Source organism: Curcuma longa, chromosome 1, assembly GCF_044706935.1.
Source record: "Curcuma longa cultivar G26 ecotype Majalengka, Jawa Barat chromosome 1, ITB_CL_G26_1.1, whole genome shotgun sequence".
NCBI lineage: Eukaryota > Viridiplantae > Streptophyta > Magnoliopsida > Zingiberales > Zingiberaceae > Curcuma > Curcuma longa.
The window spans coordinates 14,115,181-14,250,617 of record NC_133861.1 but is presented as its reverse complement, the minus strand read 5'-3'; the positions used below and the strand labels follow the sequence as shown (position 1 = coordinate 14,250,617).

The following is a 135,437-nucleotide window of genomic DNA, read 5'->3' as shown; positions in this document are numbered from 1 at the left end:
TGTATGTGGATGTAAGAATGTTAGTAGTCGGAAAAGCCAAACACAATCTTAAAAGGTATCCAATTTGTTTAGAAAAATTTACATCATTTTTGTTTGAGATTAACTAATGGGTCAAAAGGATTAATATATTCTGATCTTGAATATTAATTCGATTCGACCCAATTTTTATTATACAAATATATTATTTACTCAAAATTTAACTAGCTATCATCCATTTGATTTGCTAGCTGAATCAAGATTATTCTAGTAATAAAATGTATTACTAAACAACTTGAATCCCATAATTTTATAGTCCTGGAGACTCTATTGATTTTAGGACTATTATGTCACTTACGTGACACCCTACGATGAGAACTTGCAGGAGAAAAAAAGTGAGAAAAATCTTAGCCAGGAGAAACATAATTCTGAAACATCTTCTAGTAAAGAAAATTATATCAAACATTTCGCATTCCTTTTGCCGCATAACATGAAATTGTCAAGTGATGCACAGATTCAGACAATAATTCAAGACAATCAAAATAAATGGGGAAAACAGGAATAAACAGCAGAAGTTCAATGGTGCTTGCACTACTATTTAAGACATAATAACCTCTAGCAAATGGAGTTTGGGGTTCGTGTATGCAAGCTTCTTAACTGCTGACCAAGCTTGATAAGATTTCAGCTCATACAACTAAACCTTTCGGACCTGGATGTTGTGTGTGGTTTGCGACCTCCAAATGGGTTTCCGGCCGCTCTGAACAAGAGCTACTTGCTCGCCTTCCTTAACCATGCCAAGTTTCTGGATCGTTTTCAAAAAGATAATTTATTGAGACTACTGCACGAGGTCTTTAAGGAGTTGATTTAGCTTAAAGAAGCAAAAGGGGAAAAAAGAATGGGCGTTGTTACCTGCAACGAAGACAAGGCCTCGGCGAATGTCGTGTCAGCATCATCTGAAAATTTCATATGCAGGGGACACACTCCTTGGTACAAAGCCAATCTTTGCCTCACTCGTTCACTGCACATAAACAGCATTATGGATAAAGAACTTTAATACAATGTGAAGTAGTGAGGTATTGTTGGCACAGAACTAAAACTAGAGGAAGAGGAACATACTCATCAGTGAAAGCAAATATAGTGCCAGAGGGCCGATAATGGCTGAGTAGGATTGCCATGAAACCAGATCTGGTGAAGACAACAATTGATGTGCCAAGAGTGTTTGAAATCATCGTTGCATGGAAGGCGAACATTTCACTCATGTGACTCTACAAATTTAATCAGCAAAATATTAAACTTGGTGTTACTCGGACAGAATATAGAAGCAATAGGTATAAGCCATATGATGAGAACATATGATTGTTACCTGGAATGCCTGACCAAGATTAGCTGGTGCTTCTCCACCGTTCAGAGTTGCTTCAGTCCTCAGAGCTACAGTGTGCATGACCTTGACAGCTTTAAGCGGGTATCTGATAAGCAAAAAGGTTATTCTCAATCAAGGAAAAAAAAAGTAATAGAAAAGACAGGCAATATTCTGATTATTATGTATCTAAAACTTTCATAAAATATATGAATTTACACATTGGCAAATGATACACCTAGTCTATTTGAGAGAACAATCTAACTAAGATCTTACTTTTTAAAGAAATTATTTTCACACAGGTGGAACAACATAAAGTTGTAGAAGAACAAAGACAACAGAAAGCTAGAAAGGGCAATCCGATACATGAAGTTCCCACTAATACGGGTCCCAATGAAGAGTCGAATCACATTGGGTTAATTGTACGCAGTCTTACTTTGCATTTTACAAGAGACTGTTTCCGCGACTCAAATCCATGATCTCAATATCACATGGTAGCAACTTTACCGTTGCACCAAGATTCCCCTTCAACAGAAAGCCAATGCATTTAAAAAAGAGGAAAGAACGGCATAAATGTACACATGCAGAAGGAGAATTTCTTACTTCCCGTGAGCAGTTTCTCCGGAAAGCATTATTGCATCAGAACCCTCACGGACTGCAATGGCAATGTCTGAGACCTCAGCACGTGTTGGTGTTGGATGGACAATCATGCTTTCAAGCATGTTTGTTGCTACAATAACAGCTTTTCCCATGCTCCGGCAAATTCTTATAATCTCTTCCTGCACAAATAAGAATTCAACACAAACACATGGATATCTCTTGGATTCAAAAAGAAAAAGAAGATCAACATTTGTCTTCATTCATTCAATAGCATGATCAAATCATATAAAGCACAGTAGGGTGCAAACATATGCAGCAGAGCATTGTAGAATAATAAAAAGTAAACATCAAATGGACATTTTTTGTTATGGATTTTAACCATTAACAGACAACCAGTACCTGCAACAGAGGAACTTCTTCAATAGGGAGTTCAGCTCCAAGGTCTCCCCTAGCAACCATAGCCTACAAAATGTACAATCAAATCAAATTTGCCTACTAAGAAAAATGTCAAATGCTTTGAACAAAAAAAGTAGTAAAGCACCATCTATAATTAGCAGCAATTGGAACAATCCTGACAAAAAAGTGACTTGCCACCAATTAGGTAGTGAAAATAAAAGAAAATTCCAATGCACGCTGCAGAATGATGCACTAACATTCAAGAAATTAGAGAGACATTGTATATGATATCCTTTTGTCCTTGAAACCTTTTAACATTACTAAAATATGCTGAACTCCGTTGATTCTTTAAGCTACTCTATGATTTTTGACATTCTTCAAATGAAAAGCCTTCACTCATAGTGGAAACTAATTGACTAATTCTACTAAAGTGGCACGGTATACCATATATGTATGTGAGTTTCGATCCATGTTAACTGATAAACTCTGTAGAAGCTATACACGACCAGCTCTAATAAAGGAAGACAAACCAGAAAACTTAGTTTCTCATGAAACTTTAGATTAACAGAAAAAGTCAAGTGCTACATGTATCTGTTTTACATTCTAATATGCTCAGAATTGCTTGCGCCAGCTGAAGATGGATATAAAGTTTAGGTTTTAACCATACACGACAACATAAGATTGCTCAGCACAGAATATCACAGCAAAGCATGACGAACTTTAAATCACTGAACAAATATCCAATATATAATTCCTTGCCAGCATTAATCATATCTTAATCTCCAGGAATATAGATAAGTATTGAGTTAACAAGCCATCTTTTTTTTTTTATGATATTTCAGGTACTTACCCCATCAGATGCAGAAATTATGGAGTGCAAATTTGGAATTGAATCGGCACTTTCAATTTTGACTGTAACATGTATATCTGCATTACAACCTAACAAAATAAATTGAGGCGTTAGCTTTCAACAGATAAATCAATGCGCCAACTGGGAGTTGCTTTAAGGTAATTTAAAAGATCTCAATAAAATGTAGGTTTTACTCCTGAACACCTACTTTTCAGGTAATCCTTCAGTTCGTGGACAACTTTGGCATCTTTAACAAAAGAAACTGCATAGAAATCCACTTTGTTCTCGACTCCAAATTTGATATCATCCCAATCCTTTTCTATAAGAGGTGAAGAGAAAGTTATTATTCCGAACACAATGTTAATGTGCCTAGACAACGATCTCTTGCTTAATCTGAATAGAAAACAAGCATAACTGCACTAACTTACCTGTGATGGATGGCAAGGTTGCACTCTTTCCTCTAACATTTAGATGCCTCCTGGACTTGAGTTCACCTCCATCAACTACTTCACACTTGACAGAATCCTCAGTTTTTGACTTCACCGTTAGGGACATCATTCCACCTGAATAAACCCGGGTTGTCTAAGTGATTACCCAATGACAGGCATACCAAAAACTGAAAGTGAAAATTAATATGCCTGACTTCCAGTTTCATTACGTAATAAATACTGTCTTTTGCTTTAGTTTCTCGTATTTAGCTTAAAATTGTATTATACTGAAGAGTGTGTGTGCTATTGATTATGGCAGACTCAGTGGCAGTATCCTATGCTCAAACTCATGCATTGTATTTGTATCTCAAAATAGCATCTGACAAAAAAAAACATATTTGATTACCATCTATATCTCAAAAGAGTATTTGACAAAAAAAGGGCATATTTGGTTACCATCTACAAGAAGCATGTCACCAACTTCTACATCATTGACAAAATCATCATAGTTCACACTAACACAGGTCTCTGAGCCAACTCCTCTTTTTATTGTGAAAGTGAATTCTTGTCCAGCAACCAAATCAATTGGCTGAGGTAAGTCACCGCTCCTAACCTCTGGGCCCTGTGAAAGAATATGCATGAAAAAGATACAACATTAGACATTATGATGCCAAAGAGATTTGATAATGAAATAAACATTCCAGTTAAATATCAAGAGCACTCTACCACATCTGTATTCAACTATCAAATAGCAAATCCTTCCTAAGATATTCTCGCTTGCCCATAAGAACAGGAAATTGATAAACACAAAATAAAGAAACGCCTCTTTACTTAAGTCTCTAACCAAAGTGTCCTCAACAATACAAACTGATAGATGCAGGTAATAGGTGTAAGAAGATACCCACCTTTGTATCTAGCATAATTGCGATTACATTGTCCTTATTTTGTTCGTTGTACTCTTTCACAAGATCAATGACTTTCTGATGAGACGCATGGTCTCCGTGAGACATGTTCAGCCGTGCAACATTCATGCCGGCCTCAGCCAGCTTCCATATCATCTCCCTTGTGTTGGTCGATGGGCCAATGGTGCAGACTATCTTCGTTTTGCGCATCTTATTCGGTTTAGACAAGAAACCACCTAAAACATCACCTACTTGCTGAATGCTCTTCAGATGCTGATACTGTTCATCTTCCTGAAATCAAAATCTCCAATTTCATTACATTTTTAATAGCAACTCTAAATTCAAATGGTGAAAAAACAATGTTTTAGTGAATCAAACCGTTTCACCAACCTTTCCTCTCTCAAATCTACTCAATTCGAAAACCGAAACTAATATGCAAATTTTTAACATTTCAAAGGTGGATGAAGCACAGAACAAGATAGCAAAATACCTTGTTTATACCACAAGATAAGCAAATAATACACCCATCAAGAAAAATACAGCAATAAATACCCCTCAAAATAAGCACATTCGAACAAACCTACAAGAAAGACGGGGGGAAATTTTGCGCCCGCAATTTAGAATGTAAAAGAAAAAAAAACCTTTGATACGTCATCCGGGGACACAGGAAGGACACTGGAATCAGGACGAGACAGCGGCCTGGCCACGGCAACCACGACCGAGCGGCGACAACCGCTCATCCGCCCACTCTGTTCCTCCTCCTGACGGTAGAACCGAGCGGGGATGCTCGACGGCTTGAGCTCGCGGGCTTGACGAACCCCGGATCTGGCTTCCGGGAGCGAAACGCGCGAGCTCTGGATGGATCTCGTCGCCACCACCTGCGCCATGACTTTTACGTCCAGTATCACTGCAAAAGGAGCTTTCGTGGCACCGGACGGCGAGATTCTCTTCGTTGCTGGGCGTCGCCGCCAAAGGTGAGATGGGATTTAAAAACCAGTATCAAACTTAGGTTGTATCGCAGTGCCAAGCTGCCCCTCTTTTCCCTTGTTCTCGGACTCTTCAAACCCGAGGCGCTCTCTCGTCGCATTCAGTCGCAGGACTACCTGCAACCAATCGAACCATGCCACGTATGACATCAAAAACATCTGCTGTCCATGCGCTCGCAGAAGACTGCGTTAAAAACGCTGCGTCGTTGAGGAAGCAATCGCTCGCGTTGACACGCCATTGCAAAAACGACGCCGCTGGCTGGCGGAGTGTCCGATGGATCGGCGGAGAGACCGAGAAAGGGATTTTACTTGTTAACGTACGAATACAATTTACTTACGGGATGGGATGTTTATCGCCGAGTTTTGTACTTGCCTCGTGATTGGAAGAATGCCATCAGGAAGGTGGGGCCTGCACAGCATTTGCCCAAGTAAATTGTTGTTCCGCGGGATCAGTGGAACGGAGTTAGACAGCGTGTCGCCTACGCCGTTGGCGATCTTCTCAACCGACCATACTTGACCGGCGGGCCAGAACAAGGTGATCCAACCATCGACGTGGCTTCCAGCCTTCCACCTTCTGACGTAGTGGGCTATGGTCACGTGGATCGTGGGCGGCCCCTTTGTTCAAAAGGGCCTTTGCAATAGCCGAAATTGCAGGCTGATCTGGAATTAATTTGATTACGCAAGCAAAGCCCGCTCTCAATTTACAACTTCACTGCTTTAGGATGAGAAAATTTACATATATGAGAAAATTTTAAATAAAGATATTAACTCTATATTTTATGGGAAAATAAATTCACATATAAAATATCAAAAATGCAAAAGTATTTCAAAAAGTTTTTGCCAATCTTCTGAAAACTAACACATGGATGGGCCATCCTCTATTTGCCACGTTATCTGTAATCTGGAACCTTAAAAATATGACCGAGGACGAGCGAACATTAATAGGTGGCTTCAATCCTCTTCTACTCACCCAATTTTCTTGAAATCCCTGTGGAACAAGTTAACAACTCTCTCTCTCATGAGAGGCTAATTTCAGCATGATTCTAGATAAACGACCAGGAGGCCTGGCAAGTTTTTTGTTTCTCATAAATGACTATGAGTGCAAAAGAATTAGCACAAATAAAGGTGAATCGAGACAGCCAACAAAATTTCTCATACCAGACCATTTGTTTTGTTCTCATACAAAGAGGTGAGAATTTTTCTGAACAAACACTGTCGAACAAAACAGACCCTCTCAAACGATGCAGACTTACAAATGAGGAAGCAATCACAGAGATTCCCATTGACAGACAGATACACTCATCAGCAACCCAACAAACTAGATGTTCACTGGCTTTCAGGACACAACTGCGCCAACCATGCACATGGGGCAACTTATTAGTAGACGCCATTAAGAAACTGGAACTCTTTTGGGCTTGACGTTCTTGTTTCTAGGAAAGAATGCTGAAAATATGCTCCTGCTACGAGGTGCATGGCTGATATCTTGTCGTACAGACTTGTCGAACAACTTGAATCCTGATAAAGTTTTTGTGGACTCCATTTCATCTTGCTTCCACTAAGAACACATTGAATATAAGATTAGATTTAGTTTGCATCAAATGAAAGACAGGTCAGAACAAATGAGAATCAAAGTTGAAAAGCTCTCATTTTCCTTTTTCTTTTCCCTGTTTTTTTTGACAAACCATACTACACAGCTTTGGCTATCATGATCATAGGAATTATATCTTCGTGTATAGCTAGGAAATATTGGGGACTCAGAAATTAAGGATCTCTATCACAAGTAGATCTATCATATTAAGTTCGAATGTAAGCATTAACGCACATGTTAAAACATCACATGCCTATATTTACATTAGCACAGAGATTAGAAGCATCATATTTTTGTGACTTCGGTACATGGATGGTGCAGGTAATCAATCTTCTGAGAGATATGGTAAAGGACAAGAAAAGATGTCAAGAAAAAGCTCTCGAAGAATAAATTTGTCGAGGAGATGAAAATGACTTAGTTGTATATGTTGGGAGTTGGGACAGCCCCAAGGAATCAAAGAGCATTTTGGTAATAACAGATGCTGCCAAGACAGATGATTTTGGTTGCACAATATATATATACACTTACTTTTGGCTACAGCCATAATATTCAAAAAGGTGATACATATTGCAAAAGTTTGCTATTCATATACTCTATGACTAGCTATGTTTTATGGAAGCAATTCAAAAATTAGTAGCAAAAAGCATGACAAATGTTTGCAAATTGAACAAATAATGAAATTAAATGACATTATATAGTTTTTTATTCAGTGAAGTATGAATATTGCCTTAATTTGAATGAATGGAGGATTAATCATTTACTATTATTTACATTTCAAACAGTCAAACTTTTGAGCTAGAATAAAAAATTCAAGTTAAAGAAGTGCAGACTTATGCATCGTCTAGAATCTTTGATTTAATCTGTTAGAACCTAACCTTCACACTAGTTGGGTGAGAAGGAACAGGTACAGTATCGTTTCCCCTGGCTGTCTGAAGATGACTTGATAAGGGCATTGGTGCAGAATGCTCTTCTGAGATTTACATAAACAGATAGTTGAATACACTTAATTAAGTGAAAAAATATCAAAAGAGAGCACATGAATATGAAGACATTGCAATGCAAGATACCTAAAGGACGGAAGGAATTCATGGTCACATTTTGAGCTCTAGAATTGTCAACCCTGTCAGAAGCAAGAGAAAAGGATTTGTTCATAGAATTTGAGCAAGTTAAAATTCTGCAAAGTATAATTTGGAGAAGAGATCGATGGACTACAAAAATGATGTCCGGGACTCTCTGCTTTGTGCGGGGTTGTTATCCGAGTCAAGGTGCCAAGATAAAGTTTTAGGAGTAGGAATTCCTTAATGGCCAACCACGAAAAAAGAAGTTTGAGATCCAGCATCAAGCTGTTATAAGAACAAGACCAACATATGCAAAAACAACATACCAGAAGATTGAGGAAGAGGCATTGATTGATCATGACTGGAACTGTTATCTTTTTGTAAGTTTGGAATGCTCTCCATCCGTTTATGGATGGGACCTAACTTAGCAATTAGTGTGAAAGTATTAACGCATAATTTTTTCACTGCTTCAAAAAAGAACAAAATTTCTTTTTAAATCATACTTGGAAGTATGTAATGTTTTTTATGCCTTCTTGTTGTTGTTGAAGAAAATTGCTGCTGCCTAAATCCTTCTTTATCGGCGAATGTTTGGCAAGTAAGTATTTGCTGAAACTTATTAAAAACGCATTAGTGAATAAAATAAACCAAATGCTGCTCCATTTTGTCAAACATTAACCTGAGATAGGCATGAAATCTTCAGTTCTACAGTTGAGATGTCAGATGATTGTTGCTCAGAAACCTCTGTCAATTTGTAAGCAACAGCACCAAGATGATCAATAGCATTGACAAGGGCTCGGATGGCGTACTCTTTCAGATTATCCAATACCCTGAAAATGTAAAGAACACATACCAAACTAGATAGCTGATAGTGAAAACTAAGTTGGGAATTCTCAAATTTCCTGTAAGACATAACTGGCATGAAGAAATTAGAAACATCCACCATATATTTCATACAAAAAAACTTCAGAATAGCTATATTTTGCCATCTAAAACATTAAATTAGTAAAACCGGACAAGACCGTATGAACTTTCTAGATGTTCAAAAGTGCCAAAGAGAAAAAAGCACATTTCGAGTAAATATATTCAAGGTAATATTTGTAACAAACTGAAAGATAAACTGGCGACGGAGAACAGTTTCATAACATTGCAAGGAGAGAAAATTACATCTGTTTCTGTTCACTGTGAAGGTAGGTTTTTTCGCAGTAGTCTGCAGCAGAATAAAGCTGAGGCCTCAAACTCTTGAGTTCCTAAGCATGATCAGCATCATATCAGAAAAAAAAACACTCCTCGAGAACTGTTTCTGACTACCAAAGAATTATCAACAACGACAACAGCAAAAAATGTTGGTATGACCAAAAAAATGGCTTGCGGTGGTTATTCCCCACTCTATTGTATAGTAAACAAATTATCGTGGAACCAATCGAAATCAAGTAACTCAGAGATTAAAAAGATCTAATGCAATAAAACAGCGAGAACTCGGAATCACCAATAAGCCCGCTTACGGTAAGCAGGAAATAGAAACTGGATAAAAGAAGCAAATAACGAGCAATTAATGCAAGAAAAAAAGAGGGGAATGTATAACTTTTGGTAGACCGTATCGTAAGCCCTAAAAGATATCGAATGAAACAACACGAAGAAGAGAAATCAGAGGCGAAGAAATCATACAGAAAAGCTACATATCAGATCAAGCGTCCCAAAAACAATAGAAGAACACATAGACGGCGGGTATTGATTGGCAGTGCGAGAAGCAGCAGAGTTCACCTGCAACGCCTGGACGAAGCCCTTGCTCCGCTCCAAGGAGACTTCGTCGAAGGTCATGGCCGTGTTCTCTGGCGCAAACTGCTGCATCCTTCCTCCACTCTGTTTACCGCTATCTCCCCCTTTGCCGCTGCGATCCGGCGCCCAAACAGACACAGCAATGGTTTCGTAGCGAAGATGCGATTTTTATTTCCATTTCCCCGCAATAAATCGAGAAGAAAGAGAGAAGTTACGCGGCAGGCGATTCAATCCCGGGAAGCGTAGTTTTTGTTTTGTTTTGTTTTGATTTTATTTTATTTTTTATTTATATTTAATTAATGAGCTGATGGAAATGATGAAGTAGGTGATGAAGGACTCATTTCACTGCGAGTGGACCGGATGCGAATGTGGTCAGGTTTAATCCCATGATTGAGCTCCAAATCGAGCTCGATGAATCCAAATTGGATAGAACTTTAAAATTACTTATTGCAATTAAGAAATTATGTCACATGACGTAACTGGCGTTTGGACCTATACGATTGATTGGATGAATTGGACCAGTACACATCGACGGTGGACCCAAATGCATGTGTTCTGTACGTATTAAAAAAAGTGTTCGCTCGTTAAATAAAATTCTTAATATCGTATAGATCTACAAATAAATATTTTTTTTAAAAAAAATGTTCTATCTATCCAAATGCAAAAATAAATAATAAAGTAAAAGAATTAATAATTGAAGTGGGGATGACTCGATGGTGGTCGTTCCTTTCCCTGTCGGCGTCGCCAGCGAAGATTGATCTCTTTCGTTTGGCTTTGCATGGTCTTGGTCTTAGTCTTACATTTGCTTTCCTTGAAAGAAAATGAAGCTTTTTTTTTGTTTTGCTAATTAATCAAGTTCAAACGGTAGTGTTATCGTATAGTTGAATAACTACAAGTTGACTAAAAGTCTGTCATGAACACCAACCTCAATGAATTAAATATACAGAGAATGAAAAAATTCTAACAGATGAAAAGAAAATGAAAATAATAATAATATACATTATAATTATCTACGCTCAATATTGGCGGTGTCTTCAGTGAGGCAGCAGATTCTGATTTGAAAGACAAATTGCGATATGAATAAGCTAGCAACCGTGAGTCTAACAACCATCGGGCACTCTAAAAGGCGAAATGAGATCCAGTCCTACTGCGTACGTTGAGCCCGGCCCATTAAAGCTCCTTGACGGATGTGCCCAGTTGCCTGTGCCTATCGTTCGCTCCTCTTCCGCCGCCGCCGCCTCCTCAGCGCCTGAGCACCATCGCCTCACGCTTCCGCCACAACTCCTACCTTGGAAGCCTCCTCGCCGATTGCTTCCACTCAGTCGACGCCCCAACTGCCTGACAGGTGTTCGACAATGGCCGACGAGGGCGTCTCCTCCTCATCAAGGTATACCTCAAGCACCGGAGGCCTACGGCGGTCATGGACGTAAACCTACAGACGGTGTCGCTGCCTCTGGTGCAGTACGATCCCGAAGGATTAGCGGTTCACTTTCGTTACTACACAAGGTGTTATGAAGCGGAAACCTCGGTATTGCAGTCAGACACAAGGTGTTCGATGGAATGTTTGTCCTATACGTGTTTGTCTTGAATGCCATGACTTAAATGCTCATGGGATTGTTTGTTCCATGAGGCCGTAAATTGTTGAAATCCATGATTCATAGCGGTGGAATTCGCCCTAATGAAGCTGCCCTGGTTGTTGCTGTTATTCTTCTGCCTTCACGCCCTGGTAATCATGCTTGGTTTTGTGTCAAACTTGCTTGCAGCGGTCGTTCTGATTGCAAGATAGGTGAAACGCAACTGTTTGGCTGTAGCACGTGTATTTTTAACAGGATACAGTTAGAATGCCATCTCGAGTGGTATGAGATTGAAGTGAGAAGGAACATCAGTGATGGATGGTCGTTGACCATTTAGTGCAACTACCCCTCATTTTAGAGGGAGAAGCAGTCTGCATTGGCTTTGACAAATTCAGTTAAATACATTTTATTGGATCAAACTTTTCTCGGGGATATGAATTCCAGTTTACTACATGATTCTTTAAAAATAAAAAATAATGGAGCTAGTTATAGTGTTAATTTGTAACTCATATAAAGAAAGAAAGACATAGAAAGCTGGCTAATCAATCGTAAGATTTATTAGGTCTACTCCTAGCTCTTGCAAATTATTTACTGGAAGAAAAGAATCCTCATGGTCTGTTTTTAAGTGTTTTTTTGCTTGCAAGTCCGTGCCAACCACTTTTATTTCTTCCTGAAGCAATAAGTGATTTTTGTCTGTTTATATTGGCAGGATACTTTAATATTTGTTAAATTGGCAGATACGGCGGGCAGCCCCTACACAGCTACACTGCTAGTTCGACCTCTGCTTCCTGCGTGCATATTCAATCATAGAGAATTGCTGATTTCTGCAACTGCGAACGCCCTTCCAGGTACTTTAGACTGAAGTTCAGCCAAAAAATTTGTGCAAACAGGTCCTCATTGAACCATACCAATACCATTGCCTGATGAATATGGATTGCTACACTTGTGGGTCCAATATTTGAAAACAGATCTTGGCCTACCTAACCCACTTTGTTTGTGCATTGAAATGGTCCAAATGCTCAAGCTTGAATCGGACTGGCGATCCTGACCTTTGCCTGGCTTCCTAGTGACAAGCACCACATTGTGGGACCTTCATTTGCAGGTTTGCAGTGGGGATTCTTTTTTCCACGAAGCAGCAGCTTTTGATTAGATTTTGAAGTCAGGAATGGTTGCTCAGAATTATGCAGCAGTAATTTTCAATTTCCAATCATGCCAACTTTTGAATTGTATCCCCTGTTAAGTTCCAATAACAGGACAGAACTAATCCTGACTGTAGACCCATCAGAATATTGTATGCTATGTACAGGCCAAGGTTTTTGACTGGAAAAAAGGTCGAGAATAAGAAATGTATCTTACAACCTTAACATGAGTGGTTCACCTTAAATTTAGGAATCTACTTCTACTTCAGCACCATGATATCCAGAGACTTAGGCATGAGCAAGTTATCACAAGAGCGTTGGGGACTCATTCGACTATCACTTTCTTGGATGGCTACAGATAGATGTTAGTATGTTTTTGGACTTTAATGTTGCTTCTTATTTGGGGGCATATCATGTGCCTTTGACCTTGATTTGCCAAGTTGTTCCAGCAATTCACTATGCATTCCACCATGTTTGGTTAAGCTATGCTTCTTTGTTACATTTATCGGTTGATGGAACGGAAAAAGAATGGCTGTCTTATAAGGAGCAGAGATGTCTATTATGAAGGAAATACCTCTGGTCCACAAGGGACAAAACATGTGTTGGATGATTTACAAGTTATTAGATTTTGAAAAGAAGGGGTCTCTGAATTTGGACAGACCTAACACTCACGAAAAACAAAGAAATTTCAACATGATGGTGTGGGTTGACCATTTGGATAAATACACACGCTAGATTTGGATGGCTGATTAAAAAAATTTGAAGGAATTTGATGTCACAACTCCCTTGTTGGTTCAATACAGCCAAATCAATCTCGGAGTAGGTGGTTGATATATCACAGTTTTCATCTCTTCCGGAAATGAAGAACTATTTGGCAGTGTCCACGACTAAATACTCTTCCAGAAAGTGGGGTGAAGCCTAACATCTTGCGTCACGATAGCAGCACTTAACTAAACAAATCTGGTCACTGTAAGAATTTAACTTAACAGTGCGGCGACGGTTACATTGGGCCATCCATAATCGCAGATAAGAGCAGGCAAGGTGGGTTAATCATCAACGCCGCTGCTTCCTACCAACTTGGACAAGTCATATGAACTCCTAAAACAGTTGGAAGTGTCCCAGCAATTAGTTGGAGTAAGAAAAGGATCATTTTCTTGCTGCTGCTGCTTCTTCTCTAATTATTCTTGCACTAGATTCACTTGAACTGCCACCAGATAGCATCGAGTTCATAATCCTGGAATTGGAGGATAGTGTGATGATTGCACCTGCTGTTGCCCTGCCACAATTGCTTCTCCCATCATATCAAATCTGCATCTAAATTGTAGAGAGAGAGGGAGAGAGGGAGAGAGGGAGAGAAAAAAGAAAAAACAAAAGGGAAAGCAAGAAAGAAAATAAAGCTGCAAAGTTAGCCCACCCCACTCCATGTGTTTGCAGAGGCTTCAGGCTAATCTCCACTTTGGGGAAGCTTCGTGCAGCACATGCCTCGCACCCAAGTCGCCAGTCATCTCCAAAAAGAACTCCTTTCTCCTCTTCTTTACGTCGTCTTTTGCTCAAATTTGCTCGAACCTGTTAAAAAGATGAGTTCATTTCTCGTGTTGTAATTTTATTTATTTATCCATCAACGTTATGCTGTGCAATCCATTGCCTTATATGGGCGATATGCTTCAGAAATATGAGCACTATCCAACGCTTTTTGCTATATAGATTTACTTCTGACCCAGACCAAGATTTTTGCACATCTTCGTGGGGACTTTTTAAAACTACGCTGGGATTAATGCTCCATTTTTCTATTTTTAAATTTTAGAAAAATGGCTTCCGTCATTGTTAGAGGAAGCTATTTTTCTTAAATATTTATTTTTTTTAGTAATACGAGCAAAAAAACAATTTTTTATGGAAACAAAAAGGTAATAATACTTTCCTTAAAAAGTGTTGATTTTTCCAGGAAGGCAAATGAACGGCAGATGCGGTGGCCGCGTGATGCGTGCCAGCTGAGATTACGTCGCTTTATCCGGTCGTAGGACACCCGCCTAAGTCAAAGGAAAGGAAGGCAGGAAGGAAGGCGAGAGCCAGGAGCCACCCCCTCTCGAATCCGAATCCAGTCCATGACGAGACTACTACTGTCTACTCCCACTCTAATCTCTGTCACCTACTACTCACTACTCAACTGCTCTTCTCTGCTGTGGCAGAGCCGCGCCCGAGCGCGCCCACGGCACCATGACCACGCTCCTTTTGCGTGACCTCCCTTAAGTTGAGCCTTTAGCTCTTTCTTCGCCTTGTTCCCTCCACAACTCCAAAAGCCTTCAAAGCAAGTCCCCAAAGCCAGCCAGCGCCATGGAGTTCCTCAGACTCCTCACACAAGCTAAACAAGGTGGTGGAACCCTTTCCCTTTCTTCCAAGCCTGCCTCCATCTTCAGCGCCAGCATCTCCACCACCGCTGAATTCGACGGCAACGGAGACAGCGAGGACGACGGCCCTTTCTTCGACCTCGAGTTCACCTTGCCGTTGCAGGAGGAAGAGCGACATGTTCCAGAGAAGCAACGGCAACGGTCCTCTGACGCGGAGTCGGATGAGGAGGCCGACGAGTTCGAGCTGGCCACGCCCCCTGAGGGCGCAAGGCGCTGTCTTGAAGGCGGAGGAGGCCTTCGCCCCGTCGCTGCCTTCTCCGACGACCTCTTCTTTAAAGGCCGCCTCCCGCTCGAGCCGTCTTCTCTCAGCGACTTTGCTGCGTCGGAGCCGAGGTCGTCGAGGCCTCACGTTCAAGCCTTTCTCAAATCTGCCGTCAAATTTCGCCCCTTCAAGCTGGGATTTCGCTGGAAATCGAATTCGAGTGCGCCGCTGGCGATCACCTGCCGACAAGCCTTTCATGAAGCAGGAAAAAGAGGAGGTGTCTCACTTCACCAGGGACAGCAGCTCCCGAAGCTCCTGCAGCAGCAGCTCCGACGCAAGGGGGCTCCCCAAGGACGTGCTTCAGCGCTACATCAGCAAGATCAAACCGCTCTACGTTCGGATGTCAAAACGGTACGGCGAGAAGCTACGTTTCTCCGGACCGCTGGGACCCAGTGGCGCCGGGAAGGTTCGACCGGCGGGGGAGGCAGGCGAGGCTACCGGCGGAGATCACCCGAAAGATCAACCTACGGCGTCGAGTTGTTCCAAGGGATCGTTGAAGGCGCAAGATGCGAGCATCCCCGCAGGACTGAGGGTGGTTTGCCGACGGCTGAGAAAGAGCCGGTCAGCGTCAGCCGCCGTCTCGTTGCCCTTGCCGTCGCTGGCGTCCGCGCGGCGCGACGACTCGCTCCTGGAGCAGCAAGACGGTATCCAAAGCGCCATTGCCCACTGCAAGCGCTCCTTCAACGGAGGTACGGAAATCATCCTCGAGTTCGAATCATCACTCGGCTTTATGTTAGATATTCAAACTCGTGTCGTCCCGTTTTGCAGGTTCCGAGTCGCCGTTGACTCGGTCAAGAAGTGATCCCGGCGACGGCAGATCAGTAGAATCTAGCAGCAGAAGCAGCTGCTGCAGCAACGTCGTATGATCATCGTCTGTTCGACATTTTTATTAGAACAGATGCAGAAATTTAAAATACTGGACGTGTTTGTCAGTGGCTCACGAGAGAAACCGTGTTCTTTCCCTCGATAAATTTCCATGTGATGTTCATAACTAGTAAGATTCAGGTGTTTGTTCGATCACACAAACTCGTTTTGTCTTGTGCGTGATCTAATGATCCGTTGTTTCATTCGATACAAAAAGTAAACTCGAAGCAAAGGAATACATCGAAGTCCCGACGTCACGTCGGGAAATGATGGCAAAGAGTAAGAGGACAACAAGGGGAGAAGACAAAGATCTGGATGATTCCAAGTGTTGGAAACAGTCGTAACTGGCGCAGCCTTTGTTTTCCTCTTTCTTTTTTTTTTTTTTAACTTTTCTTTGTTGACGCTGTGGTCGTCTCTTTGTGCGGGCGAGAGCGTAGGTTAGGTCATCAGCAGCACGAAATCGTCCCTTCCTTTCTTTCATTTCTGAAAAGAAAAGGAAAAACAAAAGAAAAGGAAAGGAAAGCGAAACAATGACCCAAACAATAAAAGTTTGACCACTGAAAAAAGATGAGCCACCACCTGCTCCTTTTCTTCGTCCACTGTTTCTCCTTTGTTGCCATTATCCACTCTCTCTCTCTATCTCATTCATGGAGTATGCTCACTCAAATATCTATTTGGCTCTGCCAATGTCTGCCATTGGAAATTTACCTGCTTTTCATTGATGAGCAGCATAGGGTTCTTCTCCGATACTGCCGCATGAGATGGTCATCATGAAGCAACACTTCCGCCGAGAGAGAGGAGAGGGCTGCAAGGTACTTCACTTGGAGGAGCAGTCTCTGCTGCAGTTGAATAATGACTGCTTCTGCTCTGTCACAGCATAACTTTGACTGATGGTACCCCAACCTTGCCGGACTATAAAGCAGTGGAAATGCCCAATTAAATGGAAAATTCGAATTTCAGAACAATTTTGAAAATGTAGGAGGAATCCAAAGTTTTTTGAAAATGTTGAACAAGGAGAACTTAAAGCACATTTCTTTTGCTTTTCATACTCAAAAGTTTAAGTAAATAATAAATATAAATCGCACTAAAACCATTTCGTCCTTTCAGACGGAATCGAAATTATTCGTTTCATTTGGATTTGGTACATTCTGAAATTAATAATTGACAAAATAAATATACTTCTATATATAAGAAACACTTGAAAATTGTTTTTAGTAATAAAATTTATTGTAATTTAAAGTTTATGATAAACAATGAATATAATTAATATGCTAATTCAACTATCTATTACGAATTTTGTATGTTTGTGTAGAGCCTTAATAATTTGCTGGGATTGTACACATTAAAATCCATATTTTATTTATACTATTAATCAAAATTAAATTGATAATTAGACAAACTAAAATACAGGCACGCATTAAAAACATCATCTTCCACTTGAAAAGAGGCCGCCTGAGCTTTGGAAACTACGTCTGGTATCGTTCTTGAAGATACACAGATTCTCTACCTTGCAGATTAGTTCATCCCCAAGATAATGATCGATTAATTCATGATCAAATACACGTCCATTATTGAACTAATTCAATCTGTTCATTAGCTGAATTACGATGCCTTGATTCCAACTCATCGGACGTCGGCAGAACAGCGGGGCTTCTTCCTCTCCTCCGGCGAATTGATATACACCTTAAAGTTCTCTAAATCCACCGACACCAGAATGGAGTCGCACATTATCATCACCGCCACATCGCGCTTGTACACTCCCAACACGTTCATCCTCCCTGCCACCTCCGGCGTCCGGCTCCTCAGCTCCACCTCCATCCTGGGGGCCAGCCTATCCATAGAGCTGATTATCTTCCTAAATATCGGAATCAGCAAAAGAACCAACGTCACGTTCATCCTCACCGTCCGATCAGCGCCCACCTCCCCCGCCGGCGCGTACAACAAGCCCACCACCGTCTCGTTGTAGAGGAGCGCTGTCGTGCTGTTCCTGAACCGGAACGACGCGAGGTTGGGGTTCTTGAGGGAGACGTCGGCATAGAAGATCAAGTTGATGTTGGGCACTTGGTCGCCGTCCAAGTACTCGTTGATGCCGCCGAAGGCGAGGGAGTTCACGGCGAGCTTGGGGTCCTTGAGACGGAGGAGGGTGAAGGCGAGGACGAGCGCGGTGATTCCAAGTACTATCACTGCCACGCCGCAGCAACCGCAACACCAGAAGGCGCTCCGTCGCCGGCGGAGACATTGAGCCGAGCGCCCCTGGAGGGACTCGGTGTCGTTGGTGTCCTCTTCGGAGATGGAGGTGGAGGGCGGCGCTGGCGCGATGGCGAGGGTCTTTGTCCGATCTGTGTCATTTACCACCATGATTTTTTATACACTTGGTCCTGCTCCCGCTCTGTTTCTTATATGAGGTTTAATCTCTTGTGCTATGCTCCTGCTCTTGCTCTAGCTCTAGCTCTGTTTCTTATATTTGTATATGACACCCACGCATGGTGGCCATCGTCATTGATCGATGACCCACTCCACCAACAGCTACGCATTATAGAGCAGGCTCGCTCTTCAGCGTCTCTAAAATATTTCATGTTGATTATTATATATGGCTCTTAAACGAGGAATAGTTTTGTTCTATGTGCTTGCGACAAGCAAATGATAATGACCCAACAAGATCGTGTTGTAAGAAGCAAAGCCAGCATTGGAAGCTCCTTCCTGCGTACTGATTGATCAGGAGTCTTTTTGCTATCTGAACAAGATGAAACAGATCGGAAGGGGGCTTTATGCTGTGATGATGGATTTGAAGAACAAGAAAAACTTGTGATAAAATTGGACTTTTATCAACGAGACTTGTGCATAGCTGATATATGGATTGTTAATGGAGTGCAACGAATAACTCTGGTAAAAATTTGAAAAGTTCAAATATATAAAACATAAAAGATAGAGAACAGAATGATCATAAAATTATTGTTTAAGTAGTCTTTCTAAATCAAAAGGAGAAGAACGACGATGGGGATGGACGTGAGGGTGGATGTGGTGACGAACTCTTCATAGAAGGCGAACGTCTGGCTGCTTTCGAACCGGAACGACTCTACATTGGGGGGTTCTTGATGGAGACGTCGGCCACGAACGTGAATTTCAACAGGACGATGGAGAGGACTAGCGCGGTGATACCGAGGACGATAACGGCTGCACCGAAGCACCCGCAGCACCTTAAGGCGCACCGGCGGTAGCGGAGGTAGTAGGCCGAGCACCACCGGAAGACGGAGGCAACCTCCAGATCCAGCGAGGGCTCCGCGAGGTGCTTCATCTGCTCTGTCTTCCTCACTGGCGAAGATCCGTTCCGCCACCACATATAATTGTCAGTCCATCAGCAGTGATTAATTGGAGCATAGAAGCTTAATTAGTTAAACTCTCATTGAAGAAGCATATTATTAATAAGCTTTATCAATATATGAACTCTTGTAAATCAATATCGAGTGACGAATAAAGAGGACTAAAAGCTATATATTTAGTTTGAATATAATAACCATGACTACAGAGCAGAGGTATCATTCATTTGCATGCATACCCACACAACTATACCTCCTCAAATTGCTGAAAGTGATTTCAACTTATTCATATTGATTACTGACATGATAGCTATGATCAAGCCTGGAAATCGAGTGAAAGAAAGCTCACTTACTAACAACCACAACAAACGCTCGAGAGGTGCCAGTGAAATGGCTGATCTCCCCCAACAAACTTTTTGACGCGCCAAAATGTCTAAATCTATAGACTCCTGCAACAGCTTGTTCGGGGATTCTCCACTCGAGCGTAGCGTAGCTTTCAGAACTGAATATTGAAGGCCTTGACCACTTGAAGCGCAAGCTGAAATCATCATCATCATATACTGGAGACCAAACACCGCTGCCAGAGGAGACTAAAAGTTCTACGAGGGAAAATGTGGCCTTCGTTAAGAGGTCGTTCCTGGGACAAGCAGACCAGAAGGTGGCTGTCACTGTATCTCCGGGCTGGAACGTGGAGTTTTCAGGAACGTCTGTGCTTATATCGCCGAAGTTAACACCCAATGGAGTCGTGTCGAGAATGACAGGAGGGAGAAGGCTGATTTGCTCGTCTGAGAGGTCTGGAGGCTCTAATTTTGATTCGACGGCTTTGCCAGTCACAAGTGCAGAAGCAAGTTTTTTGAACTCTTGAATGTAAGCGCTGAGCGTGTGGGGGCCGTACAAAGTCGATGCTCCCTAAGAAAAAAATTAAGAAACGTTAATGAAAACCAAACATAACCTAGCTATGAATTTAGTTCTGATCATTATGAACAATGAAAACGATAAAAATATAAAATATGGTCTAAGAAGAAAGTTTTGGATAGTAAAAACGGCAGAGCAAGATGACAAGGAGGGGATGCAATGTTCAAATGGAATTAGATTAGCAAACATCCTAGGAACTCGACAAAATTCACCTCATATCTTTGGATCTGGTACTCCTCAAAAGTGGCCACGTACTGTGAGTATGTGTTCGACAGCCCAGCAATAACAATATGAACATTACTGTCAAATTCACCATTGCCATTACTGGTAAGTACTTCACGCACAGCATCTCGGAGACGTCTCCCAGCCATTGTAGTGAACTCTGAGAGAGTAAATTATGAAATTGCCAAAAGCAAATATGCTAAAGAACAATTACAGGACAAGAAATTTTCATTCATCCAATAAGAAGATTAAATATGAAAGCATCAGTCCACATGAAATCAAACCAGATGCTGGTAAGATAAAAGATTGATTTATTTTTAATGTGACAACAAAGTAGCACATTTACCTCCAGGGACACACAGGATGACCACCTGACCTATTCGGAGTATCTGGATAGGGAGTATGGCAGGCTAGAAGAGAAAAACATATCAGACACAACCAATATTGAAGGAACAATCTTTGTTGAAGAAAGAAACAAATCTTTTATAACATAAAGTATAAAGGTCACTGCAAGATCACGATGAACTCAATGGTCAGTTCTCAGATGATAAGGATGTGGTAAATCAGTCAGTCACAAGAAAGTGTGGCATTATTTGCATTGTCCATGATCCATATGACTACTCTTGAATCAAAAATTTATCATAAACTGTCTTTCAAGACAGATATAGCAACCCATTGATTTAGTCCGTATGGATGCAATCCAGGTCAACAGAAATGAAACATTCGCACAATATAGATAAAATAGATTTTGCTAGTCATCAGATAAGAATTTTCAATGGCACATTTCCAGCATACAGTACATAAAAATCCTCTAAGATACAGAATAAACTCACTGCCCATTTGTACGGTATATCCATTTCACCAGTGTCAAGCAGTATTGGTTTTGGCTTATGGCAAGCAACTTGTTCTTTACTGGGTTCTTTCAACACGTTCCTAACAAAATTCCAAAAAGGATTACCCTGAAAGATAAGTGAAATTAATGATGATCAATGTCAGCAAGCCATTTTTAAAATAGTAATGATCAATTCCTATTAACCAACCTTGACATCTCCTTGCTTGAAATCAAACATTCCAGGACCATCAGTTGTTCCAGCACCAAAAGCAAATCCCAAAGCTGCTGGACATGTTCGAACAATTTCTTGACCACCGTCACTTGAATGAATGGTGATCTCAAGTTTTGAGAAGTCTAAGTGGGTTTGACGATAGTCAACTTTTCCTTTTACCAGCTCAGAGCCTGTATTGAAAAGCTCAATGGCCTTTGTGAACTGTCTTTCACCAATGATCCTCGTGCTTTCAAATTCATCTGGGTACCTGACAGGCGAACCAGATCCAAAGTATTCAGAATTGATAATGTCTGTCAGATATTTTTAAGCTTTCGAAACTGTAAGAGACATTGTGAATACCCTGGGCCTCGTGAATAGCAAAGTTCATTCTTCCCGTTGCAGGTACTATGATTGAAATCACAAGGGAGTCCAGTGTCAATGCAGAATGCCCCTAGAACATTTGGGCTTACATCTCCACAATTTGACTGACAAAAGGCAGATACAAATTTTGGTTTGCCACCCAGGTTATTTCGAACTTGTTGTGAAATATCTTCAGAGCTTGCCAGATTTCTTCCACCAGAGGCTACGAAGGATGAAGCCAATCGCCTTAGTTCATGAACTACAGAGAATAAAAAGGATGTATTTAAGTTTGTGTCTATATTTGTATTGGACTATTATTGAAGCATACCATTTGGTCTAGTTCTAGCTCTACCAGGACTTATCGCATTGTTCCCTTTCGGATAGCCCTTCAGTTGTGCCCAGTCCTCCATGAAACGTGCAGCAGCACCTTTGTTATCTCCGCTTATCAAGGAGTTTGTTCGACTCATCGAAGTTCCATGAGTTGCAAACCAGTTAAAACTCCCAACAGCCCCCCATTTATCTTGTACAAACTTCAGAGAGGTCATTTCTTTGTCGACGTCGTATTTATATAGGCTTCGTTCCTCGCTAGGATTATTTAGGTAGGCACTAGGACTGCGATTTATATTAGCATTCAACAATTCTCCTGAAACAACAAAATTTATATGATTTTCAATGTTAATTAAAGATTTCCTGTAAACTATGATTTCTCTAATCCAACATATTTTAAGGTACGTAAACAAACCTACAGCCCAATGGACAGTTTCTAAAGCTGCTATTGATCACAAACACCCAAACCTTATAATATTACAGACAATACCTTTGTTGACAAAGATATCTCCAGGTTGGAGATTTTCATGGGCGTCTATGATGCTTCTCTCAATGCCATCAACGATCACATCAAATGATTGCTTTACAAATCCAAGAGAAGTTATAATGTACACAACATATTGGAGGTAACCACCAGGTCCGCCATGCGTGTGAATACCACTGATGGCTACATTTTTCTCATTATACAGATCTCCATACCTGACAGAAAGGAATCATAAATGCTTCTAAGATGGCGAACTATGGAAGTAAAAAACTTGAGTGCACTGAAAAGATGCAGCATAGGCATCATTACACAATTATATATAATATATAATACTAGTGCAAATTATGAATCTCTAAGTTAAAGAAACTAAGATGCTCCATGGCTGTTAGTCAACATAGACAAGTGTAGTGGACCATTTTGCATACATATTAGAAGTGCGTCCCCCTCTTAAGCAACAAGTTATTTTTGGATGGAATGAGCTCTGTCCTGATTCAAAATGGTATTAAAGTTCGGTTTGTGAGTTATGATGAGCATGAGCGAGCATCTTGAAGCTAGAATGCTCCATTCTCATACAAAGTGTGATAGTCCATTATGCATATAGATGAAAGAGCAACTTCTAGATGAAAGAACATCTTGAAACTAGTGATTTTGGGATGCAATGGGCTCACCCCGATTCAACCATCCCCAACTTGGAATCTCAAAACATTTGATTTTGAAAGAGCAACTTCCAGATCTCCATAAAGCAAGAAGCAAATGTGAGTGTTAAACACTCTAAATCTAATTAAATTCTGATATTTATGCTGCAATCATGTAAAGAAATGTGTTTTAGAACTAGGAAGTATGAACTACCAAAAACTATATTCTCACCTTCAAGATATGTCAATCAGTATTATTCCTGCGGATGCCCAATAAGTGTATGCTTTAAGCCTTCCACCTACTTGAAGAATTTTACTCTTTTATAATATTATTGCTATTTTGTCATCATAACCATGAAATTTATGTAGTAGTGATTAGCAATCCTAGACTAATGCATTGCTTCCTGAGTCTTTGAACAATCATTAGTTGTTTAACTAGTCAGCATCTTTAACAGGACGAAGAAAACATATGATTGGTGCAAATTAGTGAAAAAAAATTATAATATTTTGTATAATCTAGATAAACCTTATGGTAGATGAGACCAGAACTTCACATAGCTATTTTTCAAAAGGTTCAGCTCAAAGTACCTCGATTTCAACCTCTCAAGAAGCTTAATCGTCACAAGTTGTGATGCCATGCATGCATCAAGATTTACAAAAACCACCCGATTCCCTTTTGACTCTGCGACGATAAATGCCCGCGCCTTGAGCCTAAAATGGATGCCAGAGGCAATTTGTTCAGCATTAGCATATCCCATCATGTTAACATCTGCTGCAGGTCCTGTTATGTCATAACTCCCAACTCCGATTAAGTATGTAGAGTCTGATACGATTCCTTTGATGTTCAGGACAGTAACCAATAGCAAGACGAAAAACCACCCTTTTTTCGTAGGACAATGATGTAGTGGAGAAGAGCAAAACTCCATTAGCACTCACAATCACATACATGTACGGAAAGTCAGGTTGTGTTGATCCTAAACAAGGAAAGCAAATGAACAATAAGATGTAGAATGGATAACACGACACATGATAATGCAGAAGCAAAACACACAAACTTTTCTAAAGAGGACATCGGACAGAGTGCATGATGTAAAGATATGTTTCTGCGTATTGACTGAATTTGATTTCATACATTAGGTGACATCTTGAAGTTATGAAAGTGTTTTAATGATAGCACTTCATATAACACTTGATCTCCCATTTAGATTGCACTGATAGCTCAACCGAGAATCATTTACACAAGCAATATAAATCACAAGATACTGAATAAAAATATTGCAAAATCCGATTCCACCCAGTAATAATATTCCATAAAGGAGGGTAACTGAAAAGGATATCATCAAAACTGTGTCTATTATTTGGAGATTATTTCTCCGAACTCTAGAAAGTTTGTCAATAGCAATGTTTAAATCAACTACATGATTTTTTTATCGCATTAACTAGTTTTTCTAGGCACCCTTTAGTCCCTGCAATTTTCAATCTAAGTGATTTAATTCTTGTAGCAATAGAATAAATTACTTGTCTTCGAACAGCGACTAAAGAATCAACGAGAGTAATCAAAAGAAAATAAAACAAAATGCACCCTAAAAGACATAAAAGAGCTAAAAATTATCAACTTTTCATCAAAATGACAATCAAATTGGAACTTAACAAAGACACAAGTCAATCCGAAGATCATTGATCAGATGCAAACTGTCCAGTGCACAAAACTGACACACGCACAAAGGATTCCAAGATCCCTCTACGAATTGAAGCTACGTAACTCACCAGTGAAGGCGGTGAAGCGAATTGAATGCGAAGGGTGGAAACGCTCTTGCAGCTCTTCGACTCCCCCTTTTGTACTCACTCGGGGTAGCGATCCAAGACAGCAACGTAGTCAACCTTTGACTCCCTCCTTGTTCGTCGGAGGAACCGACGCCTGACACAAGACGAGGTCGCATAGTTCGCGTCGTTCATTCGGCACTATCTATCTGGGAGACTCGACTCGCTAAAGTAGGAAAGAAAGGCTGCTGCTTCATTAGCGATTAGATCGGATCGATCCGAACCGGTTGGTTCGGTTCAGTTAAATTAAATTAAATCAGTATCATTTTAAGTGCGTAGGGAACCATAAATTATACGATATGGTTATGGATGGATCGACGAATAATTGTCTTGTTATGCGATTAATTTAACAAATATAAAGCATCCACATAATAATGCAAATTGTGTTTAATATTGCGAACCTTAATTCTATTTGCTTATCATGGTGAAAATTTTGAACATTTCCACTGAAAATTATTCTCTCCATGTAAATTAGTAATTATTACTACAGCACAGTTGGCATATCCAACTAAATACGGCAAATAAATGCCCTGCATAAAATGTCAGTATTAAATGTTGTTCTGTTGGGACTTAATTGGGCATGGATGATGCCAGGAGATATGGCTCATTATTTAAATCATAATTTGAAGTAGCTGTCCTTCGTTGAAGCTCCATCGCACTCCAATATTATATTGTGGTTAAATCTGAGGTCTGAGGATCAAACTGCTAATTAGTCATCGTGCGTCATCGCACACAGACCAAAGATTTAGATCGGGTTAGTTAACCACAGGCCGTTGGTAGATTTGACGACGCTGACCTTTTCAAACTAAACACTAAACATGCCAATAATAGCAAAAGATCTATTGTTTCATTTACCAAATCTAGCTCACTGTTCAGGTTAGATCCCCAGGACACCCATGACCCATGCCATGAGTATGACGTTCGAACCACTTGATACGTCGATTCAGCGCATGCACAGTGAATTCTGTGAGGAGGATCACAAAGTCGACACGCGTCCAGATTCTCCAATTAGATAAACGGTATATGATTCGATTAAAGGCTATAAATTGACACATAATTGGTAGATGCATTGCCTGGGAGCAGAGAAGTAACTGGCTTGGCTTTCCATTAGTCCGTTAATTCATTGATAGATCCGTCTCAGGTGTTTCTTGTTCTTCTCCCCTGCACGCCTTTGTATATATTTGAATAAGCTAAGTAGAGAGAAATGGATCACAATTTGCAAGTGGCTCCGTTCGTGGCGAAGACGTATCAGATGGTAAGCGACCCGAAGATGGACTCGCTGATCCGGTGGGGTGAAGGGAATAACAGCTTCCTGGTGCCCAATCCCAGCGACTTCTCTCAGTTTCTTCTGCCCTTGTACTTCAAGCACAACAACTTCTCCAGTTTCGTCCGCCAGCTCAATACTTACGTGCGTACTCAGCACTATTTCAGCTGATTTCTGTTCAATTAATTATTTAATTTCCATTTTAATTGATTATGATCTGATCTTTCATCAGGGATTCAGGAAAGTGGATCCGGAAAAATGGGAATTTGCTCATCGGTCGTTCCTCAGAGGGCAGATTCATCTCCTCCCTCGCATCGCGCGACGAACTAAGAAGAGTCAATTTTCCGATGTTACTAGCAGCAGCGATGACTGTAAGGACACTGCGGCGCCTGCAGGCATGGAAGGGGAAGCGGAGGAGGTGGTGCTGCTGCAAGAGCTCCACCTGCTACGGCAGGAGCAGATGGTGCTCGACGCCGAGCTCCAAAGGATGAGCAAACGATTGCAGGCGACCGAGAGGAAGCCGCGCCAGATGCTCTCCTTCCTCCTCAAGATAGCCGAGGAGCCTCAGCTCTTTTCCAGGTTCATCCACTCCAAGAAGCAGCAGTACTCGGCCACCGCCAAGAAGAGGCGTATCGCCGGCATCATGCCGTCGCTGCCTCCTCCTCCTCATCCGACGCAGGAGCTCCCTGTTATAGTGTCAGAAGCCTTTCAACAAACACTCGGTGAGCCATTGCTCACCCAACTACACCCGAGCGCTGCAGTCCATAATAGCTGGAATCCTGTTCCGGTGGCGAGCCTCGTCGATCCACACGAGTTTGGAGTCTCCATGTCGAGTTCAAAGACAGCAGCAGCCGATTTCCCATTCTCTTTACTGGGCCACGTATTCTTCTAGTGTTAATTAATTAAGGGGCGAAGACAAAGTACCATTGGCCAAATCATATCTTCTTGTTGTGCGTCACGAAGATATATATGTGTTCTTTTCATAAAGTTACCCATCTCATTCGGCACTAGAATTTAATTAAAAATAAACCTAGACAATTTTATCCTTATCTATCAAAGATATGAAAATCTTTCAACGAAAAAAGGTCAGAAAGGATAAACAAAGTAAGATTTACGATTTACAATATTCGACGCGTGATGGGTAGCTTGGCTATATATTCAGCTAAAAGTGTTACCGCTACTAGTAGCTATCAAACGGAGGAAGCAGCAGGATAAGGATGTGAATGGCAATGGCGATGGTTCTTCTTGGCGTCGAGGGATATGAGTGCCACCGCCGAAGTCTGTTCCTCCGCTAGAGTACGTGATAAGGATGCTGCAGGGAATCTCGTGACTGGCCTTTCGTTGAGAAAGACAAGAAAGCAGGGCCCATGAGGTAAAGCATAGGGTGAACAGTGTTCGTGCAGGGTCCACGAGAGTGGAAGGCTCAATGTGGGGCACAGCAGCCTACACGATAATAAATGTGTGGGCCATCACGTTTGATAATAATTGTTGAAAAATTAACTGCGAGGATTTTTTTAGCATGTATTATATTATATATATCTTTACCGTGAAGTGAAGCATGGCGGTCCACTGTGGACAGGGAGCAGCAGGAAATGGGAAAGCGACGACGCAAAACGAATCCATTGTTTTTCATCAAGAAACAGATCAAAAATTGATCCTAAGAATTATCTAACTAGATATATATATATTTCTTTTCCTGATCGCAGATCTCGTGGCAATGTGGTCTCGACGTACGAATAACATTTGCAAAAAGCAAGGACCATAGATAATGCCATAACCTTGAGATTATGAGATATATAGATAAGTCTGAGGACCACAGGATAAGTCTGCGGGCAGAATAGATAAATATCTCGATCAGTGCCTTTAAAATTTTCTTTTCATTCTATGGCAGTGGTCCTGAACTACATTCTGTAGTGCTGCCCCGGCCCGGACCTTATCCTAGTTGTTAAGCCACTAGCTAGTCCCTCAATTATATAATTGAGCCATATGCAATTATATCTCATCCCTACTAGTCATTATCCAAAGTGGAGCTAGCTTAATTCTTGAAAATACTCACGTACGTATCAGCTTTTGAAAGTCTTCGACGTTTTCTTCAGGTCACCATGCATGCACTCTTCTCCTTTTTCTGCTTGTCACACTTTGTAAATATACTTGTCATCACTCATCAGTATCTGATAAAGTCAATAAGCAAAAAGGTGATAAGTAAAAATCATGAAAAGGCTCATACTATCTACTTGAAGTATAATTACCTAACAACTCAGAATCTCTTGATGTAAATTTGTTATATGGATATAACCAAACATAACCTTCTATCTACAACGACAGGTCAGGCTGCAATTACAAGTCCATGAAGAGACGCAACATATTGCTGCTAACGAAATCTCGTAACGTGGGATAGTAAATGGGCCAGTTAAGTACAAACAAGCAACCATTATTCAATATGTTTTCCGGCCCACAAAAGGCCCACTACTACACCCCGAATTCTCTCACTATCGTTGCCATTCTCATTGTAGAAAAGTAATCGTGAAGAGATATCTAATAATTAATACCTGTTGTAGGACCTTCTAAAAGCTTCAGGTACGTGTACTGCCAGTCAAGTCTAAAGCGCCTTGTATGCTCTTTAACTGTCTCATTTATCTATTTGTTTGATGAATTAATGTATATATTTATTGCCTTTTTTTTGTTCTTCTTCTTCCCTTTCCCTCTGCTCAACGCTTCCCACAGCAAAGTCGAGTTCTTTAACATCCTTAGAGCCTTTTTCACAGTTTTTAAGTTTCAACTGAGAAGAGTAGCTAGTGTAAAAAGCAGTCTATCCGAAGGAGCTCAAGCTCTACAAATTTTACCAAGACTTCATCCTCTTTGAGCTAAATCTCATGCTATATATATAAATATAATTGCAACTTTGATGGGAGGTTGGGCCTCTGTGGTCCGGGCTACTTAAACCAATTAGTTTAAAATCATCAATTGGCCAAAATTTAAAATATATGTAATTCCATATGATGACACGAGCTCTAAATCGAGATCTGAGCTACAATCGGTGAACTTTTATAATTTATTTATTATGGACTGAACTGTAACTGGTCAAAATAATATTTATTATTGCAAATATTTATAAATCTGAATTACTACTTTTAACAAGTAATACAAATAATCATGCACGAAAGCCAAACGGATATAGTTATTTATTCCATTCAATTCACCGTATATATAAAAACTACTACTAGTGATGGAATGGAAGACAACTAAGAGGCGATAATTTTAAAGGTCTTTTCTAGCCAACATCACCTCCTGCCTCTTTTTTCTTGTATCTATGCTCACGTTCTTCCAGCCTTGCAACATGATTAATCAAAATTATATTATATTAATTAGATAGATACTTGCGAGACAAGTTTGTGTAAAGTGAACGTAGGTTTCGGTTTCTCAAAGGCATGCACGAGGAATCTAATCTAGTTGCGTTGGCTTGTAAAAATGTATGTTTGACCAAATCAAGTATAAAGAATATACAAATCCCAGTTGCCTCAAGTCAACCGAAATCATCAAGGACAACTATTTTTTAAAACAAAAGGATAACTAAGAAATATATATATTTATTTATTTGTCCATTTACGTGCGAGTTTGATTAGTTGGCCGATGAAAATTCTGTGCAGGTTCGTAGGCGGCCCGAGGGCGGTTTCATTCCGTGAATAGAGCGCCTAGTTTATTTTATCTTGCACTTGTATTATATGTCATATTATATTGGTTTGACATTATCGCGTCTAAAAGATTGCAGCAGTCAAATCGTTCGATTGAATGGGTAAACAGAAGCATCACGCTGCAATATTGAAAAATGCTGCAGAAAAGTAAAGATCTTTTTTTTTTCTTTCTAGATGAGTGGGAAAAGTAAACGCAGCAGCTTAAAGTCTTAAATCGTTTTCCCTTCGATTACAGTTGGATGCAAATCTTAGATTCAGTGGACCCCTCCCCCAACCCACCACACATTCATTCATTCATTCATTCATTCGTGCAAAAAACATAGCAAATCGCATAGCCTCTCTTTGTAAATCAAAATCTATTGAGAGCGATCTAGCTAGCAAGCTAGCTAGTTAAGTAGATGCTGTGCCGGATCTCACCTCATTTTGAGCAATAATAATATAATAGTATTCGACTGATGATGTGCGGTGCAGTAAGGGTTTTAATGTTATTGGCGTTGGTGGTGCAAGGGCGGTCGCTGTCTCATCTTTCAATAGTTTAGGTGGAGTTATTCGTCTCTCGGAGTGCAGTGATGGAGAGCAACTCCTAGACAACGTCTCCCACAAACGACACCCAGTTTAGGCTTTTTAAAATGCCAACGTCGATCAGTATTAGAACTGCTCCCCTACTGTCCCCATTTCCAACCACTCTTCCTTTCATTTCTTCGATTTAATCTTGGTGGTTTTCCATTTCCTGATCTTTAATTTCTGGCTAAAAACTCAGTTTTGGGGGGTCTTTCTGAGGCGATGCGAGTGTGAGAGATCAGTTTTATAATTAGTTGTGGAGAAATTGAGCTTTAGCTTTTTGGGTATTAATGAACGGCAGCAGCAACAAGGACGACGAGCTGGACACGTGCGAGCCCGAGGAGGTCGGGGGCGACGCCAGACCAACGTTGGGCGCTGGATCCGGCGACGAGTCGCTGCCGCCGGCGCAGGCTTTGGCTCCGTCTCTTAAGAGAAGGTGAGTCGAGTTGTAGTACTCTGTCCGTGTGTATTCAATTCTATGTTGATTTCAATAATTGGACTGAGTGAACTGAGCATACAGCCGGCGGGCGGTGGAGAAGCGGGTGATGACGGTGCCGATAAGCGAGACGAAGAGAGGCGGCGAGGGGGCTCCGCCACCGGATTCGTGGGCTTGGAGGAAGTACGGGCAGAAGCCTATCAAGGGATCGCCGTATCCCAGGTGAGTTAGATTACGCCGTTGAGGTGACGATTAATTCAGGAAACGAACTCAAAATTTGGGCTTTTTTATTTGATCGACGGTGGCGCAGGGGTTACTACCGGTGCAGCAGTTCCAAGGGGTGCCCGGCGAGGAAGCAAGTGGAGCGGAGCCGGCTAGACCCGGCTGTGATCGTGGTGACTTACTCCTTCGACCACAACCACTCGTGGCCGCTCCCCAAGAATCACCAGGCACACCACAAGTACGCCGCTCCGCCACCGCCGCTGTCGCCCTTGGAGGAGCAGGCGCCGCCAGCGCCACTCCTGCCACAAAGCGAACCTAGCCTTCCGGAGTCGATCGAGGGGGAGGAGGATACCAAGTTCTCCGATTTGATCTCCGAGGAATCATCGCTGCTTTCCCACCAGCAGTGGTTCCCCGTCGACGGTTGTTCCACGGCCTCCACTTCCCCCTCCGCCGCCGGATCCAGCGAGCTCCTCTACGGCTCGGTTTTCTTCGCCGAGGCCGAGGCCGCCATCGGCAGTGCCGCCGCGGCGACGCTGCCGGAGGAGCGCGACGAATCCTCCGGCGCCGGGGAGGAGGACTCACTGTTCGCGGGGCTGGGGGAGCTGCCGGAGTACTCGGTGGTGCTCCGCCGGGAGCTGGCGTCCGCGTCCTGGGTGGGGACCACGGGATGACCCCTCCGCATCAACTCCGTCCGTCGATTGGTTCGAGCAGTAGTTGACGTACAAAAACTGGCACCGATATTTCTTCCCTTTTTTTTTTTTTTAAAAAAAGAGAAAAATAAGACTCGAATAACTGATATTTATCCATCAGACAAATATTTCCCCCTTTTAAAATTTAAAATCTCGAAAGAAAATTGCTCTTTTCTGCTTAAAAAAGATGAATTATTGGAGTCGGTTTCGGAGATTCTTTCGTGGGCAAGCATCGACAAAGCCGCCGCCTGCCTTCGTCGGCCGGACTCCGCCGTCGCGGTTCATTAGTGGCGATTCTTTCCACCATCGTCGTCGCTTTCGATGCTCGAATCGAATGGGACCATTTCAAAGCCATCAATCAATCAATGCATTTCCATGTTCCACGCTCATAATTTGCCCTCCCTTTCCTGCACTCGTGAGTTTCAGATCAGCTTCCACTTTGCATCAATGATTGTCGTCGATGAGATGCACATGGAATCCATGCATAAATACTCGAGCCCATCCAATTTGGAGATCGGAACCGTCCATGTCAGAAGGGCCTGGTCTCACGTAAACATGACGTCATATATGAGAGAGAGGAATCTAGATGGTGCAGCTTGAAATATTTGTATGGATCACAATTTTATTTTATTTATAAAAATATGGAGGTTGTTTAAAGGGCAAAAAGATAGAAGAGATGAAGCATTCTGATGATGGAAGAAGAAGAAGAAGAAGAGGAGGAGGAGATAATAAAATGGCGTGAGTGAGATTAGGTAAACATCCCTGTCTAACTCAACTCTTCCTATCTGCAACCACGTCGAAAGGGATAATTCAAGAGGTAGACAGGGGCCCAACCTTACACATCAGCACGGGGCCGAGCCAAGTTGATGCTCCACGTCACCATCTGGAGTTAAGGCTTGTGGGCCCCTTTACATTATCATAGCGTGTGACGTGGTGCCACTTATGCATCGTCTTAATTGGATTTTTTTTAGTTAATTAATTTAAGTTTGATTGGGAGTTTACTAGCAATGCAATTATATGGCTACCAATGGACTCAAAATATGAAATTTCCATAATGTACCTAATCTATCACTCTATTCGTCTGTCAATTCCGGGTGTAAACATTTTAACTGCTTAAAATTAAAATTTGGATATCATAATCGATCCAATTTGATGATGGTTAAATTGTAATCTTAATCGGACATGGACATTTAAACTGTGTTTTAAATTTACTCAATAAATGAATTAGAAAAAAAAAATAAGAAATGAAATTGTATTTGACATGACACTTTAATGACCACAATTGCCCATTCAAAAATAAGTCTAGTACTCACGCAAAATCATTATTATGATTGATGTGAATTTGATTCAAATTATTATATATAATTTTAATTATCAAAATAAAATATAATCTAATATAATTCAATTCAATTTATTTATTTGAAAATTTTAATATATAATCTAATTTAACATTTACTATCTTTGATTCAATCTTATATATTTTTACAATTAAATTAATTTAATATTAAATTAATCAACTATATAACTTTAAATAAGACAAGAATGGAATGATATCTGTAATGTCTTTTTGACGACTAATATAACCTTAGATAAGTAATCAAAAATTTCAACAATAACTTTGAAACAAGAGAAACATAAACAAAAAATAATGTAGCATTAGAACATAAACAGTTGTCGAATCCAAACACAAATGCACAGATAGTCATTAGTACAAAATTATATTATCATCAATACAATCACCAAAAACAAACAAGGTTCAGCTTTGTTGCTATGCCTATCATTTCCTAGAAGAATAGTTATATATTATTTCCGATTATATAAATGAGAATAATATGAAATTTGCATCCAAATAATTCTGCTGCTTGACAATGCTCCTGTTAAAAATGTTGATCCTTTACATATTTTGATGGAATTGATGGTTAGCAAAGATCACTGATCATTGGCTTAAAATAAACATCCAGTGAAGTCGACAAATAAAAAATATACAAATGACAGGAGAAAAATGGAAGCCAATGAAAATTAAAATGGAAGAGGCTAAGGATACTATAGAGATTGTTGCTATGTTTCACAAACAGTAGTTTGTATATCGTCGAGCAATTTCTTTCTTTTAAATTAGGGCCGCAATCCATGGAAGAATAGTTGCTACTCAATTACCTAATCCTTTAGTTTGACATTGCAGAGCAGTAGCGTGTTTCTGAAGAGGTGGTACTTACACTTCAGATACGCGGGGCACAATCTTGCATTTGCGAATTTAGTCAATCAATGCAATCAAGGAAGCATGCCAAGTTGCATCACACACTCAAATGATGTTTGTGGATGCACCATGCACCTGAAAAAATATTTAAAAAACTTCAAATGGTGTTCCAAACAGGAACAAAAAAAAAGCGTATATAACAACTTCATGTTTCATCTACTAATTATTTTTTTCTACAACCATTGTATTGCCTACAACTTCCATTTATGAAGAAATATCCCACTTCAAAAGAGAGAATATTTTATATAAATAATTTTGATCGGGGGATGGAGAGGTTTGAAAATGCTAGTCTATTTTGAACACCATATCAAGTGTTTCAATTGTCAAAAGTTGGTGGAAGAAATTGAAAGGTTTGTGCTAAAAAAATGCTGTGCGCAGATGAATTTTTGCTCGATCAATCCTAGACATCATTTCAGCACCAAAAAAAAACGGAGGACGATTATATTCTTTTACAGAAGATTAGTTTGGGATAAGTTTCTTTGTTTGGCAACCTCCAAAATATCAACTCCAAGTTATCAGTTCCATGCAACTTGTGGACTAAGTGCAAAATGAGCATTACATGTTTCCGAGTAAATCACTCAGAACCACTGAACTTCCAGATAACTTACACAACTTATGTGATAATTTATGTTTGTCCTACATTATCCTCCAACCTATGAGCGCTTTACCAGTTGGGAGAAATCAATACCATGGAGAACAGTTGGTCAAGATTGTTCTGTTTATGATACAAACACAATCGTATCTCATCAGGAAAAGATCTATGCAGTCAGAGTACCCATGAACACTTGGAAGATCCTGAACTGAGGAAAAGATGGATACCAAAGAATTAGCCTAATAAAGTCCTGTTAGTTGATGCTGCAATGCTTGTCAACAGCCAAATTATAGCTAGAAAGGCCAATATGGGTTTGTCTGCCAATGTGTAATAACGTGAAATGGGATGGCAGTGTTTGAAAACCAGGATTTTCTCCTTGGGTTATTTGACATTCGCACTGTGTGCCAGAGTAAAATTAATTAGGAACATATAAATAGATAGAAGTGATTGAGTGTAGATATTCTATAATGAAATTGATATATTGAGAGCACAAAAATGTCAAATTGATCAAATTAAACACTTACCAACTCAATTCAACTTGTTGTCTACACTGATGGAAACTCAAGTTCATCGTCGTGAACCTCAGTGTCATCAAGAATAACATACTTTGCATCTCTGTCTGTTGATGTATTTGTTCCCTCTTTTTTCAGTTTGTAGTATCTGAGCATCAGATGGCAACAAAAAGACAAAGCAGTGATTAAGAGACTACAATTAATTGCGATAACTTAAGGTGTTCCACTAAAAGTCAGCACATTGTTTGTATCTCTCTTCTTCAATTAACGCCTAGAAGGAAATGAAAATAAAGGATGTCAAAGCCATTGGCTTTGACATTGCATAATCAAATGACAAATATATTCAAACATAAAAAGTTCAGATGTTCAAAACAAGTTATTAAGGCATTTTGCTATATCACACAAAAAAAAAATCTCAATTTACTCAATCCTTGGACATCATCACAAACCTAGAGTTTTAGAAGAGAATGCCCAAATCCTTTTATGACTTTGACAGCAAAACAATCAAGTATCGCTTACGAAGGTGCTAACCACCTGATGACAAAATTGTACAGCAAATGATGCACAAAAGAACAGAGGAACTTACTTGAAGCAATTAAACAAACTGACTCCAACCATAATAGTTAGAAGTCCAATTCCCTTTAACCAGGTAAACTGATCTTGGAAGTAAAATACTGCAACCTGATGCATTTGACGAAGTGCATGAATTAAAAATACAATATAACTCATTAATAGTCAAAACACTTAAGATTTCAACAATATTTACATTGGCATGCTATGGAAAAGAATAAATCTTCATATAACTTAAATATTTATGAAAACTTGGCTAAGGATAGTGAGAGTTTAATTATGTAACATTCCTTAGTAACTCAAGCAATCTGGAAGCTTAAGGTAAATTACAAACTACAAAATGCCAACCAAGAAAGAATTCAGTAGATACTGAGAGAAGAAAATTGGATGTGAAGTGCAATTGAAGTACAGTGGTGCTCAGTAAGAGTAAATTTATGAAAGCTATCAATTTTCTCCCAAATACTGCATTTAGCTTTTGTTTATCTCACTGTCATATATAAATATATATGTAATAATAAATAGATGGTTGCTTGGTTGCTTATCATACAAAAATAAGATGCACATGTTAAATGACTAAAATTGAGCATTTCAAGATTAGACAATTTAAGATTAAGGTATTTCCAAAAATCTTGCAGAATGTTTGAGAAACAATAATAATAAAACCTTGTAACAAAACAAGCAGCCTGAAGAATCAGCAGACTCAATATAGGAATATAAGGTTGCCCTAAAATATGAAAATAGTCAGATGCTTTGCCATTTCTAAGCAAGAAATTTATTAATTAAATATATGGTTAATTTCACTGAATGTAACGTGGATAATGAAACTGTGTGTGCATGTGACATCCTAATTGAAGCTAGAATGCTTTGCATGTCCATATATCAATGAGAAGTAGGATGACTTCCACATTTACCAGAGACACTAGATTTGCATGCATATTAAAAGTCATCCAGACAAAAATATTTCTTACCAAAATAGTAACAGCTTCCTTCACAATGCCAGCTACAGTGACTGTCACTGCACTAGTTGCTGAAACAAGAATATATTCTGTCAAAACCTGCGGTAAGACAGGTTTGCTTTAGAGTGTGTAGATTGATGAATGGCTATTTAAGAAGCAAGTTGTTCAGAGCAGAAACTACTAATTGGTCAATACTCATCAAAATGCATCTATTTAGCTAGGGGCGGCAATTGTGTCCTATTAATCATGTTATTTGGGTCGACAAAAAATTATATGAAATAACATAAAAATAATAATATGTTTCAAAAGTTACTTTATAAATATAAGAATAATTAATCTCTAAAGAATTAAGTCATTTAAATTAGTAACAAACACTTTTTTAATATGAACATAATTCTAAGCGAGTCAATTGGTGTCAAGCCATTTATATAATTGGATCTTGTCATATCACTATCATGTTTTGCCTCTTAATTGTATTTCTGATTGGGTCAGGTCATGTCTAATTTTGGCAACTGTAGATTTAGCCCCTAAATTTGCAACATACATAATAGGAAGTCTTACCATACAAAATGCCAATGCTCCTCCAAAAAGCATAAGTAGGCAGCTTCGCATGATGTGCTTTGTGTTATCAAAGTAATTGCTTTCCTTAAACTTATCCCAGGGATCCAAAACTAGTGAAAGGACAGCAGTTATGATTGCCATTACTGGTGTCACATGACTCATCAAAGTGATTGGATTCTTCAAACCTGCATAATATGAGCTAAATGAATTACATATCTCATGTAGTATGCTAGGAGGCTTAGATGATGGAGGAAAGATTGCTTTTTCTTCCCACTGTGGCTAAATGTGGCATAGGTAACGTGGAAATCAATAGAGAAAGTTCATTGCTTACCGTATTCCTCTTTCTTCATTGATGGGTTTGATGCCAATGTGCATACGACGTAAAAGTTAGCTAATGATGATTAAGATTAAGAAGATAAAATGAAAATGCATCTTTAGTGACCAACCTGCAAGAGAATCTGAGTCATGCACCAGCGAAAACCAGCCATAACAGCAGATAACATAACAAAAATGAAGCCCCAGAACTCAAACTTTGTCTCTTTTGTAACTGAAACAGCGAGGCAAAGTGAATTTGAAAAGATGTAAGTACAAAAATTTTAGATTTAACAATATAGCCAACTATTTAAACTTGAAAGATGCACCAAAGCAACATCAAATTTCAGCTGATATGTTTGAGAATTTTAGATTAAAAGTTGCAGAAGAACTAGAAGGCTTCAAAAAAGCACAGAAACAAACAGGAATCTCCAAAAGAAGATATCTTAGATGGCTATCAGAGACAAATAACCGCCACAAGGTAGAAGCTAAAAGAGTTAAACTAAAAGAGTTAAACACATGCTTTCTGAGTTCTCAACTATTTTGGAAAGTGACATTTATTACTCTAATATCATAGTGGAACAAGGATTTAGCTTCACACCTGTTTATTTGATTAATAACTGAAACAAATACAGACAAAATAGAGCTAATGTAACAGTCCTTATGTGTTAAGGTAAAACAAGCTTCTTGCACGATTCCACTACACATGCCATAGAACAAATATTCGAAAGAACCATCAAGATCAAACAACGAAACAAATGACATGCAAAAGGTAGAATAGGATACATATGTATCCCAAAAGGTATTTCAGACGAACGGGGGACTGAATATTCAGCAACAGGACATATTATGCAGAAATTTCAAACTCCTAAGGATTAAAATATTTTCACTGAGAGGTGAACATAAGATTCAAATAAAACATTTGCACCCTCTTACCCTTGCATTATTAGTACTGAAAAAAATGATTTATCATGCTATAAAAATTTAGACAGTGTGAGGCTGAACACTACTAATGAAGATAATTACCTGTTAATAAAACGCCAATAGAAATAATAAGCATAATGCCTACAAGCTTTAAATTAGGTTTCTCCAACCTTCAAATGCATAGAAAAGGCTTTAAGTATAACTCAAATAATATCAGGTACATAACCAGCAGCAACACCATTAAAAAAAGAAACCAATTTAAATATTTACCTGAAGGCAAAGGCAAACATAAGGAGAAATATAGGAGCGGCTGATTTGCACTGCAAAGAGGGTACAAAATTTGTAATTCAAGTAGACTGCAACTCTAAGTGCACTGTAACTAACAAAATGTAAAATAGCTGGAGAAAAAATTTCATGAGCCAGTAGTCAGGGCATACCATTGTTGCAAATGTCACAGTTATAAATACAAGAGACTCATTGCTTAAATTCACATCCGTCGCGGTTCCAATAGCAGTTGGGACAACTGCAAAAACAATCCCCAGAAAGCATTAGCATTTATCAAGTACAGCAAAGGGAAGGATGTACAAAAACAAGAAGAACAAAATAAGCGCTAGATCTCCACTAAGAGATGACGTATGAGTATTGAGTAAGCATGGCTTCTTGTAAGTAATGTACATAAGAGAAGAAATAAGAGATCAGAGGAATAGAGAAGTAAAAATGGACTAGGGTGACAAAGCAGCAATAGATGAATAAGGAAAAAAGCTACTCACACAAAGAAGTATTCACAATTTTACTTAAAGGCCTAGAATATTAAGTTACAAAATGTCACTTGAAAAAAAAACTAAAGAAATATTATTAATTCAGCCTCATTCCAAACTAGGAAAACAAATTTAAGCCAAGTTTGACTCAGCATCATCTCCCCTGCATAGGGTTCCATACAACAAAGAAAACGTGAAACACAAATACTAGAAAATATGAAAAAAAAATTATTCCAGAATATATCTAAGAAAATACCATTAATATAGAAAAAAATCAAGGTAGCAGAGAAGAGAATGCTCTAAGATGGGCATGTGGAGTTTTTAAAAAGGATAAAATATGAAATACTAATATATGAGATCAAGTAAGTGTAATTTCAATAGATGATAGAGTGAGAGAAAATAAGTTGAAAAGGTATAGACACATCCAACGACGACCAATAGAATCAATAGTCAAAATAGTTAAATGTAAATATCTATCACAAAAAAATTGAATCTATTAAAGAAAAAGGTATAATGGAGACAAGGAGAAAAAAAAAAAGCCAAATAAAGAATAATTTAATCAATTCGAACATAGCTAGGATATTGTCTGGCAAAGAGCTCAATGGTTAGACAAAATTCATATAGCTGACCTTAAAGGGTTAGGATAAACATGGCATCTTGCTGATAATGATCTAAGAAAATGGCATTAGTAAATGGGGGAAAAAATCTTTGCTTATACAGAAGAGTAATACAATAACTTTCTTTATTTGGTTCAGAACATGAAGTGTTAATCTCATTGGAACCTGTAAGTGCATCAAATAAACTCTCCCATAAGTTAATCAAGCATATTACAATCACTATCTTTTATACCGGAATTATTGAGCAGAGTCATTCCATTGTATACAAGCCGTGAAAAAAATAGCATGCTTGATCAAGAACTTGATCAATTCACCAATATTCTCTTCAGAAAATCCATAAACACTTCAATCTTAACATGCAATTTTACCTCTGAAAAAGTAATCCTTCCATGACATGATATTCCTGCTGCTTTTAGATATTCGAGACTGGATATACACAATGGCATTTGATAAAATGGCTTGCAAAGAAAAATGAATCGTATTCATCAACAGTGGAGCTGGAAATTTCCCCATATCATCACCTAGCAATGTCTTATTGTACCTAAACCAGTAAATAAGGCGATTTCAGAAAATAAAAAATTGAGAAAATACATTAAAAAAATCTAGTATCGACAGGAATCAGAGTTGACATCGACAGAAATCTAGCCACTTACACTGTCAAGCAAGTACTGAATGTGTACCAAACCAGTATATAAAACAGAGTCTTCAGCAACACTGCAACAGAAATTGGGCTCTTCCTGGATTGCTCCAAAGACTCGAGCTTTGCGGTAGAATCGCTGGCGTGCACACCGTTCTCTATATCCAAAGGCACGTATTTATCCGCGTCCTTATTCACAAATCCCGAAAGCATGCTCCTCTGCCGAAATTCGTGGGTTCTCCGCTGGCCCTCGTCCTGCGATCCCACTTCATGAGGCCTGCCCTGATGGAGCAACGGCAGTTCGAATTCTTCGGACTCTTTAACCGCTGAGCTGGCCCTAGGGGATCCATCATCTTCCGCGGCGCTTGGCCGCAAGATCCCGTTCTCGTCGCACCACCGCGAGAAAGAGGGTTCCCTGCGTAGCGATGGCTTGAGGTCCTTCTCCTCTTCTTTACCAACCTTCTCGACTTTGTCTTCCGCGGGAGCAGCAGCTGCTGATGCTTCAACCATCTCGTCATCTCCTTGTCGATTGCTCTGCTCCATCATAAGCAAGACTTGCGATTCCCACTCAGATCTCGCGAGGCGCCAAATCAATCTAAAAAAACGCTTCGACAAGCAGACTCGGAAAACAACAGAATCCTTAATTCTTTTTCGACTGTGGATGGATCTTTGGATTGTACAGAGATCGAGGAGGAGGCGTGTCGGCGTCGATGACTGCGGTTTCAGAGGATGGGCGGCGCCGAATCGAGAGATTGAAATTAGGGGAGTTGGGGCGAGGGCGCGAGGCCCTGCGAAGGTTCGTAAAGTGACCGAGTTTGGTGAAACGTCCGTCGCAGGAAATTAATTAATTAAATAAGCAACCTGGCTTCGGTCGCACGTGGTGATAACGGAGACTTCTATTGGATTTTACGCGATTTAATGTGGGGCCAAATCTCTGCGCCTCGAGGTATTCGCTGAAAGATCGATCGAAACGATGGATTGGGCTCTCTCTCCCGTTTTGTTCGCACGCAGTTGAGACGCTTTCTTATTTTCTTATCCTGTTTATTAGAAAATTATATTTGATATTAACTATCTCCCGAAATATCCGAAACATCTTTATAAAAAAAATCCATGAACTCCTTTTAAAAATAAGATTAGTATTCAATAATTTCCTTCATTCCTTGAAGTTACTATAAACACGAGAGACTGCGTTACGAGCATCCACTAACGTAGTCAAACCAAAAAGAATTAACATGTAAATTAGTACTTATTTAACAGTCAAAAGTAGAAACTAGGCACACTTTTGTAAGAGAGCTCTAATTCTATTCACTCTCTTAACCTGTGGTAATAAAAAAGTTTGTGACTCACCGCAAATGAAATTTTTGAAGTCATGTATGTAATCTATCTTCACATGTAAAAGTTTAATATTTAAAACTCAATTCAACTCTAAACTGAATAAAATAATGATTAATATGCTTCAAGAAAAAGTAAAGGAAACTCTTTATATACAAGTCATGATAATCTGTAATGATCTTCTCTTGAAATAAGAAAGCTGGAAGCTCCATTGCCAGTGGTGCCGTGGGTGAAATGCCTCGTGTGCAGGCACGTGTTATGCGAGAAGAAGACGGTGGTCAGCAGCGCTTCCACTGCGGATCAGTCTTTCATCTTTCATGCCGAAAACAGAGCAAACAGCAGCTTCTGTTCATAGTTACCAGGAATTCAAGAGAAGATGATCACATCATTTAACTGCTAGTATCAACATGATAACAAAAGTCCAGAATCTCCCATATTCTTTATGTTCAAATGCAATATTCAAATATCCAAAATAGCAAGGGACATGCGTGCTTGCCAGATTAGAGAGCATTAACATTTCACTCCAAATGTAAATACAAGTTCTTAAGACAATGTAACAACTAGATAACACTTTGGTAATCAGACCACGTGAACTTTTAACTGTTGACGACAAACAAGGGGGACCTTAGCAACTTTGATGAACTTGACGAGTAAACTCTTGAATCCAGTTACACAAGATAAAATTGGACTTTGACAAATTCAGAAAGATAAACCATTTACAAGATTTACAGTGATGTTTCACTTTGAGTTTGAGTGCTTCAATCGCTTGTTAGTTCTCCCGAATTAAATTAGTAGGATCACTCAAGACATATTTTGGTAATTCGTACTTAGCACCTGTAAAACATTAATAAAAAATTTCTGATATGAGATATCACATATATAATTAATAGTGTCAAAGAATAAGATGACATAATATCGCCTTAACCTCTTTCATCATAACAAATTGTCAAGTCAGCATTTGAATTGATGATTCCTGCACTGTCCACTATAACTTTAGCAAGATTTAAATCAGCTTCTGCTGCAGCTTTCAGCGCATCCCATATCTCTGTTACATAAACAACAAACTGAATTGGTTTTCTTTTACTTTTTACCTGTGAAGTTTGAAGATGAAAATATTGTATTGCTTTTCATTAAAAATTAGCAATTCATGGTAAAACTATAAACCTAGAAGTACTGATGAGGCTAAATCCATTATATCTAATAACCTATTAGCTTCTTACATGAACTATAAAATATAGATTGAGACATAACTTAGTGAAACAAAAACATAATAGTCGCACATGGATGACACAAAACTGAGTTATTAAAACACAGCCAATGATCGGTCTCCAGTGGCTGTGGAGATGCACAGAACGACTTAATGAAGTTATTAAATAATCTTCAAAGACTATATGCACTTCAACACACAGAAAGACAGCATCTACAACATGATCACATTTTTACTCCTTACCATCAAAATTTCAGATTTCAAGATCTTTCCTCATGATCATGAGCTATTATACCAAAATGTTTGTGATCTAAAGTCATACTTTGATCTCGAATTTAGTCAACAAAGGCTCTGCATAGATGAATGAAGATTTTCTTGTTAACTAGACCTGGTCTTTGATTGTACTATATATGCTATGAGTCTTTTCCATCAAATAAGGCATGTTCTGACATGAAAAAATGGATCCGTTTGATAATTGATTTCATTTTAGAAGGGAAAGGAGGTGCAAACCTGCAGAGATTAATTCCAAATGAACGTTGTCAAACTATACTCATCTAGTCAAGTGTCTGCTGATTGAATAGATGGATATATGCCAGAGAATTTATTGTTGAATTAACAAAAGCAACAATTGCAGCATTTTAGAGGACGCTCTCACCTTTTTGGCCACCATAATGAGGGGCTGTGTCCCAAAATTCATCGCGCATTTGCTTAAGCTGTGTGGGAGTAATTGGCTGAGGATGTTTCCAGGGTTTTGGTTTATGTATTTTCTTAGTATTCTCTGCAACAAAAATCAATCAGCTTATACATAAATGTAATTAAATGGATGTTCAAATAAGTTTCAGGAGGATTCTATAAAAGCAATAACTGTCAGAACAAAGTCACCAAGATGTTAACATAAATAATATAATATCTCGAACATTTTGCAAAGGCAGTATTGCCCACAGAATATTTGATGAAAGTTGTTGTGGCAACTGAGCAAATTGGAACAACAGAGACAATGTATTGATTGATTTTGAAGCTGATCAGTTTTAGTTAAACTTCAGTTTGACAGTTTTCATAAATGTAAGTTCTATTTAGTTTATAAATTTTCTAATAAAAATGATAAATCTAACCATAATAAGCTTGATGCCTTATCTGAAGAAACATCCTGGCTTCGCCACTGGTTTCCACCTAAATAACATGTAAGCAAGACCCCCACCAGCACTAGAAATAGGCGGCCTAACTTGAAATCATTAATGAAAAGAAAATTCATGAACGTAAAAAAAAATATATCAAACAAAAGGGACAACTCAACCACCATCTGGAAGAGTGAAGCACGGGCTACCAGGGAAAAGAGAAAAGGGAAATTGTTTGATAATTCAATCACGTCACATGTCCACATCCAACTTTGAGCGAGGTAAATCAATAGGGGTAAGGAAGGATATTGTTCGATGCCAAGAATTTGCTAATCAATATTAACCTTTTACTTCGTGCTTATCTTATTTCATGCGCATTACTAACGATGTTTAATTGATTAGACCAGGCAACTAGACCATTGATAGTACTCAAGATAAGAAAAAAAAACAATTAGATGCAGCAGAGAACCAGAAACTATAGTAAAAATTGCTCATCATAGGACCAGAAAAAGAAACACTGATTTAGTAAGCTTCTATTTCATAAATCAACGCGAAACAAGCCCATTTCAAGACTCAACCTTTTCGAAGCCAAAATAAAGAATCTAACAGCCAAGACTAGAAACCTGAGAAATTATCGTCACTCTATCGTACGAAGGGGGGAAAACAATCTGAACCAGATTATTACACAGATAATCGGAAGACGACGAGTGAACGGATCCGAATTCACCTTCTACTTTAGCAGCAGCGGATCCAGCGCAGCCCATGGTAGCACGCAGCGTGACCTAATGGATCAGTATTGAGGACGGGAGGGGATCGGACCACCGAAAACCTTTTCTAGAATTGCAGAAGGGGTAAGGGAAGGGAGATGGGATGGTGGGCGCCTCGTTGTCCGCCGAGGATCTCGAGAAGGAATGAAAAGGAAAGGGCGTCGCAGCACTGGAGGCCCGAAGGGGGAGTTGGGGATGCGTCGGATTTGAGCCGAGGTCAAATATTGTGTGCCTTCTTAGCCTGATGCATATCACCGAGACAGCAATAGGATTTATCTTTAATTGTTTAGTTCTACCCGAGCCGGCAGTGCAGGCTACAGTGAACTTCTTCAAGCGGTCATCAAAATTAAAATATCAATTAAATCTCGTTCAGCTAATTATTGCTGAAAAGGGTTTTGATAAATGATTCGATAAAAAATTCTGCAAGAATCAGATTCTCCTATTAAAAAATACACAAGCAGCAGACCTGTGGCCACTAAACAAACAAGTTCTTAAGGCAACAAACCGCAGGCCAATATATAAACAAAAACATTTACTTGGTTTATTTGTAAATTTGGCTGAATCTAGTTCATGACTGGTCCTAACAAGTCTAAAGAGCCAGATCATGAATACTTAACCATTCTCGATCATTATGAACCAATAGAACAAATGTGTAAAATGATTATTTGTTCTTCAGCAATGAGTCCATGGCACTGGAATGTCTCTTTCCACAGAAAATACTTACTGTGAGATTTCAGGTTTTGGAATGTCTGTAGGCAAGGAGGATTTCTCGGAGGACTCCGCCAGCGCCCTGAGCATGTTTACGACGTCGCTGGTATCGTCGAGATAATACTTGGCTTTGCTTGGTTTCTGCCCGACTGTGCAACCGAACAACGAAGTGTAAGGGGAGACTAGGTTCCTCGTCACCATGTCAGTAATGCCTTCAAACATGTCCTCGTCGGATCTGTCGTCGCCAATGCACAGCACAAAGTCTGCCTGTCTCCCGCCCTTCACCATGGAAGACAGGATTTTCTCTGCAACTGAACCTTTACTTACTCCCTACAAAGATATATATTGCAGATTTAAAGGTATCTTGCAGCTTGTTGACTGTTTCCTGCTAATCAAAGGTATCAAAGCCTATCATGTTGAATCTGAGCAGATGCAACTGCAGTAGAGTAGTTCTAATAGTCGACTCTAGAACATGAAAATGTGCAAATATTAGAAACTTGATATATACCTGAGGTTTGACTTCCACGATGAACTGACCACTTTTCACTGAGACTGGTTCGTTGGCTAAAACACTTTCAAGGTGGTCGAGCATTTCTTTAGCCTGTGCAGAACCAAAGCCCGGGTCAGCATCTTGATGGTGCCAAACCAACGCACTTTCTTTAGTTTCCATATACGATCCGTCCGTAGATTCAGTATACAATTTCATCACTGGCTCAGCCATCAGCATCCAGCCAAAGTCAGTGTTTTGGCAACAAACCTCCCATTCTTCATCGCTGGTCCACCTGAAAATGTTTAACCAATCAATAGTTAGTGATTGTTATACTCAATACAATAAGAAAGTAATCCAGATAGAATAGCATTGACCGGTTAGGAACTTGATGAACAATTTGTAAAAATTTATGTGCATGTATGTAACTGAATTGGTAGGGAAGAATAAATTACAAGGCACCTCATGAAGTAGCCGTGCTCTGCTGCAATCCCAAGCTTTTGGCACGGAAGAAACCATTTCTCCAAACTATCTCTTCTCCTTCCACTGACGAGAAACACTACATTCTTATTATCAGCGCATAGCAAATTAACGATCCTAATAATCTCTCCACTGGGTTTCTTGTCAATGGCGGTGGGAAGAACCAGAGTTCCATCGTAATCCAAAAATATTGCTCTGCTCTTTGCATTCTCGTAGGCCGACACAATTCCATCCACATTCAATTTCCTGAAGTTGGGATCCAGGGCCACCACCCTGAATCCAAATCCCAGCCCAATCCCCCAGCATCTCTTTCGAGAGTGATCTCGGCAGCACCGCTCCAAGTCATGCAGGAAGCTCTTGGACCAGAATCCAACATCATGAGTGCTCACATACTTGTAATGTTTGTCGTGCCGCAGTTGCTTCTCGGTGTCAGATAGGGAGATCGCCTCGTTCATGGCCTCTCCCGTCGACTCCACGTTCCAAGGATTCACTCTGATGGCGCCGCTCAAGGAAGGCGAGCAGCCAATGAATTCCGACACCACTAGCATGCTCTTCCTTGGGCTTTCCGGCTCAGAGATAAAGAAGCCGCCAGTGATCCCTTGCCTGCACACGATGTACTCGTATGGCGTGAGGTTCATGCCGTCTCTGACTGCTGTCACTACCACGCATTCAGCGATTGTGTAGAACGCGATCCTCTCAGCGAGAGGAATAGGGCGGTCTATGTAGATGACCGGAGTGTATCCCGCATTGCCAAAGGCATTATTGATCCTCTCACAGCTCTCCACAATCTCCCCTTGAATGCTCTCGAGCTCCTTCCCGCGACCCCTTGCAGGGTTGGCAATCTGAACCAAGACAGCCCGTCCCCTCCACTCCGGGTGAAGCTGCAGCATCTGCTCGAAAGCTAGAATTTTGAGATTGATGCCCTTGAAGATGTCCAAGTCGTCGACGCCAAGGAGCACGGTCTTGCCATCAAACTGGCGGCGGAGATCGTCGAGGCGATGGTCCTTGTCGGGCAGGCGTAGAACGGATTGGAGCTGGCCCATGTGGACTCCGATGGGCATGATCTTGATCCCGACAGTGCGGCCGAAGTAGTCGACGCCGATGTAGCCTCGCTTGGATTGGTACTCGAGACCGAGCATTCGGCTGCAACAGGAGAGGAAATGGCGGGCGTAATCGAAGGTGTGGAAGCCGATGAGGTCGCAGTTGAGGAGGGCCTTGAGGATCTCCTCGCGGACGGGGAGCGTGCGGTAGATCTCCGATGAGGGGAAGGGGCAATGCAGGAAGAACCCCATGCGGAGGCGATTGAAGCGGCGACGGAGGAAGGTGGGGAGCGCCATCAAGTGGTAATCGTGGATCCACACGTAGTCGTCCTCCGGATTGAGAACCTCAATGACCCGCTGCGAGAAGATCTTGTTGGCGAGGACGTAGGACTCCCAGAGGCCGCGGTCGAAGTGCGTGCTTACATTGTCGGAGAAAGGTAGCATGTAATGAAAAAGAGGCCACAGCGCGTGCTTACAGAAACAGTGGTAGAACCTATCGTTGACGTCGGCAGGGAGAAAGGCCGGGACGCACCGGAAGCGCTCGAGAAGAGTCTGCGCGACCTCGTCCTGTTCCTCAGCGTCCACAGGCACGCAGAGGGAGCCTACGTAAAGGACCTCCATATCATCGGGGAGGCCGCACTTAAGCTGGAGTGGGAGCGCGTCCTCGTCCCAGGAGAAGGACCATCCTCGATCTTCAGGGCCGCGGAAAACGCGGAGGGGGAGTTGGTTAGCGACGATGATGATGCGGTCCTGTGAGAAGGAGGAGGGCACATCGGAGGAGACGCTGTAGTCGCGGTCCTCCTCTTCGAGACTGCAGAGCGATCCCGGAACCGTCATGGTGCGCGGCATCCGGCGGCGAAGACGGCAGGAGCCATCGCTGCCACCGCCGAGGCTGAGCGCCGAGAAGTTCCCCGACGCAAGGTCGAGGAGGTTGGTGTACGACCTGGACATCATCTTGGCACCGCTCGCTGCCAACCCCGCCCGAGAGAGTAGGATCCGATCGGTAACTGCTCGCTTCAAAGTTTGAATCTCTACTTTCTATGGAAAATTTTCTCAAATCGCGGACAATTTATTGGAAGAGAAGGAATTCCTGCCTTAACTGTCCACGAAGATGAAACTGACGCATCTGAAAATGAAAACAAAAATGAGAAGAAACGAAGCGATATTGGAAAGAATGAGGGGTTCCACAGAAAATGGAGCGGGAGGACTTGGGAGGTCGACACGTATGATAATCCGACTGTGACGATCCGAGTCTATGGATCCAGGTGGATAAATTGTGTGATTTCTTTTACAAGTAAAATTAACAATAGTTTGTTAAGTACGAAAATTATGATTAGAATTTGATGATATAAAATCAATGCCAATTACATATAAGAAAAATCTATTATTTTAATTTTAAACTGTATTTCATCTATTTAAAAAATAACTATTTTATGAGGGGATTAACATTTGAATATTTTTCGACTAGTTATTTTGCATTATCATTTGAATTCTACTTTTACAGACATAATATGTCCTGAAAATGTTTTAGTTAAATTAATCCTTCAACTTAAAATTATTTTACTTTACTAACTCTAAAATAAATAACTTTTTCCCTTATTAATTATAAAACATATTATTCCTATTTTTATTATTAACAAGAGAAGAGACTTTTACAACTCTGTAAATTTGACAATCAAACAATTAATTGATAAAAAAATCATTATCAATAAAAAAAAAAGAACTACTAAAGGTTGATTCTCACGGTGCAACAAAGATGGAACCCTAGCAACTCTTTTAAAAATAAATAAATAAATAAAGGGCCAACATACCACTGAGAAGTCTAATATCAGTTCCATAGGTGTGATCCTCAAAATATACCTAATACTGATAATCTCACTAAGAAGCTATGAAGTCACTAAGACAGTTGTAGCTGTGGAGCTTGTCCATGGCAATCTAAGGCACCTATCACTCTACCAACATTAAGCTATTGAGGCATTTTTTACACACATAAAAACAATAAACATTCTACAGAATCACAGAGACTGATATGTTTTTAGCTCAGAGACCAATACTTTCATAGACTAAATTAATCGTTGTCATATTTGGGCTTCAAAAATACAAATCACTAGCATTTTCTACAGCACAATTAAGGGGTGGATAAAACTTGAAAATTTCAGTGTGATCATCAGATGGAACTGTTGTTGATCGTCGACCTTGGACTCGGAAGTACTTGAGATTGTGATTCTTACAAGGAGCAATCTTGCATTTGGCTGCATGCAGCTTTGGAGAAAAAGCGACCCTTGTTTCTTTGCTAAATCATTCCTCCTCTTTGATGATTCTTCTTTTTCTGAAGGGCTGTACGGGCATACTTCCAGGAGCACTGTGAGCTCTCCTCCTTTCATCTTTCTTCTTTTCAGCTTCAATCATCGTCCGCCTCAAAGCAGCTGCCTTGTATACCGGTTTGGGCAAGTGTCTATGTCTGAATACAAAATAAAGATTGTTATTAACAAGAAAAGGCACAAGATTGAGGTGCATCAAACACAAGTAGATCAGAGGATGAACGCTTCAGAGTATTTGTTTTCACAAATAAACGTGGAAAAAGACCAACCTGACAATACGTTTCACATCCGTTAGATGTTTGTAACGTTCTTTGACAGCATCTAGATATTCTAGCTTTCTCTTTTCCCTAGGTAGGAGCTGCGTTGGACAAGGAGATACCAAATGGGATTGAGCACAAAAAGAAAAGCAAAGGCTGCTGTCGCAAAATACAAACGAAACATTTAGAAATGGCAACCAACTAGACCAAAAACTATTCTTTTCAATTAGTTGTCAGGAATAAATCCACATGTAGATTTGGCAAATATGAATACAGACAAGAAATACTTATTAACATTGCTGAATCCAATTGCTGCTTACTACTAGGGGCAAACCAATGGTCATGAGAGATACTGACTATAAGGTTACACATCCATATATTTGAAGAAAAAAAATCAAAAATAAAAACAAGAAAGATTCAGTTGAAAGTTCAGGGCCTTACAACTCCCATTTGTTCTGAAGCTTTTGCTTTCCAGAGTCGGAGATTAGTATCATCACTTCCAGAGATAACATAAGAGGCATCACAACTGAACCTCACACAGAAGACCCTATATTACACAGCAATATGTCAAATATCTTGGAAGGAAAATGATGAGGTGCACAGTATAGGAAACAAGAAACATCTGTGAAAAAGCAAAACAATCAGTCAACAACGAAAAAATAAATAAACTTATGACAACGCGAAGACCAAATTATTGATGTATTAGTGCAGACTATGAATTCATTTTTCACACAGACACGGTAAAATGAGTTAAAAGAAAGAAAAACCTTTGCATTCGCTTAGTATGATAGATCTCCCTACTATGGCCACCATTGAATGGGAAGATCCTGACCTGCAATCAGAGTTCCATTAGTGACTAACTACATTATTTCAGTTGGCCACATATTGCAAGAGAAGACAAAAAAAGCACAACGATCTAACTCACTGTTCTATCATAAGAACCAGTAACAAACTCACGTCCTGTGGGAGAGTAGTCAATGTCCATCCTGTACTCATCAGCATAGAGAAAGCAAATATGAACTTATTCAATTCCATGAAATTTATAGAATATGGGCAGGAGAAAGAGAATGTGATAATCTCACTCACACAGCAGAAACGTGATCTTTGTGCACAAGCTTTGCTTCATTTAATTTCCTACCATCATAAGTATAGCAGTTGCAATCTTCATTTGCCTACCACAACAAATTATCATTTGGCATTTAAGAAAATTAGCTACCTAAATTAGCCAAACTTGGATTGTAAAGGTGTCGATGGAGAATATAAGTATTAGAGATTTTGAGATCTCTCACACCAAAGATTAGCCAATTTGGGCCGTACTAATCTCAAGCAACATCTAAGATGCTACACTTGAGTAGGTAATCTAATTCTCCATGTTGATGTAACAATGGTCATGAAAAATTCTTATTTAACGACAAAAGCACTCTCATATGGAAGACTTGTGTCTATCAACATCAATGACGAAGAAAGAAAATGCACCCAGAAATGAAGAACAAATTAAAAAAGAATTGAATGAACAGGAACAAAATCAGAACTAAGGCAAGAAAAAAGCATAGCTTTAGTTTAAGATGCTTACAGCTGTAAAATTCATTGGCTCCATGGGATTCCAACATATAGCATTAGTCTTCGTCTGTAACAGAAAGTAGAAGTCAAGACTTTCGGAAATCAAACAAAAAAATTAAGCTAACATTATTAATCCTGTCATTTAACTTGTCAAGCTTCCCTATTGTATGATAAATTAGAGAGTGCATAAATATTTATGATGATATTTACAACAGAAACAGCTTCACAATTAGCAACTAAAGTGCAATAGCAAACTACCATATAGATACATGAAGCTGCTTTAAACAACAAATATATCATCAATTGACAGATTGAAGCAGATGGTCTGAATCTAAATTAAGGGTTTTGATACATTGGAAATATAGCTTTATAGATGGGAAAATGGTGAAGAAAGAATCGACAATAATAATAGTAAGAAGATGAAGCAGGACCTGCATGATTAGTTTTCTAGCAGGGGATGACATGCGCAAATCATATATAGCTATGCTGCGGTCACTGCCAAAGTGAAAAAGCATCATAAGCAAATAACTTCAACAGATATTCAACAAAAAATCAATTCATATCATCTAAATGGTCAGACATCAAAACAACAAATTAGGTAAGCAAGGCAAAAGCACAAGAAGTCACTTGAATATGTCAGCATTAAAGAAAGTAGGGAGAAAATCCAAAGGTTTGTTGTTACTTATTTTGCATGCTACAAAACATTCAAGAATCTCTCGAGCTTTACAAAACAAGTCACCGAGAAGTCTAAAAGTTCTTTTCTAAAGGAAATTAAGGGGCTTCCATAACTAGACAATATGACTTCCCATGCATAAAGTAAAAAGTAAATGGTTATCTCAGTTGGCTAGAAGAATCCCTATGATGAATGATAATAGTTTCATGCGGCATCAATTTCAACAAGGCACTTCAAATTCATAAAAAGAGAGCTAGTTGGTCAGATTTATCCTTGCCACTTTTTCATCAATAGATCTTGTTTCCAGTGATCAGTCTGGCAGCTAGGTCTTTAATACACAAAAGATATTTAAAAGACTGACAAACTGGTTGACTCTTAATAATATCTACCAAGATTAAAATGTAACTAACGTTCAAAAAATGGCGACGGGAAGCAGTTTTTTCATAAGCTAATATATGCCTACTCATTCTTAGTTGGTGAATGGTGACCATTACACTGTTATGGTGATTTCACAACATGTGTATGTTGGTAATTTAACAACAGATTATAGAAGTCTGTCAATTATATTGATTTGGCTAAGACCTCAATTTGAATCATAGCCGTATTAGAGAGAAGGTCAAACACGGTCAAAATAGACTGGGTGCTCATTGAGCTTGCCTGAATTGAGTGCAATTCCTGAAGCAGTTCAAAGTCTGGTAGAATCTGCCAAAGGAGGAAGCAAAGCACTTCAGTTTGAAGTGGTACGGGACTTAGTTGAGTTTGCCTAAGTTGACAGTAACTCAACCAAGATGAATTTGTTGATTTAAGATGAAGTGGTCGGCAAAGCCTGGGGCTCATTGAGCAAAACTAAATTGAGTATAATTCAGTCTGAAGTTTGAAATGGATACAAGTCAGCCTGAAGTGGCTTGAGAGGTCATTAAGTTCCCTTGAATTGCAAGGGACTAATTTGAGAATGTGTTGGTCCGAGGGGAACTTTAAGTCATCTGAATTGAACATAGTTTGGTCCACTATATGGAGTTGGATTGAGATATGCTTGTACAAGTCAAGGTGGAGTGTTTGGTTTTGCCTAGTCTGCACGATGCTCATCCTTTATTCCTTCCTCTTTGTCAAGAATTGTTGAATGCGATCAAAAGCTCTAAAAAGGTTGTGGAAGTTGTAAAAAGATCTATGGTCGTTTTGCAAAAGCTCTAACAATGCTCTAAGTAAAAAAAAATCACTGAAATGATCAGAGATCACCCCTTTAATAGGCCTACAGGAGGTACACCCTCCAATGCCCTTTTGTCATGTGTCGTCGAACAGTTGGCGGAGCTCAACTGTTGTGAACGGACAAAGTCGTGCACACAGAACATTTAAGTCCATTTGAGTTTTTACCCACATTAGTGACGGTATGTTTACAGGAAGTACCAAGTACAGCAACTCTCGGGGTCATACATATAGAATGTGTAAGTTAATGGGAGCTTTTACCCACAATAGTGACCCTATGTTTACAAGAAATTCCAAGTACCTAAATAGATATTTTCTAAAGTTCCAAATGGTTAGACCAAACACAAAAGAACAATGGCAAGTAAAAAATCCAACCTAACATAACCACAAAGTTTCTTTGTGGTTCTAGTTCATAGATAACATGTATAATTGTCTAAAATAAAAGCATAAAAATCAGAAGTAGTTGCATAGGTTAAATGAAAACAAAAAATTTGTATACCTTGCTGATGTTGCCAGTAGATCAGGTTCTCCAGGATTAAATCTCACAGAAACAGTTGTATCTTTACCCCACTCAAAAGTGTTGATGGGCTCAGACCTTTTGAATGTAGCTCAAATTATCCCAAAGCATTCATAATCAAATAGAAATAATATTAGAAGCCAATGGTAATCGTAATTACCTGTTTTGATCCCATATTTCAACTTGAGCACCAGCAGTGGCAAAGAGGTTACCATCCCATTGGTGATCGATGGCCCTAAGAATATAGAGAACTACTAGTTAGATTTAGAAGAGAACTCACAATCAGCTACAAGAAAAGGGTAAGAATAAGCAAATATCTGGCAATAAATAAGAATGAAATTTAGTAATTATTTTCAACAAGGCAATGACAAAAAATACTCACCAAAATGCATGCTTCCAAACATAAACCGCAAGAGGCTGAAACATAACATTATACCATTTAGCATAAAAGGTAAGGAGAAAATAAAATTTAATCTTTTAAAAATGTTTCAAAAACCTGTGAGTAATCTTCATTTGATTCATTAGGGTCTATCATCTTCAAAACAGGAACTTTCCAAAGCCTGACACTGGTCAGAGTGCAAATAGGATCAAGAAAAGGACAGATCAGGACCCACAGGATAAGCAAATTTATAGTTACAAATTTCACCCCTAATACCAAATTTTAAATGACAGGACTGAAATTTAGTTATAGTGGCTGACATCAACGCTCAATAAAGAGAATGCAATCATTTACACAAAGACTCAGCGGGAAAGGGACAAAGTAACATTGTCAACTCACGTGCAGTCAGTGCCGCACGATAAGAGTCTGTCTCCATCTGTAGATGTTGTCAAGCCTCGTACAGCACCTTGATGACCAGGGAATTGATTAACTGTTTTCCTAATAAAAAAATCAGAGGAAAGCACAAATCAAATCAATACAATTTAAGGTAGGTTAAACTGTCATTATTCTCAATTCTGATATGCTTACAAGAAAAAAATAAATTCATTATAGTAAAATAAAACTATATTTGAGCTTCTAGGGAAGCACCTGGTTGCTAAATCCCAAAGACGAATATCTGTCAAATGGGCAGCAAATTGTTAGAATGTTTAATTTCACAACACATAAATTACACGTCTAGTAAAACAGTAAGTGCATATACCATAAAAACCACAATGTATGGGGAAAAGTTGGGAGAAATGAAACAATATATTCAATTAGAGAAGTGAATCATATATAAATAAATAGAATACCAGCACATGATAACTAATGACTAAGCTAATGAATCATATATATCATGCATAGAGTGTAAGATATGCAATGGGTTGGCTGAAAACCACCTAGATAAGCCATGTAGAAAATCATTTAACTGATTACAACCAGAGGAGCGGCTTAATATATCTAAAGAATTTATAGAATAATTAGATGAAAGAGGATACTTAGAATGAAAATGCAACTAAATTACTATTCATTCATATAAATCTACGTATCATTGCACAGCATACGCCTCTAACAACAAATTAAATCCATAAATAATGCTTTATTCAACTGAAATACCAATTCATGAACGGAAGGAAGCAGAGGCAGTGAAATGCTAAGCATGTGTGGGCGTTATGTACCTCCATCCATTGAACCTGAAAATATTCCTTTCAGATGATTTGGGTTCTTTGTCATGCAAGATACAGCATCAATATGTCCGTCCATAGCACCTATAAAAGGCTTTGCAAATATCTAGAAACATGCAAATAGATGGTATCAGATATAAATCACAGGTGTGGAAATGGAAAGAACTCTTTTTCTTCAGTGAGGACAAAAAGAAATAGATTTACCTTCTCCAACTTTGCAGCATTTAGAGCCCTTGTATATTCAACTGCTTTTTCTAGGGTCCGAAGGTTAGGGTCGTAGTTTCTAAACACTTTCTGTGGAAAGAAAAGAGATGCAATGCTAAACTTTTGAATATTCAGCTAATTTCTCTTGAGCAGAATCTGAGTATGGTTTAGGATAAAATGAAGATATCTTTGAGCTATGTTACGAGATATAGTTCTTATTGACAAAGAAGGTGCGATATTACCCAGCAATATAACCAAAAATTGTGCATTATAATCATACTATTATGCAAGCAAGGAAGGCCAAAACAAACAGCTCTCGATCAAAATAGCAATCATCAACAAACGAATCAAGACCATCAAAGATCATGGGGACAGCGAAAAATCAAAATTTGACACCGCCAACAAGAACCGAGCGAACACTCCGTCACAAAACCTATAGCAGATTGGTTTGGCCAGAATGGGAAACAAATTGAGAGGGCAAGAGGAAAACATAAAACCTGCAGATCTTGGCACCGTTCACGAGTGAATTCCTCAGTGGAGCGCGATATCACCTTCACCTTCATGTCTGATGGCGACGATCACGCGGGAGTCGTCCTAGGGCTGCGGAGCAAGGCTACGGAGAAGAAGCAAGGGGCGACTGCGACGTCCAAGGGCTGCAGCGCAAGGCTGCACAGAGGAAGAAACCGGCGGCTGCGGCGTCCTAGGGCTGCGGAGAGGAAGGAAGTGGGGAGGGGCTGCGGCGGTTTGGGGTTTTTAAGCTCATCATAAATTTTTAATACCGACTTATAATTAATATAACAATATCTGTATAAATATATATATATATATAATGCAAATTTTTTATTTCTTATTTTACATTAAATTTTATTTTTTATAAGGATCGAAGTTTGATTATTTTTTTTACTGATCTTATTTCTCTAAGACTCTTTTATCTCACCTCTTAATTATTCTTTAAAAAACTATAAAGTTTTTGCAAGGCGTACGTACTATAGGATTAAATACTCCTACTTTTTAAAAAATGTCAGTATAATATTTTTTAAAATGTTAAAAATGTATTTGATCCGAATTATGTATATTAAAAATATACCCATAAAATGTATGTTTTTAATCATATATATTGAATTATACAGTTTGTTGTAAATTCATAAATAAATTAATTTTTAAATAAATAACTAAATATGTGATCAAATGTAATAACTGTCTTTACAATTCCACGTGTGTAATATTTAAGCTAAAATTGTATTATTATTTTTAAATATTCTAATCACCTTGAAAGGACGACTAAATTCCAATAATCCATATCTTTATATTTATTTTTATATTTAGATTAAAATTTTGACAAATATAATTCTATTCATAAAATAAAAACTTAAGTGTATAAAATTATATTTATTCTATTCTCTGATATTCAAATTTTATTTGAACGATTAGTAATCGACACGATTAAGAATGATTATCTTGCATGGGTGTCATTATTTATTGATATAGTTTTAAAGAGATATTACTGTGTTAGCCCCAAATATAATATATTTCATATAATAATTAATATATATTTATATTTCATATAAAAAAAATTCTCCTATACTGATTCTCATTTTGCCTACGAACAAACAACACTGTTAGGAAGAATAGAAAAAAGATGATCCTTCCTATTTGAACATGTATTTTAAACTAATACGGGTAAAGCATGCCTTTCACAATCCAACATATATATGGAATGAAGCCAGGGATAATAATCCAGTTAGTACTTTGCAAGTCACCAACAACAATCATTTCACTTTTGATCGATCACTGATCACTGATCGAATGGATGAGACTGGTGAGGATGTTAGTTTTAAGAACAAGGCATTAATCCGGAGTCTGAGCCAGGGGCCATCAAAGAGCTCTTTTTCATCCATTTTGAAGACCGCTACAAGTAAACAATCTGATGCTTCATTTAACTTGTTTGCAGAAGAAAAGTTTGGTTTTATTTTCGGCACTAATGGCTTAAAAACATTTTTTAGCAGCTAGAAGAACATTTTTTAGCAGTGAGAATCATATAGTTAGTGGTGGTTATCTCTGGACTACCGCACTAAGAATACGTTAAAGTCGTGTAGCAAAATGTACGGCTTTAATTTATGATAAACTTATATCAATAGTGCCGTGTGTGCTTGCTTTCCATGTAGACTTTGCATTGTCTGTGACCCTCGCGATTTACTCATCAAACGTTTGATGCCTCTAATAGTATATATCTGTTGGTTTGGTTTGGTTTTGAAAAGTAGCAGAAAGTTCCGATGCATCTATATTTGTTGTACAATTCCACTCACCCGCCAAATCAGTCCACTTTCCAGCTGCCGCCCACCGGAAAGAACGAAAAATGGAAAATAAAAAATAAAAAAAATCCGTCCTGCTTCAAAAGTCTCGCTACCTGCTCCTTTGTTTTGTCATCGATCCCTAAATTGGATCGCAGTAGGTTAATTGGAGTAAAGCAAAGCCACCTACCGATCCATCCTCCTCGAGCAGTCTCGGCCATGGAGTCCGTGTCCACGCGGCGATTTCCCCTCGGCAGACAGTCCTCCCTCGCTCCTCCGGATAGCGAGGAATCGCTGCGGTCGGAGGTCATCGACGATTCGCAGGATCCTTCCGTGCTGGATTTCGACTCCCACATCCGGCTCATGTACCTCGCCAGCGAGGGCGACCTCGCAGGGATCTGCGAGTTCCTCGACTCCGGCGGAGACGTCAACTTCGGCGACATCGACAGGCGCACCGCGCTGCACGTTGCCGCCTGCCAGGGGTTCGCCGACGTCGTCGAGCTGCTCCTCCAGAGGGGCGCCAAAGTTGACGTTCAGGATCGGTGGGGTAGCACGGTAAGTCATTTACTTCGGTGCTTGCTCTCGGGATTGAATTAGGGAAATCATTAGCGATTTTCGACTCCAATAACATCAAATGTAGAATATTTGTCCCCTCCTGGCATATTTAAACAAAAGTTTGTAAAAGATTGTGTATCTTCTGAGTGAGTTTGAAGGGGAATGTAGCATCTTTAAGTTCTTTTTTTTTTATACTGCATCTTTAGCTTATTTTTCTAACGATGTTTAGCCAACCATTAACACTATCCTAATGATGACATCTTCATTCGATTAAAACAATGTGAGAACTTAAGTTAAAACTTAAGAGGAGAAATTGATAATTATTGCAAATCAGCTGGTTCTATTGGTACTTTTATTAAAAATAAAAAAATACATATATATAGAACCAGAGGAAAGCACGACAGATCATTCCACGGTCGTTTCTGTTTTCCCTTCACAGGTCTTTCTCTGCCCAAGCATTAAATATTGTTTAAGTTCATACATTCCTCATTGTTTGTTTCACTTACAGCCCCTTGCAGATGCAATGCATTACGAAAACCAAGAAGTGATCCAGATTTTCGAGAAGCACGGTGCTAGGCTTCCGGTATGTCATGCATATAAAATGACCATTCTGGCTGTGTGTTTGCCACTTGGTGAAGTATTATGTTAAGAATTGTTGTTTTATGTGTGTTATAAAGATTGCCCGTGTGCACACTAAGATTGCTCAGGAAGTACCTGAATATGAGATTGACCCTAGTGAACTCGATTTCACCGACAGTGTTTTCATAACTAAGGTATTAAGTATGCTCTTTCATTAGCAAATACATCTTCTTCCACTATGAATAATAAAATACTACAGGTCTACTTTCTATTTTGAATACTCAAATCTCTGTTATGTTGCTCTTTTCAGCAATTTTACTTCTTTGTTTGTAACTCTTATCAAGCTCTAATTGCATGAATTATCAATACCTAACAAAAAGCAAGGTCCTAGAAATAGGATTTTCTTTCTGAATGTCTGCCAATTCAAATGGAGTAACACACTTAACTGCCACTGCACTGCTTCATCCTGGCTTGGGGCTCTTATGGATTGTTATTGATCTGTCAACTTAATAAAGCTCTTCCACAAGCAATAAATCTCTCCTTGCCAATAAGATTCCTGAAGAATGTGTGTCTACTTCAAGAGATTAAGATTTGTCTGATCGGCCCTTAGCTTCACTTTAGAGGAACTAGTAGCTCACATAAGAGGATTACAACTTCTTACTGTTTTGAGCCCACTTATTTACCGCTCATCTTGATACTCCAGCCTGCTATTTAACTGATATATTCATTCTTGTTCACCTTCAATGAACAAATTGTATCTATTTTGCTGAACAAATGCCCTTAGTTTGTATCGCTTAATTTACTAAGCAATTGTATTTGCTTAAATTGATTTAGTGATATTTGTCTTCTCTAAACATTCCTTTATGAATTTATTTTTCAGGGCACATTTCTTTTAGCAACATGGCGTGGAATTCAGGTTGCTGTTAAAATGTTTGGTGAAGAAGTCATGACCAATGAAGATAAAGTGTGGGTTGGTCCTATATTACTTAATGAAATTTCTATTTGCTAAAATTACAATGTTTTGTGGGGATATTAGTACCTTGGTTTCTGGAGATACACATATAATTTTCAATTAGATTTTCCCCTCTTTTCTACAGGAGTGCGTTTATTGATGAGCTCACCTTACTTCAAAAAATAAGACATCCAAATGTAGTGCAGTTCCTAGGAGCTGTTACTCAAAGTAGTCCAATGATGATTGTCACCGAGTATTTACCAAAGGTTTTTTCTCGACCTTCATATATATTATTCTTGGTATTGCGAGTATATGCCATATGAAACTATCTAATTGTAGTTTTTACTTCATTCTACTATGGCACTTTATCTTATGCCCTTGTGGTGCTATGCCATGCTGACTAGCTGTGGCGTGATAACATACTATGTTTGGTTTTTGCAGTTATTTTCAACCTCTCTTTTTCTGTGTTTTTTGAGTGTTTGTCATGACAAACTTTCCTCACCAATCCAGGATCAATTTAGTTCAATTCTTTGCTTATGCAATATGCAGGGTGATCTTCGTGCTTATTTGACTAAGAAGCACCCAAGTCAGAGGATTGCGATCAAGTTTGCACTTGATATTGCTAGGTTGGTTGGTAATAAAGAATGGGTTAAGCCTAAATTATCATTCTTGTTAAGTTAATAGTTTGATTCTTTTCCGTTATCTAATATGTGAAGCAAATTTCAGAGGCATGAATTACTTGCATGAGCATAAACCAGAAGCCATAGTTCACCGCGATCTTGAGCCATCGTGAGTGATTGCATAGTCTTGTCTTTTCTTTCCTTATACACAGAGTTCAGCTTATGTTATCATGTTGATTTTTAATTTAAATAAGATTTCATTTGATTTTTTGATTTATCAGAAATATCTTGCGGGATGATTCTGGACATCTAAAAGTAGCAGACTTTGGAGTTAGCAAAATGTTAAAAATGACAAAAACTGTAAGGGAGGATAAGCCATTAACTTCTCTAGACACCGCATGTGAGTACAATTGTGCATCTATTATCTCATTAACTGTTTTTTTGGCTTACTTTATTATTCATTTCCTTGAATAGGCAGATACATCGCCCCAGAGGTCCTCCGCAATGAAGAGTATGATACCAAAGTTGATGTGTTTTCTTTTTGCTTAATTCTGCAAGAGGTAAAATTGTTTGTCCTTTTATTTATTTATTTTTTTGAAAAAAAAAATCCAGCAATAATACCACTTGGATAAATAAATAGTTTTGGACTTTGACAATTGTAACAGTGGGTCTTTCATTAATAGGACTTGAATCCTTTTCTCTCTCTGGCTTCTTCCATTAGGGCTTGCCTTCTCATGCAACATACTAGTTGTGTCAGTGATTGAACTGAGTATTCCCAAATTTACATTTTTGTATTCCCAAATTTACATTTTTTTTTGTACAGATGATTGAAGGATCCCCGCCTTTCAGTGGCAAACCAGATACCGAAGTGCTGAGAGCATATGCCCGTAAAGAGAGGCCAAGATTTAGTGCTCATAAAAAGTACTCTCATGGACTGAAAGAGTATGTCTTCTGCTGTCTTTGTTGCTAGGATATTATTGTTTATGTGCTTACATTCAGCATGTCAATGGACTTTCATAAAGGAATCCCATTTAGCTGATGAAAAATTAAGTATTTGATAATAAAGACCCATTATCAATGACAATCAATGGCTAAGATTATGGCATAATATCAGCAGCATTTATTCTTACCTATTAGCTGTATATATTCTTAACTAAAATAGATTAGGAGTAATGACTATATATATTCTTACTTAAAGTAGATTAGCGGTAATTAATGTAATTGCTGTAAATAATTTATTATCTAAAATAGGTTGTACTGTAATTCTTATTTAATGAAGATTGTCAAAGAAAGGGGCACGAAGCCATTTTATCAAATCTTGTCATGGTATCAGAGCTCAGGTTCTAAAATTCATAACTGAATCTTCGAATCTTTGTCAGTTTCTTTTGCTTCTGTGTTAACGAAGTTTTCTGGTTTGCTGTCATTTTTTGGGTTGATTAATTTTTTTTGATCAACAACTTTGGCTTTGCGATTTTATTTTGGAAGAATGTCTGCTGAGAATTTTCTTGGAAGAATGTCTACAGAGACTTTGGCGCTCAAATTCACAGGAAAGAATTATGCAGCTTGGGAATTTCAGTTCAGAATGTTTCTGAAGGGAAAGGAACTTTGGAATCACATTGACGGGCGTGCTCCTGCTCCTAAAGAAGGTATAGAACTTAGTCAATGGGAGGCAAAGGATGCTCAAATCATCTCTTGGATTTTAGGTTCTATTGAACCTCATATGGTGAACAATTTACGTTCCTTTAGTACGGCTAAGGAGATGTGGGATTATCTGCAACGCATATATCATCAAGATAACACTGCAAGACGATTTCAACTAGAACTTGAGATTGGTAACTTTAGTCAAGGTAATCTCCCTATTGAGCAGTATTATTCTGGATTTATTAATCTGTGGAGCGAATATTCTGGTCTTATCTATTCAAAGGTACCTAAAGAGGCTTTAGCCAGCCTTCAAGCAATTCATGAAGAAAGTAGACGCGATCAATTTCTGATGAAACTGAGACCAGAATTTGAAGTTGCCCGGGCCGGATTACTGAATCGAAATCCTGTCCCTTCGTTGGATATATGTCTTGGAGAATTGTTGCGTGAAGAACAAAGAATGGCTACACAAGCTGTTCTAGGTTCGTCCAAGGAGATATCTGAGATTGTTAATGTTGCTTATGCGGGTCAAGTGAAGAACCGAGGAAAGGGACAAATGCAGTGCTATAGTTGCAAAGAGTTCGGGCATATTGCTCGCAATTGTGGTAAGAAATTTTGCAATTATTGTAAACAGAATGGACACATTATCAAGCAATGTCCTACACGCCCAGAAAATCGACGAGGCCAAGCTTTTCAGGCTGCTATCTCAGATCCTACCACTATCAGTTCTACATCCATAATTGCTGACACAAATCAATCTTTTGCTACTCCAGAAATGGTTCAACAGATGATCATCACAGCATTTTCTACTCTTGGACTTCATGGTCAGGGTAAGATTGTTTCTTCCCCTTGGTTTGTTGATTCTGGGGCATCAAATCATATGACTGGATCACCTGATTGGCTGCATAATCTTCAGAAGTATACTGGTAGACAAAATATTCAGATTGCTAATGGTAGTAATCTTCCGATTACAGCCATTGGTGATATTGGACCTTCTTTTCGTCATGTATTTGTCTCTCCTGGATTGTCTACTAATTTAATTTCTGTTGGGCAGTTGGTGGATAATAACTGTGATGTAAATTTCTCTCGCCGTGGTTGTCTTGTGCAGGATCAGAGGTCAGGGAAGGTGATCGCGAGGGGGCCTAAAGTGGGCAGATTATTTCCATTGCAATTTAGTATTCCTAGAACTTTGTCTTTGGCTTCTATTGTTACTGAAAATAAGGCTGACGTTTGGCATAAACGATTGGGCCATCCAAATAATGTTATATTGTCTCATTTGATGAAGCATGGTTTTCTTGGCAACAAAAATCAGTGTTCTTCTAATAATTTCTCTTTTGATTGTTCTGTTTGTAAACTAGGAAAGAGTAAAATATTACCTTTTCCTACTTATGGTACTCGGGCTAATACATGTTTTGAGATTATACATAGTGATGTTTGGGGTGTTACTCCTATCATTTCACATGCGCAGTATAAATATTTCGTGACATTCATTGATGACTATAGTCGTTTCACATGGATATATTTTTTGCGTACCAAAGCTGAAGTGTTAGCTGTTTTTAGAACTTTTGTGGCTTATATTGAGACTCAATTTTCCACCTCCATTAAGGTTTTACGATCTGATAATGGTGGTGAGTATATGTCACATGATTTCCAAGCTTTCCTACAACAGAAAGGCATTATATCTCAACGATCATGCCCTTATACCCCTCAACAGAATGGGGTGGCTGAACGGAAGAACCGTCACTTGCTAGATATGGTTCGCACTTTACTTCTAGAGACATCAGTTCCGCCTAGATTTTGGGTGGAAGCTCTGTCGACTGCAGTTTATCTGATTAATCGGTTACCATCTCAACAATTGGATTTTAATTCTCCTTACTTTCGTCTTTTTGGTATTCAACCTGATTATCATATGCTTCACACTTTTGGATGTGTTTGTTTTGTTCACTTACCTCCACATGAACGCCACAAGCTTACAGCTCAATCAGTAAGGTGTGCATTTATGGGATATAGCACTACTCATAAAGGATTTTTGTGTTATGATGCTGCCACTAATCGACTGCGGGTTTCTAGAAATGTGGTTTTCTTTGATCATGAGTACTATTTTCGGCAGCAAGATCTCCCTTCAAATGGCGTTCTTCTTCCTAGCTTTGATGATATATCTCCCTCCATTGAGCGTTTTAAACCTGATTTTGTCTATCAGCGACGACAAACCCCTTCATCGCAAAACCTTCCTGACCCTGATCCAGTACCTACTTCAGTGGCTCCTCGAAGATCTAATCGTATCAGTCGTCCTCCTGATTGGTATGGTTTTTCTGCTAGTTTAGCTGATATTATGGTTCCTACCTCTTATTCTCAAGCCACTAAACATGTATGTTGGGAGAAAGCTATGCAAGAGGAACTTCAAGCTCTTCAAGAGAACCATACTTGGGATATTGTTCCCTGTCCTACTGGTATCAAACCCATTGGGTGTAAATGGGTATATGCTATTAAACTGAGATCTGATGGCTCACTTGATCGATACAAAGCAAGGTTGGTGGCACTCGGAAATCGACAAGAGTATGGAGTTAATTATGATGAGACATTTGCACCAGTAGCGAAAATGACAACAGTCCGACTTGTTCTAGCTATTGCTGCTTCTAAAGGCTGGTCATTACGACAGATGGATGTTAAGAATGCCTTTTTACATGGGGATCTTAAAGAAGCAATTTATATGACTCCACCACCAGGATTATTTTCTACACCCTCTTCTGATGTTTGTAAACTAAAAAAATCACTCTATGGTTTAAAACAGGCTCCCCGTGCTTGGTTTGATAAGTTTCGATCCACTCTTATTCACTTCTCTTTTGTCCAGAGTCAATATGATTCATCTTTGTTTCTTTGCAAGACTGCTAAGGGAATTGTTTTGCTCCTAGTATATGTTGATGATATTATTATTACAGGGACTGATTCTGATTTGATTTCTCAACTTCAACGGCACCTTCAAAGCTCTTTTCATATGAAGGACCTGGGTCCTTTACGTTATTTTTTAGGCCTTGAAGTGAACTCTACAACAACCGGTATTTTCTTAAATCAGCATAAATACATTCAGGAGATAATTACATTGGCAGGTCTTCGAGATGGTCGATCTGTTGATACTCCTTTAGAAGTGAATGTTAAATATCGTCGTGATGAGGGTGATTTTCTTACTGATCCCTCCTTATATAGACGTTTAGTGGGGAGCTTGAATTATCTAACTATTACTCGGCCTGACATCTCTTTTGCTGTCCAACAAGTTAGTCAATTTATGCAGGCCCCTCGGCACCTTCACTTGGCTGCTGTTCGTCGCATTATTCGCTATTTGCAAGGCACTTCTACCAGAGGTCTTTTCTTCCCTATGAATTCTCCTATTCACTTGGTTGCATATAGTGATGCTGACTGGGCTGGTTGTTCTGATACTCGACGTTCAATTACGGGATGGTGCATGTTCATTGGCAACTCTCTTGTCTCTTGGAAAAGCAAGAAACAAGATCGGGTGTCGAAATCCTCCACTGAGTCAGAATATCGTGCTATGTCCTCTGCATGTTCTGAGATTGTTTGGCTTCGAGGGTTGCTGGGTGAGCTTGGGTTTCCTCAAATGAAACCTACTCCGCTTCATGCAGATAATACTAGTGCTATCCAAATTACAGCTAACCCAGTGTTTCACGAGCGCACCAAGCACATAGAAGTTGATTGTCACTCTATTCGTGAAGCATATGATGCCCATGTCATTTCTCTGCCTCATATCACCACTATTCAACAACCTGCTGATATATTTACTAAAGCTCTCTCACGACAACGACATCATTTTCTAGTTACCAAATTGATGCTTTCTGATCATCCAGCATCAATTTGAGGGGGGATATCAATGACAATCAATGGCTAAGATTATGGCATAATATCAGCAGCATTTATTCTTACCTATTAGCTGTATATATTCTTAACTAAAATAGATTAGGAGTAATGACTATATATATTCTTACTTAAAGTAGATTAGCGGTAATTAATGTAATTGCTGTAAATAATTTATTATCTAAAATAGGTTGTACTGTAATTCTTATTTAATGAAGATTGTCAAAGAAAGGGGCACGAAGCCATTTTATCAAATCTTGTCACCTGCTAAAAGACCTACATTCAGAAGTATAATTGACCGTTTGTTGATTATACAAAACCAAATTGGTCAAAAACAACGATGGAAGGTATTGCCTTTTTTCTCATGGAGTATTTTCTCAGATAATCTAGAAAATTGACTTTAGCTAGAAAATTTCGACCTGTCCAATTTGTTTCATGCTCTATCTCCATAGTCTACCAGTGCAACTTTCCTTTTGTCCAAGTCAGTAATTTTTCACCTACGATGACAAAACGGTTGAAGAAAAACTAGTTTCACCAAGAATTGAAAGCTATATAAAACAACTGACTTCGTGATACTTATGAAACTGCCATATTCAGTAATTAAGGCATAGATTGCTTCAGTTCTGTCTGATATTTCCTCAAACTAGTTTTTTGAGATCTCATTCATATGACTTGTTTATAATCATTTTAACTTTTTTAAACAGGTGAGACCCCTAAAAGTTTTCCATAATCTAGAAGCCATGTGGAAGAAAGATAACTCAAACCGTAGTAGCCGTTCATCTCGTTCAACTACAAATATCGGATAGATGGAAACAATAGCTCAGCAACACAAAATACTACATTCTATGAAATTAAATGGCAGGTTTAGTGGCATGATCTAGTGGTTAAATAGCAAAACAAAGAATGGCGCCTTTTATCTTGTTCAACGCCTGTCTGTTGTGAATACTAGGCATGGATTTAAACAAGTGAATAATCTAAATAAATTGATGTATACCTTTCAAAAAATTGTACTACCAAATCTTACAAGTTGGTTGCTTATGGTTGTTTTTCAGTATAACCATGGAAAGAAGAAAAGAAAGTCGATCTGACAAGTAACCGATGAGTTTTTAATTTGCTTTTTAGTGGTGGTTTTTTGCAATCATTTAAATTTGCACCTTACGGCTGCTTTGTGTTTGCCTCTCGCAAGCTACCTTCGGCAGAAGCATGCAATTTGAGGCTGTAGTCCCCGCTGAGACCTGACCGTCGAAGAGGCTTCAAGATCCTTCACGAAATCATTTTTTAGCTCGTCTCTGTTGTCTTTTTAGAGCAAAAGTGGATTTCTTCCACAGATGCCTATAGAAGAAGAGGATTGCCCCTTCTGGCGATGCCCTTGCACTCCTCTGCCAGGAACAACGACGCAGCGACAAGGTAGAGAAATTTGCTCTGGTGGAGATCGAACAGCGATGATTTCCGCCCAATTCTTCTTCCTTCCCCTTGTTTTCTTTTCCTCTTTCTTCGATCTTCTTTCTACCGGATAAAGAGAGCTTCGGTGATACTGAATGAATTCTTTGGCTTTTGGCAATTGGTTATGTTCAGATCATTATCATTTACCTATATTTTGTAGCTAAAATTCGAATTGTGACAGCAAGAAGTGATATCTTATTGTGGCTTTGGTTTTCTGAAAAACATGAAGTACCTTGCCTGGAATTGAATACATACAATTCGTTGCAGTTTTGTTAATATAGTCTCCTCCATCGTTTTAGAGTTGGAAATACAAGATTCAGTACTGTCAAAGTAAAGCATTTACAGGAAGGATTATATTTGAAATTTAAATCTTTTTACGATAATTAACTCCACTTAGACTTTTTTAACGTGACACCGGCTTAAAAGGTTTTTATATATATATATTTTTTGGTTTAAACCTTTTAAAATAATTTTGAAGTTCATCGAAATACAGCATTGAAACCACCCGGAAAAAACGCTGAAACTTGAATCGAATAGAAATTTGGTCCCAATTGGTCAGTCAATTGAGTCTTTTTAGACGATTTGGTCATTAAGCTACACTTATTCAATTTGTCTAGAAGCATAAATATGTCAACTTAAGTTTTTTATGAGTATTTAAAAAATAGTGCAATCAGTTGAAATCTAAAATTTTTATCCTATATCATTTCAAAAGGAAAAAAAATATGTGAAATTCCCATTTGAAACATGAAAAAGTACGACCAAGCAAATTGCCCATAATATTTATCCAAGTGCATGTAGGAGCATTGAAATGGTCTCAACTGAATATTCAGTATGCAAATATGCGTGACCCAACAAGTGCAATAAGTGATTGATAGTTATAGAGGCATCCATATAAAATATACAAGGGCAATCAGTAAAATGTATGTGAAACAATTAGTTTAGTGCATTGATCATGTGTTGAATAATGGGTACAGCAATTGGGCAATCAATCAAGCTTGGAGCTAATAAAAACAAAGAAAAAAAAAAGGAATTGCTGATCAAGAAGCACTAGGTAACTTCAAAACATCTAGTAATCTCTTCCTGACACAATTAAAGACAAAGCTTACATATCTTATCTGATGATATAAAACTCTTCCCACATCAGGATAGATATATCATAATATTTATACTGCAATGAATCTACTGAATAGCAGCAATTGAGTAAGTCCAAAGCTCTACTGCTTAAAGCAAATGAATGTAATGATCTCGGTAAGCTTCAGTTAGAAATGACCTTATTTGGCTCAAACACATACTTGATAAGAGATTCTTTGATGGACAGCAACTCAGGGAACTCATTCTTCAATTTAGTGGCATCCAGTTCATTATTGCTTCGAGGTGCAACTATGACTTTGGCCTGTTCTTCCAGCGTGAAGTTGGTCCACTTGAAGCTGGGGTCAATGTAGCTCTTGTACATCTCTAGGATTTCATTGTGGCTCACCACACCAGGATTTGTAAAGTTCCATATGCCCCTGCAGTTCCTTTTTGCCATCTCTATTGAAATGGGCAAAAGTTCATCCAATATTGTCATGCTATTTGGAATGTTCACAACCTTGTTATAACGACTGATTTTTGTGATGAAATTACGAGGGTTGCTAAGGTCAGAAGATATAGGCATTCTGACTCGAAGGGTGCATACATTCTCATATTCTTTCAAAAGCTCTTCAACCTGCATTACAGACAGAACAGAACTCAATTATTAGCTGGAAGAAATATACAATGGAAATTGATGAGAGATAAAATGAAAGAAGGAAATTACCATTGCTTTAGTCTTTGAATAGAAGGAACCAGTAAAATTTGGCTTGTCTTCTTCCTTAAACCCAATGCCAGAACCTTCAGGGTGTTTGGCATCGTACTCAAATATACAACCAGTAGCATAGTTCATTAATAGTAAACCATGCTCCCTACAGACATCTGCAAGTGTCAAAGTCCCCACGACATTTGTGCGAATCGTTTCCTGCTTATGTGATTCACACCAGTCAACATTAGGCCTACCAGTCACACCAGCGGCATTAAAAACATGCGTTGGCTTCACATTCTGAATATCCAACATGAGTTGAGAACGATCTTCCAACCGTCCCCTTCCATATTCATATTGAATGCCTTGTTTTTCGCATAGCTTCCCCAGAAGACCCCCAATCCATCCAGTTTTACCATATATCAAGAAGTTCAATTGTGATTTCTTAGGAGAGGACGTACTGCTCCTTGGGGTAGGAACCAACATTTTGTTCTGCTTATTACTGTCCATGGACTGAGAAAGCAAGGACTTGGTTTCTTCAGAACCATCAAACATGCCAGGCATCATTAGCATTCGTGGATGAGGCAATAATGCTCCTGAAACATCTCCCCACCAGTCTGGATTGTTCATGTACCATTCCATAGTCTTCTTGAGTCCGTCCTCCCAGATGGTTCTCTCTGACCATCCTAGGTTCTTCAGCTTCTGATCGTCCAAAAAGTATCTCTGATCATTGAAGGGTCTATTCTCCACGAACTTAATGACCTTGTCAGAGTCTAACGAGAAGAGTTTGCAGATGTCCTTTGCCACATCAATCACTCTCCGTTCTTTTTTTGTCCCAATGTTATAGACATGCCCAACCTCCCCTTTGTGCAGAACAACCTCAAAAGCTTCTGCAACATCCTCACAGTATAGATAGCTTCTGACATTACAGCCATCTCCATGGATAGGGAGTGGCTGCCCCCTCATGGCCAAAAGGATAAACTTAGGGATCAGTTTCTCTGGAAATTGGTTTGGCCCATACACATTGTTTCCTCGGGTAGTAATCACAGGTAAACCATATGATCTTCCATAAGCCATAACAAGCATCTCGGCACCAGCTTTTGTGGCTGAGTATGGGTTTGTTGGCAACAATTGCGACGCCTCATGGTTTCCAACCACAGCGTCTTCATCGGTCTCTCCATAGACCTCATCGGTGCTAACATGGATAAACCTCCTGATCTGGCCAGTGACCTTGCAGGCCTCGAGGAGGACGTGAGTGCCATAGATGTTGTTCTTAGTGAACTCGAAGGAGTTACCAAAAGAATTGTCAACATGGGTCTGGGCTGCAAAATGCATGATGGTATCAATGGACTCCGTGATCAGGAGATAATTGACAAGGTCAACGCTCCCAATGTCACCCTTCACGAACTTGAAGTTAGAAGATGAACGCGATGGGTTCAGGTTCTTCAAGTTGGAGCAGTAATCAAGCTTGTCAAGAACCACAATCTTGTACTCTGGATAGTTACGGACTAGGCGGTTTGCCACATGGGATGCAATGAAGCCTGCAGCCCCAGTAATGAGGATGTTCTTGGGTTTGTATGACGTCATTTGTAATCGAAATTCTGCACAAAAAATCAAAAATTTGTCTGAACAAGTCGTATCCTTAATTTCAACGAACAAATTTGCAGTGATAAGGAACACTAGGAAGGTACCAATAAAAAAATGTAGGGGGACGAAAACTAGAGCTCAGATCGGCTGCAGATCAGCCAATAGAGTTCCAAATATTTTACGGAGAGGATGAAAATCGAATCTTTTTGATGAATTATGCGTCTCAATCATGTAATAAGAAAGACAGAAGCATGCACCAATTATAGATCCAATACTAGAAGGTCAATTAACACAACTAAGAACCAGGAATGATATTAGGAATTATCAAATTGTGCAAAAAAGAATCTATCGAGTTGATCGGTAAAAATGTCCTTAGAACCACCACTATTATGATCAAAAGGGGTTTCCCGGGCCACTAATGGGGATCACTGCATTACTCATAACCGGCAGAAAATTAGTCGGACATGAACCATCGACGACAAATCTGAGGAAGAATTTATCCGATCTAGATCGCTTGCCCTACAATCAAAAGAAACAAACTACGAAAACCGAATCCAGATCCGAGGAAAAACGAGATGCTTTTTGGATCTACAACCACGAAAAAGCGCACCTTTCCAGTGGTAAAGGGCGATAACCACAATGAACACCACTCGGAAAACCTCAAAAAGGCAATCGAGGGATGGATCGGGAGCAACAACTTACAAAATATGAGGCGCAGAGCAATTGTGAAGAAGACGCTTCGGTCAGGAAGAAGAGGAAGTAGGCAAAGAATTGAATGGTGACCTCGGCGAGAACCGTGGAGAGGACGAAATTGGGGAGCTTCGAACGCGGAGAAATTGTCGCGGAGATGGATAAAGCGAGTGGCTGTCGGTTTTACGAAGGGCAAATTAACGAGGGAGAGGAAGGCAAGTTGGCGCGAGAGTCGAGGCGCCTGTCTCGATTGGTTTCTTAGTCGGCAGTTGATTGATATCTGTCTAAATTTGAAGATCGATCCAATCTAACTATGAATATTCTCGGATCTCTTATGTATTTTTTTTTAAATAAAATTTATAAATTTATAATATTCAATTTATCATTGACGAACTTAATTATCAATCGTTGCCCCCCGGAACAAATTAGCTCATCGTAGAAGTGAATGGGATGGGAAGCACGTGCATTCCCCACCACCAAAGCTCACGGAGCAAGCCAAGGATGGCCTTTCCAAACCGAAATCAAAAAAATTCCAAACAAACAAATTTTTAATTGGCCTATTAAAAAAAGAAAATAAAAGAAAAACGCTCTTCACAATTCTGAATTATCAAAAGGTTTTTTCAATAAAAATGGAGTTTAATTAGTTGAAAGTTATTATAATAGGATATAACCTCAAGGACATGACAACTTGCGCCCTGCAATGAATGCAGAAGCCACCGCCACCGTCTGCACCGACGCGTTTCTAGTGGAAAGGGGTTTATTTATTTGGGCTCTTAATGGACTGGACAAGACCCTTTAATGGGCTTAAAAGAATTTGACTCTCTAATAAGCCAACAGTTGTTTTTCTTAATTTCCTCCCTTTACTCTTCTCTTACCTTAATTACTCAACTGTTTCATGTAGAACGAACAAATTCAGTAGAGTAGAAGCGAATGGAGATTCACAATCAAAGATGGAGACGACGTTTTACATCCTTTTCAACAATTTAATTCCAGGGCACTCTCACAGAGACATGAATGTGTAATTAGTCGTGGGAGACGGCTCATCTCTGATAGTGAAATTTGAACTGCTCTAAATTGAAAACATATTTTGGAGAAAAAAATTAGAAGAGATGATTTATTTAAGAGAAAAATATCCAGATTTTTTCCCCTTTCATTTTCACAATGGAATGAATTCGTCAACGTTATTTCGTGAGAACACGTTTTCAACACTTCGACTCTCGTTGGAGTCTTAGATAGCGAAATATATTCCCCCTAGATTTTGTCCTACACAGCAATATTCCACAGAGAGCCACGAGGAAGCTCCTCATCCACTTCAATCTTTCCACTTAGTTCGAGATTTAGACAGCGAAATCAGATGAAGCCGAGAATTTTTTGTGTTTGAAAAAAAAAGATGGATGCGAATAAATTGATTGAAAATTTGTTTTATTTTGAATTTATGGATGAATGGATGTCCTTCATTTAGCTTCTTTAATTGGAATAATAAATCAAAAGGTAAATAATTAAATTTGATAAGAAAAAATGGTGTTTTTTTTCCTTTCATTTTATCTTAATTTATTTTTATTAGCAAACTTTAATCGTAAATAAACTTTAGAAAAATTATCAATAATTTATTTATTTTCAATGATTAAAAATATATAATTTCATCTGTCTTACATTAGTCATCTTTTTAACTTATTGTGTAAGAAAAACTTGATGCTTCTAATCTGTCAATAATTATGTTTAGCATAGAGTTAGGCCTACAGCTAGATTACACTGGTGCTATAAAACAAGACGAGCTGAATCTTCAAGAATGTTTAATAAGATTACTAATTAAGCTAAATCCAAAATTAACCAAGCTTTCCTGGGACAGTTATTTAAGCTTGTTTTTTTTTAAGTTTAAGTTTAGTTGGTTTAGATATTATTAAATCCTTAATTTATATTTATTTAATTATTTTAAGCTTTTATATATTTAAAATTATTTTATTGATTTCTAAACTTAATTTTTATTCTTTGTAAGTTTATAAAAGTTTTTCAAGTATTATGATTTAAAACGTTGTTGAAATCTCTGATCAATATTAAAAAAAAATGATAATCCCAGTAGCCACATCTCTGAGGGTGGTCGGCCCGGTCCCACGGAAATTTCTCACCGACTACCAGGGTAAATCGGGAAGCGCATACGGCGGTCAATCCGGATGCCTAGCATCCTTTTGATTGCGTTCTCCATTTGGAGGAAAATTCCTACAAATACGCCGTAGCTGGGGATCGAACCGCGGGTCCTTTGAGTTACAACTCGGATGTCCTACCGTTGCACCATTGCCCCCGGGGACTCTGATCAATATTAACGAATATATATATATGTGTGTTTAAATTTACTCACACACCTTTAATTTACTCTAATATCAACGTAGATTACACTCTAATATCAACCCAAAGTCGATCGGCATATATAGCAAAACTGAAGAGAAAGCCTCAAGGAGGTCGCGAACATCCACCATCCCTCTCAAATCTCAATTCACACCGCTTCCACTGCCACCGTGCGATGCATGCAGGTAGAACGTCAGCATGGACGTCCGGAGCTTGGCGGGCTGCTGCCGATCGGATACGGCGGTGGCGAGGAAATCCATCGCCGGCACTAGGATCCTCTCCGTCGACGTCCCCAGCCATTTCGACTGCATGTACTTGTGCTTTCTCCACGGCGCCATGTGCATCTTGTTGTCCTTCATGCACTTCTTCGCCGAGGCGTACACGATCTTCACGACGCTGCGGAGCTTCTCCGCCTTGCCGACGAAGATCTCCGGCAGACACATCACCAGGCGGTTGTATTCCTGGCTGCTTCGTGCCATCTCGAACTCCGCCCGGAAATTTAGCTCGATGACAAGCCTCACGGGCCCCTTTTTGCTGCCCCTGGTTTCCATCTTCACGTCGATGTACGTGTGCTCCCCTGTTGGTATCAAAACAGAGCAACATCAGCTATTGTTGATTGTTCTTTAATTAATAGCGCTACAAAAAAAAAAAAATCAAATACGTAGAGACGACAAAGAACAGGATTCATATTTAGACTACGATATATTTTTTTTTGTTGGCAATCGAGATATTTATCAGAGCATTGGACTGAATCGACGTGTTCGACTTAGAACTGCACAACGGAGAGCGATTATTAATTAACCTGGAGGAATATCCGGCGATCTCTTCCATTTGGACTTGCACACAGCGCTGTCGTATCCGATCTCATGAAGCTCTTTGGCAATGTATGCTAATGCGCAATTCCGGCATTCTTTTGCCATTCTACTGGAGCAAGAGCACACAATGCCATTCTCTTGCATCTTGCCTACTGCATCCTTTGTTCGCTGCAGTAATTTAACCTCTGCAGAGCTGATCCGAGATAAAGCTTCCTGTAACATATTAATTTCAGAAACGATTAGGACCATCACTCCAGAATGTGGGGAAAAACTGTAAATTTACTAGAAAGGATGTGATTTTCGTCCCCTTTTGTTTAAAAAAAATCGAGGACCTACAGAATAATAAAATAAACACAAAATTTTCCCTTTGGAGAAAGGAGAGAAGAGAGAAGAGAAATCTACAGATTTTGTCGAGAATTAATAGAAGAAAAGACTTACATAAAGAAGCTGTTGCTGCAATGCCCAAAAGGCCTCATTCTCTGCGGCGTTTTTCTCACAAGCCCCCTCGTCGTCGCCACTTTCGAAGGTGTCATCGCCGCCCCTGCCTCCGTGAGAGCTCCCGTCGGAACTCTCGCCTGCGCCCTCCTCCAAGAAGCTGAACACCGTATCCGACAGGCTCATCCAGCCATCCTTCGCCTCCACGCCCATGTCTCCTCCCCTCTCCTCTCGCTTTTGCCTATGCCCTTTTGGATTTGGATGGCAACTCCGCCGCTCACCGATGGCATTGACGGCCCCTGCGAGGTGCCTTTTAAACACGAGCCGACGCCTGGGGGGCCCACGGAGACACCGTGGCCGAACGGGACGACATGAACAGCTCGATTTTCCACGCTGCGGGCTTTCATTGGCTGCATTTGGTCGGTGGGCCTTCAACGGGTGCACCGGGGTTGAAATCACAGCGCGGATCCACGTCAGGCGCCCACATCCTCCGGCTCAATTATTGACATCCTTATCCTTTCTCGCTATTTCTCACCCACTTCTCCGCGTCCGTCTCCCTTTAGTCCTTGACAACCCAGACACCATTCATTGAACGCAGACCCCGGTCAAAGAAGAGACTGATGGGGTCGGTCTTGTCCGCAAATGAGAAGACTGGCTTTCCTGTTTGGTGAACTGGTTGGGACAGACGAAATTATTCCGCTTGGTACGGTGTTCTGGGAGAATATGCTTGCGGTATCGAGCGTGAAGGATCACCGCATCGCACCCGAAGGAATATCTTCTGCGTGATGCTCTGTGGCTGTCGGCTGTTGGTTCGGTCATCTCATCCGCCCGTTGTTTACATTAACACCCACTGGATTTCGTTTGTCCGATTTATCAAAATGCACCTCGGATTTTCAATATTTTTATATCGAAATAAAGCGAAGGTATCTCTTCGTCTATTTTTCAGATACAAAAAAAAGGAAAAAAAACCAGGATCACCATTATTTTTCAAGCTTGATTAAAAAATTTTCGTAATTGTCACAATCATCATTCCAATCATACAATAGTATTATTGAATAATTTATTTCAAAACATGACATAATACTGATGCCATAAAAATTTCTAAAATAAAAAAATAAACTAGATCAATTATCTTGGACCAAAAATACAACACTCACAAATATTTCATATAATTTTTCCCAAAGTGTGCCAATTATCTTTTCAACATATAATTTATCATTTAGGTTGAGATCTTATCCATTAATTTACGTTATATCAATCAACATAAACAATAATGTGGCTTGATAATATTTTCTTTACTTCAACGATGTATATCGTAATCGTCAGCGTTGTCAAACTAATTACTTTCTCGTCGTTAATGTTCCATGCACAATAATTATAACTTAACTGAAAAAAAAATCAAAATATTTTTTAATTCAGTTTTAAAGAATTACATGTCACCGGATCTTTTCATTGTGAAAATTCATTTTAAAGGAGGTTTTCCTCCTTTTCGCATACCCTTGTGTTTAAGCCCTCATCAATATATATATGATGTTTTTAAAGTTATAATTTGAATTAAAAATTGAATTCTTTTACTTCTTTTATAAAATTCAAAACTTTATAATATTTTAAAAATATTTTTAAAAAATTATAATTTTAGATTGCATATGTTCAAAGTTTAATCTCTAAAATTGAATTTTGGTAATAAATTCTGAAAATCTATATTTCAGTTTTATAGGAATCATATTTATAAAATCCTCTTCAAAATAATCACTGTCGATTTTATGTCATACGTTTTACAATATATATCCATAATTTGTTTTATAATTTTCCAATATACAAAAATATTATTAAATGGCGATATAATTAACTGTTTAAAAGTTCATAAAACTTTAAATTTAAAAATAAAAAATTCAGCTCTCTCTCTCTCTCTCTCTCTCTCTCTCTCTCTATATATATATATATATATTATAAATGTTCACCTTAAAAATCATTGCATTATTTATAAAGACACAAAATAAGGCGCCGCTTTAATAATTTTGAAAAAAAATTAATATTCGTTTGATTTTAATTTTTCTCCAATCATTTCGCTATCGACCATTTGGCTATATCGACCATTCCTTCCGACACAAGATTCACACAAGTCACACCTTAGACTTGGTCTAGTGGACAATGTGCATTCACGACGCGGCACTTTTGAGAATCTCACCTCTTATCACAAACAGCTCATGCGTCATATCAACTAATGATAACGACTGCGAGAGTAGCATAATAATTGAGGAATAAAATAGCTCAATGATATATCATAATTAAAGATATCTATCATTTTTAAAAAATATATTAGGTTCTTATCCTCAATGTCACTGGGAAAGAGACTGCTAAGTGCTAACTCAACAAGGCAAACCACGAGAGTGTTTATCGAAATGAGAATAGGAGGAAAGGTTTAATATATATGCATATTCCCATCACACAGACAGACATCTGACCGCCAGAATGGTGCATGCGATGCGAGGTCCATGGCATCTGAAGTCACGTACGTCGCGCCTTGCAGAACGATAAGGTTTAGGCGGAGTACGTATATAATATTGGAATTAATTATATATATATTTTGCCCGGTAGTGGTAATTAATTACGAAACCGAACCTCTGTTTCGCTGGCAGAGACGGAGAAGAGGATTGGGATGAAGAAGGTTTGGTGCATGCACGACGCGTCCCTTTATTAGTCGAGGACGACTATGCATGTGGAGAGGAACCCCACGGCCGGGGTCAGTACTGGTTATGATTGCAAGACGACGTTGAGCTAGTTTTGGATTCATCTATTAATTAATTGATCCGAAATTGAAGGTGTGGGGAAGTGTGTGCCATGTGGATTGGATTTGGAGGCTGGTCAGTCCTTTCCCGACTTCCAATCGATCGGCCCTTTCAAGAAGACGGATGAATAGATTATATTGTTAACTGACACGTGGTTGGACAACGCGGCGGGGAGCGCCATGTTTCGTCAATATCGAACTACGTTAATAATTTGAAGAGAAAACAAATTATGTATATAATTCTTGTAATTATTAAAAAAGAGAAGATAATGTATATATATATATATATTAAAAGATCGGTTAAACCTAATTTTAAAAAATTAAATATATAATTAATCATACAAAGTTAATATTAACGCCAATATATCTCTTTCCTTAATTATGAGATTTCCCAATCTCTCTTTCCTTAAGTATTAGATCTTTCAATTCTTTTCCCATAATACTCTCCCTCATCAACATATTAAGTATCGAAATATCGCCGATAGATCGAGCAACTTCAATATCAATAAAATATATATCATAATTGATCGAGGTCCTTGATACAAAATTTGATGTGGAAAAACTTCTTGAAGACATCGGATTGCGTTATCATCATTGCTGACTATGATCATATCATCCACATATATAGATGAGTACAACTATGAAGGCATTAATAGAAATCTTTGTGAAAAGTGAGTAGTCACCTTGGATTGAAAACAATCAACTTGTTGAATGCTTTTAGAAAATTTATGAAATAAACTCCGTGAAACTTGTTTAAGCCATATAATGATTTATTGAGTGACATACCATAAGTGTCTCCCCCTTCCATGAAAATCGGAAAGTAGTTGCATATAAACTTGTTTAAGCAAATCACTATAAAAAAAAGTGTTTTGGACATCCATTGGGGAAATGACCAATTATGAACAGTAGTAATAGAAACTCAAGAATGAACTGTGGTCAACTTGGCTATAGGTGTAAATGTTTCTTTATAATCAATCTCTCTTGTTGAGTGAAGCATTTTGCCATCAATCGGGCTTTGTACATGTTAATTATGCTATCCAAATTATGTTTAATTTTTATACCCATTTTGTACCTGATTGGGTGATGACCAAAGGGAAGTGGCATGAGTATCCAATTATTATGTCGTTCAAGGGCAATTAATTCTTCATGCATAACTTCCTATACCATTTCGGATCTAACATTGCCTGCTCTTAAGTCTCGGGTTTCACATGCATAGCAATAGCACAACCAAAATTTCAATATTTATATGAGAGTTGTGCATAAGAAATATATTTGGACAAGGAGTGATGCGTGCCATGAAGATTGACTTCGGGTAGAGATGGAAATTTCAAAGTTTGACACTTGGTTGCCTTATGCGACTAGAAGAAAGTGTGCTAGGGGGGTGTTTGTGTTATGGAAGTGTCTAAGTCAACAGTCAAGGATAGTTTGACGGAAGGTATGGGTGATTGTGAAGGAAGATTAGTAGTTTATGTGATGTTTGTTTCTATGATGGTTGGTTCATCTGAGATGTAAGGTAAGAAAAGAACTATCTCATCACATTGTTCTTCTTGTGGGTTAGTATGCAATGGGAAAACATAACCAACATCTCGAAAAGAAAATAATTTATTTGTTTCTACATTATAAACTGGATAACCCTTTTTGCCAAATGGATAACTAACAAATATGCACTTAATTGATGCTCTTTGGTCAAATTTATGTGTGGGTTGAATGTTAGTGGCATAGCAAAGATATCCAAAAGTGATTTATGCAGATGATTTGGTATAAAGTATTTGATATGGAGATTTATGATGAGAGGAAAGGTGTGGGCTAACAGTTTATCAAATTGCAAGTTGTTTGAATGCTTTCACCCCAAAACTTTAATGGTAGGTTTGCTTGAAATCGGAGAGCCCTTCCTACATTTAAAAGATGATGATGTTTTCTTTTAATAATTCTATTTTGGCATGGAGTTGAGGTGCATGAAATGTAATAATTGATGCTTTTACTATGAAAATAATTTCTCATGAAAAATATTTCGGTGTCATTATCGGTTTGAAGAGTTTTAATTATAGAGTGGAATTGTGTTTCCACACGCTAAATAAAGGACTATAGGATTCCTTGAATTTCATATTTAAAACTCATAAAGTGCATCCAAATATATCGAGTATAATCATCAATAATTATTAAAAAAATAAATCCCAGAGTGAGATTTTATTCGATGTGGTCGTCAAATATGATAATGAATTAATTCAAAAGATGATCGAGAAGAAATTGAACTAGATGGAAAACGTAAAACTATTTATTTGGAAAGAGGATAAATTTCACAAACATGCTTAGAATCAAATTAAATTGCAAGGTTGGTGTCGGTGAGTACTTGGAGGGACGAGACGATGGGTGCCCAAGATGTTGGTGCCAAAGATTGGAATGTTTGTGGATAGCATTAACAAAGGATGGATTGTGATTTGTGCTAAGCAGCAGAGGCCATTATGTTGCTTGTCCAAGCCAATCATCTTCCTCGTAGCTACACACAAAAATCAAAAAAGAATGTAATTATGTAATTCAATGCTTGTGTTAATTTACTAGCTAATAGCAAATTAATTTGAAATTGTGGAACTTTGAGGACTTCATTGAATTTATTTTGAGGTGTAATGTACAATATAATGAATCAATTGATTCAATAAATATCTAACCACCATTTAACACACCAATATTTGTTGTTTCTGGTAATTAATACCTTAGGATTTAGCAATTCAAATGAAGAAATCACATGGTTCGTGGCTCCACTATCAATAATTCAATAAAAATTAGAGTGCGGTGTAATTGGAGAAATTTGAGATGATGTTATAATAGTACTTGTGGTATTTGTAAAATGTTGTGTGTTACCATCATTATTTTTTCAAATCATAGCTACCAATGGATTATATTATTCTTCAATTGTGAGCCTTGGTCCATCATATATTGAAAGAGATTTCTCTCCTATCTCCAATGCATTGTTTTGTTCCACCTTCACATTGCTAGCCCCAGTTTGGCGTTGATTGGGTGACTTCACGTTCTCTCCATGGAGCTTATGATCTATGAGAAAGCCATGTAGGTAATAGCATTTTTCAATGCTATGGTAATCATGATTGCAGTAGTCGCAATGTAGTAGAGTCTTTTTAATCCTTAAATATTATATTGTTTTTTGATCAAATAATCCACTAACCATCATCAATCAAAGTCCATTAAAGTAATCATTAATCGTTAGGCTGTTAAATTTAATCATGTAATCAAAATTATATTTACGTCAGTAATAATTTGCACATCTAAATTAAACTCAAAATCCCCCAGACTTGGGATGAGATTAATTGTGTCATGCATGAATCCACGTTGGCACCGTCGGAGAAGAATTTTATAATCTCCGCTGATCCTGAGCTAATTGAAATCCCCCAGACTATCTCCTTCTCTTTCACATGTCCTTCTTTTTTCCACCATAAATCCAAACTATAATTCTTTCTCACCGTGGGTCCCGCCAGGGTAGGGTAATATGTGGCTCCACCCTTGCACATGGTAAGCTTTAGATCTTGGCTTTGCTTGGGCATGAGTCCGGGTGTAGCCGGATATATATATGGTAGGCTTAATTACTAATATTTAATTTTTAAATTTACAATAAATAAATAAAATTTATAAAAACCTTCAAAATGAAGAAATTTTTATAGAAAAAAATTAGACTAAATGTTTTAGTCACTTCAGAACCAAAAATTCAAAACTCTCTCGTCGATTTAAGTTTTAAAGAGCAACTTTTAACGGTGAAGATATCATTTGGCAGCAGCGTTCGAACAGGGGAGGGAGGGAGCTTGGCCCACATGCTTTGTGGGCCCTCAGTGGTGCCTTGCCTAACCTGTGGCCCATCCTTGCCTGGTGGACCATGACGACCAGCGACGAGCGGTGTTTGGATTGCATGCGGATGATGAGCGTGACGACAGCGAGAGGCGTTGATGAAATGGCAGAGGAATGATGAGCGTGACGACAGCGAACAGCGAGCGGCGATGATGAAATGGTAGAGGATAAAAATGGGTAAAAGCATAATTTCAATCGTTTATTAATTATGTGGATGATTTGCTGCTGAAAGAAGCAACGGTGTTGAGAAATGTAATGTTAGATATATATAGTTCGCTAACAAAGACGTAGTTAAGGACCCAATTCAATTATGTGTGCCTTCCTCGAACTGCCCCCAAAGAAGATAGCCTACGAATCGAAAGCCCACAAGCATATTCCTCATTCTGTGTGCCTTAATGACTCTTAAAAAATAAAGGGAACTATGTTTTTTTTTTCACTCACGAGAATTTTTTATTTAATTTTTAAAATAACATCTCCTAAGTTTTAACTATCCCTAGTTTAGTTTAATTCACCTGCGCTGTCTGTTTTCGTCTCCTCCTTCATAGCTTCGACTGCTTCGAGCCCGACGCTCGGACACCATCGCCAGGGTTTCGATCGATGAATCTCGCAGCTGAAAGTCTAATCCGTGGATTGATCGGAGAAATTGCGGAAACAGAAGAGAAGAGATCCTTCACATCGTTTCCAATCTATTCCTCTCTTTCTTAATTGTTTCCCTTAAACTTGCATTCTGATCGCTCGCCCGGAGCGGTGACGAAGTAGACTGACTGTAATCTCCCCTCCTGGAAATAAGAATTTCGTATAAGGGATATTTTTTTTGGAGAATTTTGGAGTTTTATCGGACTAGAATAAGTAGATCTTGTCTCGGATTTTGGTCTGCTGGCTTCAGGAAGCGGAGATTTAGAGATTTTGATTCATTTGATGATAGGATTATGCAAAGGATCAGGGAGATGAGCGGGTCTAGCTTTGGTAGTGAGGGACGATGACTGCAGCGTCATTGGGTCTTCGGTCGGGAAGTAACGGATCATTGCATCAACAGCTACAGAATGGTGCTTTTTCGGCAACTCAACCGATCTTTCTTCGAAGGGCTTCAAGATCCGTATCCGGAAGGATTTACAAGTTTGTGGGGAGGAGGAAGGTCGGAATTCTACTGATGCTCATGATTTCAGTTACCGTACTATCGTTTGTTTCGATTATTAGTAGAGGTCAGTTCCAATTTTTATTATTTCTGGTGATTAACTTGATACAGAATTGTAGGTTGGTTATTTCATTCATGAGTAATATCTAGTACGTCATACTTCCATGTATTTGATATTGAATCGTGGGTAGGTTATTTCATTCGTGAGTAATATCTAGTAATTATACTTCCATGAGATCATGAGTTTTCTAGTCAAGTGGAGGTTGGTTATTTCCTTCATAAGTGATATCTTGTAAATTATACTCCTGAGTTTAAATGATTTTTTATTTTCTGAGTAGAGTAGCATAATCTTTTCAATGTTTTGTTTTGCTATATCCCAATTCCTCTCTGTCTTCTGAATCATTGTGGGAAAAAGTTTAGTATTAGATTACAGATTTGCTTGCCCCTACTGTGGAGACATAACCTGACTGATTTTTAGCTCAGGACTTGACAGGGAGCTCAATAGTTTTCTTTAGGCATATCATATCAGGTAGCGTTCCATATGGAGTAGCATACCCTTGATTGTTGTAGATTCTAGGACTAAATTTACTTTTCCATGAGTAATAGCACATTGCTGATCATATTGCATCTAACTTGACGTTTGTTGATTCTGATAACATTTTAAACAATCACTGTCGAACAATAGTCTTGATTGTGATTTTTTATTGGATGAATGACATTTTCTATTGTGCTAATGCAAATTACAGTTAAATATCAAGACAAAACCCAGATTCTGGATACAAAAGAAATGCTTATTTGGATGCAGAAGGATGTCTATTCCTTCATGAATTATCCTTGCATTTTTCAATATTTTTCCTTTATTGTTTTCAATCTTCTTGCAGTTTTGATATATTAGTTATTCCATTATGCATCATCATGGCATATGATAGACTTTCATTACTATTTCAGATGAAGATTCATTGGTAGGTGCTACCACACTTATGTATTCGGAAAATCTTTCAATGAAAAGCTCCAAGTCCCCATTTATTGTTCCACATGAAGAGTCTTCAGTTAGACATAATACAAGTCTTATTTCTCTTCCCTCTCATCGCACAACACCACATCCTTGTGAAAGATTCCCTGTTTCTTCTCCACCAATGGATAAAAGGCACACTGGCCCACGTCGTATGTGATGATCTCTGATCTATATGCATAGCAACTTTTAGATTATTTATCACGCTGACTATCTCATTTCTATTTTGCAGCATGTCCTGTATGTTACATCCCTGTAGAGCAGGCTTTGCTTCACATGCCTTATTCAACATCTCCATCACCAGTTCTTAAGAATTTACATTATTTTTCAGAAGATAGTTTAATTTCTTATCAGCCAAAAGGGGGTTCTAACTTTGGTGGACTTCCATCTTTACTGCATAGAAATGAATCTTTCACTATAAGAGAATCAATGACTGTGCACTGTGGGTATATTTCATAACCCTTCCTACAAATCCATTAATCTTATTGGATAAATTGTAAATGCATGAATATAACAAATTGTAACAGCATGAACCTACAGACTAAAATGTGTATGATTGCCTCTTCTCATTCTGTAGTATGTACTTGCTTAACTCTGTCAGATTTGCAAATGGAAGGAAACCTGGTCGAGGAACTGGATTTGATATCGATGGCGATATCCTTCTGGAAATGGAAGAATGCCATGATGTTGTTGTAGCCTCTGCTATATTCGGTATGAATGCAATGATAATTCCATGGCCTTTCCACCTTTTGTTTTCTTTCTCTCATTCCTCATTTCTTCTCCAGGTTCTATTTGCCCATTTAGATTGATTTGTTGCTGGTCTTGTTAACCAGGAAATTATGATTTAATGCAACAACCCCAGAACATTAGTGAGTATACAAAGAAGAATGTGTGCTTTTACATGTTTGTTGATGAAAAAACTGAAGCCTATATGAGAAATTCTAGTGGACTAGATGATTCTGGAAAAGTTGGTCTGTGGAGAGTGGTGGTGGTTCAAAATCTTCCATATGAGGATTCGAGGCGCAATGGGAAGGTATATTTTACACTATTTACTACGACTGGATAACTATAACTGCAATTAGCATCTTTTGACATTTCAAGCTATCACCTTGGACTATGTACCACATACCATTTAGACTTGGTTGTTTTACTGATTAAAGTCAATTGTCCTTTTCTGGTTCAACTGTTCAGCATATTTATTAGCATTATATAAGGGGAAATAAAGTAAATGTAAAAAAAACATGCATGTTTTTTCACCCTCTATACCGTACCACCTGAGCTCATTACTTCATCATTTCTCATTTCTCTTGTGGAAATCATTTAGTATCTTAAGCTTATTTCTGATTGATGTTAACTGCTAGACTGTATAATAGCCTAACAAGCTCTTAAAATTATCAATTGAATTATACATACTGAAAGAATGTTTTTAAAACTTCCAAAAATAAATTGGTCTTCTTCAATATGGAAAACATCAAAGAGGTGACTGGGCAACCCAACCCCGATCAAGCTTTGGAAAACTAGTAAATAAGGCAGGTGGTCTTCCTTGCCTTTATCTTCTTATTAGTGATGCTGAGAGCACGATGTGCTAAACAAGAATTAAATTCCTTGTTAATTCAGATTTTTAGATATGGTATCTACAATGAACATTATTGTACTGGATATCTAAGAATTTCTTCTCAACTCAATATTGAGAAGTATCCTTATGATATTCTCAAAAGATCTTGAAGGAGAGACTTGGGTTCTATACAACAAAAGTGATGTCACTTTCTTCAATCCTTCCATGTCGTGTCTTCTTTTATACAACTAGTGACATTACCTACATTTTGTCACCATCTATGCAACCTTACCTTACCTGCAGCGCTACTACCATGTAACCTTTCTGCATAACCCTCAACAGCTGAAGCATTGCCACTCCTTCCAACTCGGCCCAAGATTACAATCTCTTCCCATCCTCACTTCTCTTGATGCAAGGATAATCTTAACCAGTATATGTTGATGGTAGCTACTTAATGGCATCCCAAAATTTTCATCTTCCAATTATCTTTGATATAACATTTGCAACTTAAGATGCAATTAAATATATTATTCTTCCAACATCTCTGTTGTCATAAATTGATGTCCCTCTCTCAAAGTAGAATTGATGTCTCCTGATATCAAATATTTTTTTCTCCTTTGAAAACATCAATCCTTTCAAAGTAGATATTGAAATCCTAATTTCACTTATGTTTGACAGTTTTTCGGCCTCTGTTAATTTCATTTTCAAAATACTGGCTAGTTATGTCTCAGTCATGTCTCTCTTCGTATATTCTTCTCATGTAGATGTGACAACATTAATGAGTTTCCTCTCCAACATCTCCATTTGCCATTATCAGTAAAGCCCCAAATGAAATATATAGAATGCATTGAAGTTCCAACTGCAATCTGTATTCTTCTTGCTTGTAAACTTTCATTTATCTGAATCAGTATCAGGATGAATTCCTGTCTGTATATTTGCGTATAATGTGATGTGGTAGGTCTCTTTTGAAATGAATGCTATATTTTCCTCTCAACTATGACCTATAAGCTGGAAAAAATTTAAATAAAAAACACACTATTAGAGGAGCCCCCAAGTGAAATATATAAAAACATTATGGAGTTCTTGGTTGCAGTTTTTATTTTTCATATGGTTTATCTTGTCCAGTATGTGGATGATTTTGTATGGTGACATCCTATACTTTATGCTCATAAAGCTTGTTTCTGTATTTGCATAATTTTATTGTATATTTTTTTCTTGCTAATGATTCTGGTGTAACCATGTTAGTATTCAGTCACTTGAACATGAACATTTCAAAGTAGTTGGACCAAAGACACGAAGATTCTTGATTTCATCATGGATGCATTGATATGCATGACTTTCATCATTTATGGATGTGTGAAACATTTTGATCTTCGTTGCTAGTTATATGTTGCATACCTAATACCTACTATACATTGCCTTGTTGTTGCCTTACAAGGATATCTCTAGAGAATGAACATTTATCAATAGTATTCCTCTTAATGTTCCATGGAGAAAGTGCTAGGCAAACAACAAGCTTAGCACTGTGATCATTGATGAATTCAATGTTGTAATAATTTTGTAATTCATATAAAATAGAATTTAGACAACCCATAAGAATTAGGAAAAAGGGGCGGATGAGTTTCATATGTAAATTGGTTACAAGAAGAGGTTCTGAAGGGATAAAACTTGAGCAAATTGGTAATCAGTAGGAGAAAATAAAAAAAGTTGTACGATTACTTGAAATCAGTATATATGTGGTCCTACCTCAATTTCTATTTTCTTGAATGATCAAGAACACCTGATTCAAGTTTTTCACTCTTTTTTTTTTTAAAAAAAATGGACTTTAGAATAAATCTAAAATACATTCACATGAAGTGCAAAATGGTTGTCCCTTCTCATGATTTTTTATGAATAAGCTTGATGAGATACACCATTACACGTTCACTCTGGCTACAGCCATGTTTGTTCATAATCTTTTGCAACTTTCATATGCCATTTTTAATTTGCAATTTATATGACAATTGTTTTTATTTTTTTGTAACACACATACTTTGCATGTTCCTTAAGTTAAAGTGTCCTGATCAATACCAATCTCTTTTGTTAGAGATGATGGTCTAAGGAAAACTAAAGATTTTTGTTTTTTATTAACATTAGCAGATTCCTAAACTTTTACTCCATAGACTTTTCCCAAATGCTCGGTTTTCTATTTGGATTGATGGAAAACTTCAGCTCGTTGTGGATCCCTATCAAATTCTTGAGAGGTATACTTGAGTGAAGGTCTTTGCCATTTTTTTTGAGTATGCATGAGTTTTATTTTGCATCGCCTATGTTTCTATTTGTAGTTCATTGATCTGCTTGATGCCTCTCTTCAGCCATGAAATTTTGATCTATTCCTTTGTTAAAATATTGCACTTTACTCTCAAGTAGATTATCAAAAAAAAATTGTGTTTGTATCCATGTATTAGATGGTTGATCTATTGTAACATGATAATGTTTACTTTTGACCTAGTTGTCACAATAATCTTGACTATCCAAAACTCAAAGTAGCATGACCTAATGCACTGTGACCTTTTCTTCAGCTTGTTATGTGCTAGAATCTGTTATTTGCAAAGTGAAAAGACTTGTCCTTTTCCATAGGTAGATGTAACTATTATTTATAACTAAGTATGCTAAGATGGCAAAAGTTGAATAAATTAACTTTAAAGGAGTGGAGGTAAAAGAAGGAAAATCTTTTTACCTAAATATTTATCTAATCAAGTGATGAATGACATAGGTATTACTCACGGTGATTTACTAAAAGGCGCACGTAGATTTGGAAAACTCTCAAATCACGCACTATACTTTTAAAATGACCAAAGGGCGTATTGATTTACAGTGACCTTCTCATTCTATCCCTCTCGTCAATATTAACTTTCCACATATCGATTTCCAAAGCATGTCACATTCAAAAGATTAAATATAAAAATTATTTATATGGTTTGGATGCATGCAACTTCAACATCTCTCTTCCTCTCTCTCTGCATTCATGGAAAGCAAACTCTCTCTCCATTAAATATAAAAATTATTTCTGTGGTTTGAATGCATGCAACCTCAACATCTCTCTCCCTCTCTCTCTTTCTACTCGTGGAAAGTAAATCTCTCTCTCTCCTTCCTCTCTCACTTGTCGATTTATACAACTCGAATTTATTTAATTTTAATTTAACTACTAAAATCAGAATCAAGATTTGACATCAAATCTATCTTCTCCAAATTCTACTCTTTCATATGATTGTAAATTTTCGCAGAATTCCAAATAGTCTAAATCCATCAGTGGATTTCGATCAAAATCCACTGATCGACTTAAAGAGCTTTAATGACACTCATTCCAAGTCCTATGAGTTTCTGAAGTGTCAAGGAGTCCAAATGTGTCCTCCTTTGTTTTCAGGTTTCCCTAATAGTGCTAAGGAGAAAAAAATCTTCAACTAGAACACTTGGGCTGAAAGTTAACATAATACTGAAGCACCTCTGGGTAGCCCAAAATAAGTAATAGAGGACACCTTTGGATTCCTTGCGACTTCAGAAATTCATAGGACTTGAAATGAGTGTGATTTGAGCTTTTTAGGTCGATCAGTGAGTTTTGACCGAAATCCACTGATGGACCTATGCTATTTGGATTTTTAGAAACTTGCACCCATTTGGTAGGGTTGAGTGAGAGGAATGTAGATATGGTGTCAAACCTTGATTTTGACTAAGGGTCTGGTATGGGGAGACTAGGCCCAACTTGGGCATGATAGACCCTTGATACCTTCTAAGGAAGCTCGAAAGCAGTAAATGAGGGCACATTTGAACTCTTTGTCACTTTAGAAACTCATAGGACTTGGAATGAGTGCAGACGAAGCTCTCTAGGTCGATCAGTGAATTTTGATTGAAATCCACTGATGGACCTAGACTATTTGGATCTCTACGATTTGCAACCAAATGAAAGAGTAGAGTTTGGAAAATGTAGATTTGATGTCAAATTTTGATTTTGATTTTAGTAGTTAAATTTAAAAAAATAAATTTGAGTTGTATAAATTGACAGGTGAGAGAGGAAGGGAGAGAGAGATTTGTTTTCCACAAGTGGAGAGAGAGAGAGGGAGAAAGATGTTGAGGTTGCATACATTCAAGCCACAGAAATAATTTTTATATTTAATGGAGAGAGAGATTTACTTTTCACAAGTGGAAAGAAATGTTGAGATTGCATGCATCCAAACTACAGAAATAATTTTTATATTTAATCTTTTGAATGTGATATGCTTTGGAAACCGACGTGTGGAAAGTTAATGTTGGTGGGAGGGATAGAACGGGAAGGTCATTGTAAATCAGTGCACCCTTTGATCATTTTCAAAGTATGGTGCTTTATTTGATAATTTCTTAAATCTATGTGCGCCCTTTGATAATCACCGTATCACTAATGAAATGACCTTGCATAGAATTCAACGATGGGATAAAATTCTCATCTCCATTCACATAGTTGTGAACATGCAACTTAATCGTTGTAATTCGCATGTCCCATGGCTTCAAAAGTCTAAATGACTTTTTTTTTAATCAATGGAATTGATTGTAGTGGGTATTCGGTTGCACAACTAAGTGCACTGTTATGATGGTAAGTAGTTGTAAATTTTGCTACTTTATTTTGAGAAACATTGATGTATCTACTAGAGTTGCAAAAAATATACACGTAGGTAGTAGTTAGGAGTAAAAACGAATTTTTATGCTTAGCATTTCATGTATGAATAACAAATGATCCAAACAGTTGCATTTTATGTTCAAATTTGATGCTTCAAAATCTATTATCTGTTAAATTGAAATGTACATGTTGTATACTAAAATTAGTTTAAATCTACATTAGATTCTTGTGGAGGAAAAACCAGACTTTTGCAATATCTAGGCACTACAGTCGCTTTGATGTCTTTGAGGAAGCAGAGGCTAATAAAGCTGCTGGGAAATATGACAATGCCTCCATAGATCATCAAATTGAATTTTACAAGAAAGAGGGATTGACACCTTATTCTTTATCTAAGCTTCCAATTACAAGTGGTAAATGCTGGCCGTATATATATACAGATTCGTTTGTGAATAGATTGCTTGTGCTTGTCTTATGATTCGATTTTTTTTTTCTGTACTACAGATGTACCGGAGGGATGTGTGATCATCAGAGAGCACATGCCAATTACTAATTTATTCACCTGTCTGTGGTTCAATGAAGTCGATCGTTTTACAGCCAGGGACCAAATCAGTTTCAGCACTGTGAGGGATAAGATTACGTCGCAAGTTGATTGGACAATTAACATGTTTATGGATTGCGAAAGGCGCAACTTTGTTGTTCAGGTAATCTAAGTTTATCATGACCTTTCTAACCCTTTTATGTATAAAATGAAGGAAAAATTTTCATTTCACGCCTCTCATAAACTTAATCTCCTTTTCAAAATATCCATTCAGAATTTTATAACCATCAAAATTCTTTTTGATGTTTTCGAACTATTCTCATCTCACGCGCTAATGATTTGCATTGTTATTTAATAAAAAATGATGTGATGTGAATATCAGTCATGTATTATTCCCTGTAATAAAATAACGGTGTTATAGTTAGGGGTAAAATGATCGTTAATGTTGGTAGATAATTTTATGATTTTAAAATTATTGGAGGTATCTTTAAATAGAAAACTCTGGAGGTCGAAATGAAAATTTCTCTAAATTGAATGGCTTGTATGTAATGTTAACTAAAAAAATGTACGACCTGGTGCCTCAGTATGTGTTACAGGAATAAAGTGCTAATTTGTTTGATGATTGTGCAGGCATACCACAGGGACCTGTTGGAGCAGAGGAAGGCGCTTGCGGCGATGCGCCACCCACCTCCTGCTGCTGCCGTGACAACACGAGACAAAATCGCGAGAGTGCCGCCGTTGAAGAAACTGCCTGGGAAAACGCCCTCGAGGCGTGGTAGGGACAAGAGATCCGGTTCGCGACGCCGGCATCCGAGAGTCATCACTGGAAGATTATGACAAATTTTGTTTCAGTTTATTCTTATTTTTTTCAATGTTCTTAAAAGGTAGTTAGCACTAATTATTTTCGAGTGCAAATTGCAAATGGTCTATTAATTTCGTCAGGAAATATTGATAATTTAATTCTTCCTTGTAAATTACAAATTTATGAATTAATGTCATTATGAAAATTGATTATTTATAACGATTAGCTCCAAGTTCAGTTTTTTTCGTTAGGTGATAGTTTATATTTAATTTTAGAAATCGGAATAAATCGAAATTGTTCCTCGAGGGACCTCTACCATATTAGTTACACGATTAATCGACGTCCCTTTTGGCATATATATCAAGGGCACTCTGAGATTTCCATGGAAAATCTTAAGGAGCCAAGGATGAAGAATGCAAGATTTCTATGGAAAATTTTGAGGAGCCAAGGATCAAGAATGCAAATTGCTGATATGACGAGAAATTTATAAATGCATTTCCAACACAATGTGGATCCAATAAATTGTACATGGTAAATTAACACGACATGAAAATTGATTAGATATAAACAATCTCTCCCGTCAAAAATTGCATGGTTCTCGTAATATAAGAACAAAAAGAACGTCAACCTCGTAAAATGTTCTGACATGCATTTGCAATGGCTAACTGTTATTGTAGTTCACTGCCAAGGATTCTTCTTAACATTCTTGTTCGAATTGATCTTGGAACTTGTTTTAGGATTCTGCAAAAATAAAATAACAAATAAATGCGAAGTGATTCACTCAAAATTAAAAGTATACGAGTGCAATTTGACATACTGTTTTTTTCTTCGATTTTCCACGTATCCTATTCTTTGGTGATTTCAATTTATATATTCGAACCATCCAATGATGTGTAGTAAACACCTGGATCAAAAAGGTAAAAAACTAATTAAGTTCTATGCCATTAGAAATTCTTAATTTTTTTTATTAAGCTCAACAAAGTAGTCCTGTACTCCGCAAAACTAGAACAATCAATGAAAAAGAAAATGGTAAAAAAAATAACAATCACACTGAATCATTACTTAGCACAGAGAACTAGAGAGAAAAAAGTTACCTCTTCAAAATGCGTTAGTCTGAAATGTTTCTTCCCTATCTCTGTCCCCCTGACTCTATCAAAACCTTTACCATCTGTTTCCACAAACCTAAAATAAAAAGGTAGAATGAAAATGTACTCTAATTATAACATTGTATCAGGTCACTAGAATAGGAAAAATTCACAAACCTGTAGTATGACAACTTGTACATTAGGCAATTGAGCATTGTTGGAGTAGCATGCGCATCGATACGATACTGACCATCCCTCTATATTGACAGGAAAATAAGCACTTACAGAATCTCTTTAGCATGATTCAAGAGAACACTGATTGATGTATTCCTAAACCCAGCTATAACTGTATGAGCAGACATAGCATAGAGAGTTGTTGGAGTTCAATGGATTGACATCTTATATGATGTACCAGCACCACAGTTTGAATACCAGTAAGGAATTAGAGTTAATACTCATTATTTAGTGATATTGATAAATTTTATGCAAATTTAACAATATGTTTCATTTGGTATAACAGGGTTGCAATGCAGTACTGTATTTTATTCATGTCATACTATGCTAAGGTATTGACAATCTGTCAATCTTTTCAAAACAATGTGAAGATAACAATAAGCAATGTATTATTTGCAGCAATACAAGATGGATCTTGGACACTCACAAGATAATCAGGCTCCCTGATATGTGGAAACACACCGCCTCCAATTCGAACCATCCACAAGAATTTGTTGATGTCATCACTTGGGTAGCCCACAAGACCTGCTCATAGAAATAAAAAACTAGAAATTAAAGATACAAAGATGCAAATTTGAATTTATTTAGATCTCATTTCAGTACACAAACCTCCAAAAACAACAAGAACATATTTGACATCCAGGGAATTGAAGATCTCCCAAGCTGGCTTCTCTGGTGAGGACATAGCAGTACCAACTGTTGCAATGTGAGTGTTATTCCAGGTATTATTGTCGACAATGACAGTGCGGTTTGCCATTGCAGTTGTTTGATAACCATAGTCCCACCAAGATGCAACCTGTAAAATAATTAAGAAACTTACTTTGGAACTTGCGGAATGTGTGATTTTAAAAACAAATACATAGAGGATACAATGAGTATTATTCCAGGTATATTGTCAACAATGACAGTCACAGTTGTTTGACATCAATTGTCTAGATCCACTCCACATCAAATTGCTAGTATGTACATGTTCATATATGGAACCTCAAGAACACACAATGAGCATGCACTACAAAGTGGAAGTTGCTTTCTTACAAGCAACTTTAAATAACCAGACAATAATGCTAAGTTTGCACATTTGACTACTGCTCTCATATAAAATGATTTATCTACAATTATAAAAATATATATATAATTCAATTTCAATCTAAAAGCATAACCAATTTCCTTTTTGCAAGATGACAAACTTAGGCAAGAAGCGCATGAACATTCATGATACATGTACGAAATAGAAAGGAAAGGAGAGAGAAATAACCTTATCATCTACATCAGTGTTATGCTTTAACCACGCGTATGCTTCACGAAAATCATCAAAAACATGCAGGCCATCATGGGAATGAGATGTTAGGACAATCGATGGGGCAGAATAAGCTTCTGCAGCTGCCCAGACACAATGAACCTAATAGCCAACACAAAATTTCAGTCAAGGTGAAATATCCAAATAAGACAATACCAGAAACAGAGAACATTTTATAACTATATAATAGAAGAAATACAATGTTACACATTCTTCAATGGCTATGCATTCTGCATTCTTCAAGGTTTATAATTGGGTTGGATCCTCGTGTTTTGCCAGGAGTTTTGAGTTCCTTAGGATTTATTTATGTTTCATCCTCGTCACAGTAATCCCCACACCCAAACACCTCTCTCTCTCTCTCATCTCTCATCTCTCACATCTTGCTTTGTGCCTAGATCGTGAGCCAGATGTGGTCCTTCAATCTGCTGGAATGTGGTGACCCTCCGGTAATCCTAGATTCTCTCTCTCTTTCCCTCCCTTGATCCCTTGTTTCATGCTTGTGCTGCCCCTTTTGCGCTTTGGATCTGAACACCAACCACCCATCAACCAACAGCGAACGATGGTGCCACTTTTCCCCTCCAGCGGTCCTAGGAGCTCTCTCCTCTCCCAAGATCTTGTCTCTTTTTGGTCTCTCTCACTCTTTCGTACCATTCCCTCTCCCAATGGCCACCCTTCGTGCGGACACTGGCAAGCAGTCAAAGACCTTGAAGCAATGCCTGCGGATAGGGCTCCACTTTTTCTTCCATTCCAGATCTAGTGAGCAGATCTGATTTTTATTTTTCCAACCAGTTCTGATAGTATCAGGCGAGTAAACCTTAGGTCCTTCCTGTTGTAATTCCTTATTTCTGCTAGATTTTGAATTGTCCTCCTTCCCTAGGTTGATTATTGTTTCATTGCTCCCAATTTGGAACAATCTCCATCTCCATCCGTGTTCAAATATCTTTGTGGTAAGAACGAGTTGGTTCTCTTCCCTTGCTTGTATTGCTGAATGGCTCTCTATTCCATACCTAATTCCAATAGTCTGTCTAAATTGGTTTTGATATGAGGCTTCCCATTGTCTAACCCCCTTTTATTGCTTCCTTGGTTAAGGGAGTTGTGGGGTAAGAGTTCCATTTGCTTTTAGATATTTTTTTGATTATTTTGATTGTTAATGTTGGTTCAAGACTGATGGGTACATTCATTGTTCTTGGATGCCCTTGTGAACTGAATTTTTTTAATCCTAATTGTCTCAGTTGTTTTATGTTAAAGCAAATGTTCAAATGTGATAACGCAGATAATATATGTGTAGTTAGAATAAGTAATATAAAGACTGAATGATAATTTGCTTCAGTGAAACTTCAATGCTTAAATGTAAATCACAACACCTTTTAACACAAAATCTTAAATAAGCCAATTTTATACTCAGTTTTATGTTTCCATGGCCTCTAATTTTGTAGAACGGGTATTTAGGATCCTAGTCAGTTTCAGCTAGAGTTAGAGATGCGTAGAGATACTCAAACATGCTCAAAATTGATTTCTTTCATTTCTTCTTATCATTTTACTTTCACGCATCTTGATTTAATTTCATATGTAGAAATGATATTTTTCTTATAGTACTTTTCTTTCTTTATACGAGACATTCTTGCCTATACTTGAACCTTGTGATGTTACTTTGACAAATGGATAAGATGTATATTTATCTATTTAGTCATACATTGATCACTATCTTGTGTTATTCCTTTTTGTCATGCATATGATTGTGGTCTTCTAGCAACTTGTCACCAGGAGAGGCACTTCCTTGTACATGGAGGCATATCTCATGTCGTGACAGTAAAACTTTGAACATGTCAGGAAATAACAGTTATCCATAACTTCAGATGTAAAAATTAAATCCTTGAGTGATAGCACATCATTTTCATATAACAAGGAGTTCAGGAAGGTTAAGATAAGGAATAATTTGTTTATTGTTAGCTTAAATGTTAATCATTATACTAGAAATAGAACAAGAGATTTGCATACCACATAAAAGGCTCCAAGAATGATCAGTAGGAGAATGGCAATTGCAGAAGCCTCCAAAGGCAGTACCAGAAGTTTCTTAGCATTTATAGGTTTATTAGACACCTTATCTGCGTTTTCTTTTCCTTTCTCCTTAATTTCTTTTCCTTTCTCCAAATTTTTTTTATCTTTCTTCCTATGCTTCTCTGATGGTCTTTCCTTTGCAGTAGTTTCAGTTTTTTCTGTTGGACTGCTGTTATCAACCTTTGTTGGTTCATCTTGAGTGCCACGGTTAGTATCCCCTGCCTTGAATTCATATCATAATTACAGATATCAAAAAAGGGCATCTGACAAAAAATCATACTTCCAATTTTTGAGAAATAAGAACAAGTGATAAATTCATCGACATACATCAGAAGGTGAAGCTTCAAATAATTTAGGAAGTTGAAATTTGATAGAACGTGTGAAGGCATCAAAGGCTTCTGAGAGAGCAATGCCAGACATAATGCATGCAGCAGGAGCCAAAACGAGCATAAGACGTACCTGATGAAATCATTGAAGGCAATGAGAAAGGTGGCAGTTCTACAAATAACAAGTAACATTGACTAGGAGAAATTGTGCCACTTACCATAACTCCAGAAAAATATACGGAGGTTGCTATATACAAAATCACAAATGAGCTAGCATCAGAGAGAGGTAAAAAGCATGCCTGGAACACATTGAAAAAAAATATGATGTTTCAGCAAAATTAATAGACTGTTACGAGAATGCATAATTTTTTTAGAAAGATCCTGATCTTTATGCTAAGAGATAAAGTGTCTAGAAAAATAAATACAAGTTACACAAGTAAAACAAAGTAGAAATTACTGAGAGTAAAAAATATATAATTAGATTAATTATATTTGCAATTGTTAGCTAGATAAAATTAGTAGGCTCTACCTTGCCCATAAAAATGAGGGCAGTAAATTCGGGATGGTTCATTAACTTGATTGGTCTGATTGCTCTAAGATATAGTAAGTGGCAACTGACTGATATAGCAGGATCTTATCACATGAATCAATTGAACAAATGAAATTTCTGTATATAACTGTTGTAATTTAAAAGCTTCAAACAGAGAATTTCAAGTATACAACTCATGTAATGGAAGAAATAGAATGAAGAACATGGATTATATGCAGTACAAAATATTTTTCCAGTTTGACAACGCCAAAACGTAAAATGAAAAAACTTTAATGAAATAAAATGAACGAGCACACATTTCAAAACAATACAATCATGATACATAAGTTGAAACTAAAAAAAACCAATTTATAGAGGAAAAAAAACTTACAACAATGCCAGCTGGAACCAAGAAAGCCAACACATTGATGTCCATGAAATAAGAAGGCCATGTTGGTGGCTGATGTTCACTAACACTGGCAATGATCGGTATGTACTTGCTTGCATAAGTTCTGTTCGCGAGGAAAGGAGGATTAAGATAGATTTTTGCAGTCTCTGAATTTAGATTGTACAATATTTGATAACCATAATAAATTCTTAGCGTCCGTTCTTGAATTCATGCTTATTTGATTAATTTTACTGTTCTTCGTATGCAGGTTGTGATTCTATATGTCTATGATGTGCAGCACATCCAGTTCAAAGTGTTTTACTGTTAGTTTGAAGGTTGTTAATATCTAGAAGTTCAAGTTGTTTCTTACCTAATCCTAGAGACAGCTTTTTGCTTAAATTCCTATGATTATTTTGCTTGATGTGGAATTTTTTAATATTAGTATGTAGTGAACCAACAGACAGATTGTGAATATTATTCATTGCTCAGTAACGCACATGATTGACATAACATGTGGCATGTAATATAACATGTAAGTTTTGTTGATTATCAGAAAATATTGGTACAGCATGTTGACCACCAGCCAATTTAAGCTAAATGGACCTAACTTGAGGGTTGTTCCTCCATCAAATTTCTCATGAGTTAGGCCAAGAAAGCCACTGTCCATTGCTAACTTTTATTATGACTCATACTTTCAGAACTAAATCACAGATGGCAAATATTTTTTACATATTTTATACAAATGTATGATGATGAATATAACTGAAAGATTAGTAATGCATTCTCAGTAAATTTCCTTGTAAAAATAATCTTAACAATTACATTAAAAACAACTAGCAAGCAATGAGTTCCAACTATTTACAAATTCACCAAATGTCGGTACTAATTGAAATGTCACTAATGTTATCATTAACTCAGAAGCTTACGGATCAAGAAGACTCAAGCTACGTCCACTCCAACCTTTTGTTGGGCTAGAGGCAACCAATGCTATGAGGATAGCTAAAACTGCAAAGCAAACAGCACTGAAGGGGGAAGAAACATAGAAGAAATAGTTACATGATAACACATTTATAAAACAAAAATTATAAACGGCCATAAGAATAATGAAAGCTTACATGCCAATTGTAACAACAAGTGTCATAGCCACTTTAAACATCTTAGGAGATAATATTCCCTTGATGTAATAAACTAAAGCAACGACATGAAGGATGATGAAAACCTGCAGATTAGAGACCAAATCAACATAAACACATATTGGATTTTAGAAACTACATATTTAATGTTGCTTATAAATACAGGGGTAATATAATCTCTTCTATCATAGTACCACAAAATGTATCATATTGGATTCTAACAAAATTCATCTTGGAAGTATTAGAATTTAAAATGTATAAAAATATCCATGGTTCAAAATGAAATATACACCTCTTGGCATTTGACCTAATAAGACTATAGATATGTCATGTAAACAGTAAAGTGGTAGAAGGTCTGACCGTAACTATTAATACTAATAGTGCAATTTTTAATGAAGTTAACATCAGCCATGTATCATGTACGATGAATGAACTAACAAAGTTTTGCTACTAACATGCTGGAATTTCCATAAAGCATATAAAAAGAGAACAACATGAGAGGTTTATGTAAAGTAGATCTGGCACTGAGCTACAAACCAAAAATGAAGCAAAATGCTCAGATGTCATCACCGCATTGAAACCAACCACAGGCACCAAGGAAGCTAATAGTGTTCCTAGAACAACCTGCAAAGTATAGTAGTTTTGTATTACAAAAATAGCACCTCTTTCTTAAAAAAAAAAACAATTGATGTATTAGAATTAGATGACAGCTAAGCAAACAGTTTCATGTTAAGTGCAAAAACTTACAAGAGGAGCATAAGCAATGTACAAACGTGAAGAGTAACGGCCAGTTACAATGCAGAGAAGGACGTGCATTGGAATAAGGTTAATAATGAACGTATAGCCTCCCCAAGAGCACACCTTTAAAACACATCAAACTATTATATACTCTACTTAGAAGGTGAGTCAATGAATAAATGTATGAGTGTGTTTTACCATGTAGAAGTACGATAGAGCATTCAGGGTGGCATAAAAGAGGGATCCAGTATTCAGTGTCTGCATAAACTTCTTGATATCAGAATAGTTGACAAAATGTTAAAACCCATACAGAAAATTTGGCACAGAATTGGCTAATTGAGCTATTCAGCTCTCTCTCTCTCTTTGCATAAAACGAGCATGAATCTCAGTATAGAGTACAACTAGATCTGTACCTTGATATAAAGATAAAAAGTGAAAATTAGGGCAAATATTGCAACAGCTTCATTGTCATAGCTTCCAGCCACAGATCGTGAAATATATGAGGGGACCTGCACAGAGAGGAGAAAGATATAATCTTTTTCTATATTAAAAGACTATACTAAATGTGAAAATGCAGCACAAGCAAGAAATTGCCCTTCTAAAACCTAACTAGGAAGAAAATTCAATATTTTCTAGCTTATATGCAAATGATATTACTAAAATGCTACCTAGGAGACCAAGAATTCCAGTATTATTACATAAAACATAATCATATTTATTTTAAAAAAGCTATAAGAAGACATGGTTAAACTTGTGCATTCTTTTCACAAAATATGGTTGGTTACAACTAATCGACATGAGCACAATAAGAACATGATTACCATTGCCAATAGGGCTGCTGCAGTCAAACCAGCTCCAGTTCCCTTGACTTCCTGCAATTCTCGTCAGAATAATAGGAAAACAAGTAACTATCAAAATCTTTACAAATATCATTATGAAAAGTAAGAACAACAAATAGATGAGAGGGTGCCTTTGTGAGAAAATATGTAGCCCATGCTGCATTAGCTGAGAAAATAGGAGCTGTGAATACACAGACAGTCTCCACTGATAGAGGAATGTTCAAGTTATTCAGCAGCCTGAAATCGTGAAACAAGAAATGCACCGATTACTTAAATAGCATTCCAATGAATTATAACTTTTCATGATTAACAATATCCAACAAACATACCACCATATGGAACCAGCTGTTAGTGTTAAACCAGGGTAAACAGTTCCACCAATTACACGACCAAGGGGATACCTGTCAAGGAGCACTAACAACATGAGTTCAAAAACAAATATCAAGCTTGGATTTCCTGCAATAAGTCAACATGTTCTCTGAGATAGTACCAGGTTCGATCATCAAACCAATTCCAAAAGTCGTAAATTCCATTCTTTGTGAGAAACTGAAAATGGTTCATATGAAGACAGTATAAGATGCATATTCTGAGAGACATAATTTTAGACAATTGACTAGAAAAGGTGGTATGCTGAGTGTATGAACTCCAACACGTCCCAGTTTGCAGATATAATGGCCAATGATATCTTGTTGTCAAGTGCCTGGGCATGACAGTGTATCTTTTTTCATAAAATGTAATGAGCAAGATTTCAGAAAGTGTATGGGGGAAGTATAAATCAATTCTAATAGTCATAAAATTCAACCTTAAAATAGGCCAATAGTAGAACTGTAACTGGATAATTTTAATCTTATAAGTAGTCTTATTTAGAACTGTGACACTAAAAAATTTAAGAGGAGTCCTATCAATCATCATCTCGTTTTAAACAAAATACTAGGAGCAAGAAGAGATATATAAGTGAAAAAAAAAAAAAGAAAGTGAAAAGAATCAAACCTGAGTGACTCTGTAATTGAAATACGGATCGAACTCGTGAATCACACTCTCATACTTGATGACCTAGAATATGAATTTAAACAACAAACAAATGCAACACTGAATCATCACCCACTATTAGCTCAAAATCAACTGCATGTCTCCACTCCAGTATTGCGTCCTCACTTCAGATCTAGATTGGAGGTCATCGATCAATGAGAAGTAAGACTTACCGAGAAGAGGCGGATCGAGAAGGCTAGGGTTCCAATCAGGAGGAGAATGAATACTCCGAGAACACCCCCAAAGGCCTTCCGCAGGGATCCTTCCCCTTTTGCTTCGGAGGGATCCGCCATTGACGGCTGGGTCAAGCACGGGAGCAGACGATGGGAGGCAGGAGAAGACTGCAGACCCAACGAAGACTATTTCAGAGTTTCGGATTTAATTCATCGAAGGGATCCCGGCCCGAAATCTCGTTATATACCTCCGCAGTTGTTATTGCCGTCGGATTCAATTCAGTCCAAGTTTCATAAAAGGCGTTCACCACGTACGATCATCACGGATTTGTTCATACGGTTGAGATTGAGAGTTTGGGGGCATTGTACAGGTCTAAATTAGTGGAGAGCTTGTGCAGGATTTCTGTCGACTGGCAGATAGATACCGTTCAGAGTTTTAAATAAGAACAGAACGCGCATCTTGCCGAGGACGTGGATGATCTTGACCGTTCATTCAGGACCCCTCGTGATCGTATCCGTCCGTTTTCTTGACGGAGCGAGGAGATGCGACTAAGACATCATTCTGTCGATGCTCATTCTGAAAAGTGAGAGAGCTGGCCGTGGGCTTCTTTTCTTATTTGTTTTTTCTTTTTTGTAAAAATAAAGAAGCACAATTATAGTTGAAATTTTGATAATTCTAAAAATAAATTAATTTCTAAATTATCTATTATTTTTATTCCTGAAAATTAATAATGTCCAAACTTATTTATCTTATATATTTTTTAATTTCAAACAAATATAAGTATCCGGAGCTAGCTTTTATATACAGACTTCAATCCAATTACAAATGGTGTGTTGCACTATCTCATATTCAAAATAAAATGCCATAAGCAAACCAACAAATATCACCCTGAAAATTAGAAGGCTGCTCATTTTCACTAAGACTAGACGTTCAACATTTGGATTCAAGCTCCAGATCATACGACTCCTTATTAGCAAGAATTGCCGTATGGAATGCTTCATAAGCAACTTCATAAAATAGATACAATTTCAGGTTGTGATTGGACAACAACAACAAGAACAAAAAACATCCTCCTTGAATCTAAGACTTAGTAATGACTTCTAAACCTCATGCTATCGAAGCTAGCTGACACCTTAGAAGAACATGAGTTCACCCCATAATATAATAAGGGCAAATCAAGTAATGTAGGTTCAGATATATATCATAATAGCTACAGCTAATATCAGAGACGATACCTGTCAATATTAGACAATTGATAAGTAAATAAGAGCTAGCATCAGTTGTTTTATTGAAATTTAACAACCGTTCATCCCAATGAAGTAGGAAGAGTGTGCGTATATATACTGATAAACTAGCCGACTCTGCATTCTGATCGATGATCACCAGCGATCACCAATTCACCTTTTCTCCTTAATTCATAAGTCCACTGATATTTAATACATACTAACGCAAATGAATTAATTTGGGATCATGGAAGCTCGTGAGGTGGTCACGAGTGTTGATCTCGACAGCTCTTTAACATTCCTACTAGCCTTTTACATGCCTCTGTATAAAGATCTCCAAACTAAGGTTTTGGCTTGCAGGCTTACACGTCCGTGGGTTGCAACTCTCACCCTGTTTCTTAATCCTCACGTCCTTAGATATGTGGGCTCGATGGCAACCTTGGCCACCATTTGCAGTTACGTCGATCCATCTTTTATCTTTTTGGCTTGTATGATCACGTACGATGGGAAAAGCAGTCTAATCAGAGCATGTTCACTGCCACTTTAATCAGGCTTTTGTGCAGCATGGCATCCCAATAAATTGGGAGGTTCTTCCCCCCTATGTAGTGGCATTAATTACTGAACTTTTCATCGCCTTTTCGGCATCCATAAATTAAGGAGGGAGCGATTTGATGCCACCATACGAGCCAGCTCCTTGGAGATAGTTACTAAACAAAGGAGGTTTCATGGCTTCGTGCTCTAAACTTTCTGCTGCAGGAGACCAAGAATCAAGCCTCGTGCTCTGCAAGGTAATTATCATTGATGCACGCTAATTTACTTTGTGGGATAATTTAATTATAGCAATATATCCACTGATAAAAAAAATAGCAGTCTGACGATGAAGCACCAGTTGTTATATGTAAATTTAAGAGGAAGTTGATATCAACTCAAGCACCTCTGCTCTAATTAACCCTTTCTGATTATTTAAAAAAAAAGTTCCTTCGCTACATAAGATATGATCTCCTCGTTGAGTTCATATATGTATGCGAATGTGAGCGTCTGTGTGCACAGTGCACATCATAAAAGGTAGGGAAGAAAACATATATTATCAGGAGAGTTGATGCGAGGGTGCTTACTTATCAAACCTCATCTCCATATAGATATATACTTGTTCATAGTTAAGTTCAGCTTGTCTTGATTTGGATGAGTGAATTGTAGTTAATTATTGGAGAGTACTGAATAGAGATGATGAAACCAAACTGTGCACGCAGTATAGCAGTGTAGGTACTTTTCATTTAATCTGTTCTGAACTAATTACATTTCAAAATTTTCTTCACTGTTAATGATGATATCACTATAACCAGGTGAGCCAGGTGCAAAATCAACCGCTTCAAAGAGCCTCGTCCGACGTCGGAATGATCAAGATGATCATCGCCACTAAGACGATCATTGACGAGGCCGATGAGTGCAAGAACAAGAAGATGAGCAATTGTACAGTAGTTTGCGATCTCGACGGAGCTGCTGAGAGCGTGAGATGCGAGTGCTGCGGGATGTGGGAGGACTGCACGCCCACCTACATCCGTCGGATCAAGGAGCAATTCCACGGCAAGTGGATCTGCGGCCTCTGCTCCGAGGCCGTCAAGGAGCAGATGAAGAGAGCCAAACATAATACGAAGGAACAGGCGCTGGAGACGCACATGTCACACTGCAGCAAGTTCAACAGGACAGTCAGACTCAACCCCAAGCTCTCCCTGGCAGTGGCCATGAGGGATATCGCGAGGAAGAACTCCGAACGCAGAACGAACAGTGAAGGGATGCCCAACGAGCTTGTGAGGCCCATCAGCTGTGGCCCGAGGTTGGATTTCGATCACAAGCAAGCACAGATACAGTGATGAGGCATACCGCATACGCATATATTTCGAGCTCTAGCTAGTTGTTATGGTTATGGCATATGATCATAGATAGCGTCTCAGTCTCCTTGGATCGTCTGTACACTTGATGATCAGTCGGTTTGCCAAATTGCCTGTACTTCCAAGAAGATCTTTTAAATTAGCTAGAATCAAGCACTAGTTAAGATTTATGAACTAATCGCTAATTGAAAGATCTTGTAGGAAATAGATTAATTAACCCATTTTCTCGACGGTAATTAAAATTAATCAAATTTGATGTGCATTATATTATTTTGCTGATTGTTGTCCATCTAATACGGAGTATACCAATAGCTACAGGACTAATCCACTAATTAGAGCATATTGATATGATATTGAATTTTAAAAAGAAAATAAAAAAGAAGGCAAAGGAGATTTAATATGAACAAAAAAGGAGAAAAAAATGCTGTGAGGGTGGATCGAACATGGTACCGCACAAATAAAGGGCATTGCTCTTCAACAGTAGTGCCATGCGAGCTAATATTGAATGAGTAGTAGATTTTGAAAAAAAATAAAAAGAGAATGTTAAGCAAATTTAATTACAAATTTTAAACAAAAAAGGGAAAATGCGGTGAGCGTGGATCGAACACGCGACCTTCAGATCTTCAGTCTGACGCTCTCCCAACTGAGCTATCCCCGCTGTTGTCTTAAACTATAAATTTATAGATATAAATAAAAATATTAAAATTGTAGAGGAAAAGAAAAGGTAAATGCAGTGCTCAGCTCTGAACGCCGTAGGCCAGATCGATTCCAAGGCATGCCATCATCATCGCTCCCTTACCCTTTTGCTTTTCCCGCTTCTTTATCCCTCTGTCGCTGTCCCTCGTCCCCTCCATGCGTCTCCCCCTACCCCAGACGCCATGCTTCCTCCCCCAGAGTTCCGTGCGCCGCCGCCCTCACCCGTCGCCGGCGCACATCACGCGCCTGGAGACGGCGAGGAGCTCGCCGGTTTCCTCGCTCAGTTCCTCCGCGTCCCCAAACTCAACCTCCCGCACCACATCTTCCCCCAGGAAGCCACGCTATGGGACCCGGCGGAGATCGACTTCCGAACCCTGATATCGCCGGATGCGGGCCGATCCGAGGCGGATCTGCTCAAGTCCGCGGCCGCGGCCTTCGGCTGTTTCCGGCTTGCGAACCACGGTATCCCGCCGGGACTGATCGCGGCGGTCAGAGGGGCCGCGGCGTTGGCATTCCGGATGCCACCCGAGGAGAAGGAGAAGGCGAAGGTGGCGAAGTTGCTGGAGAGGAGTTGGGGTTTTGAAGCGGAGGAGGTAGGGGAGGACGAAGAGTTCTTCTGGTGGTGCGGCGCAGAAACTTTGCCACACAGCTTTAATGACCTGCAGTAATCATCAATCCAAAGTCCAATCTACCTCCTTTATTCATAAACATCAAAATTAAACAACCAATTCACTTTATTTCTTTCCTAGAGATAAATTGCAAGAGTTATGGAGAGAAATCGAGAAGATAGCGGGCAAAATCGAAGATGTTTTATCGGATGACGATACAAATATGAAGAATGCCCAGCTGCTGAAACTGAGAAACGAGGGTGCAGAAGGCTCCTTGATTCGCCTTCTGAAGCATGCTCCAAGCGGAAGGCATAACGCGGGAATAATTAAGCATGAGTTGCTGAGAATGCTGGTAAGGAGCTGGAGCTGCTCATGCTGTTTGAGTCTGCATCTGGCAGGAGGGGCTTCCGAATTCCATGTCTACTCCAAGAGGGGTTGGTACCGATTTCGTGCGGGTCATTCGGCCGCTCTCATTGTCACCGTCGGCGATCAACTTCAGGTAATTATTCCACCGTCGGAGAAGGCGAATCGCCATTATCGTTGCCATTAACTGATTGATTTTCCGTGGGCCATTTATGTTGCGTAGGCTTGTAGTCGTGGGATGTACAAACATGTTGTCGGGAAGCCTGTTTTGGCTCAAGGAGACGATGGAGATTGCATTTCCATGGCATTTCACTGCGTGCATGGCGGGGGCAGTAAAGCATCACAGGGTGGAAAGACTGTCACGCTCATGGAACAAATCATGGTGGCAGCAATCCTGGCAATCCTCTACTGCTTCTTAGTCTCTTGATCCTTGAATTGTGATTTAGCTAAAAGCATGGCGGCGATATATTTGTTTGTGTTTATGTAAGGTTTGATTTTTCTAGCGCGTGTATACGTCTGTTCTGATGTTATATTCTGAGTGTATTTGAAAGGATGAACCATGTTTGATGCTCAAGGACGAAAACAGCACCAAAAGTGAATTGTGGGTCAGAAAAAGAAGAATAAAAAAATAATAGTCGGACATCTCCTTTGACACAAAAGTACCGACATCAAGTCATCAAACAAAAGAAAACACTCAAAAGGCCTTACCATCATAAATAAATTCTGATGTGAAAAAAAGGAAACAAAAAGAAAAACACAAGTCTAACTCTAAGTTAACATTGTAAAGAGGATGAGTCAAATAATTATAAAAAGTACTGATAAAACACCGCCACCAGAAGAACTATGCAACTGACTTCTCTATTAGACTGCTAATGCTGGCTCTTGTCCGATCATCTATACTGGTGGTAAACAGGGTTGTACATGAGGCTCTCCGCGTACTTCACCAGGTCCTTGGGATGTGGGTACCGACTCGCCAATCCTTAAAGGAAAATAGATAGTTTAGCGCAGATTAAGGTAGATTTATTATGCATTCAGAATAAGAGATGAAGAAGAAACTCACCAAGTTCATATGCTTTTGCTGCAACATTCGCAGCAATATGAGCAGATATCTTCCTAATGTTTGAGAATGGTGGGTAGACCATTCCTTTGTCCAAGTTCTCCTGCGTCACCTGTTGAGCTAAAGCTTCCGCTGTCCAACAAAAGTTACCACAATCATACAACTTTCCATAGTTTTGTGGAATATATGGAAAAGTAAAATTCGAAGTTGATTAAACATGTTCCCCATGGGTTTATGGTATATGGAACAATTTCGAAATATTCATATACAAAAATATAAATATAGAAACGGTTGATTCAGCTTGTGAACTTACAGGCTGCAAGCAGCATGTCGTCGTGCACACGGGTTGCTCCGGAGATCACCAAGCCAAGGCCAAATCCCGGGAAGATGTAGGCATTATTTGACTGGAAGAATGTGAAACACCAAAGGTTAGTTTGTAACAAATAAAAATTTTCATATTGATATAAGTTGTTCATGTTGAGAACAAAATTCAAACCTGTCCTGGCACAAGAACTTTTCCATCGTATTCAATTGGATCAAATGGACTCCCACTAGCAAATATTGCTCGACCCTGTGAATGAAAGCCAAAGTCTTCAGTAACAGAAGTTAACTGCCATAGAAAATCATGAATACGAATTATGCAACTGTTGCTGCAAAAAAGGTGGAGGAAGCTTACCTTACTCCACGTATATGCCTCTTCTGCACTACATTCTGACTGAGAGGTAGGGTTGGATAGAGCCAAAATTATGGGTTTCTGTAATCAATGCAAGGGAACCCGTGGATTGAATCTGAAACTCTGTGAATATAATTCCGGTAAGGATTTAGTAGAGGTCTGACTGTAGAAGCTAACCTCATTAAACGTAGCCATCGCTTCAACTACTTCTTTTGTGAAAGTTTTTCCCACTCCAGATGACCCAATAAGAATAGTGGGCTTGATAGCCTAAGAAATTGAACGGGAACAAATGAAGGAATATTCGGAAACTAGTGTAGGCAAATTTACAAGCAGAAAGTCCACTTAAATTTGCACAAACTTCAGACAGCAAAAATAAGATAAAGTGCTAGTGTTCTATATATATATATATATATATATATATATATATATATATATATATATAAATGAAAACATGACCACTAGAGAAACCACTTTAAAAGAGTAAACCTGAGTCGGAGAAAGCATTCTAGTCATCAATCATCAACAATGATATAGCTTAAGAGTCACGCATAGTAAGAGAAAATATACAAGAGCATGATAGGCATTTAGCACATGAAACCACCTGCCAAGAAACCAGAATGACACATGAGGCTGCAATACCTTGATAGCATCTAAAAGATTATTGACAGGCTCATGATTATGCGCCCAAGGTTGCTTAAAGTGTTGAAGGGAATCCTTGCGCGAGCTCACAATTAAGCCCTGGAAAGGGTATCACAATGCAAACAATGAACAACAAAGTAAAACAATTTAAAGTTGTCTGCTGGCAATAAGTATAACCAAGGTCCAAGATTCTCTTCCTTACCTTAGAATCAACCATCCATATCTTCTTGCGAGTCTCTTCCAATGGAGCTTTTGTCTACAACAGCCAAATGAGCCAGTATGTAAAATCATCAGAACATCCAAAATGTAGTTCATGCACATAATAAATAGACTAAGTTCAAAACCTGCTTTGACATCTCCAGAGCTATGAGTTCTGCAATACCAGTACCAGCCTGTATTGATAATCAGAATAAGGAAAAGATTCAAAGAAGTATTGATAGTATAAACAGAACAAATATTTAACTGAGATTAGTTCAGTTAATATACTCTTGAAACATGTAATTAAAGTCACATAACATGCAACATGAACACTCAAACACTAAGTAGCATAGCAGAAATTATGGCAAACAGTACATTTCAATCTAAACCACAAAATTGGAAAAAATCATCTTCTACCCTCTTTCAAAAAGCAGAAGCCAACCTAATAAATAAAATCCTAATAGGCATGATCTTCCTATATCTATTTCTCATATAATTATTTGCATCACAAGATTTGTAAAATGAAATACAAGGACGAAGCATAGGTAAATAAGAATTCATACTCCCAGAATGGGAAACTAGGATGTTCACAGGCAAATACACAAGTCAACAAAATCAAAGTCAAACACATTCAATAGGCCAAATCAACCAATTGAGATTAGGAGTAAAACCTCCCCAGCACCGAGGAATAAGAAACTGTGCTCTGCCAATGTTCCACCAACTATTTTTAAAGCACCAAAAAGCCCAGCAAGCACAACAGAAGCTGTGCCCTGAAATGAAAATAAGCATATTGAATGGTTCATAAACATGTGGAGATAATATAATGTGAGTGAATAAAGTTAAACAATTTCAAAGAACTATAAAGGAAGATCCTGAAGTCTAAAATAGTATAGCTAAAATCAATTACCTGTATATCATCATTGAAGACAAGATGTGTTTTGCGATATTTGGCAAGGAGTTCAAATGCATTATGGTTGGCAAAGTCTTCGAACTGAAAATATAACACAACATATTTGAGATCAAAATAACATAAATAGGAAACAAACAGCAAATCTGCAACCACGAAGACTTGATCCAGTCACTGACCTGAATTAGTACTTTTTCTCCATATCTCTGTTTCACAGCATTCATGAATTCCTCTAGTAACTCTGCGTATTCCTAAAGACAAGGAGAAAATCAGTCTGACAGAAGTTTACATAAATTAGGAGAAATAAAACATATGCTTCCAGACAGTACTTGGCCAGTAGCCCTTCTTCGCCTCAATCCAATATAAAATTCATCATTAAGTAACTGTTCGTTGTTGGTCCCCACGTCAATAGTGACAGGCAAACACTGCAAATTATCAATTTGTTTTAAGAACAAGAAAGCTAGAACGTTCCACAGAAACTAGCATGTGAAAAAAATTATATATAACAAGAATCATACAGAAATAAAAGGCTAAAATACAACTTACAGCAGATGGACGGACTCCACCAAGAGCAGTATATAAAGCAAGTTTGCCCACAGGAATTCCCATGCCCTAGAAAATTGCAATTTAACAAGTTGAAAGTTCATATGAAAAAGATCCCAACATAATGGTTTGTATGTCAGGACTGAATTAAATCTGAGTATAATATTACCTGGCATCCAAGATCCCCAAGACCCAAGATTCGCTCACCATCTGTGATCACAATAACTTGAATATTCCTTTCAGGCCAGTTTCTCAGTACCTCAAGAATCCTTCCTCTGAAAACTCAATTTATTCCATAAATTTCAGTAATTGGATTAAGAAGCAAGTCAAGCAACATAATAACTTACTTCTCATTCAAACTGATATAGAGGCCTTGAGGATGCCTAAAGATAGAGCCGTACTTCTGGCATGCCTCGCCAACAGTAGGCGTATAAACAATTGGAAGCAATTCTTCCACGTGGTCAATGAGGAGTTTGTAAAAGAGCTTCTCATTCAGCTCCTGAAGATAAAATCATACAGATACCAAATGAGGTTGGAAATAATTCGAACCAATTACTAATGAAGATTAAATGCCAGTTATGTTGGGTACCTGAAGATCCATCATGGCCATATAACGTTGCAAGGGTACCTGGTATTGACGAAGATTGTGCATGATCTTTTTCTCCTGTAAGAAAAAGATGCAAATTTCAAACTCATAACAGAATTGTTTTACTTCTTCTTAGGTAATTCTAAATACATACAAACCTGAAGCTCTTGAGAAACACATGTTGGAGGCAAGAGACCTCGCAAATAGTGGGCATCTCTTTCTTTCTCATTGAATGCAAGACCTTTGTTATATTGTGGATTCCGCAACAATGTGTAACCACTAAGCAAGAAAAAAAGAAAGTGTTACGAATTTTAAAATTTCTATTTCAATTTAATTAATTTTGATTTAACATGGTTTCAGGTTTAAATTTGAAAAATAAAGTATTTGATTAATAATCAAAACTGCATGAAATTTTTAATTCAGTTTTTGTTCTCTGAATTAATTTTGGTTTATTCTGTATAAATCAACCTAGTTTAGTTTAACTTAGAGATTTAAACCAAGGCCATATCAACAAACTATTATAGAACATTTCCATTGATTGATAAAATATGATTGCATTTTGCTATCTTCTTGATAATGGTTGTTATTCCCTTATGGCATGCCCAAAAACTAATTTGCCCCACAATGTGGGGAACCAGCATTGATAAACTGTATGATATGATGGTCCTTAATTTTCTAAAAGATATATACATGATTAAGCATAGTAAGAGGAAACTCTCCAGGGAAACTTCCATCAGACTTGAAATTGAAATTAAAAAAACAATCTATGTCAAAATGAAAGGGTAAATACATGAATAGTCATTGGACTATGGAGTCCCAAAAATAAAAATTATTTCCTAATAATAAAATATTAAAACCAATTAATAAAAGCACACCATCTATGGCAACTCTGTCAAGATGACATCCAAATACCTGGTCCTAGCAATAAAAGGAGGGCATACTCTCAGCAACAGAAGAAACGACAACCCATACAATTCATGGTGGGAAGTCAACTTTCTTAATAATGGAGACTGAACCATGACATCTAAATGGCCTGCTTATCCCCTTATGGGAATTACCATAATCAAACCTAGGAAATACAAATACAGATTTGTCTTGGCCTGCACTTATACATCTATTTTAATACACCAAACAACAAAATTAAAGATTTTCAATTTATATGTCAGCATGACGATTATTCATGCATGTCTAAAATGTAAGCAATCCCAAGTGAAAATATTAAAACTTTTCAGGTCTTCAAAAGTTATTGTTAAAATCTATATTATATTTGTATCTTTCACGTAAGGAAACATAAAATTCGACTATTTATCAATTTATCGGGTGAGAATACAATATTAGTAAAAACCATACTTTCTTCTCAATAACAGCTTGCTAGAAATAATTTTCGACAAGGAAATTTGCAAACTTGGCAACGATCAAACACATTATTAAGCAATCAAATAGAATACAGTAATATATTAACAATCTCCAGGACGCAATTCGGATGAGTAAATCCAGACGAGAAGAGAAAGGATCGCCCAAATGGTCTTGGAGATGGAAACATAAAATGCACTAATGAAGTTATTCGATCGTATCTTAAAAATAAAACACCAGGAAACAACCAATATGTAACCAGATAAAACATAAAATAGACAAACAAAAAAAGAGTAATGAAAATTAAGGAAAGTAAAATTCAAACACCGAAAATAATCAACTGGAGCTTTCAAGATTGCTTTTGACAAAACAGCGTGGAATGGTTTTAACGCCCGTATTCGATATAATCTAAATGCCCAAAACTCGCAAAAAGTAAAACTCCAACGAGATCAAGAAAAAAAGAAGATGAAAAAACACAACAATCTCGAGAAAACCAACAATCAGATCCGAGCAAAAACCTGGCGACGGAGACTGTCCACGGCATCATGAACTGTTCATCCCTGTCGCCATCATGGTGTGCTATGCCTTCGACAGGTTCAACAGAGTTCAGCTCGACCTCCTTGATTGTGTTGTCCACTGCAATGCTCCTCCCGTTCATCTCCCCTCCACTCCTCGCCTGACACCGCACCGTCGCCGGAAACGGTAGAGCCACCCGCCGTGTGGGCGCCCGAAGTGAGCCTAGCAACTCGTCGCATCGCTGAGAAAACAAAACCAATCAAAACCATCCTCGCATATCGCAGGAAGAAAAAGGCCAAAAGCAACCTTTATTCGGCAAATACAAAAGAGGGCAACGCGTTAACGGAACGAAAACACACAATCACGAAACAAGGAGGGGATTGAACGGAACCAGAAAACGGCAGGAGAAGAGATTGATTACCAGAAAGCAAGCCCGATCCAACGAAAGCATGGCGACGAGGAGAGGAGGGAGAGGTGGGAGAACGAACGCCGAAGCCTTTCGCGTCTTCTCTTCCTCGATGGGCAAGGGCGATCCGTGAAACCGATTGTGGGAAGGTAGTGAGGTGAGGATCCATCGATGAAGCCGCCAGCTTTTAACGACTGTAAGATGCGCCCGCGGATCAGCCTAAAGCTCCTACGTGGAAACTACGCAATGGAAGCGATCGGGGAAGGTGGGAAATGAGACCCAGCAGCGGATTGCAATCGCAGGAGTGCTTTGGCAATTGGCACGAATGATCAAACTTCGTGCGAGCGGTCGCTGTGTAAATTGCGTGCGGCGACCAGCACGATTGCTTTAGCCCTGGATCTCATTACCATATCGAACATCTACCGAATCTTGACTTTTGATCCAACCCAACCACACCTCCATCTCTTTCTCAAAAAACAATTTAATTTTAAATAAAATTTACTTTTTGACAAGCTCGTTAGTAAAATAACAGGAAGGGGGAAAAAATTAACATGAATTAAAATACGAGTTAATTTGGAGAAAAAATTAGTATTTATTTGCATTAATGAGTACGCTTCTCACCGTCTCGCGCAGGCTAATGGTTGGGGCGCACGTGACTATGGACTCTCCGCCCAGTTGATGCGCATGACACAACCAACGCTTTTTAATATTATCTAATAATTGACGATTCATATAATAAAAACAAAACAAAAACGTGAATGGATTTTTAAATTAAGAAATCCAAATTTGGTTCGACTATAATTTTGACGCGTGATTTTAAGATATTTCCAATTTAATTCATAACATTTGAATTTCAGTTTCTGTTCAATTCCACTACTGAATTCCGATGTATTATTTATTCGATCCACAATATGAATTTTGATTTTAACAATAAATAAATAAATAAATTATTGTTTATTAGAATTACTATTTTTTACCCTTTTTCCCTTTTTTAAAAGGTACTGTCTTCGTAAATTAGTATTTTTATCCTCCTCCAAAAATGTTGGCAAACCCGTTACGAGTAATTCAAAATAAGTATTGTTGATGTGTATGCCTTCTCTTCAGGGAAATAACCATCAAAAACACTGACTTGATTCTCGATTATTTATTTAATTAACCAAAGCATATAAAATTAAACACTACTTAATTCTAAACGAGTCTAATCAATTTATCCGAATTGCACGTGCAAGACAGTACGCTGCGACAGTCGGCTCGTGAAGCGTGTGACCAGCACTGAAGAGCCGGGTTTTGATTATATTATTATTATTATTATTATATGCATCGCATATCTGCCCGAGCACAAAGTTAAACAAATGAAATCTAACCATAACCAAAGAATGCAAAACAACACTGATCAATTAATCTTAAAAATGTTCTCATCCCTTTCAGATTGAATTAATCACTTTGTGGTCCGAAGTTTGAATAACTAAAGAAACCAACAATAGAGCAGTGTCATGTTGAATCTTAATATTGACTTGGACCGATTAGGGAGGACGAGCCACACAAGTCAATTTTTATTTTTTGTCCATCAAGATGTTGAGACTTGTGGAGCGTAGTTGCTCGGTGGCTCCTTCAGTTGTTAGGCATCGACTATTGAGAGGATGGTGACATGGTATCGATCCATATATCGTCATAATTTGATTTGGTTAGGAAGACAGATTATTGTGAGAAACAGGCCAATCCAATAATTCAATTCCATTAAGGCTCGACGTGTGGTGTTTGTTGCCACAGAAGGGAATTGCCTTCACTTATCAACGTGTTTCTCCGTGCGTTTGTGGAAGCACATTGATTCATGTGAACGTTTTTCCCGCATTGATCTTGTCTTTTTATATTATATCACTTTTCCTATTCCTTATAATTTTTTACACGGACAAAATAATCTAGTTTTTTTTTCTTCTTCAAAATTTTATTCATTTTCTCATATTCTTTTGATTCCAATCTTCTAAGTCAATTTAACTGAATCAGATGTTTGTTGGATTTGATTGAACCATGGTTATGGTTCAAATGAGAACCAAAAGTCAGATTAGCTAACTCTCCTGTTTAAGTTTATTATAAACAAGAACAGATTACCTTTACATTCTCAGTCAAATAATTGAAAGACAAAAAAATTGCCAATATCTGGTACAGCCGCTTTTAAATAGTTCATCAATCTTATTCAGTTCATCATTTCTAGAGACAAAGAACAAAAGAACTAAGTGGATCAGTAGTCTTCTTGATCCTGCTTTAAGCCATCAATACATTATCAAGATGAACTCTTCAATTGCCCCACTGTGGTGTTAAATTAAAACAACCCATAATAACTATCAAATTGTCAAAATGGAAAAATATTAATAGGTTTTGAATTAGAGATGGATTTTTAATCTTCAAGATACTAAGAATCAGATGCTGCAAGAAGAGCAGCTTATGGGTGTATTTTTAATCTTCAAGATACTGAGAATGAGATGCTGCAAGAAGAGAAGCTCCAATGCCTGATCCATCATTGGCCATGGTAACCAGCACAGAAGCTGAGGCCTCTTCTCCAAGACCTTCTTTCAGTGCGGCGAGCAAGCTTTCTCTAAAGATAGTGTAGTGTTCATATAACCCGCCGTCCATGGCGATCACTGTCCTCTTCATGTTGGCGCTGTCACGTCTGAGTTTCTTTAGAATGCCAATGATTCCTGCAGCAGCGAGACGAGCCCCACGCTTAGCCACAATATCGCACACTTGGACAACCACTTTCCTTGCTTTCAAGGAGGAGTTGGAGATCTGAAATGGGAGAAGAGGAATGTAGTAGTTAGAGACAAGTAGTGCACGAATGGTGTATCACTGGAAATTGAAATGGTTTGGTAGATAAGAATGTATCCAGACCCCCAAGAAATCCTGCATTTTGGCCCCAACAACTTTGAGATCAGCTGAAGTATCATGATGCATTGCCGACATGACTGGTGTCCTGTAAAATTTTATTAAAAAAAACACAGAGATTATGCTTTTGACAAAACAGCATAAAATGTAGGCAAAAGCAACTGAAGTCTTAGAATGTGTGATTCCTGCAGATAATAGTAGAATTAAATCGATGCAACTACAAACAAATGGGACTCACTAATGAACTATCACATGAATTAGCTTCTTGATGCATTCCATGTATTCAGTAGCCAAGCACAAGGATCAACAGGAAATTGGAAGCATCATATTCTAAAAGGAATATCTAATGATAACTGTGGAAATTTATTGGCAGGAAAATACAATTTCTACCGTGAGACAGAAAGGTTGAAACTGAGAAACTATTGAAACTAAGAATTGTCTTTTGTACAACATGAATCATGTCACCTGCATTAGTATGAATTAAAACATGTATACTATATGAGATTTATAGCTGACATTCTAGTTGGCTAAAATTGTGATAAAATGTACCATTGCCTTGTAAGTGTATGCAATCGAATTAAGAAGGAAATAGAGAATAGGAAACAAGGTAAAGTAACAAAATAGGAAAAACAAAACAAAAGAGCTCTCCTTATTTTCATTATCATTAAAAGGGCACCCAACGTTAAAAAATATATATATCAAAAACACGCCCCATCCTAAGTTTTCTTTCCAAATTACACATTTTACCCGGCCGGTTGACCAGTTTTGGATAAATCTGTAGGACCAGTCCGATAAAGAGTATAATTAAGTAGAAAAAGTTAGGGTGGAGCGTTCTTTTAATATATATATTTTTTCAATATGAGGTACCTTTTGACAATAATGAAAATAAGGGGCTCCCTTTTAAGTTTTGCCCATCAAATTATTAAGTGAAATTTGATATCAAAGAGATAATGTAGTCTCCACTAATAATAGTGCTTGTTACCCTATTGTTCTATGTTTCAATCTCATAGATTTGCTAATTAAGCGGACTATTCTATCAGAAATACCTTTGCAGCAACATTAACATTACAAATTCTTTGTGCGTAGGCATCGTACTAAAAAGTATTTGTGAGGAAGCACAACAATAATATGATAGTCAAGAGCATAAAATTGTCAAAATGGAAAGCATTTGAAAGGGTTAATACCCACACACATCAAGAAAAGAAGTGTAAATGAAAAAATGAAACATGAAATGTGTATTTGATAGATAAAAATATTTGGCATCAAAAGAAACTAGTATTTACTGCATCCTATCATCCTAAGAATGGCCATGAATAACATACCGTAGCACAAAGGGAACTTCAAGTTGTGGAGGAACACTGTCTCCAAATAACGCAGCTTCTACAGCCAATCTCAACAGAACTCGTCGGACTATTTCACCCAGATACATTCCAGAAATTAGCTTCTCATAGATCTGTTAATCACTAGACAAATCTCTAAATTAACAAATCAAATAAACCAGGAAAAGATAAATAGACTGTTGGAAATAAATGCAGTAATGACCTGTTCACCAGGGTTCAAACTTTCAGCATCGAGCTCGTGATCATAATCTGTTGTTGGCAGATGTGAATAGCGAAAGTTTCCCCACTCCATGTTAATAACCTAATGTACAAGTAAATTGCCTTAAGAAATCATCTAATTTGTAAAGTTTTTCCTATGTCACATGATATGATGATCCATGAATTTTGATGCGCGTGAAAAACTGCATTGACATTAGATTCACATGGCTTTCATTTCAGAATCACTCCTGTTTAATTCGTGCTCCATTACACAGTCTTACCATTTCTCCAGAGTTAGGAAGTGGACCTTGCCACTTCTTAATTGCATCAGCACGCTCCACATACGCTGCATTTGTACCGGTGCCAAGTATAATAGCAGCAACAACATCATTATCATCATAGATGCCACCAGCAAGTGTTCCAACTGTATCATTAACCTATATCAAAATGTTAGCTGTGTACTTGATATTGGATCTCAATGAAATGACTAGAAAAATAGAACAGAACTAACCAAAGCTGTAACTTGCATATCAATACCCTGTCGTTGCAGGGCCCTAGTCAGTTCACCCACCACATCCTCACCCACCTGTCTTCACAAACAGAACTGAACTAAAAACGCATAATAAACAAATAAATAATCAAAATGGAATAGCAAAGCAAGTGTACATCTATGCAGATGTTGTAGGCTCATGATGAAGCTACCTGACCAAAAAAAAGTACAAAGTAATCTATTTGTCAATATCCAACTATGATTTCTTTACCATACAAAATGCTTAATGCAAATGCAAACTGATACCTCAATCTTTTGATAGAGCATGAAAAAGGCAAATTAAAATTTATATGATATTTTAATCGTCTATACGACTTGGGATATCTTGTTAGATCTTCAAAACTGATGGATATGACTTGTATTAGGCAGACAATCTCAACCACAAAACTTGTGACACTGTATGAACATTAATTTATTTCTTGTCTTTCTTTGCAGAGCTAGCAGGTTAGACACAGTATGATTACAGGAGCGTTTTCATAACCTATGATTTGGTCTAATGCTATGATCCACGCACTTGAATTCAATAGATAAACGTCACAACATGTGACTGTTATATAATGAAAAACAAAAACAAAAACTCGAGGCATGTCCTAGATGAGGTGCTACACTACTGTTAACTAGATTCATTTTTCTCTTTGGACAATTTATTTTCTAATGAAGTTTGATTCACAAGATATATATTTAATGAACTTTGTTTTTCAAAAATAAATGAATGCATTTCGATATTAAAACAGAATGTAAATGCTAGAATTCGTCATAATTTGTAACTTGTATTTTAGTGAAGAAAAAACATTTTGAAGGGCAATTATTAGGGACCTAAATGTACAAACTAACAAACTATTTGTAAACTGCATATATTTTAAGGATAAGTAATATTTCAATTAGGAATAAATACAAGCAGAAGGAACTACAAGTTGGAGGATTAACCTTAATCTTTCCCATATATATGGTTCATAAATCAACCCTTTTTGGTGGGATTTACAATTCCCCTTATAAAGTTTTCATCTTCTCAAACTATGGAATGAAAATTCCTATTTAATGTTTTTTTGCAAAAGTATGTATCTTCCAAAAACTGCTCTTGTAATCACATCATTTTATCTCAACAACAGTTGAAATCAACACAACCTATACATCATACTTTGGTCAACTAACAAATAATATGAAACTAAAAGACGAAGTGTAATTATACTAAATAGAAGGGAAGCAGAACCCACCGTTCCATTTACATTGAAACCCTTTGTCCACTTAATAAGAGTGCCGGAAGCAATTGAGGTTTGCTTAACTGGAAACGAGAAGGTAAAACCAAGTTCTCTCTTCTTGCCATAAGGAAGGTGAAAATCCTCACCTTCAGAAGCAACAAAATTTGCTAAAGCTGAAGCAATGAAATCAAACAGTTCCTAGAAATATAACAAAACCAAGAATAACCAACAGAATCAGATTGGAACAAGAACCATGATCCTTGAGGAAGAAAGAAGAGAACAAACAGACGACTTACATCTGAACTACCAACCATCAGATCTTGAGGGATTGACACCTCCTCACACTGTTGCTTCACTACACGCCCTTCCTTCCCCCCTAATTGTACGCGCAGTACGCGGAAGTTGGTACCTCCAAGGTCCAAGGCGTAGAACAATCCTCTCTCATCCCTGTCAAGGTGGCAATCGAAGAGCCCATGATGCTATCATATTGGATCTAGGATGAATCAATCGCAAGGGAGAAAAAGGCGAGTTTCCTTTCCGGAGGAAGGATAGATCGTACCCGGTGGGGAGTCTGTCAACAAAGCTAACGAGCATCTTGAGCATGCTCCCGTCCTCGGACTCGAGCCCAGCATGCATCTCCTTCGTCATCGCGTCGGCCACCTCCTTCAGCTTTTCGATGGGCGTGGCGCACTGCTCCTCGAGCTCCTTCAACACCGCGGCGGCGCGAGCCCATCGCCCGTTGATCCGCCTCCGGTGCCGCACCACGAGCGTCATCACGGCGACTGCCGCCGCCGTCGCGCAAATCACCGCGGTCCCTATCAACATCTTCCCCTTCCCCATGCTCCCGAAGAATTTTTAATGGATCAAATCCTAGTTTTCCCTCCTTGAATTTGAACACCAAACTCACAAAATCCAATCTTAGGTTTAGATTTTGCAATAAGAAAAAAAAGATCAAAAGATTGAGAGAACTTTATTATTTAAAGTGGCGTAGTTTGCGGACTAAGTCAAAAATCTATTTAATTATTTCTTAAAAACATTGAAACATTCAAAAAAAAATTTTTTTTTTGAAAGGAAACTTCAACGATTGACTTGTTACGACAGCTTTTTCAATTGCCCACAGGAATCAAATCTCCAATCGTATTTTTTGTTTCCAGGGAAGAATTTTGTGTTTTTTTTTTAATGAATAATTGGAATAATTTTAGATTTGTCCGTGTAGATTTATATTTTAAAATTTTTTACCATCAAAATATCTTAATCTCAATTTTTCATTTACGATACTAACATAATTTAACTAATAATTAAATCAAATAAATCAACCGAATCGATCGAATTTAAAAATTTTATATCAATTATTTTAAAATTTTAATTAAAAAATTAATTCAATTTAATTCGATCTCTATTAGTAATATTGTACATATCTAACAATATAATATTATCTTATTAAAATTTTATTTTAAATATAACTAATATATAGATAAAATTTAAAAGTAATATAATATGATATTATCTTATTAAAATTTTAATTGAAATATAACTAATATATAGATAAATTTTAAATGTAATATAATATTCAAATATATAAAAATTATACATTTTAGGATTGACCAATTTGAAGAGTTGAAAAGGAAAGCACAATGCAATTAAAAACCATGCCCATGGTTTTAATTGCAATTAAAATCATGCCCAATTTAAAGGAAAGTGTCACCCAATTAAGCACCAAATTTTAACAATGCCTAATATCACGTGAGCGTTTATAATTTGGCATGTGATTCGGCTCGCTTTAAATTTATACATGATAATAAGTGGTTAAATAATTAGGCATTTAATTAGAGATGAGCAAAATCAAATGTATCGAATTTAACAAATAGAAATCAATGAAATTAATTTTTTAAATAAATCTAATCAATCGAATTTTACTATTAAAATTAAATAAATTGAATCGATATAAAATTAATTAATTTAATTATTTATTAAATTATTCTTAATCCATGAATTGATTAATTCAATTGATTATTAAATTAATTTATTATTAGATAACCGATTAATTCGATCGATTATCAAATTAATTGATTAATAGATTGATAATATTATGATTGAAAATATTATCAATCGATTGATATTGTAGTTTGAATCTTTAGTCAAGTTGGGTAGTTATTATCTGATTCAAATATATCAATTAATTTTATAATATAACAATCTATTGATAATTTAATCGATTTATAAATTTTAAAATCGAAATAGTATAAAATAAATAAATTAAATCGAATTAAAATCAAACCGTAATAGATTTGTCTAATTAACATTTTAATTTAAATATAACTTATATATATATATATTATATATAGTAATATAATATATAAAATATATATGTTTATAATTTTTTATATATAAAGGTGAGTGTAATAAAATAATGAATATGTTTATATTTTTTTAAAATAATGCCCAATTTTGAAGGAAAGTACCACCAAATTATAACAATGCCCTGTTTTGTCAAGAAGATATCACGTGAGCATTTATAATTTGACGCGAAAGCTGATAAATGGTATCAATGCCCTGTTTTGTCTACGACATTTATAATTTGTGGAGGATCATTATGTAGATCTCGATTTTTTATTGCAATTTTGTGGGGAATGAATCCGATTGGCGCGTATCGTCTGACGTAGTTCAAAAGTTTTTGCAACGGTTCGGGGAGATCACAATTTGAAACTTGTAGCCGTTGGGAAGGGCTTCTTAATCTCATGACCGTTGGCCTCCTCTCCTAACTTTAACTCTCCTCTCATTACATCGGAAACAAAGCGAGATTCTGAATCACAAGAAGAGGAAAGAAAGATGAACAATCTCATCACCAAATCCTTCTACAGCTACGCCGATCTGAAGAAGGAGGCCCTCAAGGATCTCGAATCCGGTGGCAGCGAGGTAGAAGCCTCCATCGAGATGGCGGCCACCGGAGCCGATGGCCACCTCTACCAATTCTTCGAGGAGGCGGAGGTCGTGAAGGAGGAGATGGCGTCCATCCGCAACCTCCTCGAGCGTCTCCAGGCCGCCAACGAGGAGAGCAAGTCGACCCACAAGCCGGAGGCCCTCCTCCGCCTCCGCGACCGGATCAACGGCGACATCGTCCAGGTGCTCAAGACGGCCCGCGCCATCCGTGGCCGACTAGAGTCCATGGATCGCTCCAACGACGCGAACCGGCGTCTGTCCGGCTGCCGGGAGGGCACGCCGGTGGACCGGACCCGCACCGCCGTCACCAACGGGCTGCGGAAGAAGCTCAAGGAGATCATGATGGAGTTCCAGGCGCTGCGGCAGAGAATGATGGCGGAGTACCGGGAGACGGTGGAGAGGCGGTACTTCACGCTAACGGGAGAAACAGCATCCGAGGAAGTGATCGAGCGGATCATCGCCGGCGGGGAGAGCGAGGGGATGATGAGGAAGGCGGTATTGGAGCAGGGGCGGGGGACTGTTGCCGCGGCAATACAGGAGATTCAGGACAGGCACGATGCGGCGAAGGAAGTGGAGCGGAGCCTGCTGGAACTGCACCAGGTGTTCCTGGACATGGCGGTGATGGTCGAGGCGCAGGGGGAACAGATGGACGACATCGAGCACCACGTCGCCAATGCCTCCCACTATGTGAAGGACGGCACCAAGGAGCTCAAGTGCGCCAAGGAGTACCAGAGGAGCAGCCGCAAGTGGCTCTGCATCGCCATCATCTTCCTCCTGATCCTTGTCCTGGTGGTTGTCATCCCCATCGCCACCAGTTTCAAACATGCTTAGTCAAATCGGATGACAATTGATTGGGAGAATTCTTAATTGGAATTATACTCAAGCTCCTCTATACAGGGGATTAGGTTGCAGGTGAGGTCTTTGATGATATTCCCGTCTCTGTTTTTACTGCTCTGCTTTTAAACGTTACACGATTCTAGTTCTTTGGTCTAAGTGAGAATGACTCAATGACATGATATGTCATTTTAAGAACTTCCCTGTCAATTTATGGTGGATCTCCATTTGTTTCGAAGGACAACTGGCTCGCATATTTTTGTCTCTCATTCTTTACAATTTCCAAATCGCAATGGCAGTACACAATTGAGAATATAATATATCTTGCTTACTATAGTTTATTGGAATCAACATAATAGCTGTAGTGGAATCATCAACGAAGTCTTCGTCCCCTCCAGAAAGCCTAAAATAGAAGAGTTGTTGGATTCGAGGAGGTTTTCACAGCCATGCAATTCAATCCACTCGTGACAAACACCGACGATGGTATAATAATACATGCACTTTATAATTCCTCGCGCGTCCATTCCATTGATTGATGCAATTCTATCATTTGGATAACTCGGCTACGGCCCTCGGGGATAATTCCCTGTGCGTCCATGCTCCTGTTTCCTATTGCACTGTGATGCTCTGTTTTTTCTTTTGTGCGTGTGTAGCGCATTTTCGGAAAGGTGCTTGATCGATCTTTCCACTCTAAATATTGAATTTTTAAGGAAAAATTATCTTATATTTTGAGTTAGTTAGATACATTTGAAGAGATGATTGGTTTGATATTTTCCCATTTGCTTATTACTTTAAAAAAATACCAACAAAAAAAATCTCCCAGGTAGTTAGTTTTTTTTATTAAGTAAACTTCGATCCTTTGTTAAATAAGATTACACAATCTCATCGAGCACCAAAATTAGGGATGAGATACCAGCATTTTCCAGTAAATATCTAAACCTTATTTCTTGACGTCTTTGAGAATAACATTTCAGAGAAGAAAAAAAAAACATTATATCATGCGAACCTTAATGTACATGTTGGAGATAGAAGACGTGCAAAATGATGATAAGATGAAGACGTTGAGCTGATAAACATATTAAGATAGGAGAGCACAACTATTATGTGTACCTTCTCTGATGCTTCGCCTTATTGCATTTCATAATTCATATGCTCAAAACTACTTTAGCTTTTTGAAACTTCTTTTCTGACTATTTTAACGTTAAACAAGGGTAACGTTGTTCCCAGTAGTAATTCGACACTTTGTATTTGATCATTTTGGATCTCAGCTGATGCCATCAAGGAACTATATCGGGTTAAGAGAAGTTGGATAGGTGACCCATGCGTTCCCCAACAGTACCCATGGGACGGAGTGAATTGTAGCTACGGAACAAATTCAACAAGGATCATATTAATGTTGAGTTTTATAATTTAAAACATAATTAAAGAACAATACTCTGAAATAAAAACTGTGTAATTGATGATTTTCTGCAGAAATTTATCTTCGAGTGCATTGTCTGTTTCTATATCCTCCTCGTTTGCCATGTTTGCAACAGTCAAGTGCCTGTAACTATTGTGACTTTGTTGTAGATTTTGAAGATGAATGATAACCCATCTAGAAATATTAAGAATCTATTAGATTTTATTGATTTAACAATCTGATATATACTCTGTTGATTTTAAGTGTTCGGTTGAAGATTTCTTCAAATAATAAGCTGGGCAAATGACAACTACTAGGTTAATAAAATTCACAAATTAGTAACCCTTAACTTATTTACATCGAATGTGGACTTGTGATGGTCTATGTAAGAATGTCCATACCAATCAGTTTTATGTTCATCTTATAAAACCATGGTTGGACATGTACATGACAAAACTTTCAAAATTGAGAAAGCTCTCTGTTAGGACATTATTTAGGAAGTTCTGCAGTAGAGTTCTATCTATATACTTAAACTCGCTCAGCCATTTAGATTTTTTACTTTGGGATAGTGATGAATAATTTTCATATCTAAGTTAAGGAACATAGTGCCCATTACTGGAATATTTAAGATAAACCATTTTACCAAAAGTTATGAGGTTTAATCTTATGTTGATTGGTTTGCTCTAACATATTATTCCACAATATTGATAAGAGGATATTGATAAGGGAAAGGGTAGCAGGATATTTTTATGGTTTGTGAAATTATTTGTTTTAGTCATTTTGTTCGTCTCGCATATCCTGACTGTTTATCTGAAGTTTATTAGATTAAGAGGAATGCATCCTTTATACAATTTATGTTACTTTTTTTTTAATCTTTCATTGTCATTGCAATTCCTTCTTGACTTTTTATGGCAGGGACTTATCTTACAACAACCTAATGGGACCAATACCTGATGCTTTAGGAGCATTGTCATCACTCCAAATCTTGTATGAATTATTGATAATAAAATTTTATGAAAGAAAATAATGCTCAAGAAAGTCCTTCGCCAATTGAGAATCGTGTGTTCACGCACAAGGAGTTGGAGATAGTAACTAATAACATTAAAAAGCAGCTTGGCAAAGGCGGATTTGGTCCCGTCTTCCATGGGTACTTGCAAAACAATGTTCAAGTTGTTGACTTGTTGCCAAGATACTATCTCAATCATCTTCACAAGGCATCAAAGAGTTTCATGCTGAGGTATCAGTAGTGAGTGTTATAGTAGTTGAGTTCTTATTTTCAGTGCTGCTCTGTTGTGAAGATTAATTAATGGATTATCAGACAAGAATGTGCTTTATAAAGTTTGCAAATTGTTGTAATGTTTGCATATGGATCTTACGTTTAACTTCCTCTCCATATGCAATATGGATTTTTTTCTTCTATTTCATTGCCTATTTCTGGGTCCTCAAGCGTCAGTATCCTTGTTTCCCTTAATTTCCATTTACTGCGGTACTGTAACAGACTCAAAACTTGACAAGGATTCATCACAAGAATCTTGTTTCTTTGATTGGCTACTGCATGGAGGGGGATAAGTTGGGCCTTGTCCATGAGTACATGCCACAAGGAACCCTACAAGATCATCTTACAGGTTTGAATCGCACATTTCATCTGATTTGTAGTCGACGTATTTCATTTTTCCAATGTGGCTGCACTTTGTCAAGTAAAATGTAATGATATCCAATGAAAATTTGATTTTACCATTTTGACATGATAGTTTGGTTAAATGACATGTTTTCTATTTGAACAAAAGAATTCAGTTCCAAATAAGTAAGATCTTGGCAACACTTTAAATTTGATATGTTGAAAATTTTAGAATTTTATTCTCTGTATATTACAAGAAACTGATATGTCGAACACAGCCGAAGCTTCCTTATCGGCTTATCGGGTTGGTTTAGGATCCAATAGTTCAACGAAGGCAGCTGATGACACAGCCGGCCATTTCCAACAGCACAATCTCCAAAAGCCAAAAGAAACGGTGCATGCCAATTTCAACATCGCTGAAAGAAAAAAAAAACAAATCAAGTGTGAAAGGAACTAGTGGGTCAACAAAGAAACCTACGAGTGGAAGAAGATTCTGCCATGGCCAAGCTTTGTCCTTTCTCTCTACCTCATCACCTTTGAACTGATCGAGAAAAGGCTATTTTTTTCACCACCCATGCAAGGTCCATCTTGCTGACCATCAACAGATTCACACACATTTCATTGCACGCGATATGGATCGACAAAATATATTAGATTAATGTAATATAATCAATAGTTATACGATTATGCACTAGCAATCTCTTTCTTTCCAATTTCAACATGGCGAGTCAAGCTTCAACTAGTCTCTAATGGTTCAATCAGCCAGTGAGTCACACGGCGTTACTGAGAATACATGAGCTCGGAAGCGGTCCAAAGAAGAGGAGGCGGCACCTCCCCCAGCATCTCCTCGCTCCCGTAGTCACCCAGCATCTCGCTCAGCAATCCCAAGTCAAACTCTGACAGCAGCGTGTCTTCGTCGCCGGCCGGCCAATTCCTGTCACGTCTGCTGTTGCTGCTGCTTCCGCTGACGTCGTAGGCAGTGATGGTGGACGAAGACATGGAGCCTTCTTGATCGTTAATCAGGGAGCTAAAGTAATTGGAGGAGGAGAATGGTGACGAGCACAGTTTAGAGATGGAATCGGTGGTGTGACTACTAGACTCTGACTTGACGGCGGTGGCGGGGAGCAAAGCCGGCGGTGGAGTTTTAGATGGATCCATCGTGGTGGTTGTGTTGTAACTTGACATGATCAGTTTCTTCTTGAGCTTGGTGTTCCAGTAGTTCTTTATATCGTTGTCTGTTCTTCCACGGAGATGGGAGGCGATGATCGACCACCTAATTTCAAGACTCTAAACATATTAGCAAAGATTACTCTTCCATCAAACTGTTGAGATGGTCGAATGCATCACCTGCTGCCGAGTTTACTGTAAAGGGAAAAAATGACGTTGTCTTCTTCCTCTGTGAAGCCACCGTGCTTGATGTCAGGCCTGAGATAGTTCAGCCATCTCAAACGGCAGCTCTTCCCGCAGCGATTGAGTCCTGACATAGTTAACCAACAATCACGAATTCCATGACATAGCAACTTCAATCTCGTATTGTAAGAAACAGGTTTATTGGGGGAAATCCTTGACAATCAACCCTCCATAAAACAGAGTAGGGCATCAAATTCATCAGTTAGTTCCTCATCCTTTCGGTTTTCAAAAAGGATTTTGACGCGAATGCAAGCAAGAAACTGACAAAAATTAGTAAGAAGAAAACCTGCTTTGAGGGGCAGGGCAATCCAGTTGCCACCGGTTCCATGCTTCTCTATATAACTCCGGAGAACCGCGTCCTCCTCGGGTAACCACGGCCCTCGCTTCACGTTGGCCTTGTCGCAACACGGGGCTCTCCCCATCGATGGACCAACTCAAGACCAAGTAATTCTACTAGAGAAGGACAGGAACAGGGGAAAAGGAGAAGAACAGACAGGAAATTGCAGAGGAAAAAAATGGAAGCTTTCTTGATCTACAACGACCTAATGCTTCGGCTGTGTGTTTATAGGGACAGATCTGCGACTGCTTCCTGTCGTTTCCTAATTGATAATTTTAATTATCTTGCCCGACAAGCAATTTCTAAGAAAATTAACCCAGTCAAGTTTGATTCGAGACAGACGACTGTGCATGACTCCACCTGCATGAGAAATTTTTAACCTACTGAGAAGAAGCTTCTGAAGTATAACAAGTCATCAGAGAGATTAAAATATCAGTATAATGGGTTCAAATGGGATGGTGGACGATAGCTACAGATATGAATGGTGCTTTACTTTGGCAACCTTGGAGTTGGTCAGAGAACACTGTTTACAGCAAAGACTCATAAACTCAAAGAACTTAATAATAGATAAAAATAGATGCAACAACAGTTCTGAATGAAAAAAGGATTGCAATTCAGCTTGAACACTTGTTTGCAGGAAAGAGACCATAAAAAAATTTCAGACAGATGCAGAGAATTAATTTGTTTGCACCGAATAAGAGATAAATAGCAGTTACAATTCTGGTTGCAAAGAAAATTTAGGAAGTAGAGAAGTTGCATACATGAAAATATAAATATTGTTTACTGAGCTCCCACAAAGAGAATTTTTTTTTCAGCCTAAAAAATTTCTCTTCTTCAGTTCAGGATATTCATAATCCTCTCTTATTATTTATCTATGAACTAATTAACGCAAAGGTCAATTCACGATAGATGTTTATGTTGATTGGATAGCTAATTTCAATCCTTCACCAGTTCTGATACCCATCCCAAGTCCGGGGCCGCAGCGGATTCCGCCTCCTCCTCGTCCTCCCTCCTCCGGCACTCAATAAGCTTCGCAGTCAAACTCCAAGCGCCGGCTGCTGCTTCCTCTGCTACATCTCTCGTCTCTGCCGTCCGAAGAGTCCTCGCAGCGGATGTCGAACACCTCGTCCCCCTCCTCGTTTCAAACGGCGTCACAGATCTCAGTTTGCTCAACCGCAGCTTGGTCATCGCCCCCACCACCTCGTCCACCGCCATGGGCGACAAGGGCGGCGAAGAGCCATCAGACAGCGGCGATATGGGGGTAGGCACCAGCGTCGACGTCGGCGACGCAGACAGCAGTATTCCAGAACCTCCCTTGCCCGGCGACATGGGACTAGTGGGCAGGACGATGCGAAGCTCTTTCGGGGAGTGCGCGAAGAAGCACACGCGGCGAAGGCACGCAGCGCCGTCCTTGCAGGGTTCAGTCCGGTATCGTGCCGGGTGGAGCCAGGTCTCGAACACACCGTGGGCGTACTCGCAGCCCTCGCCGCGGCGGCATCCCCCGCCCTGACGGAAGTCAGAGCAGGGAGTGCCGGAGTAATGGAACCGGCGCGGGTCGCGGCGACGCGCCTTCTCGCCCGGGTGCGCGTAGGGGCACTCAGTCCAGTCGTGTGACCGCCCACGGGGGCACCGCCGGATCTTGAACTCGTAGATGCGGAAATCGTCGGAGGAGAACACGTCGGTCTCTGTGGAGTCGGGGGAAGAGCCGTCGTCGAAGGGGAGGAACCGCTGGAGGGCGAGTGCAACGTCGCCGAGAAGATGAGGGGGCAGGTCGCTCGGGAGCCCGGCGAAGCCGCCGACGGGGAGGGCTGCGTAGGGCTGTATCCCGGCCGCGTGGTCCTCGGAGAGTGACCACGGAAGGGTATGAGAAGCCGGGGTGCGGTGGAATTGCTCGCCAGGCGCCATTAATTAGGGTTCAGGGATTTGAATGCTGTACAGAATGGGAGATGAACGAAGGGTGGACTACCTCCATTTATAGCGACTCAGTGAACCGACGTCGATTAGCTTACAAAGGCGGTAGGGGAAGAAGGGGATCGACTTATACCACGACTCTGGTCACGACAAACCAGCGTTCGGTGGAAACGTCACAGAAACCAGCGGCTATGCTGCCTCTTCAAAGGTGACTTAAGTCGTGGCTGGCTTTGAATTGCCGCTGATGGAGGTGGATGTCGAATACTAGGTGTGATTTGTGAGGCGGTAGGGGTGGACTAGGATACTTGGGGCCAAGTGAACCGACGAGTGCAGGACGTGGCTAGAGTGGCCGGATGCGGACCGCCGATTTATTGTGGGCCCTCTTATCGGTGGGCTCGCACACCGCACCGTTGTTTCGTCGCGTGCGTCATGTATTTATTAATTTTTTAATGTAATAGCTGGCGAATAATACCTTAGAAGAATTAAAATTTAAGTTATTCAGAAATTTATACTTTTGCTATAAATATTCATTTAAAAAAAACCAATAAAATAATTTGGTTTCTGCATCCAAATTTCATTACGTACAATTCCTCCTCTTCATTAATTCTAATTTGATTGCAGATAAAAGAAAGATTTTGATTGATCAACTTTTTTTTTTTTTTAGCTCCATCTTATTGCTAAAAAAATTATGCTAAAGTTCTACTTTATTATTGTGCACAAGATGAATTTGCTCGTCCAAAGCCCTGTCAATCTATGACGAACACAAAAAAGATAAATCATAATAATTTAAAAGTAAAATAAATGAATTGTATCAAGATGTAAGAATTTACATTCCGTCAATCTCAAAATTCGATTTCGTGTTCATTATATAAGTATACCATCCATTTATAATTAAAATTATACTTTACTGAAAAGTGAAAATCATTACCCCAATAGTCCCATATAGTTGATCCGACGATCTTAATGTAAGAAAGTAAATTAAAAAATTATAATTGATCACGATGGAAGAGAATATTCTTTAAACTCGAAAAAATTTCATCTTATCACCACTTCAATAATTATGTTTCATCATAATTAATTTAATTTAATTACGTCCTAGGATAAAGTTGTACTTTAGTATTACTAATTACTGGTGGATATTAATTTCGATTTTATAGTAAAATTCTTTTCCTTCGTAAATTAACATCGCATCAACGGTACCGTGATTTGGCTTCCCTTTCAAGCGTGCAAACCGAGGTGACTCGGGTTTTGGATGTACAAGGGCTAGAAACCGAATCCAAACCGTTTCAACTTCGGTTTTTACACCCGCTACATTGACGGGTTTTTTTTATGGGCCAATTCGTTGAGCTAAACAAGTAACGAAGTCCGCATGAACCTTTGTACGACTTCCATACTTCGGCCCGAAAATTCTTCTCAAAATTCGATGGAGATTGGGCCATGGGCCGATGCTACAAATCACGTCCGCAAGATGGCAATCCAACGGCCAAGCTTCTTCAACTCGATGATGTAATTGGACTGCTGATCCACATTAAGCATTGCTATAAATATCAATGTTACTGAAAGATATCAACGATTTTGCCATTTACAACCTGAAATGGGAGAAGAATTTGTCGGCGTTTTGTTGTGGCGGCTAGGGTTTCTGCCCTCGTTCTATCTGCCCCTCTTTCTCCATTGAAACCCTGACCTATCGTCTGATCGTGCCGTACCGAAACCAGGGACTATGGAGATTGAAGCGTGGATGTGGGCGTTGGTATAGTTCCAACCTCATAGTATCTCTCGAACTACTCCGAGCCTTGCGCTTGAGGCTTCTATTTGGGAGGAGATGGCCACCGTCAACCCCTTCGATCTCCTTGGATACGACGACAGCGAGGATCTGTCGCAGCTTCTCGCTGCGCAGAAACAGAAGAGTGCTTCCAAAAAGCCTGATGCGCCGGCAGCGACCGTCGCCGTTACTCAGCCGCCGGCGAAGTTGCCGAGTAAGCCACTCCCTCCCACCCAAGCCGGTAAGTCGCTTATTGGTCCTCATTTAATTGTCGCTAAGTATTATATGGGAAAATAGATTGCTGTTCTCTATTGGTTTCGGGCATATTTCTCGGCTACTGGAGAAGTTGGTTCGAGTTAATGTCGTGTCATTCGGATCCATAATTAGACGTGTATTTCTCAAGATGATTTCTTTTACCTCTCTTGCGATGAAAAAATATTGCATTTTTCTCAGCTTTCCTTATATTTGTTATTGGTCTTGCAGTGAGAGAAGCAAGGGACGCGAGGAACAACACTGGGGCAGCACGAGGAGGCTCTGGTCGTGGTAGGGGCAGGCGAGGAGGTGGGATTAGTTACAATCGTGAGAATGCAAATGACAATGCTCGTGGTGCTTCTCTCGGGTATGAAGGTGTCAGTGGCCCTGTAGGCGTGGAACATGGTGAGAGGGAACGCCAGCCACGCCAGCCATACATCGGTGGACGCCAAGGTGGCTATGGAGGCCGTGGTGGTTACAGCAATTGGGAGGCTGGAGGAGACTCTGAACGGCCTCCACGGAGAATGTATGAACGCAGAAGTGGTACTGGTCATGGCAATGAGATGAAACGTGATGGATCTGGCCGTGGCAACTGGGGAACAGCAACTGATGATACTACAGCACAATTGTGAGTAATCACTTTGAAATTTAGGAAGCAGTATGGTATACGTGTACATTTGTTTGTTTGTATGATTGGAACTCTTGTGCTTTCTTATACAGTGAAAAAGAGGAAATTGTTAATGCTGATGTAAAGGCTATTGTTACTGAGAAGCAGGAGATGGATCAAGTGCCATCATCTGAGTTGAATAAGGATGGCGCAGTCAATGAGGAAGAAAAGGAAGAGGATAAGGTATGTATTTTTGTTCAAATACTTGCCTAGAAAATTTTATGATGACATTTTTCTCAATGGTTGTCGCTACTTGGATGTCTTCACTGTTGGTTGGTTTTCTATTTGACTTTTCATGTATCCCTGTAAGCACAAAAACCTTGCTTGTGGGTCATGATTATGTATCCAACATGCAATGTCACTGGTAAATTGTAGACACTATGATGGTTTTGTTGATATATACTATGTAAGAATTTTTGCTGCATTTGAGCATGCACTTTCATTTTGTTCATCCATCCCTTGGTTAGCTTGGTGTTTCCAAAGTGTTATTTGTCTAAATTTTCACATACTTACAGGGGTTTCAAACTCGAGGAACATGCAGCTGGCATGGTGGCCAAATGAGAATATGCTGATGGCCTTTTACATACGTTTTCAATCATTTAACAGTGACTGACAATCATCATGTTGATCATATTGCATGTGCATGTGGCAAAGGATTTTTGGAGATCTTTATCTTGGCCATGCATATGTCTGTGGACTTTGAATTCTATTAATTTTGTGGTAGGGTGTTTCAAAGTTCTTTTGGCGGGTCTTTTGTATGTTAGCAAATTCAAAATGATAGTAGATTTTTTTTACTTGATGACTAAGATGGGATCTTGCAACTATGGCCTTTATGAAATAAAATGAGGTGAAAATTATCATTGGTTCTAGAAATTTGTCTTCTAGTTAAATAGATGCCTATTTTGGCTGTAGATGGAAGTTGGAATGCTGACTAGCAAAAATCTTTTCTATTTTAAAAATTATTCAGCTTATTATTTGCTGAATAATATAGTTGGAATTTCTTATGAACACAATTTTCCTTTGAGACCAAGGACGTTTGCTATATTTGAAGTCAAAATGTTTCCTGTTTTGATGCAATGTTTTAAGATAAACAACATTGCTATGGATATTGAATTTTGTTAATGGTAATCCTCCATTGGGTTGATTTGGTCATTGGTCTATAGGTTTGTAGGATCACTGTCTTCAAGAGTATATTTTCTTAATGATATTCTAGAAACCTTGTCCTAGTAGTTGTTTAGAATATACGGACCCCATTCAGAAGTGATTTTGACATGCCATAATTCAGCTCCCTGAGATTTTGATATCTAAAAGGTAGTGTTCAAATATTGCATTTAAGATGCAACTTTTACTTGTATGGAACTTTTTTCATTTAAATCTTCCATGCCATGTAGAACCTTATGATGTGAAAGGAAATTTTGATTTTGTTTGTTACACAATACAATCCTCTCTGTCGTTTATATTCCTGTCTTTTTATTTGCCTTTGTGGGATTAAAATGTGTAAAATGCCACTTAATCCAGTGACCTTTTTTGTTTGTATAATAATCTTCTACCACCACCTCATTTTAAAACCTTTCTTAGGCACGATATTCATCATGTTCTTTCTGACTTGTCTGAACAGGAGATGACTTTGGAGGAGTATGAGAAAGTGAGAGAGGAGAAAAGGAAAGCTTTACTTGCAATGAAAAGTGAAGAAAGAAAAGTTGAATTCGATGACGAATTCCAGTCCATGAAGCAACTGTCAGTGAAAAAAGACAACAATGAAATTTTCATTAAATTGGTATAGGTGTTGTTTACCTTTTATAAAATAGACAATTTTATGTCTATTTTATACAAGCCTGATGATAGTTGATACAATGTCTGTTTGCAGGGTACTGCTGGTAAGGACACAGGAAAGAAGAAAGAAAATGTCGATAGGGATGAAAGGAGCAAAAAGGTAAATATAGTTGCTGCATACTAGCTTGATTGTTGGTAGAGGCATATTCTCAGTGTTCTGACTGATGATCGTCCATTGTTGTTAGCCAATGAGCTTCACTGAGTTCTTTAAGCCAATTGATGGAGAGAGATACTATACTCCAAGAGGCCGTGGGCGTGGTAGAGGCAGAGGTGGCAGAGGAGAGCAATTCGGAGGTGGATTTGATCATGGAACATCAAGCTTCACAACTTCTGCTCCATCCATTGAGGATCCTGGGCAATTCCCCACCCTCGGTGGGAAGTGAGAGCAGCGTGCAATTTCTGTTTCCTCATCTTGATTTCTGCTATTCTGATCTCAGTCTTCAGTTCGTGGATTGCGTGAGGATTCAATTAAAAATAAGTTATTTGTTTTACGTTGCATTGTTACTGCATGCTGATCAGTCAGAGTTAATTGATAAGGTGGTCAGGGTTTACATTAACTTCTGTTGTCGCTTGGTTGTCATGTTGCGAATTCATTCTGAAGTAG

General features: G+C 38.4%; 23 protein-coding genes, 1 non-coding gene and 2 pseudogenes across 32 annotated transcripts in view; 10 read left to right on the top strand and 16 right to left on the bottom strand.

The window, feature by feature from the left end:
• Positions 1-399: 399 nt before the first annotated feature.
• LOC141835924 (plastidial pyruvate kinase 2-like) lies at positions 400-5,659 on the bottom strand. The gene is made up of 12 exons (XM_074723331.1): positions 5,151-5,659; positions 4,513-4,800; positions 4,064-4,229; positions 3,608-3,742; positions 3,388-3,498; positions 3,180-3,268; positions 2,333-2,395; positions 1,937-2,112; positions 1,340-1,442; positions 1,093-1,241; positions 886-994; positions 400-778 (listed from the first exon to the last, which is right to left on the bottom strand). Exons 1-12 carry the CDS (start codon positions 5,394-5,396, stop codon positions 671-673), a joined length of 1,743 nt encoding a protein of 580 aa, XP_074579432.1. The 5' UTR covers positions 5,397-5,659; the 3' UTR covers positions 400-670.
• Positions 5,660-6,589: 930 nt separating this feature from the next.
• Positions 6,590-10,122, bottom strand: LOC141844072 (putative protein ABIL1). The gene is made up of 9 exons (XM_074732068.1): positions 9,903-10,122; positions 9,306-9,388; positions 8,818-8,968; positions 8,645-8,747; positions 8,468-8,560; positions 8,296-8,380; positions 8,151-8,203; positions 7,959-8,053; positions 6,590-7,050 (listed from the first exon to the last, which is right to left on the bottom strand). The coding sequence occupies exons 1-9, from the start codon at positions 9,987-9,989 to the stop codon at positions 6,886-6,888; spliced, it is 915 nt and encodes a 304-aa protein (XP_074588169.1). The 5' UTR covers positions 9,990-10,122; the 3' UTR covers positions 6,590-6,885.
• Positions 10,123-14,800: 4,678 nt separating this feature from the next.
• LOC141843577 (putative membrane-associated kinase regulator 2) lies at positions 14,801-16,579 on the top strand (annotated as a pseudogene).
• Positions 16,580-17,784: 1,205 nt separating this feature from the next.
• Positions 17,785-18,519, bottom strand: LOC141824668 (late embryogenesis abundant protein At1g64065-like). Its single transcript, XM_074712000.1, has one exon. It carries the CDS (start codon positions 18,517-18,519, stop codon positions 17,785-17,787), a length of 735 nt encoding a protein of 244 aa, XP_074568101.1.
• A 1,220-nt stretch (positions 18,520-19,739) lies between these two features.
• LOC141844658 (neutral ceramidase-like) lies at positions 19,740-25,319 on the bottom strand. The gene is given in 9 exon segments (XM_074732665.1): positions 19,740-20,387; positions 20,606-20,775; positions 20,962-21,025; positions 21,449-21,574; positions 21,656-21,926; positions 22,019-22,661; positions 22,836-23,044; positions 24,053-24,438; positions 25,232-25,319. Coding segments are annotated over 8 exon segments (2,385 nt in total). The 5' UTR covers positions 24,391-24,438; positions 25,232-25,319; the 3' UTR covers positions 19,740-19,823.
• A 1,049-nt stretch (positions 25,320-26,368) lies between these two features.
• Positions 26,369-27,536, top strand: LOC141840617 (heat stress transcription factor C-1b-like). Of its 2 annotated transcripts, XM_074728667.1 has the most exons (3): positions 26,369-26,426; positions 26,509-26,693; positions 26,782-27,536. In XM_074728667.1, the coding sequence occupies exons 2-3, from the start codon at positions 26,538-26,540 to the stop codon at positions 27,439-27,441; spliced, it is 816 nt and encodes a 271-aa protein (XP_074584768.1). In that variant the 5' UTR covers positions 26,369-26,426; positions 26,509-26,537; the 3' UTR covers positions 27,442-27,536. The 2 variants fall into 2 exon arrangements, with proteins under 2 accessions (XP_074584768.1, XP_074584760.1); XM_074728659.1 differs by having other exon boundaries at positions 26,370-26,693.
• A 3,262-nt stretch (positions 27,537-30,798) lies between these two features.
• LOC141835720 (putative WRKY transcription factor 65) lies at positions 30,799-32,216 on the top strand. Of its 2 annotated transcripts, XM_074723103.1 has the most exons (4): positions 30,799-31,159; positions 31,193-31,238; positions 31,323-31,460; positions 31,549-32,216. In XM_074723103.1, the coding sequence occupies exons 1-4, from the start codon at positions 31,093-31,095 to the stop codon at positions 32,129-32,131; spliced, it is 834 nt and encodes a 277-aa protein (XP_074579204.1). In that variant the 5' UTR covers positions 30,799-31,092; the 3' UTR covers positions 32,132-32,216. The 2 variants fall into 2 exon arrangements, with proteins under 2 accessions (XP_074579204.1, XP_074579197.1); XM_074723096.1 differs by having other exon boundaries at positions 30,801-31,238.
• A 1,668-nt stretch (positions 32,217-33,884) lies between these two features.
• Positions 33,885-41,598, bottom strand: LOC141827782 (putative sugar phosphate/phosphate translocator At1g06470). Of its 3 annotated transcripts, none has more exons than XM_074715109.1 (12): positions 40,859-41,598; positions 40,574-40,746; positions 39,268-39,353; positions 39,101-39,150; positions 38,933-39,000; positions 38,041-38,141; positions 37,926-37,938; positions 37,595-37,779; positions 37,046-37,132; positions 36,094-36,188; positions 35,520-35,655; positions 33,885-34,478 (listed from the first exon to the last, which is right to left on the bottom strand). In XM_074715109.1, exons 1-11 carry the CDS (start codon positions 41,386-41,388, stop codon positions 35,541-35,543), a joined length of 1,503 nt encoding a protein of 500 aa, XP_074571210.1. In that variant the 5' UTR covers positions 41,389-41,598; the 3' UTR covers positions 33,885-34,478; positions 35,520-35,540. The 3 variants fall into 3 exon arrangements, with proteins under 3 accessions (XP_074571210.1, XP_074571224.1, XP_074571216.1); XM_074715123.1 differs by lacking the exon at positions 33,885-34,478 and adding an exon at positions 34,947-35,203; XM_074715115.1 differs by lacking the exon at positions 33,885-34,478 and adding an exon at positions 35,218-35,392.
• A 1,040-nt stretch (positions 41,599-42,638) lies between these two features.
• Positions 42,639-45,494, bottom strand: LOC141839503 (uncharacterized). Its single transcript, XM_074727255.1, has 4 exons — positions 45,224-45,494; positions 44,037-44,159; positions 43,100-43,219; positions 42,639-43,008 (listed from the first exon to the last, which is right to left on the bottom strand). The coding sequence occupies exons 1-4, from the start codon at positions 45,258-45,260 to the stop codon at positions 42,944-42,946; spliced, it is 345 nt and encodes a 114-aa protein (XP_074583356.1). The 5' UTR covers positions 45,261-45,494; the 3' UTR covers positions 42,639-42,943.
• A 450-nt stretch (positions 45,495-45,944) lies between these two features.
• LOC141827772 (putative alpha,alpha-trehalose-phosphate synthase [UDP-forming] 7) lies at positions 45,945-48,932 on the bottom strand. The gene is made up of 3 exons (XM_074715096.1): positions 46,921-48,932; positions 46,480-46,753; positions 45,945-46,301 (listed from the first exon to the last, which is right to left on the bottom strand). Exons 1-3 carry the CDS (start codon positions 48,930-48,932, stop codon positions 45,984-45,986), a joined length of 2,604 nt encoding a protein of 867 aa, XP_074571197.1. The 3' UTR covers positions 45,945-45,983.
• A 1,076-nt stretch (positions 48,933-50,008) lies between these two features.
• Positions 50,009-57,046, bottom strand: LOC141836235 (uncharacterized). The gene is made up of 17 exons (XM_074723678.1): positions 56,813-57,046; positions 56,316-56,405; positions 56,106-56,217; positions 55,537-55,564; positions 55,288-55,386; positions 55,006-55,075; positions 54,892-54,926; positions 54,670-54,744; positions 54,492-54,587; positions 52,548-52,611; positions 52,130-52,183; positions 51,643-51,728; positions 51,482-51,542; positions 51,324-51,388; positions 50,998-51,103; positions 50,569-50,657; positions 50,009-50,439 (listed from the first exon to the last, which is right to left on the bottom strand). Exons 1-17 carry the CDS (start codon positions 56,876-56,878, stop codon positions 50,277-50,279), a joined length of 1,359 nt encoding a protein of 452 aa, XP_074579779.1. The 5' UTR covers positions 56,879-57,046; the 3' UTR covers positions 50,009-50,276.
• A 1,716-nt stretch (positions 57,047-58,762) lies between these two features.
• Positions 58,763-67,945, top strand: LOC141836467 (serine/threonine-protein kinase 12-like). 2 transcript variants are annotated; one of them, XM_074723978.1, is made up of 13 exons: positions 58,766-59,161; positions 59,670-59,744; positions 59,839-59,934; positions 60,621-60,706; positions 60,838-60,958; positions 61,242-61,318; positions 61,419-61,481; positions 61,594-61,712; positions 61,787-61,872; positions 62,136-62,268; positions 65,356-65,370; positions 67,082-67,164; positions 67,522-67,945. In XM_074723978.1, exons 1-13 carry the CDS (start codon positions 58,826-58,828, stop codon positions 67,621-67,623), a joined length of 1,392 nt encoding a protein of 463 aa, XP_074580079.1. In that variant the 5' UTR covers positions 58,766-58,825; the 3' UTR covers positions 67,624-67,945. The 2 variants fall into 2 exon arrangements, with proteins under 2 accessions (XP_074580073.1, XP_074580079.1); XM_074723972.1 differs by lacking the exons at positions 65,356-65,370; positions 67,082-67,164; positions 67,522-67,945 and having other exon boundaries at positions 58,763-59,161; positions 62,136-62,325.
• LOC141836483 (uncharacterized) lies at positions 62,866-64,083 on the top strand. The gene is made up of 2 exons (XM_074723989.1): positions 62,866-63,780; positions 64,005-64,083. The coding sequence occupies exons 1-2, from the start codon at positions 62,895-62,897 to the stop codon at positions 64,013-64,015; spliced, it is 897 nt and encodes a 298-aa protein (XP_074580090.1). The 5' UTR covers positions 62,866-62,894; the 3' UTR covers positions 64,016-64,083.
• A 1,234-nt stretch (positions 67,946-69,179) lies between the features above and the next one.
• On the bottom strand, positions 69,180-72,491 carry LOC141821442 (trifunctional UDP-glucose 4,6-dehydratase/UDP-4-keto-6-deoxy-D-glucose 3,5-epimerase/UDP-4-keto-L-rhamnose-reductase RHM1). 2 transcript variants are annotated; one of them, XM_074708875.1, is made up of 3 exons: positions 72,324-72,491; positions 70,056-71,635; positions 69,180-69,965 (listed from the first exon to the last, which is right to left on the bottom strand). In XM_074708875.1, exons 2-3 carry the CDS (start codon positions 71,619-71,621, stop codon positions 69,516-69,518), a joined length of 2,016 nt encoding a protein of 671 aa, XP_074564976.1. In that variant the 5' UTR covers positions 71,622-71,635; positions 72,324-72,491; the 3' UTR covers positions 69,180-69,515. The 2 variants fall into 2 exon arrangements, with proteins under 2 accessions (XP_074564976.1, XP_074564983.1); XM_074708882.1 differs by lacking the exon at positions 72,324-72,491 and adding an exon at positions 72,232-72,317.
• Positions 72,492-74,712: 2,221 nt separating this feature from the next.
• On the bottom strand, positions 74,713-76,194 carry LOC141821458 (uncharacterized; annotated as a pseudogene).
• A 6,875-nt stretch (positions 76,195-83,069) lies between these two features.
• LOC141822145 (putative hexosyltransferase MUCI70) lies at positions 83,070-92,380 on the top strand. Of its 2 annotated transcripts, none has more exons than XM_074709579.1 (9): positions 83,070-83,746; positions 84,628-84,843; positions 84,924-85,137; positions 85,293-85,402; positions 85,525-85,724; positions 88,386-88,489; positions 91,099-91,286; positions 91,378-91,577; positions 92,045-92,380. In XM_074709579.1, exons 1-9 carry the CDS (start codon positions 83,524-83,526, stop codon positions 92,249-92,251), a joined length of 1,662 nt encoding a protein of 553 aa, XP_074565680.1. In that variant the 5' UTR covers positions 83,070-83,523; the 3' UTR covers positions 92,252-92,380. The 2 variants fall into 2 exon arrangements, with proteins under 2 accessions (XP_074565680.1, XP_074565689.1); XM_074709588.1 differs by having other exon boundaries at positions 83,541-83,679; positions 92,045-92,379.
• A 327-nt stretch (positions 92,381-92,707) lies between these two features.
• LOC141822134 (dolichyl-diphosphooligosaccharide--protein glycosyltransferase subunit STT3A-like) lies at positions 92,708-102,236 on the bottom strand. The gene is made up of 23 exons (XM_074709568.1): positions 102,046-102,236; positions 101,834-101,896; positions 101,334-101,389; positions 101,173-101,244; positions 100,975-101,080; positions 100,826-100,876; positions 100,418-100,513; positions 100,203-100,262; positions 100,014-100,127; positions 99,804-99,890; positions 99,249-99,352; positions 99,060-99,155; positions 98,137-98,257; positions 97,435-97,515; positions 97,218-97,349; positions 96,831-97,112; positions 94,791-94,934; positions 94,145-94,331; positions 93,963-94,060; positions 93,479-93,558; positions 93,311-93,398; positions 93,034-93,120; positions 92,708-92,957 (listed from the first exon to the last, which is right to left on the bottom strand). Exons 1-23 carry the CDS (start codon positions 102,163-102,165, stop codon positions 92,895-92,897), a joined length of 2,388 nt encoding a protein of 795 aa, XP_074565669.1. The 5' UTR covers positions 102,166-102,236; the 3' UTR covers positions 92,708-92,894.
• A 1,758-nt stretch (positions 102,237-103,994) lies between these two features.
• LOC141824660 (uncharacterized) lies at positions 103,995-105,140 on the top strand. Its single transcript, XM_074711988.1, has 2 exons — positions 103,995-104,057; positions 104,613-105,140. The coding sequence occupies exons 1-2, from the start codon at positions 103,995-103,997 to the stop codon at positions 105,138-105,140; spliced, it is 591 nt and encodes a 196-aa protein (XP_074568089.1).
• A 603-nt stretch (positions 105,141-105,743) lies between these two features.
• TRNAF-GAA (transfer RNA phenylalanine (anticodon GAA)) lies at positions 105,744-105,816 on the bottom strand. The gene has a single exon. It is a non-coding gene; the product is annotated as a tRNA-Phe (tRNA).
• A 220-nt stretch (positions 105,817-106,036) lies between these two features.
• LOC141822126 (1-aminocyclopropane-1-carboxylate oxidase 2) lies at positions 106,037-107,270 on the top strand. The gene is made up of 3 exons (XM_074709559.1): positions 106,037-106,518; positions 106,604-106,961; positions 107,049-107,270. The coding sequence occupies exons 1-3, from the start codon at positions 106,037-106,039 to the stop codon at positions 107,250-107,252; spliced, it is 1,044 nt and encodes a 347-aa protein (XP_074565660.1). The 3' UTR covers positions 107,253-107,270.
• Positions 107,271-107,446: 176 nt separating this feature from the next.
• Positions 107,447-113,846, bottom strand: LOC141822110 (NADP-dependent malic enzyme-like). Of its 2 annotated transcripts, XM_074709546.1 has the most exons (20): positions 113,719-113,846; positions 113,300-113,538; positions 111,587-111,707; positions 111,432-111,506; positions 111,190-111,341; positions 111,012-111,117; positions 110,846-110,911; positions 110,629-110,724; positions 110,479-110,550; positions 110,300-110,383; positions 110,064-110,162; positions 109,539-109,586; positions 109,397-109,450; positions 109,195-109,293; positions 108,733-108,822; positions 108,559-108,636; positions 108,379-108,453; positions 108,196-108,286; positions 107,886-108,014; positions 107,447-107,804 (listed from the first exon to the last, which is right to left on the bottom strand). In XM_074709546.1, exons 1-20 carry the CDS (start codon positions 113,746-113,748, stop codon positions 107,716-107,718), a joined length of 1,893 nt encoding a protein of 630 aa, XP_074565647.1. In that variant the 5' UTR covers positions 113,749-113,846; the 3' UTR covers positions 107,447-107,715. The 2 variants fall into 2 exon arrangements, with proteins under 2 accessions (XP_074565647.1, XP_074565641.1); XM_074709540.1 differs by having other exon boundaries at positions 108,379-108,636.
• Positions 113,847-115,849: 2,003 nt separating this feature from the next.
• On the bottom strand, positions 115,850-120,792 carry LOC141820403 (hexokinase-2-like). The gene is made up of 9 exons (XM_074707748.1): positions 120,430-120,792; positions 120,167-120,317; positions 119,886-120,068; positions 118,633-118,707; positions 118,403-118,558; positions 118,126-118,224; positions 117,906-118,036; positions 116,590-116,671; positions 115,850-116,487 (listed from the first exon to the last, which is right to left on the bottom strand). Exons 1-9 carry the CDS (start codon positions 120,708-120,710, stop codon positions 116,158-116,160), a joined length of 1,488 nt encoding a protein of 495 aa, XP_074563849.1. The 5' UTR covers positions 120,711-120,792; the 3' UTR covers positions 115,850-116,157.
• Positions 120,793-122,699: 1,907 nt separating this feature from the next.
• Positions 122,700-123,768, top strand: LOC141813922 (syntaxin-111-like). Its single transcript, XM_074701934.1, has one exon. The coding sequence runs from the start codon at positions 122,700-122,702 to the stop codon at positions 123,639-123,641; it is 942 nt and encodes a 313-aa protein (XP_074558035.1). The 3' UTR covers positions 123,642-123,768.
• A 3,494-nt stretch (positions 123,769-127,262) lies between these two features.
• Positions 127,263-128,592, bottom strand: LOC141844548 (uncharacterized). The gene is made up of 3 exons (XM_074732588.1): positions 128,358-128,592; positions 128,009-128,138; positions 127,263-127,934 (listed from the first exon to the last, which is right to left on the bottom strand). Exons 1-3 carry the CDS (start codon positions 128,491-128,493, stop codon positions 127,442-127,444), a joined length of 759 nt encoding a protein of 252 aa, XP_074588689.1. The 5' UTR covers positions 128,494-128,592; the 3' UTR covers positions 127,263-127,441.
• A 483-nt stretch (positions 128,593-129,075) lies between these two features.
• On the bottom strand, positions 129,076-130,529 carry LOC141846722 (zinc finger CCCH domain-containing protein 23-like). Its single transcript, XM_074734764.1, has one exon. It carries the CDS (start codon positions 130,311-130,313, stop codon positions 129,345-129,347), a length of 969 nt encoding a protein of 322 aa, XP_074590865.1. The 5' UTR covers positions 130,314-130,529; the 3' UTR covers positions 129,076-129,344.
• A 1,375-nt stretch (positions 130,530-131,904) lies between these two features.
• Positions 131,905-135,437, top strand: part of LOC141843010 (RGG repeats nuclear RNA binding protein A-like) — a 3,550-nt gene continuing 17 nt past the window's right edge. The window contains exons 1-6 of the mRNA XM_074731025.1: positions 131,905-132,322; positions 132,565-132,961; positions 133,054-133,183; positions 134,619-134,777; positions 134,868-134,933; positions 135,019-135,437. The exon at positions 135,019-135,437 is cut by the window's right edge and continues 17 nt beyond it. Of these exons, the coding sequence (XP_074587126.1) occupies positions 132,142-132,322; positions 132,565-132,961; positions 133,054-133,183; positions 134,619-134,777; positions 134,868-134,933; positions 135,019-135,216 (1,131 nt within the window). The 5' untranslated portion in view covers positions 131,905-132,141 and the 3' untranslated portion in view covers positions 135,217-135,437. The remainder of the gene's footprint in view (positions 132,323-132,564; positions 132,962-133,053; positions 133,184-134,618; positions 134,778-134,867; positions 134,934-135,018) is intronic.

Bases quoted from the DNA above. Each gene is read 5' to 3' on its own strand.
- LOC141835924 (XM_074723331.1), bottom strand. From the start codon at position 5,396: ATGGCGCAGGTGGTGGCGACGAGATCCATCCAGAGCTCGCGCGTTTCG. The intron at 4,801-5,150 runs GTTTTTTTTTCT...TTTTGATTTCAG, and splicing joins CCCCGGATGACGTATCAAAG to GAAGATGAACAGTATCAGCA. The intron at 779-885 runs GTAACAACGCCC...AAAACGATCCAG, and splicing joins AGGCCTTGTCTTCGTTGCAG to AAACTTGGCATGGTTAAGGA.
- LOC141844072 (XM_074732068.1), bottom strand. From the start codon at position 9,989: ATGCAGCAGTTTGCGCCAGAGAACACGGCCATGACCTTCGACGAAGTC. The intron at 8,748-8,817 runs GTTAATGTTTGA...AATAAGTTTCAG, and splicing joins AGATTTCATGCCTATCTCAG to CAAATACTTACTTGCCAAAC. The intron at 7,051-7,958 runs GTTAGGTTCTAA...ATGTGTTCTTAG, and splicing joins CTCACCCAACTAGTGTGAAG to TGGAAGCAAGATGAAATGGA.
- LOC141824668 (XM_074712000.1), bottom strand. From the start codon at position 18,519: ATGGTGGTAAATGACACAGATCGGACAAAGACCCTCGCCATCGCGCCA.
- LOC141840617 (XM_074728659.1), top strand. From the start codon at position 26,490: ATGGATCACAATTTGCAAGTGGCTCCGTTCGTGGCGAAGACGTATCAG. The intron at 26,694-26,781 runs GTGCGTACTCAG...ATCTTTCATCAG, and splicing joins TCCGCCAGCTCAATACTTAC to GGATTCAGGAAAGTGGATCC.
- LOC141835720 (XM_074723096.1), top strand. From the start codon at position 31,093: ATGAACGGCAGCAGCAACAAGGACGACGAGCTGGACACGTGCGAGCCC. The intron at 31,239-31,322 runs GTGAGTCGAGTT...CTGAGCATACAG, and splicing joins GCTCCGTCTCTTAAGAGAAG to CCGGCGGGCGGTGGAGAAGC. The intron at 31,461-31,548 runs GTGAGTTAGATT...ACGGTGGCGCAG, and splicing joins AAGGGATCGCCGTATCCCAG to GGGTTACTACCGGTGCAGCA.
- LOC141827782 (XM_074715109.1), bottom strand. From the start codon at position 41,388: ATGATGGAGCAGAGCAATCGACAAGGAGATGACGAGATGGTTGAAGCA. The intron at 39,354-40,573 runs GTAAAATTGCAT...TTGTTTTTGCAG, and splicing joins GAAGGATTACTTTTTCAGAG to TTGTCCCAACTGCTATTGGA. The intron at 35,656-36,093 runs GTAAGTTCCTCT...TCTGATGCTCAG, and splicing joins AGTTTGTTTAATTGCTTCAA to ATACTACAAACTGAAAAAAG.
- LOC141839503 (XM_074727255.1), bottom strand. From the start codon at position 45,260: ATGGGCTGCGCTGGATCCGCTGCTGCTAAAGTAGAAG. The intron at 43,220-44,036 runs GTGAGAGCGTCC...TTTATGTAACAG, and splicing joins TCATTATGGTGGCCAAAAAG to AGATATGGGATGCGCTGAAA. The intron at 43,009-43,099 runs GTTAAGGCGATA...AATGTTTTACAG, and splicing joins AATTTGTTATGATGAAAGAG to GTGCTAAGTACGAATTACCA.
- LOC141827772 (XM_074715096.1), bottom strand. From the start codon at position 48,932: ATGATGTCCAGGTCGTACACCAACCTCCTCGACCTTGCGTCGGGGAAC. The intron at 46,754-46,920 runs GTGCCTTGTAAT...AAACATTTTCAG, and splicing joins GAGCACGGCTACTTCATGAG to GTGGACCAGCGATGAAGAAT. The intron at 46,302-46,479 runs GTATATATCAAG...ATATCTTTGTAG, and splicing joins TCGTGGAAGTCAAACCTCAG to GGAGTAAGTAAAGGTTCAGT.
- LOC141836235 (XM_074723678.1), bottom strand. From the start codon at position 56,878: ATGAAGGTGAAGGTGATATCGCGCTCCACTGAGGAATTCACTCGTGAA. The intron at 52,612-54,491 runs GTATACAAATTT...TCACTTTGGCAG, and splicing joins CTACTGGCAACATCAGCAAG to TGACCGCAGCATAGCTATAT. The intron at 50,658-50,997 runs GTAAGGCCCTGA...TGTCCAACGCAG, and splicing joins CTTCAGAACAAATGGGAGTT to CTCCTACCTAGGGAAAAGAG.
- LOC141836467 (XM_074723978.1), top strand. From the start codon at position 58,826: ATGGAGTCCGTGTCCACGCGGCGATTTCCCCTCGGCAGACAGTCCTCC. The intron at 61,713-61,786 runs GTGAGTACAATT...TTCCTTGAATAG, and splicing joins AACTTCTCTAGACACCGCAT to GCAGATACATCGCCCCAGAG. The intron at 61,873-62,135 runs GTAAAATTGTTT...TTTTTTGTACAG, and splicing joins TTTGCTTAATTCTGCAAGAG to ATGATTGAAGGATCCCCGCC.
- LOC141836483 (XM_074723989.1), top strand. From the start codon at position 62,895: ATGTTTCTGAAGGGAAAGGAACTTTGGAATCACATTGACGGGCGTGCT.
- LOC141821442 (XM_074708875.1), bottom strand. From the start codon at position 71,621: ATGACGTCATACAAACCCAAGAACATCCTCATTACTGGGGCTGCAGGC. The intron at 69,966-70,055 runs GTAATTTCCTTC...TCTGTAATGCAG, and splicing joins ATTCAAAGACTAAAGCAATG to GTTGAAGAGCTTTTGAAAGA.
- LOC141822145 (XM_074709579.1), top strand. From the start codon at position 83,524: ATGACTGCAGCGTCATTGGGTCTTCGGTCGGGAAGTAACGGATCATTG. The intron at 83,747-84,627 runs GTCAGTTCCAAT...TTACTATTTCAG, and splicing joins TGTTTCGATTATTAGTAGAG to ATGAAGATTCATTGGTAGGT. The intron at 85,138-85,292 runs GTATATTTCATA...TAACTCTGTCAG, and splicing joins TCAATGACTGTGCACTGTGG to ATTTGCAAATGGAAGGAAAC.
- LOC141822134 (XM_074709568.1), bottom strand. From the start codon at position 102,165: ATGGCGGATCCCTCCGAAGCAAAAGGGGAAGGATCCCTGCGGAAGGCC. The intron at 97,350-97,434 runs GTAAGTGGCACA...TGATTTCATCAG, and splicing joins TATATTTTTCTGGAGTTATG to GTACGTCTTATGCTCGTTTT. The intron at 94,935-96,830 runs GTATGCAAATCT...GTTGGCTATTAG, and splicing joins TTCTTGGAGCCTTTTATGTG to GTTCATTGTGTCTGGGCAGC.
- LOC141824660 (XM_074711988.1), top strand. From the start codon at position 103,995: ATGGCTTCGTGCTCTAAACTTTCTGCTGCAGGAGACCAAGAATCAAGC. The intron at 104,058-104,612 runs GTAATTATCATT...CACTATAACCAG, and splicing joins CAAGCCTCGTGCTCTGCAAG to GTGAGCCAGGTGCAAAATCA.
- LOC141822126 (XM_074709559.1), top strand. From the start codon at position 106,037: ATGCTTCCTCCCCCAGAGTTCCGTGCGCCGCCGCCCTCACCCGTCGCC. The intron at 106,519-106,603 runs GTAATCATCAAT...TTTCTTTCCTAG, and splicing joins CACAGCTTTAATGACCTGCA to AGATAAATTGCAAGAGTTAT. The intron at 106,962-107,048 runs GTAATTATTCCA...TATGTTGCGTAG, and splicing joins CCGTCGGCGATCAACTTCAG to GCTTGTAGTCGTGGGATGTA.
- LOC141822110 (XM_074709540.1), bottom strand. From the start codon at position 113,748: ATGCTTTCGTTGGATCGGGCTTGCTTTCTG. The intron at 110,551-110,628 runs GTACTGTCTGGA...CCTTGTCTTTAG, and splicing joins GAAGAAGGGCTACTGGCCAA to GAATACGCAGAGTTACTAGA. The intron at 108,823-109,194 runs GTATTGCAGCCT...TCAATTTCTTAG, and splicing joins ATCTTTTAGATGCTATCAAG to GCTATCAAGCCCACTATTCT.
- LOC141820403 (XM_074707748.1), bottom strand. From the start codon at position 120,710: ATGGGGAAGGGGAAGATGTTGATAGGGACCGCGGTGATTTGCGCGACG. The intron at 118,559-118,632 runs GTTAGTTCTGTT...ATTTTGATATAG, and splicing joins ATATGCAAGTTACAGCTTTG to GTTAATGATACAGTTGGAAC. The intron at 116,672-117,905 runs GTATGTTATTCA...AAAATTTTACAG, and splicing joins GAAGTTCCCTTTGTGCTACG to GACACCAGTCATGTCGGCAA.
- LOC141813922 (XM_074701934.1), top strand. From the start codon at position 122,700: ATGAACAATCTCATCACCAAATCCTTCTACAGCTACGCCGATCTGAAG.
- LOC141844548 (XM_074732588.1), bottom strand. From the start codon at position 128,493: ATGGGGAGAGCCCCGTGTTGCGACAAGGCCAACGTGAAGCGAGGGCCG. The intron at 128,139-128,357 runs GTTTTCTTCTTA...TAACTATGTCAG, and splicing joins TGCCCTGCCCCTCAAAGCAG to GACTCAATCGCTGCGGGAAG. The intron at 127,935-128,008 runs GTGATGCATTCG...TCTTGAAATTAG, and splicing joins TACAGTAAACTCGGCAGCAG to GTGGTCGATCATCGCCTCCC.
- LOC141846722 (XM_074734764.1), bottom strand. From the start codon at position 130,313: ATGGCGCCTGGCGAGCAATTCCACCGCACCCCGGCTTCTCATACCCTT.